A 144,179-nucleotide genomic window follows, 5' to 3' on the forward strand; every position below is an offset into this window, starting at 1 on the left:
AGCCAAGTTGCAGCTCTTTCATGTGGGCCTGATCTCCTTAAGACATCAGCAAATATTGAACAAGTCTCTGCCCAGAATCAAACACATCTGCTCTCATGTTAGTTGCCACGGTTAGGGCAGAGATTGAGGAGAGGGAAAAAAAAAAAGAAGAAAAACAGCAGTTGGTCTGTTGCATTAGAGTCTGTGTGGACACAGAGCTGAAGTTTATACCTCACAAACACAAATGCTCGGTTTGGAGGAGCTTAGGCTCACAGTATTCCAATGTAAACAAATGTGTATCTGTGTGAAACTGGGTGAGATCTGCTATGACATTTCATATGCCTCAGTCATGTTGCAGAATCAATCAGACGTATTTTGGGATTGCTTTGGACAGCTCTGCTGTAGATGTCGGAATTAAGAAGCTATATTTTTAGACACTTGGACTTGCAGTAAGAGAACTTAGGAAACCATGTTGTATGCATGCCTAAGAGCAGGGAAATGGTCCCATATGCAAATAAACCGTCAACTATGCAAATCAACAACAGGCTTACTGTGAGCAAACATATAACTGTTTCAGTGTTGTTTTGATCTCTTTCATTCAGATGCTTTCTGATCTCACAGAACACAAGTTTGCAGCTCTGTCCATTATAGATAACTGAGGAAGGCCTAGGCAGGTTTACATCAGTCACTGAAACTGGGACTTGTGTGACTGGAACAGCTAGTTTCAGCCAGTGCGGCTCTCCCACCAATCAGCTAGTGTGCTTCCTGAAGCAGAGCCTGTTGCTCACCATAGTTAGGATTGTTGAGATGTCTGCAGGTAAAAAAAAAAATTGTGGATCGGTAGGAAACAAACTCAGTGTCTCTGTCAAGCTGTTGCGAAGAGGTTGACCGAACAGGTAAATTAGATTTTGTCTTTTTAAATTTAAGTGAAAGAATCCCAAAAGAGTGGTCCTGTTGGATTTTTGGTCTTTTGATATATTCTCCATTAAAAAAATCATGATCTGTGCATTGTGGAGTTAAATTAACAGGTTACACTGTTCTGTTTAAGTTTGTTGATAAAAATGTTTTTAAAAGGCAGAGTTCCTACAATCATCACCTTAATGAGAGAAAGAAATAATAATTCTTAAAATGTAATTTGTAATATGCTAAAATATATTGTTAGAGGTAACCAGAAATCTAACCTGAAGAGCAAAAAGTGATATAGAAAGTTCCTAATTGGGTTTTTTATTAACTCAGAACATAACAAATACAAGCAAAATTAAAAAGCTTAAGTGATGTAAAGCTATTTTTGGAATAATGTGCTTTTAAATATCAACATTTTATTTTGAAGATTTGTGGCCATTATTTTGACAATAATATTTATTGCTAATCACTTGTTTACCCCCATTAGGACACTGAAACCAACTCTGGTATTTATCAAGTGTACATATGATTGAATATGTTATTTTTTAAGAGGGATTGTAAATTTTATTTTGACAACACAAACTCTTTTGTCATCACTGCTTGAGTTCCTATTTGGGTATTTGGGTATCCTGTAGTTTTATCATCATTATGGCAAACTGTGTGGGAGAAAAATATATTTTTTTAATCAGGTTTATCTATGTTTGTCTGACAGGTATTACTTAAAATGGAAGGAAGAAAGAAATTTTTGGAAAATTTTCGTCTAAAAACGAAAATGCCCAACATCAAGAAGCCACGTAAAAAGCTGCTTGCCAAACAGCCAAGGAATCTGGCCAATCGCCGGAGCATTTCTGTACCAGATCTAAGCTTTATTCCAGGCGAAGCGAGTTCTACTGAAAGTGCTGCACTGCCTTCCCCTTCTGAGGCCATCTACTTTGGGATCTCTCCTGGTATGAGTGATACAGATTCGATTGCTAGCAGCTCCATCCCTGAAGGACCGCTTTTTGCCGAGAAATTCACTGAGTCTCTCTCAGAGATTCAATACAGGTCTCATCTGCGTAAAGCTCCAGTTTCATCGCCAAGCAGATTAAGTGCTCCTCCAGCCTATGAGGATGGGATCTTCCTGAAGAATTCAAGCCCAAAAAGCCAAAGGAATGATGATCTTAACCTTTCTGCTCAAGAGGATAAAAAGCCCATGAAAAACATCCAAAAGTTCGTATTTGAGAACATTAAAGAACCAGAAAGCGACCAAGGGGAGAAGGAGAGTCTGTCTGATGAAAAGCCTCAAACTCGCAGAAGGATGTCTGATGTCGTTGCGGGACTCATCCCCAGAGCAAGTTCCATGGGAGATGAAAGACGTCCTCACATTGAGAAGAGGACCGTGATGTTCGACACAAGAAAGCCAGTGTTTGAAAAGCTCGTTTTACAAACAAGCCGACCAAACTCCTCCGCAGAAAGGCTGTCCTTACACGATGCTCAATTTGACAATGCAGATGCTTCATCTCTTTATTCTGCCTGTGGCACTCCTAGTGAGGAACAAGTCAACATGTCCTGGCCAACGACCTGGGAGGAGGAAGACCTTGAACAAACATCCTCTTCCTCTCTGCTGAGAGAAATCTCAATGGATGAGGGTCTTCTTGACCTGGAAAACGCAGATGAGTCTCTAGAGGAGGTTAGTCATACAAGTTTCTTTGTTTTTTCATATCTTGAATAATTGACCAAGTTATAAGACCCTTGTTAAATTGTGATTTTTTTTTTTTAAATAACTCACACTAGCCATCCCTTTTATTCTTACTGCTTCAAAAATATATATGACATCCCTACTTGGATGAAGTTATTTGGAAATTATGGGGCAGATTAGAAAATACCTAATTGACATGTTTTAAAGTGCAGTTTCTTGTATTAATATATGAAAAAAGTAGAAAAAGTAGTAGTTCAATTTAATTTCCTTTTGTGTTTAGTAAAGTATTTTTTGAATATAAGTGATTTTGTTTGTATTATAGACAAATTTTGTGATTTGCGTATTTTCCACTAATGAAGGCCTATGTGAATCAACATAAAGCATACATTGAGCTTCTTATTATTAATTTTATTTCACTTTTCTAAATTCTAAATTCTCTTTTTTTAGCCATTTTAAGGCCTAACACACACATATATATATATATATATATATATATATATATATATATATATATAAAAGAACAAAAAAAAAACCTCCTTAGGTCTTTGTAATGACCAGCTGAGGTTTAGCTTGGATTTAATCACGTGACAACAACCTTTTTTGTCCTTTAACGTCTCTCAGGTACCGTGACGAAACCAGTTACAAACCTGTGCAACAAGTCAGTTACACAATATGATTCAAACCTTTCTACCATGTGAGAAAAAGGGATGGAAAAAAAATGTCATTTACTGCTAAAACCCTCGTAATATAGTTTGGCAAATACATATGGGTTTAAATGTCTATTTTTGAGGGTACTCAGATGTACTCATGTTTGTTTAAAACATTTGATCTTTCTTATTTAGAACTCTGCAGAAGCCTTCGAAGACTTTGATGAAAATATTACAGACCCAACAGAAGAACTTGTGAGTTTCCTGCACTGAAATATGCCAAGCAACTGTTGTAACCAGCCATGTTCATTGAACTGTGGGTTCTCCACAGGATATCTTGTGCACAGGCCCTGATGTTCAGTCACCCTCCCCGTTCCAGAGGTACCTGCTGAGTATTAACTTAAAGTGTGGCCGTAATCTGGTCGTCAGAAGCAGGCGTTCTGGTAGGTCCCCAAGATGCCCCTCATTAAAAATTTTCATATATTAAAACTTCTTCTGCAGGGTTAGGTTAGGTCAAAAGACATAAGTTTAGAACTTTTCACAAAGGTCCCATTTCCAACCAAACAAATTAACCTTTTTGTCTGAGATGTCTTTTGGTGATAGCTAAAGGGCTAGTCTTTAATGAAACGGTGCATGTCGACAAAAAACTGTATACATTTGTAATTCTTAGCCAGCTAACAATGGAAAGTTTCACATTGGAAAAGCCTTATTATGAAAGAATAGGGTGTGTTTGGGCTTGGCTTTACTGCAGTTTTGCTGGGAGAATGACACAAAAAACATTTAAAACTATGCAGTTAGACCTGTATGACAAAACACAGCCTGCACCAGAGCAGATGCTTGTATTTCAAAAAAACAATAATGCAGTCGGTGCAAGTCACAAATCATTTTAACATCTTTTGCTGGTAGACTTAAAAGGGAAACGTGTTTCTCTTATGCTGTCAACAGTTATGTGCGAGAAGTGCAAGAATTTCTTGCTTTTCTGCTGTTATTTATTGATATTCAATGTGAACATTCTTTTCATGAAATTTTACATTTAAACTTAGGGAAAACCATTACAGGGAAATTTCAGTATTGTATATAATCCTTGTTAATTTAGTTCAATTTAATAATAAAAAAAAAAAAAAACACAAACTGGAAAATAATGACTGACATAATTCAAGTGTATTTCTGTTGTTTTTGAGGATTATGTTTGACATCTAATGAAAACTAAATCCCCTTTGGAATTTGTTAGAATAAGAGTAATCAGAAAAAGTTCAAACATGTTATCTTCAACATGTTTGTTAATTTTATTTTCATCGTGTAAAGAGGCTGCTGATTTGAGAGTTGTTCATTAGTCACTAACACCCTCCCAAATTTAGGAAAACCTCTAAAGGACATTGCTAAAGGTGCTAACTGTTCAAAGGCTGTATCCAAATGTATTAACAGAAAATTGATTGAAAGGAAAAACTGGGAAAATGTCCATTGAGGATTTTGGAAGAAAGTCATATTGTCATCAGCTGGGCTGAGGTTGGAGGGCTAATAAATACAGATGTACCCAGGAAACAGGCTGCAACTGTTAAGTTTCTTGTGTTGAGACCCACTAGAACATGGAATAAGGAGAAAAGGCTGGAAACAGCTGAGCTGGTGGTTGTTTGCTTTACCATTTTATTCAGATCAAAGCTAATTTAGCATTTTATTGAAAAAAGGAAAACAAAGAGTAAGAGTCAGGGGAAAAGTAAAGATGATCAACTATCTTGACTTCCACTTTGTGGTGTTCAATATTGAACAATGCTCGGCATTTGCAGGTCAACCATGTTTAATTTTAGAGCAGTAGACCATAAGGGATTTTATAGCATGCCATGCTTCTCTGTTGATAACCTTTATAAGAGATGTTGGTTTTATTTTCTAATAGAATTTGGGACCTACTAATATTTTTGAAAGTACCAGTATCTGGTGTGCTGGTGTCGTATTGTTGTGCTCGATTGGCCAGTGACCTGGTCTGACCTTAACCCTCAAGAGAATCCATAAAGTATTGTTGAGTAGGAAATGAGACATAATAGACCAAACAATGATGACAACATGAAGGCTACTCTTAAGGAATCCCAGGCTTCCTTAAAACCTGGCAAACTCACAGGATAACAAAATCTTTAACACCCGGCTATGATGCAATGTTGCACACGTCATCTTTCGGTTTACTCAAGACTGTGTCGTGGGCGCAGCAGTCTTAGTGGATATGTCCAGACTTCTCCCCAAATACTTCCTTCTGCTACTCTGGGGGAAACCTGAGGCGTTTCAGGTTAGCAGAGAACTCTAGAACTGACTTCCACCACCCCAGTGTGGTTAGCCTTTAGTTAGCCGGGCCAGTAAGGTTCAATACTCTCTGGTCTAAATCAGACCGGATCAATCAACACTGGCGGTGGGCCCACAATGCAGCAGTTTCCTGTAACCATAACAGTCAAGATTGCTGCCACAACAGAGCGATGTTTTAATGATGCCCTTTTATTGAATCAGTTTTTTATATTGTTAAAATTGCAACAAGAATTTGCTGGTTTTGCCTCTCATTTGCAGTTATGAATGGTTCTACACTGTTTTTGCTAACACTATTATGTTATTCTCACCTTCTAAATCTGGCGCTACCTTGTCCTTTCAGACTAATCTGGCATGTACAAGGTTAAAATGATTCTGCCTGGCCAGGTTAGTCCCTGATTGGCGGAGAGGCTTGTCAGCAACATCAGCCTGACACTACCTTAGGTTCCCAGGGGGGCTCTCACCTCCTCTTCAAGCCTTGGCACCACAGAGGTTTTGACAACCTCTGTAGCTACATTTACATGGACACAGGTGTCTTGATTGATATCTTGATTGAAGGCCTGATCAGCTCAAAAATGTTCTAAATCAGATCTTGGAAATTTTGGGCATGTAAGCTTGTCATTGAGTCTGGATGTTAAAACACCATGTCGACTAGGAAAGGCTTAGTAGCAGGTTTAGGGAAAACCTCAAAATGTTTTTTTCCACCATCTGACAATGTGCTTGATTAGCTGCTGTCCAGCCCTACTGTGTAAAGAGTCAGTGAAGCACGGCTCCCATCCTTTGGACAGTTTACCCTAATGTCTTTGAGGCCAACCAATATTCTTTCTCAAATCCCTCACCAAACTCCTCACAGCCTTGAGTTTTTTTTTATATTGAATATCCTTTTTAATGGTCTTTTTTCAAATTTTTTGAGAAAGTGGATATTTTACTTTTCTCTGTTGTGACCATTAGGATTTAGATATTAAAACAGTTCAGTTATTTATATATTTGTGTGTGTGTGCAATGAATAGATATCACTCCTCTCTGGGTTTTGACAGCGTGGCATGACATTTTCTTTTTTTTTATCGTGCGCTATGATTGTAGAATAACTTAAAACAAAATAAGAATAAAACTCTCAAAGTAAAAAATAATAACACCCATTAATGTGATAAAAGTGGATTTAATTTGTGTAACACTGATGTTAGCAAGGTTCCCTTTTATAAAAAAAAATAGTTTTTTTACCTTGTAACTTTTGAATCAAATAAACACATAGAAAACCTTTTTTTATTTGTTGCATTTAATTGTTTAAATAAACCAATTATTGGATGATATTTAAATTTATTGAGATGTAAATGAAAGAAAATCCTTATAATCATGTAACATTTTGATAAAATACTTTGAGAGAAAACAACAAACACACATAGATTGGCTCACTTAAAATATTTCCCTTTTAAAAAGTTACATTATTACCTTGATCTTCATTCATTGACATCTAAAAGAATTTAAATATCATCCAATAATTATTTCAACAATTGAATGCAACAAATGATAATAAGATTTCATATTTGTTTATTTGTATTTATTTATTTTTGTGGTAAAAAAAAACAAACTTTTTTTTTAAATAAAAGGAGCCTTGCCAACATCAGTGTTACACAAATTAAATCCACTTTTATCACATTAATGGCCTTTATAATTTTTTTCTCTTAGAGTTGTAGTCTATTCTTATTTTGTTTTTAATTACTCTACAACCATAGTGCATGATAAAGAAAAATAAAATCCAGATAACCATGTAATATTTTAAAAGGGAATCTTTTAAGTGAGCCAATCTGTGGTTTTTGAAATTATCTCTCAAAAATATTTTATTTAGATAAATCTTTAAACTCCAAGGGAGGAAATTCCGAGAAACTTCGTATGTGATTTATTTATTTATTTTTAACTTTTTAAGCAACATCCTCCTCTAGTGGTTTAAAATGAAACTACAGGACTATGAGCAGATAATAGTTGTGTGACCTGAAGAATAATTTGCTGAAATATTTCGGGGAATTATTTCAATGAAAAGAGAAACTTCCCTTTTAATACTGGGAGAATTATTTAAGGAGTGAAATTTTACTGAATCAGCATCAATTCATTAGTAGTCTTGTCCTCTGTTTACCATAAACTGTGTCACTGTTGAATTATTTTATTTTTTCATCATGGTGGGTAAAGGAAGACCCTCAAAGTGTAGTGTCTCATGTTAGTTGAGATCTTACACTTCATGACAATATGGCACAATGATGATGCAATGCCCATACACGCCCCCTGCCTCCGCACTGTTTGCCCAACAATCAGCACTGTGCCAAAGGGCCACCAATGGCATACTTCATCATTGCATATTCTGAAAGGGACTTACACCACCAGCCCCCCACTCCTTGGGGTTTTTGTTCTCCACTCTTTTTCTTTTCATTCCCCCATTAATTTCCATCGTCACCATTCTCACTGATGCCAGAGCTTTTTCACCGTGCTAGCTGCCACATTCTCCTCCTGTCAAGTTGCCTGGAGGTTTCCCTGTCACGGACTGGCAGGGTGGAGCTGCTGTGGGTCCTGCCTGCCTTTGCGAGATGTTCATTTGGAGTGGGGAGCTGACAGGCCTGACAGCCCATCCCCACAGGGCCTTTGTCATGTGATTCAAGCCTCCCCGCAGGCCCTCTCAAGCACCCCTTTATTCCCCCTCTATACAAATGAAGGCATGGGGCTGGCTTTCATTTTTTTGGCCAATCTGCGTGCAATTGCAGAAACAAAGAAGTCCGATACCCCCACCCCGCTCCCAGACGGACTTTCTTAACAGGCTTGGGAGATTAACACTGGTTGCTTCTCGATTTTGGGGTTCTGGTCGCCTCATGCTGGCGAGTGTTTCTACTCTTTTGACAATTAAACGGCTACTTTCCTGGTTTCGCCATGTGTGGGGTACACGTCCTGCACACAAAATGACAGTGCTCACATAATTATCATGGGGGAAGGGGGTGTATTTCCCTACACACAGTGAATACACATGCTTAATAATGTTTGCTTTAGCAAAATCTCTTGTATTATTAAATCAGAGATTATGAAATCATTTCTCAATGCCATAATGAGTTTGTTAATTTTGTTAATTTCAGCTACAAGTGATCCTTATGTGAAGTTCAAACTTGAAGGAAAGCAGTTCTATAAAAGTAAAGTGGTTTACAAGGACCTCAATCCACGATGGAACGAGTCCTTCTCTCATCCTCTTCGAGACAAAGACCACGATGTGGAACTTCGGGTAGGGTTCATTCATTCAACACTTAAAGAACATTAGAATAGTTTCCCTAATTAGTTGAAGAAAAGTTAAAGCTGGTAACATTTGAAATTTTTGGAGACTATATTTAATAAATTATATTGCTGCAGGTCTACGATAAAAATCTCACAGCTGATGACTTCATGGGTTCTGCCACTATTTCTCTGAGAAACCTTGAGTTGCACAAGTGAGTACTTGATAAACACACTTTCGATGCATTTCACGATTCAATTCAAATCCATTAGTGACCACTGGATTTAATACTGTCCTCCGCTAGAACACATGAGCTGGAGCTGCGGCTTGAGGACCCTAAGAGCAAAGAATCCGACATGGGAGTCATCATTGTCGAAGTCCGCTTGATGTTCCGAGATGCCACAGTGAAAAGAGGCCCTGTATGTAACACATCTGTTATTTTAACCCGTTTACCCTCAGAGCATATTCTCTTACTAATGAATGCTTATCTTTTCATTTTAGAGATTCCGTCCAAAAAAGAAAGTAAGTACTTGCATATCTATATTTTTTTATGCAAAAAAAAAAACATATATATATCCAGAATGCAATCATTGTAGCATTCATTAATTGAAATTTTTCTTTAATATAAGTTATTTTTTCAAACAAAAACACCACTAGGGGGCACTAGCTCACTGTGAAATAGCAAAACAAAGAATTATGGGTATGTTGTGGATCCCTTTTGTGTGTAACCCCAGGACAGCCAGAGCTTTCAGAAGATGTTTGATTAAGTTCTTTCATAATTAATATTTTCTATATAAGTGTTTTAGAAATGTAACAGAATCTCAATATATCCAAACCAGAATTTTTTACTGTGAAATTGTTGTCAATTTGTAAAAAAAAACAAAAAAAAAACAATAATAATTATACCATTGGAGTATTTTGTTTAGTAGTAAACAAAGTTTCATTTCCCCCTGAAGTGTTTTCTGCTATGCTGCGGCTGTAATTACATTCAGAGTGAAATTGGAGGGTTGCTGCTTGGGACTCGCTCTGCAGCGAGTGGGTTTATCTTCACACCTATGCTGTCACTACATCTGCCACTGTTCAGTCTCTTGATGGTCCAGCAGACAATCTCAATTTGAAATGAGATGACAAAGAAATGAATGCCATTTTCCTTCAGCGTTGTCGGTTATCCGTTGCAGATGGTTAAAGATACTCAAAGGGAGGCAGAAATGTGCAGTGGGACTATACACAATGTTCTGCCTGCTTAAATCAGACTGCTAATTTAAGAATGTAACGATGCTTTTTTTGTTTTTCCCTCTCCCAATTTTTTTTTCTTCTTTGAGAAACCTACAGTATCTTTTTTTTTTTTTTTTTTTTTGCGTTTAACACCTTTTTTGGTCTTACAGCTCAGCTCCCCTTGCTATGGAACATCGTTTTCTCCCTCTGTGATACCACAGAGACCGGTAATGGCAAGTGCCTGACTAAAACTCTGCTGTGTGATAGTGTTTCAAACAGGAGGGGGCGTGTGGGAGAAGCGGAGAAGCGAAGGGTGGGTGGTGGTGTGCTCAGACTGTTCGAGGCACGTTGCCAGTGTGGGATGCCTAAGATCGGCAGGGCTGATAATTCCCAGGCATGGTGGGCAATAATCCAGATGTTAGAATGTAATATCACAGCTGTGGACGGACAGTGCTGAGGTACCAGCCAAATGGACCAGGGTCTGAGCTCATCATACTTGTCCCCATGCTGTCCCACCATATGGAAGCAATCGTGCAACCCTTTTAGGACCAGGAATAGATTCTCTTTAGGGGCCACTTATAGTTAAGTGGAATTGTTTTATTGGCCGCTGAGATAGAAATGTGTCCAAGATAAACACTCGGGATGACTTGGCTGAGGCCTGTTTTATATCGCTCCCTCTACTCCCTCTTGTTCCTCTTCTTTTGAAGGGGCTGATATTTATAGGGCTGTGCCTGTGGTATTCCATGTTAATTCAGGTCCCTGAGATATGCTTTGATCCCCTCAGGATTGGGTGGCAATGTGGGTTATGACCCCATAGCGATGAGGAGCGGCCCCCCCTGAGTGGCAGGGGGAGTTGCAGCAAGGCCGTTTGAAGCGGCGTCGCCCGGGCAGCCGAAGGAGTGAGGCAATCAAAGAGGCTGGAGCAGATTACGCTCCTGCTCTTTAATTACAGTCAGCTCTACACAACCTCTGTGCTGTTTGTTTTTACAGCCCTGGCCTATCACCGCACGCCCTCACGGGAACTCCAACATGGAAACACATCAAGGCCTCTCTTCCTCTCTGCTTCCTCTGCTTCACACAGCAAAAACAGTCATCGCTGTTTTGTCTATTAGTTTATTTATTTGCTGATGCTTCTGAAAACAATTTTTTAGTATTGCAGCATCCATCCATTCATCCATCCATTTTTATACGAAAATTTGCCTTTTCTATATGTTGTGGACTAACAAAATGTAGAAAAGTGTTTTGACCCTGCTATTAATTTAAAGCGGATATCTTGGTCAGTTTGCAGTGGACTCTAATGCCGTCCATACATACTGCATGTATGTATAATTTGCTGATGAGAGAGCTGTGCGGTTAGCGTCATTACTCACGGCTGCCTGCTGTCTCTGCTGCAGTATGCCAAGTGTCCTGCCTCCCCACACTCAGTCTGGGAGGCAGTGATGAGTGGGACTGTCACAGCCAGGGACATCTGGCTGTTTGCTGACGGTCCTCTCTTCCTGCCTTTCCAGGAGCCTCCATGGTGTGTGCCTTACTTGTCAGTAGAGATGTGCTAATGTGCTCCAAAAGAGCTAGCCCTGTATAATGTAAACCTTTGTCCTACTTTCATGCACACAGTTGACACGATAGGGTGTTGTTTTAAAGCAGTAGGATGTATGAATAAGTAAATAAATGAAATACCCTCTAAGACACATTTATTAAAGATGTGAAAAATCTGTAACATGAAAGAACTATTTTTTGTATTGAACACTTTCTGATTATTTAACTATTTCAGTTAGATCATTATCATTTTTGAAAATCAAAAAAAAAAAAAAAAAGTTTTAGTAAGTTTTGAAATGGAGAAATATGATGCTCTGCTTCCTAATAAGGCTGGCTAGAAAAACTTGACCAGAGATCATCAGGCTTAACACTGAGCAAGAAGGGCTTTCCCTCATATTCTTTCTCTGTATTGTGCCAAATCCAACAAAATAAATATTCACTCTTAAAAATAAATAGTTTTGATTATTTATTTATTTTTTCCTGATAGAAGTTTGGGAAAAGATTTTATTAGATCACTCTCAAACCACGATTCGTTATGTAGATGTGTTATGAGAGACTTGGTGAGGTCAAGATGAGCTCTAAAGTTTAACTTGCATTTAAACTTTTATTACTCTATTTCTCAATGTGTGTGGTGCCACATAGCTATCGGTCCCAACCTGCCTTTTTACCAGTGGCTAAGGGCAATTAGCATCTGTGTTGTTTTATACCCCTGTGGAACAGATGATTTGCAAATTACAGTACTTCTTAGCATAGTTTACATCTTTTGATATGTTTGTCCTAGAACTAAGTTTAGGTATTGCTAAACTGCAAAAAACTACTTGTACTGCAATAAATACTTTTTTTTTGATGGTCTATAACATACTTTTTGATGTTTGTTGTTTTAAAGCAGGAGAAAATGTTACAGTTTGGCGATTTAATTGTTTTGTTAAAGAGCAGCAATGATACATTTTTCTGCATCATTGTATAGTTGTCAGAAACTAAGCCACAGGTCATTTTGTGAAATACATTTTATAAAGGTAATTAGGCAATGAGTTTGTGTTTTGGAGAAACTGGCACTTTTGTGTTTGTAACATTAGCAGCTGGCCTGCAGCTGCTTTTTATGCTCCTTTGTATATTTTTCTGCAGACTATTTTTGCATTCAAATTCTCTTATCTCTATGAAACTTCATTATATTTTCGTATGACATTATATAGATTTATTTACTTATGAAAAGCACAAAATAATAAAAAATTAGGCATATATTTGAGAGGAGCCAACATGTCTGTCTGTTGTGTAAATCTTTTGGTGAAAGCGCATTTTAAGCTGCTGTTTCTTTTTTGAGTTTTACAAGGGTTTATTCTTAGGTTAGCCTTGAAAATGTTTTAAGCACCAATTAGAGTTCTGGGTTTTGTTGCTAGGTCATACAAGGAATTTTGTTTTCAAAATTTGATCCATTTATTTGTTAAACCAAGCACTCCAAGTCAGGGTTCCTCAATTCCAGTCCTCAAGGTCCAGTGTCATGCACCTTTCAGATGTGTCTCTCCTTCCACACACCTGAATCGAATGCCTGAGTTTCCTCCTCACTATGCAGCCAAGTTCTCTAGAGTCCTTCTAATGGCCTGAATATCTGACTCTGGTTTGTTGAAGCAGAGAAACTTGATCTCCAAGGCTGAAATTGAGGAATCCTGCGATAAGTAATCTGCTGCTTTCTAAAGCTTGTTGCCCTGTCATAGTTCCTGATATGATGTTAAGCATTAACTGGTTTTCCTACAGTGAATAAATATATTAAGATAGGTTGGGCTCTCTTAAACCTATAATAAAAACATGCTACAAAAGGATATTTATTTCAAGGCTTTTTACTCATGTGTTATCTTTGACCAACAGCAGCAAAACCAGAACCAAACTCCACGCACATCGGACCTACCAAAGAATAATCTGAAGAACCAAGTGTGGTCCGGTGTATTTCACATCACCCTGGTGGAGGGACAAGACCTGCCACAGTATGGCCAGGGTGACGTCTATGTCCGCTTTCGCCTCGGTGATCAGAAATACAAAAGCAAGGTTTGCCTGTTGTTTTTTTTTTTTTTATTATTTTTCTCCTTCCACCATCCTCCCCCTTTTTCTTTTACTTCTCTAGCTTTTCTCTTCTCTATACTTCCCAGCTCCTCTTCCTCAGCAGGTGCCCATCAGTGAATCACCTCCACCTTGGCTCACTGGGCCATTGCAGAGGGAGCTCATTAGACCGGGCACGGCTGCCACTCACTTCGCAGTGTGCTACAAAGTGCTGGGCTTCATTGCCTTCATTTACATACCCAGCATGCCCTATTCGTCTTACCTGTGTTTGTTGTTGCCACCCTACCATCGACCCTCCCACCCCCTACCCCCCCAAGACAATTCTACGGTGTACTCGTCTCATGTTGCCATGTCATTTCTTTGTAAACCACTCCGCTTTCCTCTCTGCTTGTTTGTTTGTTGAACAAAGCTGATTCTAATTGGAAGCTGTCAGTGTTTACAATCCCAGAGTGGCAACCGAGGTGTACCCGTACAAGCGCTCACAACTCAATACACACGCACACACACACACCCCTTCTTTCTCTTGCTTTATTCGGTTTAGGCTGAACAAAGACTTTGTCCCTGTGTCAAAAGGGAGATAACTTGGTGTAATAAAGCATTAAACCAGGCATGCCATCAAAGTGTATACATCTGCATGATTTGTTATTGTATGAGCTAAAAATGGGTCTTTGCCTTGCTTTAGAACCTTTGCATTCAACCGAATCCCCAGTGGAGAGAGCAGTTTGACTTCAATCAATTTCAAGACAACCAGGAACCTCTGCAGGTGGGGTCTCAAGGGAAAGGGACAATCATGGAATGTGATTGCTCTATCCTGATTGCACATCTACTTTGTTAGTTTTGAAGATAAAATGAAAATCAATTTTATTAAATTTTAAATACAGGTTATAACTTGGAAAACACTTTCGATAGAAGCACAAATATAAACACATACAACAAGTAGTTTGCGTGCCCTAACAAACCTCTTAAACTCATAGTGCCATTGTAAGTTCAAGTATACTTGACCATTTCCGCTTAAAGCAATCAAACAATTATGCTTCACTAGAAAAGACGAACATGAAGCTATTCAATTATCCATCCGATGCATTTTATCTTTGTGGAATATTTATTGATGCCGGATTGTGTTTCAAAGTTTATAAACTTAGTCAAATTCAAAGGTTTAACACTACCATGTTCGGTTTCATCCTATTTTCCTGGATTGTAGCTACAGTAGTAGAAGTTCGAATGTGCTGAGCTTCATTTAGAAGCGCTCACCCCTTATCCTCAAAGCAAACGTCTTCCCGTAAACCTCATAGGGCCCAGTTTGTTAAGTCTCAACTATTGACCTGATAAATCCCCACCTATTAAATCAAATGAGAAAAATGACACTAATTGGAATGAATTTATAATAGTTTATCTTTGTGGACCTTTTAATATTGACCCTTGAAGTTTAGCGATTAATCCTCATCACTTTAATGTAAAGCTTATGTACCCGTATTTATTTCAGTTGCTTCTTTGAGTTATGTGCTGAGCTTATTTAATTAAAGGCAGTATGTGTTGGAAAAAGTGCTTCCGTCACCCAGACTGTTGGTGTCAAGATGATACGCCCTTTCCATCAGATGAAAAGATGCTGTAAATGACAAGATTGATTTACTAATTGCCTAAGCACGAGACACTCCTTTAAAGTAAAAAACCTATTTAGTTTTTTTTTTTGTCTAATTTTCAGTTGAACTCACATTTGAATGTGGTCCTTCATCTGTGTAACATTAGACACAATGTAAATTGTATTTTTTCTATGTATCACGACAAGGAAGCAAAACCAACTCCTTCTGTGTTATCGAACTAGGAAACTGCAAACTTCAAACTCACACTGTTTACAGGACAGTCAATCCGGAGTGGAACAAGACCTTTACATTGTAAGATGACCTAAGTAAATCCAGTAAGCTATATTTTTAGTTCATGTATATTAATCTGTGTTTTTAAAGCCCTATAAAGGACATTCATGATGTAGTGGAGGTGAATGTCTTTGATGAAAACGGTGACAAATCCCCAAACCTTTTGGGAAAACTAGCAATCCCTTTACTGACGGTAAGTTTTTGAAATTTTCTACATAAAAAAAAAAAGAAAATCTCTCTACTAACCATTACCTGTATTTGAAAATTCTTTTAGGTTCAAAACGGTCAGCAGATCTGTCTGCTCCTGAAGAAAGAAGACCTGGGAAGAACTGCTAAAGGAACCATCACACTGGTGCTGGAGGTTATTTTTAACAAAGTAAGGACTTTATTGAATGTGTTTAAATTTGCAAAGGCTAGTTACAGTTTCAAAGAAATCCCAATGTTTTTAAAAGTAATGGTTTTTATTGTCTGTCCTACTGTTCTTTTGACTATTTATTTTTAATTGAATCAGATTTAAGCCAAAGTGCTGTAACTACGACTTCCTCTGCATGATGAATATCGAGTTAGGCAGTTCTGCCCTGTCCGTATCTATTCCTGCATATTGCAAAAAAATGCTCAGTTGTCATGCAGAGACTAAGGAAGTGTCACCAATTACTCCAAATATGTCATTCTTTTTTAACCCTCCAGTTAGCCGGCCAGGAGCATTTTTGTTAAGCAGGAACTGCAGGCTGTCTACTAGAGCAGATGGACAGACTAATGGACCTGCTTACAGTATATTTGCTGGATTACTTGTGTTATGTTATAAATAACTGAATGACAGACAAATATAATACTCCCTGCAGTACGAAATTGATAGGTGCTATTAAATTAATTACATTTATCTTTAGTTGAAGTTTAAAAATTAGAAGTATGAATATAAGTGATTGAAAAAAAAAAGTATTACAGAATGCGTAGGGAAGACAAAAGATAAATAAAATCATTGGTATATGGAATTAAATCAGTTTATAATTAATTGAAATCAATCTTACAACAAAGCTGTCCCTTCTAGATAATTATCATTATCAAGCTAAATAAGAAGGGAGGTGGCTCTACAGTATATTGTTGAGGATTTAAAACTTATTTTAAATTAATGCTCAAAGGTATAGTCGAGGATTTTCTCAAATTTTTTTTAAAACTTTAAAATAAAAAAATGCATATTCACAACTCTGTATCCGCTCCCAAGAGGGAATGCCTATTAAACGCTTATGAGAGCATGCGCCAGGCCCATTTCTTGTATGAGCGATACAAAGTTGCTCTTTGTATCGCTCATACAAGCTTACTTTCCAAAGGAAGATTTTCAATTTTTTTCCACTATGTCAGACTCACCACTGGTAAGTGAAAATGGGGACGACCACGTAGGACGGCCTTACATAAACATATCACCAGAATTTAGGACCACTTATTTTGATGATCCACCCGGAAAAAGAAAATCCTCCACTGTACCTTTAAGTAAAAAGCAGAAATTTAAAAAAAATTCACTTATAATTTTTGTTTTGTCTTATCAACAAAAGGGGGGACTAATGCAAAAGATGCATAAACATACAAATTCCAACTTAGAAACTACTTTAGAAAAAAATAATGAATATTCATTGAGGAATGGGACTTTGAGGCCTGATACTGGACTTTTATACTAAAATCTAAGTGGTAAAATTACTCTAGATGGTGGGATAGGGATAACCATTCTTGGGGTCACCTGCATGGTCAGCAATCATTATTTGCACCAGAAACAATTTGTTTCCGGTTCATCTGTTGTGGAACCAGCGGGGATCTCTGTGGACGTGTTGCTCTGAAAAGCAACACGTCCACAGATTTTGGGATCTGCTCAGGGATAAAAGGTAGCACCTTTCCTTCTGACTCAGGAAATCTCATGTCTTCATGGTCTCACTATTACCTTCTTACTACTGAACTATACGCAAATGCTGAAGGACACATAACACAAATTAACTTACTGGGTTAAGCTCAGTGCCACTGTACAGTAAGAAAGATTTTGCATAACCTAAAGTTAGAATGCCGACAAACATGACAATTAATACAGACAAACTTTATCATAAACCTTCTGGATGCAAACATGTTTCTTCTTGGTGTCAAAGAGTCAACTAAGTTATGTAAAACTATGATTGATTGATAAAAAAACCCAAAAACAATTCCTTTAGAGGGAAAGCTTTATAGTGAAAGATTGAAAGTTTAATTATATATATTTTCTAACATTAATTTTGATTTTTTTTTTAAATATTTTTTCACAACTCTAAGCATTATAATTATATTATTCTGTTGACAACATAGAATTCTTTGGCTTTTATGTATAAGGGAGCTATTAAGAATCTGCTTTGACTAAATAAATGATCCTAAGAGGCCATTTTTCCTGTCCAACTGTTCTGTTGGTTAAATTTTACACCTGAGGAGTTTATAATGTGTTGTATTTTCATGCAGTAAAAATAACCATTCTCTCTTTTGAATAAGTAATTATAACACTTATATTATTGCACAACCTTTTACTGGAAGACTGTGGTATATTTGTCATGATATTGGTTTATGGTCCTTAATTGTAGTGAGATATTATGATGTAATGGGGGAGTTGGTAGCCTGGTGGTTGGGGCATTGCGCTTGGAATCCAGAGTTTCTGAGTTCAAGCCCCACTCCCACAGACTGCCACTCTGTGTCCCCGAGCAAGACCCTTAACCTCACACTGCTCCCCGGCAACCCTCTGCTCCCCAAGGGAATGGGTGAAATACCGAGATTAATTTTGCTTCTCTGTACTCGTGACACTGTAATGACAACAAAAGCTGAAAAAGACATATATATATATATATATATATATATATATATATATATATATATATATATATATATATATATATATAAAATATCAAGTTGAAACAGTGATACAGCTGTAGTATTTTTTTCTGGTCCTAGGTCGGAGCTGGTGTCAAAACCTTCCAACCAAAAGGGGCAAAACTAATTGAGGAAAACTCCAAGTTCAACAAGAAGGTAATCTGCCTGTTTGTTTTTTAAATTAACAAGTTTAACCAAAAATCTATAAATACATCTCACAACTTGCTTGAATTGACTTGCCAATGAAATGTGCTATATAAATAAACTTGACTTGCCTTGATAATGTTTGGATGGAATTATTCAATAGTTGCAGTTAAGCTAAATTTTTGACCATCTTAATCACTAAAGTTAATTTAACCTAATTTTGAGATCCACAGCATAATGTCCATTAAAATACAATCCTAACGACTGTTTTCTTCCAATAATTTCTTTTTCAGATCCTTGCCAGGAATATATATCGGGTGCGAAAAATCAGCACAGCAGTTCTGTACACGTTACAGTACATTAAAAGCTGTTTTCAATGGGAGAGCACACAACGAAGTCTAATAGCCTTTCTGGTAAGCCATTGGCTCACATTAATGAACCATCTTCTAGCCTTGGGCCGAGCAAGTTTTGTCCCGTTTTACCGAAGCCTGGCGATAACTCTTTTCATTTCGTGTGAATTAGACGGCGAGGCAAATCTATGCTTTAGCCATTTTCTCTCTGCTGGTCTTTTTCCCATGGAAAAAAAACAAGGTTGCATGTCTTTTTTTCTTCTTTTTTTTCTTCTTTTTTATCCATACGTATGCATTGGATGTGATTTATCCTTTGAATCAAACCCCACTTGGCTTTACTTTGGTTCTGATGACATTAGAGTATATTTGAAAGGGTGGGGTTTGGGCGTTTGTGCATCTGACTCCTTGCAAAGCCTTATAACTCAAGGGATGGTGTAACGAGGATCACCGTCTGAGCTTCCTTTGTTGGAGTAGTGACAGTCTGCCTCTAAGGTTTAAACCTTGTTTAAATGTCTCTGTTTAGCTGTTTTAATGAGCATATGTGATCTGAGGTCCTAAGCTTAAATAATCTTAAAGCACCTTGTGAATCTCCCAGAGCACAGTGCATCTAATGTCATGATTAAGAGAGTACAATTGCCATGAAAGCCCTGCCAGCCCAGTGTCAGGGTGAGGAAGCGGTCACAGACAGGGTGTGTGAAGAAACTCTCCTTTTACTGCCTTTCTTCTGTCTGCTCAGTCTCAGGATGACATGCAATTCATACCTGGTGTATTCTATAAGCCCTGCTCACTGATACTGAGGTGCAAATCCCCTCAGGCACTGGCCGGGCTCAGTGTATCACAGCCTTTAGAACAGCACAGCATACAGACAGGCAGACACACAGACAGGAAGACTGAGAACAATGCGAGCAATTGTGTAAGGATAGAGTGTGGGAGGCAGGCTACTATCTGGAAAAGAAAGTTGGAGCTCAAAGAGGAAGACAGCTTAGAGAGAGGTTGTGTGGGGGGGGCAGACAGGCAGGTTTGGGTGCGGGTGCTGGATTGCGGTCGGACAGGTGACTGGTCGGCGGGATGGGGCCTTCTTTCTCCACCTATAATTAGATCCTCCGCAGGCAAGGTACGAGTGCTGTAAAACACTATAATCTCTCATTTCCTCTCCCATTCCACCTGCTGTTTTAGGAATACACCATGCAAATAGAGGAACAGAGAGACTCAAAAATGTTATTTTCATCATTATCAATATAGTGGAGTTGGATTGAGAGTGCCTGGTAGGCATGGGGCTATTATTGATATTGAGGTTTTTAAAAGTTATGGTTTTGGATCACAAACAATTTCCATCGTGCCATCATTTAAATTAGCTGCCAGAGAAACTCCCGGAATGATGAAAGTTCTCTCCTCTTATGTGAAGCAGAGTAGCTCTCACCCCCCCTCCCCCATTATGTTGTTGCACACTGCCTGTCAGCTGTTTGAAAGGAGACCACTGCACTTTAACCTGTCTGACAAGAAAGACTAATTCAGGATATTTGGAGAAAGGGGACAAAAAAAATCTAGGCCTAAAAATGTCAGTTATGGCTTGGATATGTAAGGAGAAGCATCCATCGCGGAACCATAATTACTATTAGCAACTTAAAGCTGCATGCTTATGAAGGCAAATATCTGGTGTAACAGGTCCCTCAGGTTTTTTTATTTCTAATAAATAATAGAGAAAGAAACTATATTAGTTAAAAAAATATATCAGTCAGTCTTATAAGTTTTCTTTTCCATTAACACTAATAGAAAACGTAACCATATTTCTGTTACTTGAGAAAGAGCAAAACAAGAAAAGGAAACGCTATTCTAAATTCAGCATATGTTTCTATATTTGTTTAACTTCCTGTATTTAAATAAGAATAACGATAAATTAATCTCTATTTCCAACAAGTAACTAAGTTTAATGACATCGGAGAACCTTTTGGTGGGAGTTAGTGGGATTTAAGGAAGGCAGTAACCCAGCCCTCCCGTTGCTGTGCCCTGCCGTTCAGCTGGCTGAATGATGGCCAGTATACTTTCCCTTCTGAAAATAAAGTTCAATTTGGCTGTTTTGAAACAAGTCTGGGTGTTAAAAGAAATTGTCATCTATCGTTTGGAATATATAGTTTAAGGCCATCCTCCTTAAGAATATAATATAGTCTTTAAAGATTAATTTTGAGTAAGACTTGATGAGTACTTATAAACTAGTATTAAATGAAGTAAGAATATGTTCAATATTTTAGCTATATATCTACAAACAATTCTTATTTTTATTTTATATAAAGTGAATTAGTATAATTGATTAACAGTGTTCTTAATAAAGGCTATTTAATTACTTTATACATTACGTAAAGGTTTAAATTAACACAGATCAATTGTGTCTATACAGTAATAAAGTAAGAGTATAACTTCTGTTATTTAACTGAGTTTTTCTGATCATATTGTGATATTTGGAGGCTTTCCAAAACCTACAGCTAAACTGCAAACAGCAGATGAAATGCAGAAAATTCCAGTAGTGAGAGAGGAGAGTATGCCTTTTACTGTGATGAGGAGGGCTTTAACTACTCAACATGTCAAAGGTGATTGGTGAGCGTTTCCCAGAGTAAATCTGCCTCAGTTATTCATCAGCCACTCATGAGCAGACTGAAAGTTCACTATGTGCAAAGTTCTTAAACAATTATTTATCATATCCTCAACTACCAATAAGCATAGTAAAAGATGCAAATCGCATGTAAATATCGTAGTAGAACGTATGCATTCACCTGCGAGTCAGCAGGAGCATCAACGAGGTCTAGCCTGACTGGTATTACATGCCCAGTGCCGTGCCACTTTTCCACAGTCGTGCCCCTGCCCACTCCTAGGGCGTCAACCGCACAGTTGCTTCTCCTCCTCCGAGTCATCATTTCCAATTAGGTTGGTGTTTTGGAGCCGTCTAAAGCAGCATGCCACCGTGCGCCCTAATGAAAGCGGCTCCCACTCCTATCTTTATATCTTTAGGCAGTGGTAATAAGGTAACTGATTTAGACATTGACAGATGGCCTCTGCTTGCCTCTCAGATGTGCGTAATTATGCCACCAGTGTCTGCTCTTTTCCACAGTGGTAGGCAGTGTGGGGCTCCTCGGAGCAGCAAACTCTGCAGTGGTGTAGCTTTAATATACATTATTATACATTATTAATCATGCCTTTCATGCCAGTCCTACTCCTCTATGTTTTATATATATATATATATATATATATATATATATATATATATATATATATATATATATATATATATATATATATATATATATATATATATATATATATATATATATACATATATATATATATATGTGTGTGGGTACATATATCCTGTAATGCATTACCACTGCTTTTTTATTTCTCTGGCTACTGTGGGAAGCTGAAGTAGTGCTTTACCAGGAAATACTTATAGCCATTATTTTACTCAGCCCCACAGGCCAATCCTCTGACCTCCTCACAGCTTGTATCACACAGTGCCTCCCTGTTTATGCTGATTCTTTCGTGCATTATGAAATAGTTGTTGGGGTGAAAGTTATTCACATTTTGTGTCAGGGATCGCTGCCGTGGTCTAAGCTAAGTGAAGGGTTTTACCTTTGAATTTGAAGAGGATTGTCTTATGCAAGGCAAGAAAAGGTATATTTAGCACGCTGGCTCTTATTTGGTTTTATGCTGCTATGATGTGTTTTTGTTTAGCAGTGAAAATATTTGCTGTTTGTGAGAGCAGGAGGTCTCCTGGCTTGACTATTTAAAGCTGCCTTGATTTTTCACCAGTGGGCTGTGGTGCTAAAATGGTATCTCTAATTAGGTAATGTAATGAAAAAACAAACCCGAAAGAAAACATTTAAACAAAGTTTTGGCAAATCTTTGTAAACATTTTCATCAGTGAATGGAAATACTAACAAGAAATCTTGGGTCGTCTTCTTCTTTTTTTTTTTTTTTTTTACTTCCTCTTGTTTATGCCGCAGTAATGAGCTGAAGATCTGCACTTTTCAAGGGTTTTGACAACAACATGTTTCCTTCTCTGCGAGAGAGAAAAATGTGACAGCTAAAACTCTACATAAAATAACTGCCTTTTAGATGTGCTTTTCGCTAAGACTGAGCGAGATAAATGTGCTATACATCAGCAGTGACTGCAGGAAGGGGTCACTCAGAGTTCTCGGCTGCCTGCTGGCTCGCAGCCTGTAGATGGTGCTACAGCACTGCTGGAAAAGCCAAACCAGAGGCCGGTGAAGAGATCAGGTCAGTTACTTCTCCCTAAGAGAAGCCATTCATGGGAACAACTTTGGAGTGAAATCCTCCATTATGTGCACTACAGGAGACAATTGTTTCTTCTTCCTTATCCCCCTTAAAAGATGAAGAGCAGCGCAGTAAATGAGTATTAGCCAGCCAAATTAATCTGCTCAGAACTGGGACAAATTTGATGAAGTGAAAACCAGCTGAAAAATGAAACATTTGCACTTAAAAGCTGATTTTAAGATTTCCTGTCAATTGACTGTTTTAAATATTAAAGTCAGAATTAATATTGTAACATATTTGAAAGCTCATCTGTCAAGAATTAGACTAAAGAGAAACCTGTACCCCTTCTGTGGGTGTTTGTCTAACACTGCCAGGTAGCAAGTGGTTTGGACTCTATTTGACAGCCTGTGAAATGCTGATTGTCTCACATCATACTCTTTTAAGATAACATGTGATGAATGTTTGATGCCACACAGCTGTAAACACGCCTGGCAGCTACAGCAGCGCTGAAAGACTCACCGGCTCCCCAGATGAGGGCAGGACACGGTCAGATCAGGCTGCAAAGGTCTCCGGAGACCACCTGTGTAGAGTCGCCTGCGGTCGGGTCTATTAGGCAGAACAGGACTCCAGGCTGAGTTCAAGGCCATAGTCAGAGTTGTCATAATAGTCCTTGTTAACACAGCCTGAAATTGAGAATTTTTTATTTTTTTTTGAGTGTTGGATCTGTGTCTTGTGGTCTGCTGCATTGCAGTGTGGTCGAGCCTTTCGGTGAGAACAGCAAGAGGACAGCAAGCCTGTGAATTGTCTCCTTGTTTCCGCTTTGTGTCTGTTTTCTCTCTGTTTGGAAAAGTTTGAAGGCCTTAGAGTAGTGAGATCGTTCAGTCTCTGGGGGTTATGCTCTTCTTTGTCATGGCTGTGGGAGTTTTCACAGGCTGTGCAGTGGGAACGTGTCCAGTAGAGGGAAAAGGATAATGCAGAATTTTCTAGTGTTTTTTGTTTGTTTTTTTGTTTTTTGGTCTGAAATCTATAAATTATTAAATGAGAATATGTGAAAAACCTCAACATTTCATCTTGATTTAAAACTGTATTATTGACAGGCTCTCTGCAAGTAGATGTAAAGCTCTTGAGGCTCGCTGGATGCAGTGTGTATCCACAAATGGGACAGGAAGTATAAAACACCAGAGGAAAATCTGCTGTATGTTTATAAGGATGTAGTAGTTGAAAACTATGAAAATGATGGCATAACAAGATTATCTCTATTTATCTTTGATAGCATAATTAGTTCCTGAATTTTACAGCAAAACAAAATACTAATTTAAGTGCATGTTGGGTTTCCAGTGCATTTATATGTACGTAGAATGATTTGTTTTTAGAGAAATAATAAATAGACTGATCATTTATTTAGTAAACTCTCTTAACTTTGAGTAAAGGTACCAAACTTTCATCGCATTATTAGAAAAACATTTAGAGAAAAACGTATGACCTATCAAAAATGGCAACAGAAAACCCATCACTTGCTAAAAATATCTAAAATGGGATGCTAGTGTCAATTGAAACATTTATTTATTTGTTTTGTTTGATGGCATAGGCATAGGTTTTAAATAAGCTCTGGAATAAACACCTGCTGAATATAGTAGTTTAAAGCACTTGTAGCTAAGATATTCTTATTTATTGGCAGTGGTGAACAGCACTGACTACATTTTAAATAGCTGACTGATCTCTGTCATGGTGAAGTAAGGGTCATGCATAGGAGCCTTCTTTTAGCCGGCTGACAGACAGTCTGCTGCATAATGGAAGCGAGAGGACGTACAGCCGTACTTAATGCTCCATACAGCTGAAGAAATTCTTGTCACAGCAAAACTCTCTGTTATCTCATTGCTAAGGCTTTTAAATTAAAAAAGAAAAAGTTTATTGGCTTTAAACCCTAATACTTTAAAATCTTTCATACAACATCAATGATAATCACCTCGTGTCCCTTATATTTGAAATGGATCAAAATAGGAGTTTTGTTTATAGTATAAAATGTGAACACTCTAAATTAGTTAGTGATGTGTAATAATCATATCTTTTTTTATTTGTTTGAGAATGATTAAGAAAACGTATTGCCATTGAGTATAATTCTCTTGTCGCTTGTTATGTATTCAGCTAGTTTTGAGCCGGGGTGAATTGTGCTCTGTGTTTGACCCCACTGTGTGCGTCGTATCATAATGTCTGCCTTTAACATACTCGCCACCTTCCCGCTCTCAGAGGACACCTCTCTTTGTGCAGCTGAGGCAGCGACCTGTCCACTTGTGTGTGTGTGTGTGTTTATGTAGCTGTTTCAAGGCCCGTCTTGGCCCCAACGCGTTAACGTGTGTGAGCAGAGCTGACAGGGAGAGTCCATGCCACTCCCCCCAACCCGCCGCCACCTCCCTATGCCCTACTCCCTACCTCCTCAGGGGAAAAGGCTCGCATGGCAGATCTGTCACCCAGGAGGTCGCTCAGTGTTAACGCTCCCGACACGGATTAAACACTAGTGGCCAGTGCCGGAGTGTGGGGTCAGTGTAGCCACCACTGACAGGCACCACGGGGGCCCTTACCAACTGCCCTGCTCCAGCCTCGCACCACTGGCGCTCCTCATGTGTCAGACGGGGAGGGAGACAACAACCAGAGCTGGGCCTGTGAGCAAATGCTAATGCTTTGCCTTGCACAGCTGCTCCTCCTCAGTGCTTTAATAAAGAGCTATCAGTGTTGGTCTAAGCTGTGTGGGAGCACTTTGAAGCTGCAGAATTCCCCTGTCATTTTTCTTGGAGTAATCTTTTATCTGTAACTTAAGAAAAAATATGTTAAATCTAAAGTTTCATAGATTGCGGCATGAAAACACACATTTTTGTTGAGAATACGGTAGCACATGTGATGCTGTTAAATGTTAGAGTCGTTTTCCTTAAACATGATCAAATAGTATTCACACTTTAAAACAGCGCGCTGAAGTGGCTCTCTGTTTCCAATGAAGGCTCCCTTTTTCACCTGCTCTTCCGCTTTTTGTTCGTCTCTTTCAGTTGATAAGACATGAGCTGAGCGTATGTGAAATATTTATTCAGCGTTGGCTCCGAGCACTGCGACTGCCCACACACACACGCTCGCACGCAAATGCTCTCTGTACCTGCCCTGGAGAGAAATCTTATCTGTGCTTCCTCTGACTCCGACACCCCCTGAAAGCCTGTCCCCCCACACTGGCCTGAGCTCAACACAAATTACATGTCTCATTGCTCTGTATTTACAGCTACTTTAAAGCCTGCCGCTCCTGTCCCCAGCATCAACCCTCTCATGCGGACTCTGTTTCAGCTCAAACATGAAAATAAAACCTGATCAGAGCTTTCGCTGGTGCCTTTACTGCTCTGATATTTTAAAGCCTAACAAATATATACTATTTTATTTTAGAATGACTAAAATATTGTCAAAGAAAATGGGAACAGTCATGGTAGTCTTTATTATTATTATTAGAGGCATAACAAGGAAAATATTTTTGCCACACTGCTCCTGCAGTTAAAAATCATTTTAATGAGATGTCAGAAACGGCATCAGTGACCACAGTTCTATCCAGCTGTATGAAGCACAGAGTATTGCTGCAATACCCCTCCCCCACATATTGCTGTACACTACCATTTCCCTGGCTAGAAAAAAGCAACAATCTACCATTCATTCCTTACAAGAAAACAAATTACCAGTGATTGAAGAAAAAAGTTATAAAATGATATATAAACTGACCAAGTGAGTAATAAACCACTTAGTATCGCATATTAGATTCTAAGCTGTAATCTACATAAATCAAAATTGCAAATTTATTTAACATTCATTTGAATAAGCAATTTTAAAACTGCTATTAAAATAAAAGTTTTTTTGTTCAGGTCTTTATATAAAATACATCTTAACAATAAATACATACTTTATATTACACTGCTAGCTGTAATAATGAATATATTTTTTAACCTATTTTACTTGAGTCACAATTGACTACTAATTTATTTTATATTATATTAGCAGCTGAATTGCTTTGTTAGATTTTATGTTTGTTTTAACTCCTATTTACATTATAACCCTGCAATTTAACAGGTTATATTTTATTGAATGTTTGATATATTAATTCTATTTACTTATTTTTTTTGTTCGAACTGTATATTTTTATGTTTGCACTAAGCAAAAACTGAAAGCCAATTCAGTCTGTTTTGCTCACGCTCTCGCAAAACACAAACCACACACATTCAGACACAAACCCTGCAGCCTTTAGTCAGTCTTAAACTCTTTCAGTACGTGTTCACGTAATCTGGCAACCATCCATGGCCCCCATGACTGACCCTCATAATGCTGGCTGGCACTCTTCTCGCTTTGTTTAGCTTTCCAAGTGGATTGCAACTGAAGAGAAATAGCGAGGACAGAGCCAAGATAAAATCTTTAGTGTTTTAGGTGGGTACATCGTTAAAAATGATAAGGTTGTTTTTTTTTTTTTTTTCATGCTGCAGAAAAAAAAAAATATAGTGGACATTTTTTGTTACTCATAATGTCATGTGGCCCTATGTGCTGTGGCGTTGCACTTATTTGGCTCATCAACAGCCTTATTTGTGTTGTGCTGATGTGACGCCTATTTTTACAGCTCGTTGGCTATAGTCTTAAATGAGAATGCTTGGCAGCTCTGTAGTCTGGCAGTCGGTGGTTTCAGTTCGTAGATCAGGGCCACCCCTTGTTAATCAATTTACAGAATAGTGGGAACTTTTATGGAAGGTGTCTCTGTCCCTTTGTTACTGCTATGATCCCTTCTTCCATCTCTTGGGAGCATGTGGGTGGTGGGAGCTGCCATGCTTGCTCAGCTTTAAGTTATTTTATTCACACTTTTAATCGCTGAGTGCTTTATTATTAGGTGCTGGATTCTGCTGGCCAGGGGAGCCGCTTGAGAAGGCGCAGAACGCATTTAGTGGAATCATATTAATGGCGCCATAAAACAAACCTGTCAGGCCGTTCTTAACCCCTCCTGGCAGAGACGCTCTGCCCGGGGTCAGTCCCTTTTTCCGAGCGCTTACAGGTGGCTAAGGAGAGTGCATCTCCATCATCTCCTCCACCGTGTGTTAATAGTTTTATTAATTCATTCTTCTTTTTTTTTTCTTACCCCTTAGGTACCCTTTGCATAATCATACAGACATTTTTCAGCTAAATTGTGTTTGCCAAGGGAGGTTTTTCTACATTAGAAACACTCCTTCAATACTCACATACCAACACTTCAATTACAAGTGCTTGTTAGCTAATTTGTTGTGTAAACCAAAATACCTGAATGCTTCATTATTTCTTACAGCTTTTGTTGCTTTACATGTGCAGTATTTTAATTTAAGGATAGAAACTCATATACTATTATATAATGTAATATATATATCTTAGCAATATATATATATATATATATATATATATATATATATATATATATATATATATATATATATATATATATATATATATATATATATATATATATATATATATATATATATATAAATATATATATAATATATTGTGCATTCCTTTTCCTGTCATTTTGATGATGATGGCTTACAGCTATAGAAAGCTTATGCAGTTTCCCAGAGAAATAAATAATATAACACCCATTTGGCAAAATGATGTTCAATACTGAGATGTCAGCCTGCTTAGAAGCATGTCTATATATACCTGCATCAATGCATCATGGCATAGAGGGGATCAGCCTGTGTGTCTGCTTAAGTCTTAACAATACCCAGATGCGCTGATGGCAAATTTTAGATTATTCAGAATGGGTTTGGTGTCCCTTCTGTCAATAACTCAGAGATTTTCTTTTGATCTTTGGTCAGGTCAGTCAAACAGTGATACTATGGAAACTAAAGCAGCTATTGGTACTTTATGCATTGTTGGCAGTTGGCAAACCAGACTCATAAGTTTGGTATCATTTTTGCAGTTTATATAACAATTCTACCCGTACCAGCAAATTACATTGATCGTGAAATCATCACATATGAGTGGAAACCACACACAACCTTAAACAGTTTAAATTAACTACCTTTAAACTTTTCTTCAGACTCTTGATCTTGAATTTCAAACAGACATGCAAAATATCTTTTAATCTAAAAGGAAGATTTAAGATTATGGCACTGAGCAACTTTTCAGTTCCTTTTTTCGAAAGGGACTGGATAGGGCGTTCCCCTCCTGGCTTTATACAAGGAACGCGACAGTTATACACAGTGTCCTGGATTAATTTCTCTGACGCACTGGCTCTAGCTGCAGTTCACATCCTGAACATCTTCCTAAAACTATTGGAGGATCCTTGTTCCATGATCCTCTCTAGGCTGCGATTATGCCTGTTGGCTGTGCACCTTTTCCCACCATACGTATTTGTAATAAATAGGTATAACATTATTCAACATAATGTAATAACAATAAAAATTATTAATAACTTCACATTTTAGTCACCTCTTTAATGATCAGATAGGCATATGCTGTTAAAACTGCTCAAGATTTTACCTTTGTTACGTAGTTTTTTTCAAAAAAAGAAAAGAAAAAAAAAGTACTTTTTAACCCAGGAAAACAATACCCTTGTTTGTCTTTTTTCAAATACAAATTTCCTTTTTAAGGCTCTAGTTGGTCCAACATGTCCTTTAATCACCAAGCAATGTTTTACTCTAACACAAACCTTTTTTCAGAGGAATTAGCTATGTCTCTATTTTACGGAAACAATGTAGAATATAAGGAGACAAGTCGACAGCATAGGCCTGCCTCTCCTCATTACTCCAGGATGTCTGACACAGAGTCTCGGTCTTTGCACCTGACTGAAATAAAATTTAAAGGTTTTCCCAGTTGTTTCTGTTTGTTAAAAAAAAAAAAAAAAAAAGCATGTACAGTGAATCCTAACCATATCCCTCTAACACACTGTGAGGGAGGAAGAATATATTTTTGACAGTTTTTGTCTATTCCCTTCATTTAGGCTCTCAGTTTAGACACAAAGCATTGTATTTCTGCAGGCTTTTATCTTCTCCACTGAGCCAGAACACGGTTAGAAGAAATTTGCATTAGTGGGCGATTATGAATACCTGTGACAGATTCTCTCTGCTGGCTCCCTGGGCAGAAATGAATAGGCTCCCTCTGTTGACTTGAACAGGAAGACAGAGACCAAGCAATTAGACTTTAGTGGTTAATGTAGTAGCTTTTGCGGGAAGGGCAAAAAGGTTTAGCGTTCCTGCTGGGCTCATGTCAGTTTCCAGGCAGTCTTCCCCACTTTTTCTTTTCGCTTTTTTGTATAAGAATGCTGGGAATATGACAAGCTACCTGTCCAAGACCCACCAGCATTTCTCTGGGGTGAGGGTAGAGTCGTTTTAGAATTGCCTCATGGGAACTGAGGTGACAACATATGACTTAAGTTATTCATAACACACAGGGGATGTAGTGCAGCTATCTCTGCACATCATGCATATTCATGGTTTACCTTCTTTGTCCCTCACAAGCTCTTGTTATTTGCTGTATACATAATTTAAATGAGCTCCTATTAGCTAAAACATATTGTTCCTACTGTCCACTTTGTTGCTTCGTGGTAATCCCACTGTGTTTCTGCCTGATGGTGGGATCACCAATCATTTCACAGGAAAATAAACAGTACAATGGTAAAGCCCAGGGCAGTGGGCCACGGTGTTGTCTGTATTACTCATACTACCATTTCCCTAGTGGCTGATTGAACCTAAGCTTGGTCTTGCAGTAGGTAGAGTGGCCCCCAGAGCAAAATACACGGACTCTGCGTTGCTGCTATGACAGGAGCAGTCTGCCGTTTAGAGGCCTGCTGAAGCCCAAAGGCCTCAGATCTTCTCGTCTTGTCTGAAGCTTAACTGAAACATATTCTTTCTACCATCAACCCTCAAGCTCTTTGAGCCCGAACTGCACAGAGTTTGCTCCGTCTGACAGTTCAGTCCTGGTTATAAATATGGTCACTGTTTGGATGCATCTAGCACAGCTCTGTTGTTTGGCCTTTTTTTTTTTTGTTTTAACAAAACTTCTAATAAGTTGATTTCATTAGTTCCAGTTTCTTAAGATTTTTGAATGCAAATAAAACAAAAACATTATTGAAACATTTTGCTTCTCCAAAATTACAACAGCAAATTCACCAGGATCCTAAATAAGGCATAATTATTTGTAGATTGAATAATAATAATAATAAAAAAAAAAACATTACTTTGAATTATGAACTACCGTAAACCTTAACACAATTATTGCAAAGGTTTATACTGGATTAAAATTAGAAATACACTGCAGACTTTTACTGAAATATGAAAGATACAGGTTTTTCAGTTGTTTGACAATCCTTTGAATACCCCATGTGGAAAAAATAACATCTGAGATCAATAAGTGATTGATGAGAGCTGAATTATTTGTAAGTACTTTCAGGGAACATTTTGGCACCTTGTGACACGCTAATAAAGCTGCAGCCAACATTTTGAGGGATCATCTGATTTACAGACCTCTGCTTTTTCTTTTTGATCAAAAATACTAAAGTTGGTGAACAACTAGAGGGATAAATCTGCATGCTTTTTCATAGTTTTTACTTTTCACATTTTTATAGGAAAAGGTTATTCCATATTTGTTTTGGAAATTCTTTACTGAACTTTTTTTTTACTTTCTTTGAGATGGGTGAAACCTTTTATCTGGAAGAGAGTTTAGGTAGCTGGATTCCCTTTTGTCTTAAGCAGCTGCTTAGATGGGTTCTTCCTTTAAAATTGTAATACTTACAGAAATCCCATCTGGACTGAATTCTATTCAGAAAACAGGTCCTTTGAAACACAATTTGTGAGGCATAAAGTATAGCAATTCACACCTTCTTTACTTCTCCATCACCAAAAACATGTTATTGCAAAATCGACTTGAATTTGGAAGTGCTATTCACTGCTTTATCTAGTGAGGTTAATATTCAAAGTAATTGAAGATTCTTCATTTTTCTTACTCTGGAAAGTTTAATGAGTATCCGTTCCAATGGTGCAATGATTATATTGCATTGATAATTACATAAGAAGTTCTAAGGGAAAATGTCTCTCTGGTAAATAAAAGCTGACCATATCTTAGAGGTGTTTGCACTTCTTTAGACTGTAATAGATTTTAAAATTTATCTTTCTGCGGGGGACAATTTTAGTTCATCCCCATCAACCTGCTTGTGTGATTTCCCCCCCTCACACATTCTCGATCGTTTCAGTTAGAGACAGACTCATTAGGCTGTCAGTAAATGGGTTTAAATGCAGCCATCCAATTAGCGCGCTGCTGTGAGATGCTGTGGGTGTTGTGCGATGTGCTTAGCACCACTCCTTTTACAGAATTATAAAGGATTACTCATTCAGCGTGAGCCATCTTATTTCTACCAGGGGTCATGACTTTTCTCAGTATCATTGCCACAGAGGGGGTAAACGTTGCACATGCTTCCCCAGTTGCCATATGTGCTTCGTCAGACTAACACTGCCTCTGAATCTAAGAGGATTTGATCGGAAAGTTAAAAGGACACCATCATGCCTATTCATGTCGTACTTTCTTTCCAGCAGACAGGCAAGCTGCCAGTAGAATGTCACTGCAAATAAGATTTTAAGATATTAAAAAGTTGAATTCCTCTCTCACCAACAACCAGGAGTAAAATCTGTTGTCATTGGGGATGCATTTCAGAGGCTTTAGAGGGCTCTTCATGGGATTTGGGACGTGGTTAAGACTGTTACATATTTTGCTAAGGGAACAGGTTTTGTTGAAAGCTTGTTGAGGGACGTACAGCCTCTTGTGCTTTGCTTGAAAACTGTCATGTCCTGTCTCTTTAGATTTTCCTGGTTACAGTATGGCACTGGGAGCTTTTCATGCTGCCTCTCTTCCTGCTGCTGCTCATCGGCTGGAACTACATCCAGCTCTCCAGGGAAAAGGCCAGCTCCAACCAGGATCTGGTGAGTAATGACGAGTCTTCAGTACGTATCCATAAACAGTAGTCACCTGCTAATACAACTCCATACATCATTCAGAATCAAACAAGTACATGGATTCTCCAATTCTATCTGAATTTACAGTTGTACATTCAAGACAAAAGAATGGTTATCAAAACAATGAGGATAAAGTTAGTATTTCACTGCGTCCTTGGGCAAGACACTTCACCTGCATTGTCTACTGATGGTGGTCAGAGGGCCCAGTGGCGCCAATGTACGGCAGCCCCGCTTCTGTCAGTAAGCCCCAGGGCAGCTGTGGCTACAATGTAGCTTGCCACCATCAGTGTGTGAGTGTGTGCGTGAATAGGTGAATGGATGTAGTGTAAAGCACTCTGGTCAAGTCTCCTGACTTGAATAAAGGCGCTATATAAGTACATGCCTTTTACTGTAAAACAAAAATGTACTAATTGTGATTCAGTTTTTAGTTTCCTCACAATTTATGAGGGAATATTGAAAAAATCCATTACTAAAGGATTGGGATTTTTAAGGTTGAGCCCTGTCCATCTGTAAAATAGAATAGAAAAGAACAGAGCCTGTATCCATCTTCAGAAGGTAAAGGGATGTCACTCTGCAAGATAATAGTGCCAATTTCTGCCCTGATCTTGACCCTAATTATCAGTGAGATAATCCTGTGGTGTGTTCAGTGATCCATCCTTAGCTGTTTAGGATGGATTCTAGACTCTACATTTCGAGCAGTCCCAGCGAGCAGTTCTGCTCTGTTTTGTCCTGAATACACAATTTAGTTGCTAAAACAGTCCAAACTTAAAATCTCATACATGCATTTATATAAAGAAATAACATTTGTTAGTTTCAACTGTAAATAGCAAAGAGAAACTACACCTGTACAAAAGTGTGTATTATTGTTTTCTAGGATCAAATAAAGACAACATGCCTCCAAATTATAGTTTAGCATGTTTAGACCCAATTTCTTTTCTTTTTATTCTGTTTTTTTCTCAGATTAAATTAGCCTAGTCTAGCTTAGCTTAGCCAGGTTGTTATACCACAGAGAGTTTTTTTTTTTCATATTGTGTATTAGACTTAATTTAATGCCAAAAGAATAGAATGCCTCCATTTATATTTATTTATATTTGTAATTTCTGCTACTTCTTTTTGCATATTGAAATGTGTATGTATACATGTATATATATATATATATATATATATATATATATATATATATATATATATATATATATATATATATATATATATATATATATATATATATATATATATAAAAACAACAAAAAAAAACCCTATTTTCTCACCACTCGTAAGGTGGTATGTGTCTTCCTCAACTTCGGGTCCTCTACCAGAGGCCTGGGAGTTTGAGGGTTCTGCGCAGTATCTTAGCTGTTCCTAGGACTGCACTCTTCTGGACAGAGACCTCTGATGTTTTACCTGGAACCTGCTGTTGCCACTCTCTCAGTTTTAGGGTCACAGCCCCCAGTGCTCCAATTACCACTAGCACCACTGCTGATCTTACTTTCCACATCTTTTCTAGCTCCTCTTTCAGGATATTACTTAATATCTGAAAACTGGATGTTATTTACTCAGTGTCTTTGTAGTGGTTTAATGATTTCAGATGTTTGTACGCAAAGAAAAAGGAGAGGAAATCTATAAATGAAAAACTTTAACCTAAGCTTTGGATTAGCTGGGTTCATCACCACATTGTTTCTTTGTGCGAACTTGCCATACCTGCTTAAGTTAATTAGAGAAAGTAGACCCTTTAGTTTGGATAGGAGTCAGTGCAAATAGTGCAACAAAACTCAATGTAATCATGCAGAGGTGACACTTATTCTGGTTTAGAGTCAGTGAATTTCAAATATATGTAGGAAACTTAAGGAAAAGGGATATTAATGTGTACCATGCTGGAGAAGACACTAATTCTCATTTAAAATATAGGGTCCATCTTTTCCTTAAAAAAGGCATGGCTGCTCTGCTTCTATAAGCCTTTTTGCATTGGTTCTAAATGGTAGTGTGCAAAAACAACAAGAATTACTAGTGTGATGTATGGTGATGTTTGTAAATCTTAACGTTTGCCCTTACGTGGAACATTTTTGCTTCAGCTTTGAATATTCTGCCTCTACTTTTTTTGAAATGCTGCTTTCTGTACTCTTTCCTTTTAAGTTTGATGCTATTCACGCTTCTGATTGGCCCCCAATTTTGCCAAGTTATAAACCTTTTCGCTCACCAGCCATAGTTCAGGCCCACTCCCACATCCTCCCCAAAGTCAAACTCATAGCCCAGTCACTGTGTTCAAGGCTGCTGGCTGAGATGCTGTCTCTCGGCAATGTCCACAGACTCACCCTCATATCCAGCGTAAGATTTTGTCAACCCACTGAGACCCTACGGCCAGCAATGTCAATGCTCTGCACCCGGGCAATGTCACAATGTGCACCACAGCAGGGTCAGGGATGACTTGATATAAAGTTATCTAGGCAACAACATCCAAATTAAATGTGTTCTTTTATTTCTTCCTTCCTCTTTCTTTTTTGTCTTTCTGTTTTTCTGTGTGCCTATGTTGTGGAGAAAAGAGATTGCTTTTGGTGTGACAGTGCTCTTGCGAGGAAGGCCCTTCTTCACCTCTCCTTTTGTGTGAGGTCACCCCTGTGATGCAGTCTCTATGGAAACAAGCCTCTCCCAATAGGGGTGAATGTGCTCAAAGAAAATTTCATTACTAGGTGTTTGTTAAAAATGCTCCAGTGCCCACATGTCTCATTCGTTGGAAATCACCCCATACCCTTTATTTTCTCATAGGTGAACATGGCCATGGGTGACGACGAAGAGGAAGACGAAAAGGTAGCTTATCCTATCTAGCGCTAAAATATTCAAATGTATTTGATTTAATTTTATTAGCTGTTTATTTCTACCATGACCAGAATGTATAAATTCTTTGAACAATCTTATATAAACCACTGTAGGAAAATATTACACATATATGTATATGTATTTTTATTTTGTAAATTTTTTTATTTTATTTCTACAAATCAAGGGCTAAATCAAACACACAGTTAGGGTATGCTTGTATTGATGCTCAGTCGGATTTAAGAATACAAGAAAACTTTTAAGCGTGCCCTTAAAAAATCTGGCCTCTGTGGGCATAGAGGAATAAAGAAAGCTGTTGGAGAATAACGGCATTTGAATTCCTGCTTGCATTGAGCAGCATACTTAGGGGAGACCGTAAGACTGGAAAAGACAGAGATGTATTAAAACTGTATGTCTCACTGGTCACCCCACCATGACAGTAATCTTTGTGTCGGGAGTAAAGTTATTATACTTCTGGACTTTTCACTATAGTTAAGTTTTATTTTGCAAGATTTTTTTTTAACTCTGATTTAGATTTAAATAGTTTGTGGAGGGGTTTACTTATTGTCAGTTGCTATTATTTAAAGGTATAGTGGAGGATGCTCTTTTTCCGGGTGGTATAAAATAAGTGGTCATCCTTATTTTCAGTCATTCTGGTGATATGTTTACTTAAGGGCGTCCTAAGTGCTCACCCCATTTTCACTTACCGGTGGTGAGTCTGACATGGTGGAGGAATTGCAAATCTTCTTTTGTGAAGTAAGCTTGTTTGAGCGATGCAAACAGCAACTTGTAAACAGAGCGTGCACGAGGAGAAATGGTCTTGTGCATGCTGTTGCACGTGTTTAATAGGCGTTCCCTCTTGGCAGCGATTACAGGTGGAGAAGGCGGGTCTTTTCAAAAATTTGTCCTTCACCATACCTTTAATATTTTGTTTCAGTTTAGTTTTGTATTAAGTTAAGACACTTCAAATAATTTAGCAAGGCTTAGAGATCCATTGATAAACATAAAAAAAAAGGTTTATATTATTATAGTACAGCTGAGCTAGTTTTATAAACCTATAGTAAAATGTCGGTCTGTTTTAGTTTTTCCTTTATGTTACAGTTTTTATTTCTTTCAGGTAACAAGAATGTTTTCTCAGTTTCAGGTTTTAATTTTGATAATTTCGTTTATAAGAAGCATTTTTGGTGCATCATGATATGTGGAAATTTTTAAACACCAATAAGAGAGCTCAGCAGAGCTGATAAGATGAATAAAGCTAGATAGAGGACAAAAGAAAACCTAAGAAATGCTGTAAAGGTCAAAAGATTGGTGCAAAAATTTCCCCTTCTAGGCGGAGATCAACCTCATACTGTATTTCCAGATCTTCAGTACAAGGGATTGGTCTAAATAGAAGCCTTTGCATGTGGTCCAGTAAAAGTCTAGATATAAATTCAATAAAAGCAAAAATTGAAAATTGGTGCCCACCACTCATTCAAGCTGATTGAGCCTCAGTGTTTTTGTTAAGGAGGAAATTTCAAAGGTTTCAGTCTATATGTATGCAGACACACATATAGACATACATATAGACAAATCTTTTTGAGACATCCTAAAAAAGATTTGAAGCGTTTTGAGCAGCAGAATGTGAAAAGCCCAATGAAAAACATGTGGTTGTAGCTTAACAAAAATGTCCAAAGAGTTATTAATAAATTTTTAAGGCAGTTTAAACAACTTTTTCTATCAAGTTATATCGGGGTGTCAAAACAAAAATGCTGACCCAATAGTGACTTAATAATTTGCCTCTCTTTTTTGTTTGTTTTTTTTAACTTCAACTCCAGTGTCTCTTGACAAAGAAAAAGGAAATGTTTAAGTAGTCTGAAAATTATACTTCCCACAGCACACCACATTCAATTATACTCATCCAATTCTTTTTGCTAAAGAAACTAAAATAAGTTTACAGGGATTCGCATTATTGTTTTATGGCAATGAAGTGTGAAACTAACTGGGAGCCTTCGAGCATTGACCCCTTGTGCTGCATGTCTAGGCCCGGGATTCATATCCATAATGCGCTCAATATATTCTGCTGCAGATGACCAGAGGCAACAGAAGAGCTAGATTCCCTTTTCCTGTTTTTTCAAAGGCACGTCCACCAAATCCTGTCTGAAAGGGATGAGCTAATTCGCAGATGAAACTTGCATGATATGTCAGTGTGGTGTAAAGCCACACTTTCTATCTGCAAAAGGAGAAATCAGTGTTTTAACAAACAGCAGGGACAAAAAAGTACTGGGTTTATGCATGCTTAATAGGAAAGGATTATCTTGATGCACTAAATTTATTATCTTGCTTTGACATACCTTGAAACTTCAGTTTATATGAAAGGATTTTTCTTTTACATGGAAGAAATGGCAGGGTCTTTGCTTCATGGGTCTCTCCATGCCACATGTTTGCAAACTCAACTCTCTCCTCTTAAAGCTTTTTAAAAGCTTTCCCATGAGCCTCCAAAGCCCTTTCACACTTGCTGGGAATGAAATATGTCCTTTCATTTACTAATTAAGCACTCACCCATGTTTGTTTTAAGCTGTCAGCTTTAATTTAAAGTGGCTTATTTGAAATTCTTGTTATGGTCTTGCTGTCACTTGAATGCGATATCATTCGGCCTGATCAAACGGTGTAGCTTTACAAGGCCTTTCAAAGCCTTCTTAAAAAATATTTGGGGTTAAAGAGTGATCAGCGTTAAATTTGATGTATTCAAAGCCTTGCGCTCCCTTCCCAGTTTCTCCTTCAGCATATGAATAAAGGCTTCTCCCCCTGAAAAAAGTTATGATTACAACTCGTATGTGTTTCTACCCCCACCACCCTTGAGGAGGGAAATATGTAAACCTCAGCTGGAGCAGGAAGCATGTGAAGGCATGACGTTAAAGAGAGACGAAAGCAAAGTCAGTGTTACGGCAGAGTAATGCGGAGCAGATTTTCTGCCTGTGAACAAATCTGTCCTCAGGGAAGGAGACAGCTTACAGATTATGTGTGGGCAAAGTGACTTCCCTTTGGCCTCGGGTATCAATTGAGCAGATAGATGATATGTAATCATAACATAAAGACACAGAGGCAAAGCAAGTCCTAAGATATCTTGCTAATATTAGCGGGGAAGATGAAACGGCCCCTTTTTGTTGCCCTCCGGCTGCTGGTGCTGCCGGTCCGACATTGAGTTCCTCTCAGAGCTTTGCCAGTGGGAGTTAAGGGGGTGGATAAGGGCTGGGATTGTAGTTGGGGGTTGCCAATCTGGGCTTTGGAGTTGCTGAATCTTTCAACCAGTACCCTGCACTTACTGCCTGGTTTCTTGAAAACACCAGTTAGACATGCTACCCATGATCTGTTGTGTGTATCCTGGGAGCAGCACCACCTTAAATCCTCACTGCAGCATAACTGCTTTAGTTTACTTAAGCTCCAGGAGATAAATTGCTCAAAACACAGGTGTTTTTCATTTTGACAAACTCATATTTTCACCTGAAAGAGTCGCAAGATAAATATTCAGTCTGAGAATTCAAATTTGGCATGGTTCATTCTAATTAAAATTATGCTAAATGAGCTTTTATTTCCAACGTTTGATAACGGCACACATGTCTGCGGGACTGTGTTTACCTTTCTGCAGGAGATCAAATTGGTTCTCCATTACTGCACCTTAAAAGAAAGCTTTTACAATTTATCTGAAATGAAAATGTGATTCCGCGCAGGCTCTTTAATCAGGGGAAAATTTACAATCATTTAGTCCATCCCCATTTTACCCATCTTTAAGGTTTAAGATGGAGATATTTAATTTGTTCTACACTGGGGTACATGACTCAAAAAAAGGAACTAAGAATCTCATCTAATGAATAATGTAAAAGGTATCTTAGTTTTTGATAGCTAAAGCTTGGATTTGGAGAATCATAAAGCAGGTTCTCTGGAGTGGATGTTTGAAAGTTATTTTTTGTTTTTCAAATTAGAGGATAGTCAAATTTTTTTTTGCCAAGGTTGTATTGCCTTGTAAAAGTATTTATCCCACTTGAACTTTTCAAATTTTTTTAAATGATACAACCTCTAACCTGCACAGATGTAATTCTGTTAAACAAACACGATGTTGAGCATAATTGTGACGTCAAAGAGAAAAGTAAAATACTTTCACTTTACATCCTGTGAAACAATGGATTGTGAGCAACTGTGTAGCTTCTCTGCAGAAGATATGAATGTCTGGAGGTCCTTATGAGAAATTAACTATCAAAAGGAAGCATTATTCTTCCTCTTCCTACCTCCTTCATTAACTTTCAGCATTATTCGGACACCACTTATGGTAACTACTAGCACAATTCTGCTTTGCTGTAAGAGTCCTCACTGATTTGCCCCATAGGATTGGCTCTATTTTTTTCCGTAAATAGCTTGATTTCAGTAATATGGGACAGACAGGATCTGAAAATATAATTTTTCAAGTCTCATTAAAAAGTCTAGAATGACTTGGGTCTTTACTTTCACTGGGTCATTCTAAGATGCAAATATGTTGTGATCTACACCAATCCATTGTAGGCCTGTACCTGCATGTTTTGAGTCTCTGGGTCTTCATCTTGATGGGAAGTAAATCTTTGCCCCGAGCTTTGCTTTTGAAGCTTTTTATCTTTTTTTTTTTTCCAAATGTACTTCCATCCATTTATCAGCATTAAATCTGAAACCCTGTTCTTGCTTATGAAGAAAAATCTTTATGTACTAAAATGCAAGCACAACCACCTTGCTGTAGGGATGTTTTGTCCATTATTTAATGTCCTCCTTTCTACAGTAACATTTTTGTCTCTGTATTTCTGGTCCTCCATATGTTGCTCTGGGTTTGGGTATATTTCAAGTAGGACCATAGTCATTTCCTTTTCACATAAGGCAAATTACATTGCACTTACTGTAAGCCTTATATCCGTAAATCAGACATGAGTCACAAATATGTTCTGGCTCCATCAGAAGCTGCAGATTGTAAAGGCCGTTGAAGCATTGCAGAAGAGTTCAGTTAACATTTGAGGTGGGATAGTTTACTGCTTGATGCAGTGGGAACAGTGTAATATGATGTCTATACGTGATCTTCTTTTAACATGAGATAGCAGATATTAATCTGGTAGAAAACATATTTGTGAGGTCCTTTTCCTTTTTTGGACAGTGCTGAGGCTTCAGTGTCTGTCCAGATCAGAGCCCAGCGGGGGAGGTTCCACTAGTGTGGGAATTGCTCTCTTCCTGCACCGTTCAGGGAGGAGAGTAGGACCAGCAGTGGGGAGTCTCTCAGTGCTGGCAGACAGTGTGTTCCCAGGGGCTGCCTCGTGGAGCTCTGATAAAGGCATTCTGTCTGGGCCCTGTCAGTGCACACAGGCTGCGGCTTCAGCTGACTTGTTACACAAACATATAGACATCCTCAGGCCTCCTGTTAGGGTCCATTAGAGCGTCCTCCCCAGCACTCTTATCCCTCCCCTCTCCTTCTCACTCTTCCTCTCCCACTCTTCTCCCTGTCATCATTCTTGTCATTATTTCCTCCTTTTGATCTGAGGCTTCTCAGCTCTCTTTAGCTTGTATTCCTCGTGTTATCTTGCACTCCCCTGCCCTGGAAGGCTTCATAGCTGTTGTTATTTCCCAGCTCAATGTGATCGCATATATTACATCTGGACATAGACACTCAGGCTATCTAAGGAAACAAATTACTGGTTGAAAATGTTTATTTTATCAGTGCTTTTTCAGAAAAAAAAATATGCTCATGTGCATGAATCACCCTTAAAAAAGGCAAAGGACTCTATATCCAACTGGTTTACAAAGCAGACTGAAGTGTTTTTCTCACGCTTGGAGAATGTTGGCTTAGGTTAGAAAGACAGAACTGACATATTTGTAAAAACATGTTCCAGCTTACCTCTGTGCATACTGCTAGAATAAAAACTCTCCCAAGTTGTGAGGCCCCTGCACTTCTTCTTTTGGTTGTCTAGTCTGCCTGATTGCAGATGGCCATTTTGTGTACTTTTCATCTTATCTGCGCGTCTTGATTGTGCTGCACTTGTGCAACAGCTTCATTGTGCGCAGCTCACAAAAGCTGAAATCTTTCAGCCCATCCTGGATAACAGCTTCTGAGAGCCGAATCTGCCTCATCTTCAAAAGCATAGTCTGAAGATGTATAGTGTTTGCTCATTATGGGCTATTCAATAGATAAATTACACATGATAGCAAGGCAGGAGTAAACTGGTCTTTGTCTACTCTGCCCAACATTTGACATGCAGTGCACCTCATCAGTGTCTGTGCATTTTTTTTTTGTCTGTTATTTTTCAGGAATCTGGCAAAAAGGGTTTGATGGATAAAATACATATGGTCCAGGAAGTGGTGCTGGTTGTCCAGAATGTTTTGGAGGAAATCGCCAACATCGGGGAGCGAGTCAAGAAGTAATGACTACTTACGCTATTTCTTTAATTTTTCAGTGTTAATTTAGTACATTAAGTTGAACTATTTCAGTATTTTTTTTTTATGTGAAACTCATTTAAACACTCATGTTTAAATAATAAAAATTAAATCACAATTTTTTCATTTAATCCTGGTGATTAGGGACTCATTACAACATTTAGTAATTAAATAACACCAATTAAAAAAAAGTACTGAAAAGTTATGAGCTTCATAATTTTATGGAGGAGTACCGATTTGCCATTAGTCCAGCCGATGGTCTTTGACACCCTTTCCAAGGAGCTTTCTCACAATTGGATGTTGAGTTAAAAAGGAAGTCTACGATCCATGCCCCACAATTGATATATCCAAAACATGGGTCACAGCTACCACATTCTTAGTGTTAAGGGACTTCTGGCCCAAAGGTGTTGTCAGAAAAATCTTACCTCAGCTAAAGAGAAAGGGGGCCAGACTTTTGCTAAGTGGAGCAAAGTCTTCTTTCTTTATAAAAGTATGTTTATGCATTTTATTTAGAAATCAAGGTCTCAAAGTCTGAAGGAGAGCAATGAAGAGGGGACTCTAAGCTCCTTCAGGTTCTGCCTGAAGTTTCCAAATCTGATGATTTTGAAGACTGGTGATGGTCCTCTGAGTCTTATAACCTCCAGAGTCACTGGACATTTTAAGAGAAATTTGATTCAATTTGCACACAAGCTTTATGAAACTACTTTGACTCCTCTGGATCTTTTTTCAGAAGGCCTTCACTCCCATCTACTCTGCCAAAAGTAATACTACCTGCATTAGTGATCCAGGTGTCATTCTGCTTGATTGGCAGCCTCATTGACATTCTATGAAGTGCTGTTTGAGGAAGATGAGATGTATCCCAGCCCAAACAATTAAAACTAGCTTAAGGTCACTCTAAGGGCAATTTTGGTTTTGTGGACATTTAGGTAGAGCCACAGGCTGATCACCTCCATACCAGACAAAACTGATGCACTGATTAAAGCAAAAGGAGCCCAGAACAAGCATTAAGGACACATACTCCCCTGTCCCATCCCTTTCAGTTGGAGGGTGTTTCTGTATTAATTTTTGTTTTGGTCTTATGTTAAATCTTAATTTTCTGATGTCACGACTTTCGGGTTTTTTATTGCTCTAATTTACAAATATCTTTTTTTGAAAATAAGTATGCCATATAAGAACTACTCTAAATCTGAGTTTAGCTGTAATTTAAATTACTTATCATGTAAAAGTTTTTTGATGATATTCTAAATTATTTCCATGCAGGTTTATACTTTCTGATTAGATTTGGTTTTTAATTTCATCACCTTATCTTGTATTTGTCTTCTGCAGCATATTCAACTGGTCCGTGCCATTCTTGTCATGCTTGGCCTGCCTGATGCTGTTTGTGGCAGCCTCACTATTGTATTTAATCCCATTACGGTACATTGTGTTAGTATGGGGTAAGTTTTTTTGTTTCTTTTTTTTATTGTTATTATTAATGGATAACAGAATGTAATACACATTTAATATATTGGAATAGAAACATTGTTTAACAGAGTAATCATTGCATCCTAATAAAACAGATAAAAAAATTAACCCAACTTAACTTTTCTTTTTCCAACTGGGAATGTCTGATTTAATAAAGTTCTGTAATTTAGGAACTTTGCTATTTCTACACCTCTGCAGATGCACAGAGATCAGACAGTTGTAGAGTTTCACTCTTCCTAGTGTGGGCTGATGTAGCAGAGCCCAGCAGAGGCATGACCAAGGGTTTGTGTGAAAACAAAGCCAAGGCAGAGAAGAGCAAGCCGTATATAATGCATGATGTCCTTGGGCAGTCTGTAGGCTCCTGGTCTAGCCTCTCATTATCTGCTGTAGTCATACAGCAGCACAGTATTGTCTTAGTGGTCAGGCAGTAATGCTGCCCTCACCAGGCTCTCCTCCTCCAGCTGTACAGCCACTGTACTTCCACATCGCCTTCAACACAATCAATACCAAAAAAAAATATATATATATATATATATATATATATAAATATCAAACATAAAAACTCACAATCTGAGACACTCCTCTGCCTCCCCAGTTAACCCTCATCTCTGTGTTTGCAAGACAGTTCTTTTAAGTTCCTTGCACATATTTAAGACTCTAGTTTCTTTGTCTGCATGCTATGGTGCTTCTTGAATTGAACTATGAATATAATGGTCCCACAATAAGGCCCTGGAGATATATTTTTCTTTCAGCAGCAATCTGTAAAAAAATATAGATATACAAGAAACTGACAGATTTAAGAAAAAAAAAGTAAGAAAAGTTTCTTGAGTTTTGTTCAAATCGAATCTTATCAAATCAATACCTCTCGTGTTTTTGTTTTTTTTTCCATTTGGAATAAATCTAACGATGGAAAAAAGCTTAGTATCCTATGGTGCAATGGTTACAACTCTAGTAGACAATACTGTTCTGTTAAAAAATACAGCTTTTTATGACAGCTTTTATTTATGAATGTGTTTATCTGTGCTTATTTTCACAGGCATTAACAAATTTACCAAGAAACTGCGCAACCCATATAGTATTGACAGTAATGAAATACTGGATTTCCTCCAGAGGGTGCCTTCTGATGTTCAGAAGGTAAGGGTCCAATTTTACATACAGATAGGGATGGAATTCCCTAAAGATGTCTGCATTATTTGCTGTACTGCAATTCCCATGTGTTGCAGAAATATATCCTCTGGCTTTGTTTGATTATTAATGGACTCTCGCCTTTAAAGCAGCCCTGGCCCAATTATTCCTCAGTGTGCAACTCCCCATCCTCAGTCACCGCCGTGCCTGAACGAGGAGGTGCTCAGATCTCTCCTCGGCTATCTGGCTGCAGCCTCGTCCGTTATTAGCAATTTTGCGTGTTTGATTGAAGCGACCCAGGAGCTGGTGATTGGCTGAGATCAGGCAGTCAGAGTGTTTTCCTGACAACTCTGGCTGTTATGTCAGCCCAGAAACTCTGACGTGGCCTCAGTCACTTCAGGGTGGTAGAGTCAATTAATTTATTCGTGAGCCTCGATCATCTTGCTGGGTGCCATATGTGATTACATATTAGCCACGGCTGATATGTCATTTGCATTTACATCTCAGATCCGAGAAGAGCTGTCAGGTCTGTTATAAGTGTCTGCAGCTTGCCGTCCACTGACTGAAGATTTTGCACAGGCAGGAAATGAAGTGCCAACACAATGCCTTCATCTCGCAGGTAGCTCACCGGAGCAAGAAATCCTGACAGTCTGAATCTGGCAAGACACTCTCACCTCGCTCTGTTTCTCAGCTGCACCCTTGATGTCCTCCTGCAGCAAGCCGGCGCTGACTCTTCTGTGATGTTGGAGGGAGCCTGTGTTGTTAGAGATTTGGCTGACTGAGTTGGCAAAACAAGGTGGCGAAGGCATTTTGATTCTGAATCCTTTGTATGTCCTTCTACCCCATTGGGATACGGTGTTAGAGCTTTGAAAATGACTCTCTTTCAAATCCCATGGAAACAATACTTTTTAGTTTGGTTTAAAAGACGAACTACATCTTGAAAATGGCTCCAGTCATAAAAAAACAAAGCACCCTTAAGACTCATCATACGTGTGTTCCATTATTTCCTGTGGAAGAAAAAAAATCTTAACATCATATACACAGGAGATTCAAACAATACAGCAGTTTTTCATTTCTTTTTTGTTGTTTGTTTTTGTTGACTTAGAACTTCAATCTTCCGATAGGTGTGGACACAAAACAGCAAAAAGATGGAAAATTGACTTCTGTCTTTCTTGCTAATGTGACTTGGCAATTAGTGCCTTTGCACGTCTACAAAGTGTGCCTCAAACGGGGACTTCTGACAACGCCGTGTCTGTCTGGAAATAAGAAGCATCTGTCAGTTCTGAGGACAGTTTCATGTGCTGATGCAGGAGGTAGACACTTTGTTCCCACATTCTATCTCCTGTTCTAATAATGGAGAATGGCTAATTAGCATAGAGCTCTTACCTTTTTTCATTCAACAGATTCACTGTATTGTTTGAGCTCAGCAAGGGAACTTCAAAAGCTGGATTTCAGATTCTAACTGCTCTTTTTTCCTGTTAAACTTATGATTCCCCTTCTTTGGGTTATGGCTACAATTAGAAAAAGAAAAATAAGTAATTTTTCTGGCGTCAAAATAGAAGAATTTTTAATAAATATTTGAGTATATGATCTAATAAATGGAACTTGCTTTTAAATGAAATTCAACATATGTAAGTAGCAGAAAGAGACAAATAAAACATTCAAGGTCAATTCAGCCTTTTACCAATTTTTACCCTTATTTTTTATTCTGAGGGGTGATGCCTTATCCCCAGTTTCCTCAGGTCTGTAGCTGCAGGTGAACCAATTCACATAAACATAACCACATAGTAAAAGCTTGTTTATTTGGTAGTTAAGACAAATCTATACTCAAGTAAGAGTAACCCTACTTAAACATGCTTTTACTCTGGTAGGAATAGAAAGTAACAATACAAACAATAACTCTAGTTAAAATGAATGTGGTAAAAATGCTACACAATCTCATCATAACATCTTATATTATACAGGTGCTGGTCATAAAATTAGAATATCATGAAAAAGTAGATTGATTTCAGTAATTCCATTTAAAAAGTGAAACTTGTATATTATATTCATACATTACATACAAACTCATATATTTCAGATGTTTATTTTGTTTAATTTTGATGATTACAAATGACAACAAATGAAAATCTCAAATTCATCATATCAGAAAATTAGAATATTACTGAAGACCAATAAAAACAAAGGATTTATAGAAATGTTGGCCAACTGAAAAGTATGAACATGAAAAGTATGAGCATGTACAGCACTCAGTATTTAGTTGGGCCTCCTTTGGCCTGTATTACTGCAGCAATGCGGCGTGGCATGGAGTCGATCAGTCTGTGGCACTGCTCAGGTGTTATGATAGCCCAGGTTGCTCTAATAGTGGCTTTTAGCTCTTCTGAATTGTTGGGTCTGGTGTATTGCATCTTCTTCTTCACAATACCCCATAGATTTTCTATGGGGTTAAGGTCAGGAGAGTTTGCTGGCCAATTAAGAACAGGGATACCATGGTCCTTCAACCAGGTACTGGTAGCTTTGGCACTGTGTGCAGGTGCCAAGTCTTGTTGGAAAATGAAATCTGCATCTCCAAAAAGTTGGTCAGCTGCAGGAAGCATGAAGTGCTCTAAAACTTCCTGGTATGTGGCTGCGTTGACCCTGGACCTCAGAAAACACAATGGACCAACACCAGCAAATGACATGGCACCCCAAACCATCACTGACTGTGGAAACTTTACACTGGACTTCAAGCAACGTGGATGAAGTGCCTCTCTTCTTTTCCTCCAGACTCTGGGACCTTGATTTCCAAAGGAAATGCAAAATTTACTTCCATCAGAGAACATGACTTTGGACCACTCACCAGCAGTCCAGTCCTGTTTCTCTTTAGCCCAGGCAAGACGCTTCTGACGCTGTCTGTGGTTCAAGAGTGGCTTGACACAAGGAATGCGACAGCAGAAACCCATGTCTTTCATACGTCTGTGTGTGGTGGTTCTTGAAGCACTCACTCCAGCTGCAGTCCACTCTTTGTGAATTTCCCCCACATTTTTGAATGGGTTTTGTTTCACAATCCTCTCCAGGGTGCGGTTATCTCTCTTGCTTGTACACTTTTTTCGACCACATCTTTTCCTTCCCTTCGCCTCTCTATTAATGTGCTTGGACACTGAGCTCTGTGAACAGCCAGCCTCTTTAGCGATGACCTTTTGTGTCTTGCCCTCCTTGTGCAAGGTGTCGATGGTCGTCTTTTGGACAACTGTCAAGTCAGCAGTCTTCCCCATGATTGTGTAGCCTATAGAACTAGACTGAAAGACCATTTAAAGGCTTTTGCAGGTGGTTTGAGTTAATTAGCTGATTAGAGTGTGACACCAGGGGCCATCAATTTTGAACCTTTTCACAATATTCTAATTTTCTGATATGATGAATTTGAGATTTTCATTTGTTGTCATTTGTAATCATCAAAATTAAACAAAATAAACATCTGAAATATGAGTTTGTATGTAATGTATGAATATAATATACAAGTTTCACTTTTTAAATGGAATTACTGAAATCAATCTACTTTTTCATGATATTCTAATTTTATGACCAGCACCTGTATATAAATAAGACAAACAAATAATATGATTAATAAGTGATGATTCCAGGCAGAAGAAACACTTTTTCACATCAATTCTATTTTTAAAATTGAACTTATTATAACAAAACATTCAGTGGCGATATTTACTGCTTACTGTATATTAGCTTTACCTCCAAAACACAAATTTTGACATGAACAATAACTTTGTGTATTTGTCTGGAGAATATTTTCTTTTTAAAGATTGTTCATTATTTGGTGATGTTTAGTAGCCAAATATTTTGCTCAAATCATTGCTACTCAAGACTAGTGATGGTCTACTAGGATGTCTTTAAAATGAAAGTAAAAAGTATGGTTTAGTAAAACTAATATTTTTGTCATATGTACTACCCAGCTCTGATTAGTGAATTGTTGAGGAATTAAAGAGATGATTATAAAAAGGCTCGACATGGTCATATCGTACAACGTTATTGTTTATGATGTTTAGGAAAACCTGTATCACACCCTGTTGCTATCAGTTATGGATTTTGTATGCCATTAATCAATTAGCTCTTCATAACTCTGAGCAACAACTTGCTCGTTATGTTTCTTATGGGACAGTACTGTCAGAAGACCTGAATAGCTATGCAAGTTGTTGTTGAGTGGTGAAATGATTTGAAGGGTAAAAAAGCTTTCTAACCCAAACTGGCCATATAGTATGTGAATATATGTTTTTTTTTTTGTTTTTTGTTTTTTTTTACCTTTGTAAAGATCCTAAAATAACTGTGACAATAACCACATATTTGGTTCAGTTACAACCAAGGGCAAGATTGATATCTATGGGAAAGTTCAAAGGCTAAAATCACTGCTGACCAAAGTGAACATAAAGTTCTGCTTACATTTCAAATAGAAGATCTTTGGGGAAACTATTCTTTCACAGAAAACAAATGTTTAATCATGTTCAAATCATGACTCAAGCTTACTTATTATTATGCAGTAGGACAATGATCCCAAGCAGGGCACCCCAAAATGGCATATGAAAATCACAAAAAAGCTTTGGAACAGCTTGGTCAAAGATTGGGGTCATCTGGGGTTCATCAGACTATTGCTAGATGTTTTGCCTCGTCTTTTGCAGTTCACCCATTTCCTGTCATACTTCCGTTACTATGGTCACTAAATTCTTAATTACTTTAATTACCACAAAAGTTTGGTTTAATCCAGGCAAAAAGTTAGAAAAAACAATTAATATGCAAGGAGAAAAAAATAGGTTTTTTCATGTTACTGGATGATAATTTTTTTCCCAAAACATTAGTCAGTTTTAAACAACTTAAAGCTACAGTGTGTAATAATAACAGGCATATAAATTCAGAAATTTAATATATTATACATAACTATGTTATTTATCATCACCTATGAGCTCAGCCTTTTAACCATAACATTTGCGTTGCCTTAGAATTCGTTATTTATAATTACATAGGAGCGGGTCTCGCAGCCATGGAGGCTGACATCTTTGCGCTACGGCAGCGCAGAGGCAACAAACTAGCGATTGCGAGATCTCCCATGACGCTCGAAAATAACTACGGCAAGTTGAGAGAGATGAACTGAGACGGTACTGAACAGTAGATGGCAGTATTATGCCTGAGAAGCGTTTAGTCTGCCTGAAACCAAAGAAGAAGAAGAAGCAGGTATACTGCGCCTCGGTAACAAGAAAGGTAAACAAGGCGGCAGGCGTGAGTGACTTTGCAAACTGTTTGGCACTGTGTGGCCAAACATCAGACGAATGGAGGATCATGCCTACTCTGTATCACAACGAAAAGCGGCGGACACCGAACCCCCGTCATCTAAGAAGCGGAAACACGACGAGAATAAACGCAAGAGTGACAAGAAACGACAAAAAACACGGATCAACATTGGCACGGCATTTACACGATGGAAGTCACTGATGGAGGAAAAAGGTTTTCAAAGTGACGCTCAAGTTGCCAGTTTTCTCTTGGACAGGTAATTAATCCTATACACACAATTGTCTAATATCACTGCAGTTTTTGGAGTACAGGATGCTCAGACCTGTCTAAAACAATAACATGCTGCGTGATGATGCTGTTACTCTCCAGTATACTTATTCAGCAACGTCCCTGACGTTTCACAGGTAATGATTCAGTAATTTTCTGTAAAATAATTTTCTGGATATATACCTCGGTTACTTCTCTCCGGCTCCTTTGGAGATCTTCAAGCCTTTCCTCCTCTGCTCTCACCCCGCTGGCTCCCCTCTCTCGCCTGGCCCTAGCTGCACGCTCACCCCGGCCTCTCTGCCCTCTTCCTTTCCCTCTTCCTTGCCTTGTAACCCCCGTGCCACAAACAAGACTTGGACTCTGTAAACGGGGAATATATATTCTTCCAGCGAACACAATCTCGCTGTTAAACTAATGACTACAATTACCTCATCACTTGAGAAGGTAGGTGATGCGGACGTCGTGGAAGACATTTTGTCCCGTAACGCTCGCCGTACTGTTGGGGGGGAGAAGCGGTGGGGGGGAGACGTTCATGTTGCTGCAGTCTGCAGTCTGACCGCTAGATGTCGCTGAAAATTACACACTGTAGCTTTAACATAAAAATAAGTTAAAACATAAATCAATATTATCTGACACAGAGTGGTTACGTAAAAAAAAAAAAAAAACTGTCTTGTTTACAGCTTCATGCCAGTATTTTACTTTAGCTCATATTTACACCTATTTAATACCCATATACCTAACCATAGGCACCATTGAATGAGAGGCTGGCGCTGGGAAATGAGAAACCGAAGCTAGTAACTGAGAAGGAGAGAATCCACCTCTGTTAGCTTTGGAGAGGATGCTGCCCAGCATACCTAGGCTGGTGAATCATGGCATAGTCGACTTCCTCTGTTGTCTATTTGAACAGATAAGCTGGTGTCAGCAATGGACAGCATACCTCGGCTGGTCATTCACTATAATAGATGCATAAAGCTAAAGCTGACTCATGATTGCAGCTTCAAAATCGGGAAACGCCTAAAGGGCTAATCAACCCTTTTTCTAACTACAGTACCTTAGAAATTTTATCTGCCCTACTTTAAAAACAAAACACTTAGACTCTTTAAACCTGGATTTTAGAGTAATGGGAGAATATAATAAATGCAGTTTGGGATTTGTTAAACCTTTTATGTCATTTGTGAAAATGCAATCAAATATAAATTCGATATTTTCTTGTGCATTTGGTCCACATCAGAACTGGTCTACCTAAAAAACTACAGTGCTATTATTGTCATTATTGACACTTAAAGATAGTGACTTAAAGAAAACTCAAAATAAGTTAAATGGAATGACTGCTGATTCTGATGCTCTTTTGATAAGGAAAAAGTAAAAATTAAAAAGCATTTTACAAGTTAGATAAAGGTTTGATGAATGAAAAACAAAGTTTAATTTCTCCTATTAGTCTAGAATAACAAAGTAAGCTGCAGTTGGAGGTCAACTTCAGCCTCATGCATTTATTATAATGGATGACTTGCCGAGGAACACTATCCAATGCTAACAGCAGCCTTTCTTTGCTAATAGACAACAGCAGAAGTTTTATTCAAGTGTCATGCTGGTCACCAGCCTCTCCAAAGGTGACATAGGTCAGTTCTTTCTTTCTTGTTTCCTAGTGGTGGCCACTTGGTAGTGCATACTGCTGTGTGCACAATAGTCTTAATTATAGTACCAGTACTGCACCATAGATGTAGACTGGAGGCAGCTTTTCTCCTGATTCAACTGCAAGCATTAAAGTTGAATTAAGTTTTCTTTCATAGACATATCCAACCGAGAGTGATTACGCAGTTTACCCTTTCTTTACTGGCCTGGCAGGTCATCTAAAAAGTTGATGTCTGTTTCTAATAATCTGATTCTGGTGCAGAATGAAGGGAGGGGTACACTTGCAGAGAACCCTTGACTTCTCAAATCCTTCCTCCCTGTGATTAATCCCCTCTGCTCCTGTGTTTAAAAAATGATTCATTACAGGCAAGGCCGCCTTGCTTTGCTCTGCACCAGCTCTCCTCAGGGGAGCCATTACTGTGCGCTCCACTGAGCTCCGATTACCTGCTTCTGACCAAACTCCTGTTTGTTTTTACAGGTGCAGTACAGTGTGCTGAGAGCACCCACTGGACAAAACCAGCCAAAAAAGAAGAAGTAAGCACAGTAGAAATGCTGGATGAAAGGCTGGTCTTCCTTTCTGTCTTCTCCTCTTTTTTTTTTCGTTTCTTTTTGTTTTTTGCGTTACTTTGCAATCCACCTGACAACAATGCTCCAGAACCAACTGAACCTGTGACCTCACATACCCAGCCGCACCACCCCGACGCTGCCTCCTGCTGCTGAGGGGCAGCCAGCCGCTCCGTGCCTTGTGTGTTTGCCACCCCCCCTGACAGGGGCTGTGAACTGAAGCAGCTAGGAGGGCAGCACATGCTGCTGTCAATCACAAGCTGGGAGGTAAAAAAAAAAAAAAAAACGGAGGTCTACAAGGCTCAAGCCTCATCTTTGAGAAAAATTTTTTTAAAAAGGAAGTGAAGACATCAGGTTTGACCTACCTAAGAACATTTTTTTCAAATTAATTTGGTGTGGCTAAGAAATTTGTCTCAGGGTAAAGCCAATAACAACTCAAAGAGGCAACATTGTGTTTTTATTCTTCAATGTAGTGAGCTGTTTATCATAAGATCACATGAAATCAGTTTTATTAAAGTGTACTGCAACTTATATATAATCTGTGGTATGGTTTTCCGTGTAAATGTTAATGCTGCTGCTTTTCTTACTCTGTCTTATGAATAAACAAGTATTTATATTGTAAACATGTGTTAATTCTAGCTACCTGCACTTGAGTTTTTGTTTTATGTTCAATTTATTTGAAAGTATCATGTATGCATCGTAAAATGGAGAGTTTGAATAAAGAATCTTGATCAAATTGAGTTTTTCTTTTTATGTCCCCCCCCCCCCATAGCGCTATCCCAGCGAGGATGGATTACGCCACTTCTTTACGTGAATACACGGTAAACACATCTGATTACACAACACATCTATTGAAATTGAGCTCACACGCCGACCACCGCTGTGCCTTGGTTACCGAGCTTACATCAAAGCCGTGTGGCTCCAGTGTGCTTCCTAATGCATCGCTTTGTGCCTTCTCACAATAACAGGGTCCAGATGAGAGAGAAAGAGCTCATCTCACAGAGTACTCTCTCTCCATCCTCAGCACTTAGTGCTTTATATTTCCACTAAAATCACCTGGCTTGGTCTAATGGTTACACATACACACAGATTTGCTCGGTTTTTTCCATCAGTCTTCCCGCAATGGTTTTCCAGTGTGTGACGGATGCAGCCTGTTAGTCTGTCAGTGCTTACTTGCTCTTTAGCACACATTTGAAAATATTCAGACACATCATGACATTTCCGTTTTTGGAGAACAGTCGGACCAAAATTAAATTGTTCTCACATTCAACGATTGGAGCCAATTTAACCAGGTTTGCTTGCAGCATAGTTGGTGAAAACAAATGCACTCAAAATTTACTCGGCCATAATTGAAGTTGAGCTTAGGAATGGGCCCCTGCAATGGGAGCTCTGATTGGGGGACTGAGCAGCATGGCTGGGTGACCCCTCCTCAAGAGCGGCATGCTGGTGAAAGAGCATCCATCTGTGCTTTGTGAGGGGTTTGATTGGCTCAAGGGGACCTAGTGAAGCCCCGGGCTATCTTTTTTGACAGGCTGATAGAGACATCACTGGGATCTCCCAGGAGCTGCCACCAGGGGTCCGTTTCAAAGTGAGAGGGTGTGGAGGTGACCCTGAGCTTCTGAGAAGCTAACCCCCCAATCCAACACACACTACACTCACACACTGGCTGAAAAACCTCCAACATTCTTGGCTCCTTTGAGGCTGTGGGGGAGTGGCTTGTTTTGGCGTGCAGAAAAAAAAGGAGGAGGTGAATACAACCGTACAAGCACTCACAGGATGCAACGAGGTGTTCCCAAGAGGTAAAACCAATTAAGCAAGACTCCCTGGGTATTTTTAACTGACATTTCAACAAACAACTACAACATCAAGCTCTCCAATTCTAAGTACAGCCGTTAGAATATAAAAAATGAATATGAATGAATATATGTACATAAAAAAAAAAACCTGATAACTAAACTACTTTATTAAGAATAATTTATTGCCTGGAATAAGTTGCAAAGCCTGTTTAATGTCAAACAAAGAAAAAAAAGATTTGAACTCTTACAGATTTCATATTCTCGTGCTTTTCCAGTTGTGAGTAAAGTTGATATACTGTCTAAATTCTTTTTCATGGTAAAGGTAAGGTTTATGTGTTATTTCCTTTTATTGTTGATGTGCTTTGGGACTGAATGTTCTGATTATAAAAGTGTTGGACAGGACATTTATATGCAACAAGAGGCCAAAATGGCCGTTAATTAAAACCGTTCTAAAGTAACTACTTGCTCGTTTAAATAATGAACTGCTGTTACAGCTCTTGTCATCTGTGTTATTTTGGTTTATTAGTTTATTCTTAACACTTCCCCTACTGTATGTAATTGGCAGGCCTCACTCATTGCCAGTATTTGAAAAGGCTTGTTGGATCTTTTTCTCAGTTTTTTTCCCCCCCGGAGGTGAAACAAGTCATTAGGTACAGGGGGGAATTTTACTAGAGCCGTGTTCCTTGAATAGGTATTTTCCCCAACTAAATTCAATCATCGCTTAAAGACACCTTTTGCGTAGGTTGTCCTGGTTTGATTGATTTGTTTGATCATCTGCATAACTAAAAGCAAAAATATATTCTGGTGTCCTCAGAGTAATCACGGAATCCTCAGTCACATATGAATTGTAGAATGTTCTTTGTGACAATTGGAATGGGGAGTAAACGTAGAGTGGATTCCATGAATATACTGTTAGCTACTTAGAATATTAAAAACTAGATATTCCCTGATTACTCTGAGGGTATGCAAGATTGTTCATTTAGCTATTGTCATATACAAAGTCAAAAAGCCATGCTGCAAAACTCCCAATTTTCAATTCAATTCAGTTTATTATATAACGCCAAATTCACAACACATGTCATCTCAAGGCACTTTTTATAGTTCAACCAGATCCTACAGTCAAATTGATACAAAGTTTTCTATCTAAGGAAAACCAGTTGATTGCATTGACTCAAATACAATCCCTCACACTATGCATGCTTGTAGCGACAGTGAAGAGGAAAAACTCCCTTTTAACAGGAAGAAACCTCCAGCAGAACCAGGCTCAGTGTGAGCTGGGATAGAATTTTGAGACTTTTAAATTGAAACAGAAGCAATAGCTTTACCAAATAGATGTAATGCTATCCCTATCATCAAGATATCTACCAAGACACCAATATAACCTTATTTTATTCTTAAATCTTATTTTCATTTACAATCTTACTTTTTCTCTCTCCTGTAAATGGTTGCAATGCAAAAAAAGAATTTCCTGCAAGGGATTGATAAAGTAATTCTGATTCTGATATGGAAAATGAAACTGGTCAAGAGTCTTTTGCAGTATGTTTGTTGATACAGACTTATGAAAGGTGTGAATTAATTAGTGTTAAGATAAGACATTTTTGTGTGTTAATTTACAAAAAAACATAAAAGTTTTCAAATGTTGCTCTGAGTATTTCTCCATTTTTTAATCTGAATGTGTTTAGTTGGTCATTGTAGTTTTTAATGAAATATTGATGGTATATGATAATATATAGAGGTATTATTGAAGCCAGTAGTGTGAATGACAATATAGGAGTTCCCCTGGGACTACATTTACCACCCTCCAAGCTGTCACATCTCTCAATCTGTGACACAGAGGTGATGCTCTTGGACGTTTCCTGTATCATTCATATTCAGTGGAATATAGACGAGACTCTGAAGGGCTTCAACAATTGTTGATTTGACTTTTCACGCACCAGTGCACACTTTTTTTGCTTACACGCATACATTCACAAACACATACAGTATAAGCCCCTCAGAGTGGTAGAATCATATTTAGGGAATTATTTATCAGTTTATTTTCTCCTGGGACAGTCACTTAGAAATCTCACTAGAGGAAGTCACTGTGCAATATGGTCCCCAAATGTGGTGGGGGGGAAATCCCTAGATGTTTTACAAGCCCGCTAATGAACATTTCAGCCACACAGCAGTTAACATTGTTTGATCATATTTTTTTTTCCAGTAGTTGTTGTTGTTGTGCATGGTGTGGCAGTGATGTCTTCATCAGGCTGTCAAAAAGGAAGTGCCTGCAGCTGTGGCGGATCCCCCTGGAGCCTGTCAGACTCCTTGTTTCCATGGCAGTCCTTCAGGCAGCACCACAGGCAGGCTGTGTGCAAGGACCCATACAACCTGTTTTTTTCAGCAGCCGCTCCTCTGATGTTGAGCCCCGAAGCGGGCGTCAAACTACCAAGCACAGAATGAGAGACAGAAAGAGAGAGGGGAAGAGAACGCTCTGCTGTTTCTTTTTGTCGCAGGAGAAGCATTGCAAAAAAAGAGGAGAAAAAAACCTAATTTAAATAAGCTACTGTTCTCAACACCTCCTTAGTAATTGCTACATGTGCATTGCTGTTAAGGTTCTCTGACCTCTTCTCTGAGAGGCATAACGCACACAGTAGGACAAAGTAACAAAAGCAGCTCTCAAAGCTGACTTACAAGTGTTAAAGCTCTTATGCACATGTTACTGGTCTCTTTGTACCAGCTGTGAAGCAGGTCAGGGAGACCAGAACTCCAAACTGGTCTAAATGAGGGGGGTATTTCATATTTTTTGAAGTTCTGTGAAGTTGCCACCAGTAATAATTCCCTTGTGGAATGATTGTACTTCAGAGTGAGTTTGTTGAGAAGTGAGGCATTTCTAAGACCTAATTCTGTTGGGTGCCAATGTTTCAGCTAATTTTAGCATTTAGAAAACAACTTAAACACAAAATGTTCACATCCGTGGAATATATTTACCAGAAAGTGCTGTTAACTTTGACACTGTTTTCTCAAGATTCATGTTAATACGCAATGTTACACTGGTGCAAGATCCCAGCTGTCTCATTTCGCCTCATTATCTGATCGTAAGTCCATAGGGATAGCTTCTAAATAACCACAAGATGTGGAGAAGCACAGGAACCATTCTCGATGAGACCTTGTTTCAAGCATTTAAAGTTTACTCTGCTGTTGGTGGATTTAAAGCAGGCTGATGAGCCTCTAAGATAAGAAGTGATACAGCTGACAGTCTCCTCCATAATTACTTCATAACTAGAAAGACGGTGTTCGGCCGAGAAAACCAGACATACTTAACAAATCTCAGCAATAGCGTAAACCACTTGCTTGCATCAGGCAGTTCTGAAGCTCCATGCCACAGTGGCAACATTGGCTGTTTATAAACTTTGCAAATAGAAAAAAAAAAAGTTATTTAGAACTGAACAGACTTATGAAATATAGAAGGCACAAAAAATATCTCTTTTTGTGCTTCAACACAATATGCACTAAACAATAGCTTATAAACTGGGGAAGTAACTTATTAGAAGAAAGCTTAAAGTGCCACAAACAAGGATTGCCCTCCCATATTGATATCTTTGGTTTTTGCATTTTTGTCACAACTAAATCTATATTGAATTATATAATAGTAATAATGTCATGTCCAGCCAAAGACATATGTATTGATAGAAAATCACTTTATAAAACACACTATATTGTCAAAGGCATTTGCTTATGTATCCACATGATTGGAATCAGGTGTTCCAATTACTGCCATGGGCACAGGTGTTTAAAATCAAGCCCCTAGGCATGGAGACTGTTTTAAACCTGACATGGGAAAATCACTTTTTGCAGATGATGGGGCAATTTGGAAAAGGGGAAGGAACATAGAATATGTTGTAAAGAAAGTTCAGGATTCTATTGATGTGGTGGAAGATTGGTCTTTGAAATGGGGATTTAAATTATCTGTTGAGAAATCTCAAGCCATGTTTTTCACGAAAAAGAAAGTGAAAGAAGATGTTTGTCTGAAATTGTATAAACAAAGATTAGAAAGGGTAAAAGTTTTTAAATTCTTGGGGTTGTGGTTTGATAGTTTGCTTACGTGGAAAAATCATATTAATAAGATAGAAGATAAATGTAAGAAAGTACTGAATATTATGAGGTGTTTATCAGGAAGTATATGGGGAGCTGATCGTATGGCGTTGAAAAATGTATATATTGCATTAATTAGATCAGTTCTAGATTATGGTTGTATTGTTTTTGATTCAGCTGCTAGTTCATCTTTAAAAAGGTTGGACATAATTCAGGCTCAAGCGTTGAGAATATGTTGTGGAGCAGTAAAATCAACTCCAATATTTGCGCTTAAGGTGGAGGTTGGAGAAATGCCATTAAGCCTTAGAAGGAAACAGTTGAGGGCAAATTATTGGACTAATTTACAAAGTCAAAAAGAAATGCATCCAACAAAAAGAATATTAAGTGAAAGTTGGGAAAGCAGTAAAATTAAACAGGAGGTATTTAGTAAGGGAATTATTCAGATAATCAAGGAGTTAGAAATCAATAATTGGGACGTTAATCTAACTGTCTTAATGCCAGCTATACCATCATGGTTACTACCTCAACCTAATGTTGATCTTTCTTTATTAAAGAAGATAAATTCAAGAAATAACATGTTTAGTATACAAACTTATGTGAACACTTTGATTCATGAGAGATATGGGTATTATGTACATATATTCACTGATGGGTCAAAAATCCAGAGAATGGAAAAACAAGTTGTGCATTTTACATTCCTGAATTAAAAGTTAAGGTGTTTAAAAGATTAACTGATCATTTGTCGGTTTATACAGCAGAATTGATGGCAATCATGTTGGCATTATACTGGATAGAGGAAGTCAAACCCCTGAGAATATTAATATGTTCAGATTCAAGTGCAGCATTGACTAGTCTTAAAAATACGGTATCTAAATGTAGGGAGGATATTATGCTAGAAAATTTGTTATCATTATACCGAGTACATAATCTGGGGATTGATGTTCAGTTTTTATGGATTCCAGCACATAGTGGCATTAAAGGGAATGAGATGGCAGATTCGTTAGCTAAGAAGGGGTTGTCGATAAATGAGGTAGAAGTAAAAGTACCAATTAGCAAAACAGAAATCAAATCGTACATACGAAGCAAAATTAAGGTACAGTGGCAAAAATTATGGGATAATGGAAATAAAGGAAGACATTTATATAGGACACAGCAAAAGGTGGGAGAAGAAGAGCCTCTTGGGAAGAGCAGGAGAGAACAGGGGATGTTTAGTAGAATTAGGTTAGGCCACACCAGGCTAAATGCATCAGTGTGCCGGACACCCCCTCTTGGTACTCCCAGTTTTAATTGCATCTGAGAGCAACACGCAACAACACCACATTCGAGCGGGCGCAGTGAGGATCGGGGTCTTTTCACACCCCTGTTCTCCGGCTGCCGCCTGGAGTCTGGGGCCTGGAGGAAGAGCGGGCCACCTGGTCCGTGGTTTTGGCTGGGGCTGGCTGCGGGGCCTAGGTGGCCTGCTGGTGGCGGGGCTGTCACCTCTGCTCTCCCCAAAGAAGGTTGGATGGAGGGGCATGAAGTGCCTGGTTGAAGGTTTTTTTTTTTTTTTTTTTGTTCTTTTCGGGGGGGGGGGGGGGCGGTTCTGGTTGGGTGGCCGGCGCGGGATGGGTGGGCCCCGGTCCCGGGGGGGGCTCTTGCGGGGGGTGGTCCGGTCCGTGTGCGGGGTGGGGGGCCGGGCTTGAAGCAGGAAAGAGATGGGTTGGTGTGGCGGTGTCGCCGCTCCCCTCCCCTCACATCCGGATTTTAGGTTCACTTATGGGGTCATCCGATAGTCCCGGGACCGACCACCGGTGTCACCGGGTTTTTGGTCCTGGTATTATTGGATGTGAGTGTTATGTGTGAATGTGTGTCTGCGTTGTTATTTTCTTTATTTATTATTATTATTATTTTATTCAATTTTTTTTTTTTTTTTTTTTTTTTTTTTTTTTTTTTTTTCCTGTGGTACGTGTGGGGGCACTAGGGAGGGAAGGCATGATTGAGATGGTGTGTTTTTTTTTTTTTTTTTTTTTTTTTTTTTTTTTTTCTTTCCCAGGTTGGGGTCTCAACCGCACCCTCTCCCAAATACATCTCAAGTCTCCGCTAAGTGCGGAGCCCATTCCCCCCGTCCTGCTCTCCCTCCGCTGGCTGGCGTCGGGGCTCACCGGTGCACCGGTGGAGCTGGGGGTGGATGCCCGGGGGACTGATGGCTCATTCCTGGCGGCCTCTCCGCTGGCCCCGGCCGGCCGGGGCTTTGCTGGGGCTCCTGTCTGGGGGTGGGGTGCCCTTGGGGCCTCGGATCCCTGGGGCCTGGGACTGGATCCGCTTCGGGGTGGGGCTGGGTGTTGTTCGGGGATTTTCGGGGTCGGTGCCGGTGCCTTCGCTACGATGCCGGTTCCTGGGCGGTGTTTCTTTCCTATGCCGGTTCTGTGGTATCGGTTCGGGGAGGGGGGGAGCTGCGCGGCATGGTGGGGTGCGGGTCTTGGGTCCTGTTTTGGGCTCCGGTTTTTCCGCTCGCACTTCTCCTCTTGCCTATTTATTTTAATTGTAATTATTAATTAATTTATTTATTTACCTATTTATTTATTTATTTATTTATTTATTCTATTTTTTTTCTCTTCCTCGGTGGGGGGGAGCGGTTGCGGGCGGGTCGGTGTCTGGTGTCCGCTGTCGCATTGTGGGGGCCCCTTTTTTTTCTTTTTTTCTTTTTTTTTTTTTTTTCTCTTTTTTTCTTTGGGGGGTTTGGCATGTCTGTTTTCTCGGGGGGCAGGCGGGCCTGCTGGGTGGGGGTCCTGCTGGCGGCGCGCCGCTGGTGTGTGGGGGTCCGGGCGGCTCCGGCGGGGGTAGTGTTGGGGGGCCGGTCTGGGCGGGCTGGCTGCGCTGGCTGGGTATTCGGGTGGGTTTTCCCTCCTGGTGGCTTGGCGGGGCGGCTCTGTTCCCACTGATCGCGGCGGGTGGGGTGGCGGGGCGGGTGTGGGCCTGGGGTGGCTATGACCGGCGCGTGGTGGGGGGCCGGGGCGGCGGAGCTGCTCTGGCCGCGTGTCGGGGCCTGGTGCGGGCTGCGGGGGGGGGTGGCGGACGTGGCTGGGCTGCTTTGGCATCGTCCGGTGGGGGGGGCGGCGCGGTTCGCTCCGCTCTGGCTTTGTGCTGCCCCTCGGGCTGCTGGGGGGGGTGGTTGCGCCGGCTGCGGTCTGCTCCTCTTGCGGTTTTGCGCCGGGCGGCTTTTCTGCTCTCGGGCTGATTCTGTGCGCGGTGTGTTTCGTTGCGCGCTGTTGGCATCGGTCTTGGTGGGGTGGGGCTGCGCTTTTGGCCGGGGGGGCGTTTTGGGGGGGGTCCCGCGGCGCTCGTGGCTGGTTCGCGGCGGATGCGCATGGGCCCCGGCCGGGGGCGGGGCCGTCTTAGTGTTTTCCTGGGTGGTGCGGTCGCGGTGGGTGTTGCGGCCGGTCGCCGGGGCTTGGTGCGGGGGGGCGGGGCGTGTTTCGGTTCTCTGTGGGGCTGGGGCGTTTCGGTCGGCGCCGTGGGGGGGCTGGTGTTCGGCGCCCGGCCCTACTTCGGGGTGGCCGGCTGCCGGCGGGGCCCGCGGACTCGTCCCCGCGGCTCCCCGGGGCGCCGGCATGGCGGTGGCTGGGGGGCTTCCTCGTGGCTGTCTCTCCTCCTGCCTTGGTGGGGTCTGATTTCCGGGGCTGGCCCCGCCTTGGTGCCTTCGCTTCTGGGGTCCCCTTGGGCGCCTGGGGCTTTGGGTCTCCCGGCGCTGGACTCAGTGCTCTGGGGGGTGTGCCTCTCCGGCTCTCCACAACCACTATTGAGCATTTTTTTTCTATGGTTAAAACTTTACATGCACAAGTTCACCCTCACAAACAACTACAGGTGCTAGGCTTCAGGTACTTAGAGATTCACTTCCAAACAGAAACCCCACATTCATATCTTCAGGTAACACAGAGTACATGTCAGACTTAATAATATTACTTTAGTGATAGTTTCAAGGTGTTTGCTTTATTGTATATCTCGTACCATGTTTTTTGGTTGTGCTGTTCTTTTTTCTTTTTTTTTTTTTTTTTTCTCCATCTCATTACAGGTGTTGAAGCAGACTGAAAATGTTTTGTCATTGTCTCCTTCCTATCTCCTCTTTCTTTCATCTTTTGTCCTGTTTTTTTCTTTTTCTTTTTCCTTCTTCTTCTTCTGTTTTTCTGCTCTACTTACATTGCAGTGTCCATATGAACTGTAAAACTCCCTGCATAATTATAATAAAGCAATTTATATACATGAAACAAGTGGAGCGGTATGGCAATTGCGATACCGCTACACTTGTGAAAGTAAAATCTGTTGGGCTCCTTTTGGCATCAAGACAATTATTCTTATTGCCACCTTGCCAGACAGGACACTGTAAAAAAAAAAAAAAAAAAAAAATATAAAAAAATAAATAAATAAATAAATGCATCACTGCATGTTATTGGGAAGCATCCAACAGGAAAATGTGACATGTGTAGTCAACCAGAAACCATAGAACATTTGCTGTTTGAGTGTATTAAATATGCAAGTCAAAGAATAGATTTAAGGAAAGGACTGGAACATGAAGGAATCAAACAACTGGACATTAAAAATATCTTCTCAAATAAATCCAGAAAGACAGTACTTAAAATCATGTCATCTTATCTTCAACAAACTGGACTAAACCTAAGGATTTAAGGAAATATAAATAAGAACAAGTAGGTGGCGATAATGCTCCATTTGGTTGCAAGTCGCCAATAAAACAAGAAGAAGAAGAAGAAGAAGAAGGAGACTGTTTTTTTTTTAGAAACATTTGTGAAAGAATGGGTCACTCTCAGGAGCTCAGTGCATTATAGTGTGGAACTGTGATAGGATGTCCTCTGTGCAACAAATTCAGTCATAAAAATATCCACAGTCAACTCTCAGCTGTACCATAAGAAAATGAAAATGTTTGGGAATGATGGCAACTCAGCCATGAGGATTTAAGCCACATAAACTGAGGGAGTAGAGTCAGCAGCTGCTGAAGCGCATTTGCGAAGAGGTCCCCAACTTTCCGCAGAGTCAATCACTACACATACCTCTAAACTTGTTGGAATGGGTTTCCATGGTCAGGCAGCTCCATCCAAGCCATTCATCAACAAGAAATGCAAGGCATCGGATGCAGTGCTGTAAAGCATGCCGACTCACTACTCAAGAACTCTTCAGATGCATTCTCTGGAGTGACAAATCGGACTTCTCCATCTGGAGATCCAACAGATCAGTTTGGGTTTGGTGATTTCCAGGAGAACAGTACTTGTCTGACTCCAATGTGCCAAGTGTCAAGTTTGATGGAGGGGGGATTATGGAGTGGAGTTGTTTTTCAGGAGCTCTAAAATTTCAGTATATCAATACATTTTGGACAATTCCATGCTACCAACTTGGTGAGAAAATTTGGAGCTGACCCCTTCTTCTTCCAACATGATCAGGTCCATAAAGACATGGATTGCAGAGTCTGGTGTGGATAAACTTGCCTTGTCTGCACAGAGTCGTGGCTTTAACCCAAGAGAACACATTTGGAGCAGAACCTGAGAGCCAGGCCTTCTCCCCCAACATCAGTGTTTGACCTCACAGATGTGCTTGTGGTATAATGGTCAAAAATTCCCATAAACACACTCCTAAACCTTGTGGACAGCCTTCCCAGAAGAATCGAAGCTGTTCCATGTGCAAAGAGTGGACCAGAGTCCTGTTGAACCCTTGTGGGGTTCTTTAAGAATAGGATTTCACTTAAGCTCATCTGTGATTCAAGGTAGGTGAGTGAATACTTCTGTCATTTTTGTGTATGATTTAATGTACCAAAAGAAAAAAAAAAATCTATACCAACCTTATTCTTCCGAAGAATCACAGTATCGTGTGAGCTGTAGTTATTTAGTCAAACTCTGGATCTCGATCTAATTAAACAGGCCCTTCTTCTTAAAAAATATATATATCTAGTGTGAGTGGATTCAAAATAAAATCCAAAGGGTTAGGGACAAAAAATATTTTTTTGCCTTTTTATATAGATATTAAGTAACACTGGAAAGACTAGTGTAATGTTTTTTTCTATTGCAAAAAATAAAAATAAAGAGGATCTTTATGTAACCCTTAAACAGAAAGTTTGTCCAGTACATTTATTAGATATAACTTCTCATAAAGGGGTGCCCATTATTTATTTATTTTTTTTTTTTAGCTCAATTTTTCTTGAACAAGGACTGAAATTGCTATTTGCATTAAGTTGATATTCATTGATTTACCCTCTGCTAGTATTGTGTTGTTCATATCTGGTGCGTATAGACCTAGTTTTAGTTAAAAACATTTTAAATCGCCAATATCACCTGAAATAAACTTAGCTGAACCTCACTTCTAAAAAAAATCGCAGATATTCCTTTAAGGTCAGAGTTCATAGTTCAGGCTCAGAGAGAATTCTAACACCAGAGCAGGTTTTCTAATACAGTTACTTATAAATATTGTCTTGTGTGCATGACCGGTGAGCTTAGAGTTAAATAAAATAATTCATTATCGTATATAAACAGAAATAAATATACTACACTGCTGAAGCTAAATATTGTTTTTGCCTTGCTGTATATAAGCATTGACACAGAGATAATTTTTTCATCTCTGTAATAGCAGATATAAATCTTAATTACCAGGCATGATGTTCAATGAGAGAGTAGGTGTGGAAATATGACAGAGTCAACGCAGAGAAAAACGGTCACTAAAAGCACATGTGTCTAGTGGCTCCAGTTTACTAATAATTCATTCTGCTGCCCACGGTACACAATAGTGTTAAAATATGGCAAAAGCCATAACTCTTAATACTGTTAAGACCAGAAAATGGCCTTTAAGAGTTAGAATTAAATCATCGGCCTTTAAAGCATCTCTCTAAGGAGTAAGCCGCATTAATAAATTCAACTGATTCTGCTTTAATATTATTCAGAGTGCATTAAAATGAAGACAACAGTTGGGATCACATCCAGTCCCCAGAGCATTGCTTGGGCTGGCGAGCCAGATGAGATGCATAGTGTGTCTACGTGCAGCCATTCAAAGGTGACGCCAGGTCTCTGTGTTACAGGTGCAGGCCTGACAGTTGCTGTTCGCAGATCAGAGGTTATTTGGTACTAACACCAGCTGTATGAAAGTCTCGTGACACTCAACAGTCAGTAAGTCAGGACTAGTATACTGCCAGAAAATGACAAATCCACTTTCAAGGAAATATGGGAGCAGCAATGCAATTAAAAGCTACGTTTTTTTTTTTATTATTGCTTTCTGGAGCAGATACAGATTTACTTTATGCTGAAAAATAGAACAGTGAAAGGGAGGGAAAAAATAACCGCAGGTGCTTTGAAAAAAATGAGAGGAAATAAACTCTTAAGCTTTCTAACATTTGGTGTTAAATCAGTGCTCTATAGTTAGCACGAGCACATCCGTCAGGAAACGATACAAAGAATAAGCGACCTGCATATTTCATTCTAATTAACAGTGATATAATGCAATGTGACTCTGAGCCTCCTGAGGAAAAAGCGCCATATTTTATTTGATGAATCTACTAAAGCCACGGCTAGTTCCGCCACCAGCCCCTGGGGAATTAGGTATCATTAGAGATACGAACAGCCCTGCGTTTTTATTTTTTTTGTCCTGTTGAAAAAAAAAAAAAGGAAAAACATTTTTCCTCTGTGACAGAACACACATGGGAATGTTAAAGTGTTCAGAATTAGGAGGCTTTCATCAAAGGACGCAATTAGGACACCTCTATTTGACACATTATACAGTATTTGTCTGGGATGAATATGGATATTGGGTCCCAAGAATGGGTCCACTGGCTGAATTACAAACTGAAATCCTGAACAATCCTTTAGCGTTGCATTCAAGTGGCTACCTACTGTGACATGCAATATGAATTTCAGATATGTACAGTATTTTGAGTCTTTTGCTAAATTTTTCACTTGAACCTTTTCATATTCTAACATATTACATATTTCAACCTTCACGATATTTTATAGTGATTAAAGGTGATAACTCCTTCCAAAAAAGTACACATTTGTGAAGTAAATTGAAGTAAAAAGCCAAATTTTTAACATGCTATTTAAAAATAAAAGTGAGAGGAGTGGATATTAGTTTAGCCTCTTTTAAGACCAAAGTAGAGCGTGGCAAACTGTTTTCCTAAATTACCCGATGAATAAAAGGATCCATGTGTTTTTCCATTCATCTACAGATAATGACAGCTGCTCTATGAAGGCCTCAGAGGTTTATTAGAGAACGTCATTGAAGTACAGATTAATGAAGATAAGAGCCAGATCAGGGAGAAAAAATGCACAAAAGTTTAAAGAATTAGCTCTGTTTCATCTGTAATATGAAAACAGGAATTAGTACGACAAAACTGCAAACCTATAAGACATCCCCACGAAACTGAACTGACAGGCTAAGCAAGAATCACATTCCCTGGAAAAGCAGTTAAAAAGTCCATACTAACTCTAGAGGATCTACAACTGCTGACAACTACCACTTCCATAATGCCCAAAAAATACTGGGCATTATGGAAGTGGTGAAAAAAAGAACAATTGTTAAAATAAAGCTTTAAGCATTGTTTGCATTCCTCACATTAATATTGAGGCAGCACATGTGGAAAAAGAGGATCAGATGAGACCAAAATGTATTTGTTGCCTCTGTGCAAAGAATGTGTGGAGGCAGAGTAGTAATACACTTTATAAACTTTGTCACATTGCAAACAAAGTAGTGGCAATATGATGATATGGGAAGGCTTTTTCTTGGCAATGGCAGACTGGAGTTAAATGCACACCGAACTTTTTATTTTATTACTATTTTATACTCTGAAATGTTTCACTATTGTCAACTTTGTGAGTGTCTGTCACTTAATTCCTAATCTCATATAAATATTTTTGCAATTTTATTAGGCTGATATATTATTTACTGTATTGATTCATCTTTTACATGTCTTACCACAGAGATCTAGGTGAAGCAGAGTGTTGTTCTTATAAGTTTTAGTTGTTTTTGTTAGCTAAAGAACAATGTCGGTCATGGATCATTCACAGATTTACATTTGATTAAAAGAGTTCACTCTTATATATCACATTTTACACAACATAGGTTTTGCACTGCTATCTCCAAAGCTAAGGTGTGAGGAGGGCAAGGGCAAAGTGAGGAGACTAATCACAAATATGTCACCCCCGAGCACTGCCTCCTCCAAGCTCTGTCGCGTTACGACACCACAGAGCCATGTACAACATAAGCACAGTCAGGCCCATTAACCACAGCGGCTAATTATCGGCTCCTGCAAGGTCTGCAGGCTCCCAGGCATCACATTCACTCTTGTTTCTGATTAAAAGCATAAATGCATTCAGGGGGTAAAAAAAAAAGGATCAATTACAGCCAGGCAGAAAAGATAACAGCCCTGCACCAGAGTAATTAGGCTGGGTGTTTCATCGGAACCGCTTACTCTGTGATGAAGGTTTAAAGAGTCCAGTGGCAGGAACACCACAACTGTGTTTGTTTTATTTATGATGATGCACTGTCACCCACCGGGGCCTAATTAGCCTGCGACTGATGCCTTGGAAAGCTTCTCCCAGCTCCTCTTTGACAGGAAATGAAAGCTCCTCTTGCTTCTGTCCATCTACTGAACTGTGGGCTCCAAACATATGATGGGCAGACTAAAACATGTCCCCCAACGTTCTAATTTCTCCTTTTTCTCTTTCCTGGCCACTTGCCTCTTGTAGCTATAGCATATCATTTAATTGCATCAGCACAAGAACCAGTGATGATACAGTGCCAAAAGTATTTGGGCTACATATTCACTCCCATCTCATTTCTTTTTGATTATGAGGTTTAACGGTTTATGATGCAGAAACATGAGGGACCACAAAAGTAGGTGATGGTTTCATTGTTATTATTGTAAGAATAAGCACAGAACTAGATGTTTTGGAAAATTTCCTAACACAGTTTCGATGGTCAATATAAAAGGAGAGGTGGCAAGCACTGGTGCTTTTATCTCATCTGCAAAAAACATTGTGTACATTTTTTGATCGTTATTATAAATATTTGTTCAGATTAATTTGGTTTGAGATCGCATAATTTTTTTTCCTTTGGATGTTGTATGCTTTAAAGTTATCAAAAATTCACCTATTGGTCCATTATTATTTCATGTTTGAACAGAGCATTCCAAAGTTCTTCCCGATTTTTGTTCAAACTTTAATTGAGTGATCAAAACTTGCGTAGACTAGCGACGGCTTTCTAGTATCTCTGACATGCCTTTGAAAGAGGACAAGAAGAGTTATGCCATCTAGAACTTGCTTTATATGCAGAAAAGAAAAATATAAAAGAAATGTTTTTGAATATAAGACAAGCAAAGTTAATACCCTTTCTATTGGTCATCAAATACCTAAGACTAGTTTTAAATTTATCTCTCAAGGTTATTTTCATTATTCAAACAAGACACATAATGAGTCTCAACACACACAAGATTTCATGACACTTTTATATTACTAAATTACTAAATAGTATTTTGACAGGAAAGAGGGTAGGTGAGAGAGAAGTGCTAGGGCTGCAGAAAATAGCTTTAAAATTTAACTACGACAACAATGCATAGCCTCTACGCTTAGTTTTTCCTACAGAAGGAGCTCAACGTTTTTTTAGGCTAAGTCTATTTTATCCTTCTATTCACTATAACCAGCTTCCCTGCACCGCAGAAGACAGTCATCCTCACAGCATGAAATGCCACTGATGGATTTATGATAGGAGTGTTTTGTGGATGTTTGATTTGGGCCTCATATAGATTCTGTTTTGGGGTTTTAAAGAAAAGGAGTCTGAAAAAATGCTATAGTTTGATGAAATGTATATGACAAAAACGTTTAAAAAGCAGATTTCATGTTATTTTAATTTCACACATACTGTATACTGTATTCACACATACACTTATTGTAGTCTCTTAGAGGAACTCCTAATTGAATCCATTGAAGTTTGTATGGAGCCAGAATGGAGAAAAGAAATGTAAATGAAAACTTTTCCAAGACACTTTTTACTAGAATAAAAAAAAAATTGACACCTCACATGTATTGTTCATTAGATATTTTATTTTTCTTGCATATTATACATCAATCATAATAACTGTAGAAAACATTATATGTGCCTGTCATCTCGAGGGTTAACGAACAACAAAAATGATAGGCTTGAATTCTTTCAGAAAATAAACAGTTTATCATGATTCTCAAAATGTACCCGTATGGGATCTGATTACAATAGTTTTTCTTTAAATACTGCGCTTTAAAACATTTAGGTTGTAATGATCATTGTTATAGACATAATTCAGTGAATGACCTTGTCAGCTTTGATATATTATAAATGAACTTGTCTTGTTTTTAGAGGACATATGCATTTTGGGAAGATCAGCCTCTTCTCTCTATCTTAATAACAACCACACTTAAAACCCCTGTAATAGAAGCCCTTCACACCTTTCTCTTTTTCTCTTGGTGAACAACACAGTGCTTTTTATAGACCCTCAATTACTACACACATATTCAGAGGCGTGCACACGCAACCACACACAGCAGCACACACACCCACACACACACACTTGGGGAGAAAGACATAGTTTATTAGTTTCAATAGACAAATGAAAAAGAATGTCCATGGTCATTTAGGCAAGCAGCAAGAGACCAATTAGCAACTATTTCTATTCAATTTCTCCATATCTCTACTTAGCAAGTTTAAGGGAAAGAGCAAGGTCTGGGAGGAGGAGTTTGAGCCACGCAGACTGGAAGGGAGGGAAAAACAAAGCCATCATCTCCTCGCACTTTTCTCCCCTCCCCTCCTCTCCCCTTCTTCTCTACAGCTCCAATTACTGGCTCCTCTCTTTGCCATCAGTATGCAGCAGGACTACTCCTCTCCTCCACTAGCCCCAGGCCGTTGAATACGTTACCTCCGCTATGGGGCTCGGGGCTCAGGGGCACAGTGCCCCCTAACCCCCTGGATAATTTGGGATTCCTGCTCCTGCCTTGGAGAGGCAAAAACAAATAAAACACTCGGATAAATAAAGAAATAAGGTTGCCTCACCGAATATCCAGAGATCTACTGATTTATTGATTTGTTCATTCCTCCACTTATTATTTGTAAATCATTACTGATCTGCTGCTACCCACACCTTCATCCCAAACCTGCTTGGAGAGAAGAGGAATGCATTCCTGTCAGACAAAGGTTTTGTGCTGCGGAAAGTTAATGAAAAATACTTGAAAAAGTTGATTTAATTTCATCGTCTGAATAAGTTCCAGACCAGAATTTTATTTATCTATTTATTTTTCACTATTTTGTTGAGTGATAATGGGCCTAGTCGTGTCAAGTGTTTTGCAAACACAAATCTGTGGTTTATAAAATATTTCTCATTGAAATTGTGTGTATTTGTGTTTGTAGATTACAAAAATGTTTTTTTTTTTTTTTTTTTTTTTTTTTTTTTTTACAAGAGGAACACTTAAAAATGTTGGCATTTTTTGAAAGAGCACCGATCTTGTATTTTGTTTTGTTTTTTTGTTTTGCTTTTAACAACAATCAGTGCAAGAATCCAATTTTTCCTTCTTTCATGCCCCCGAATGTGAACTATGCACTTGAGGCAAGTCTGTAGAGCTTGATGAACAAGGATGCCTTTGACTTTTATTTTTTTTTCCCTCTCTTTGTTTTTGCCATGACTGTGAGGTTTGACTTAGCTGCACACTATACAGACTTTGATTCTTTTTTTTTAAATGCAAAACACAAAAAGTTTCATTTTTGCATATGTGCATTTTATAGGGGGAAAGTATCATTTAAATAAAGTAAATCCTAATGTGAATATAGGGTCTTGGATTTTTAAAATGGAATTGTTGTCAGTTAAAAGCCGTGTAACAGTGACCAACACCTACGCTGCAGTTCTCATGCAGTCTGTGTTTACAGCTGCTCTTTCCTCTTGCCTGCAAGCATATACACATTTTGCTCTTTTGAATTAATCCTGTTGACTGAATGAATTGTTTCAGAGTTCAAAATTGTGATGAACTGCAAATAAATGAGGTGGAAATGGCGCCTTGAAAGAGATCTTCCACTCCGTTGTATCGCTCCAGGAGACATCCGACAGCCTGACTACAGCATGCGGTTTCCAAGTCAGACAGAGGGTCCCATCGCACCCAAACAGCCCCACTCTCCTCATAGTGACATCAATGCCTGTTTGATATGTTCCCTCTAAAAACACTGTAAATGATTACTCGATTACTTAATGTAGCGCTGAATCAATTCCCAAACTTGCCTGTCTTTGTTATGCCAAGCGGGCTGGGTGGGAGAGTATGATAGGGACAAAGGGGGAATTCTGAGAGTTTTAGGAGACATTGTCTTGGCTTCTTGTGGGACTTTGCCGATGGATGTTTCTCCTGGAAGTGAAGGGCCTGGCATTGTCAACGCCACATGATATTCTCCTTGTTATATTCTCACATCTTGTGTTCGCAGAATCTGCCATGATGTAATGTAGGTGAGGTAATCCACTTACAATGATTAAGAAACCCTGTTTTCCCTCTTTCCATCATCACAGTGCGCCAACTTCAAGGCTTGTTGAATGTAATGAAGCACAGCCTCATAATGGCCTACACATAGGAAAGTCTGCGTCTGAAACAAACCAAATATGGGGGAGGGGGGAGTTATGACAAGCTCATAAAGTATCATCTACTTAAATGCCTTATGACAATGTAAGATTAATGAGCGTCCATTCAGCACTAAAGAGAAGAGGTGAAGGAGGCACCTGCTCCTCAAAGGGCAATTCTAATCGTTCTCATCTGGATTCCCTGCTGACATACTAACCTGCTGAAGAAAGGCGATCTTGACTCCCAAATCCTCAAACACTTCTCTGGGCCCGCTGTATTACTTTTCTAATTCAGGCCAGATGTGAAGTCCACACACTGCCATCCTGTTTTCTTTCTCTCCCTTTTTTTCCACTCCGCTCTGTTTCATCTCATTCCCACCTGCTAGCTGACCTGGGGACCCAACTCCCAGACTCTCATTTGGTGTGCCTCTCCAAGTAAAGCCCTGCTCTTTGAATTGCAGAATTTTTTTATACCTCAGCCTGGAGGGTCTACAGTGAAGTCAGTATACTATAGGGATCACAGGAATCTTGTAGACACATCCTCCTATTTCTTCTCTGGTAAAAAAAAAAAATCACCTAGTTTAAACAACAGTAGTTACACTGCCTTGCTAAAGTATTTAGACCACCTTTTGCATCCATCCACACAATTCTCAATTAGTTACTACAAATTCAGTTAACTGTGGGTGCAAAGGTAATATAAACAGCATTGGTAATTGATATATGCGGTTATGTCCACTTCTAAGTGATGTTTGTGTGACCTTAAACACTTTTTTGTTTGCTTGCTTCAATTTCTGTAGAGGATAACAAGACCCCGTAACTGTTTATCCACTAATTCAAGTTGGGTCCCAATCTCAATCCTGGGAATCTTTGATTGTAGCTCTGGCTGTGCATTCTGAAACAGAACAAACAAATGGTTTCTAGTCTGCCCAAATGTCTCCTTAGCAGTACAACACATGTTTTTGGTCGTCCGTACCCAGCCAGAGGAGTCCGTTAGGGTTTTTTACTCATGGATGTCCTCATGAAGCCCAGAATATAGTATCTATTTTGCTATGTACACTGCCAGAAAATAACCTCAGTCAGCGGCTTAAGGAATTGGCCACTATATTGTAGTTGGATCATTAGCTGAGACAGAAAACAAGAACAACACTTGTTTCAAAGAAATACAGGAAAGATAGATATGCTGCTTTGAATGTGAATAATTTATCTCTCTGGAATTCTGCTTTGGTTTTTGAGAGAAATTATGCTTCCACCAACTCTGTCTTGTTACAGAGATGATGTGTTGAGGAAGAACTGTGCTGTTAGGTTTTTGTCCCTTGTTTGCATTTGTGTTTGAGCCTAAAGCTGTTCCTCTACATGAGTTATGGGGGACTGCAGTATGTAAACTCATTAATTGCTTTATTTTAACCCAGGCTTTTCCCCTCCCCAATATATCATAAGCAACAGTCTTGGTAGTTGCCCTGCCAATAGATTCTCTCACCAAAGCTGCACATCTGTGTAGCTCCTCCAGAGCTGGGCCTCCTGGCAATTCTTCTGATTATCCCTCTCCTTATCTGAATTGTTAGTCTCAGTGGACGGCCATGTCTGGATTAGTTCTACAACATCCTATGTAGAGCTTCATGTGTTCTGTAGGGGGAGACATGTGCAATGTCTGCCACCTCAAAAGCCTTTTGCCATTAGTCTCTGTTATTTATTGGATGATGTTGATCCTTGTATATTTTGCAGCCACAAACATACAAAATCACAGTAAGATAAATCAAAGGTCAACGCTGACCACCTATAGGACTTCTAACTTAATTGGATTGCTGATCTGCGAGCTGATGGATATGCTCATCTCTCAGGACTACTCAGCATCTGTCTCCATTGGATTGGCCCCAGTAAATAATCTCTCTCTGCTAAACGCTTACCGTTAATTGTGTTGGTTTTTTTTTTCCATTCTTAGTGAGATGTGGTTGAATGTGGAAGGGTTTTGGTGGTGGATAATTAAGACAATGCTTTTGCGCCACAATTTGTAGTGGGGGTGGGGGGCTCCCAGAAGGACTGAAAGGCAGGTGCCTCTTACTGGAAGAGACCTGCTGACAAAAACCTGCCAATCAAGCCTGTAGAGCTCTCCGTGTCTGCTCAGCTCTTAGGTTTTCTATTCCCTTTAGCCCGTTTATTTCAAACACGGTTTTAAAATGCGGAGGATTAAGTGGGTAGCAAAACAGGCCCAGGATGTTAGAGGGAATATGGATATGTGAACATCATCTGTCTCTGCTTGTCTGCAGCAGCTGCACTCCTTTTTCAAAGAAGATTTTCTCTGGTATTGATTAAATAGCTCATATTTCTGAATAAAACAGGAGTAATAAAAGCAGGGCATTGAAATATTAGTGCTTTAAACTGACACAGCTTTATGTTTCTTTTATTTTCAGCACCTTTGGCTATTGATGTATAAAATGCCACATGAATTCTTTTTTCTTTAGTAGTGAATGCTGTTCTTATATTTCCTCCGCATTTCATAGATTCCTGCAAGAACCATGCAAACAGCCTTTGAGAATAACAGAAGAGGATGGCTTTTTTTTGTTGTTGTTTTTGTGAAAGACCCGGTGGGCATTGTCAGAATGTTCAAAGCTGGGTAGACAGAGCATATAGAATAATAACATAATCAAAGCAAAAATGTAATGGCACCAACAAAAATGTTTTATCCCTTTAAACTTCTAGCAGACAGGCTGGAGAGAGGTGCCAGCAGCTATTCACCATGGAGCGGGAAAGCAGGTCACAGAGTCACGGCCACTAAGAGCAGCAATGCTATTGAGTGCCACTGACAGGCTTGTGCAAGGCCGCAGCATCTTTTGGCTGCAAAGCTGGAATTTGGGCTCAGGATGTGTTTAAAAGCATCATTCAACATATGCAGCATGTATATTTGGCCCCAAAAAATATGTTTAAAGAATAGAAAGTATTTGTGCCTCATTCTCACGTGAAATAATATATTTTTAATGGATTGCTGCAGACTTTGGACTAAATGGAGTTAAATGAATGGGAAAGTGAGTCTGAATTCCCCCAGCAACCTCGGCCACTCGTCACACACAGACAGGAAATAGACAGCCACTTTGGGGAAATTCAATTCAGTCATCGTCCGTTGTGGAAAAAAATTGAATCATACAGACATTTTGAGTTGATTTAATGGTGTTAACATACGCACGCTGGAAACTGCGCGATTGGCACTACCCAGGGTTTGGATTATTAGGTTCGTTGCAGAATCAGTCACTTCTCCTGAGTCCATTTGACTGGGAAAAATGGATGAACATTAGCAGAAATTCTGAAAGTGGACCATTTTCTTTCCTGTGGAAACAAATGATGGATTTTACTTGCCATCAATTCTTCTGAATTTAACTTTAAGTTTTTGAGTCATGTTCTTTTATTCTTTTTTTCCTTTTAGGAATATAGTTTTATGCCTTCTGTGGTGAGGTTTGGTGTTAGTTTAGTTTTTTTGTATTTTTCTTAGTATTACATATTTCTTATAGGGGGTTTAAAGTAGCTTTTTATATGTTTATGTAAACACCCAAAGGTCTGGTGGACTTGACATAAAATAATAACAAGTCAAATGTCATTGAGGATTTTGATATATCAGTTATTTTTAAACGTGTCCGTTCTCTCTAGCTTTTGAAAAGCAATTATTTTTCTAAGGCTCACCATATAAAATATCCTAAAAGGATATTTGGGGGTTTCTGAAGAGAGGCATGTTAAATTGTTATAAATAGTTAACATTCTTCCTATACAAGGTAATTGTATTTTAATCTAGTGTAGCTCCAGATTAGATAGTTTAAACTAATAGATAATCCAAGAGGGAAAAACACAAAGCAGACTCACATGGAGCATTGGGGATCCCCCATGGAGCCACCATGGACCTTTACAAAGTACTTTGAGTTCCATATATAATTGGACAAAGGCAGAGAAAGTACTTATGCCCAGTCAGTGGCTGCTGGAGTAATGCTGCCACAGAATTAAATGAAGTACAACAAAACAAGGAGTTAGAATGGAGGAGTATGTGTGGACTGAATACAAAGTTGTTCACACATATACTGTACAGGAGCAAAATGCGTTGGAATAAAATCCACAATGAAATTTATAGTTTTTGAAAAACAGGTGCATCCCTGAACTGCGGCATTGTTGTTGTTTGAGTTAGTCCATGTTGGTTGATGGAAAGGCAAGTTCTACTTTATGCTGAAACCTGCCAGTTCTTACCTTCTTAAGCATTGCGGACCTGTTTAAACGAAGCTGCCATAGCTTCAGACAGTCCCTCCTGTGGAATGTGTTTTGAATACTTTTAGTTTCATTGCAACTTTATCTAGAAAAGACCCCTACCTGACCATTAAGTTTGTCGGATGAACCTAAACCCGGCTTAGTGTGAACAGAACCTACAAATAACTCCAATTTCTACAACATCATAGTCATTTATTGGATTACCATGTTTTGACCATTAAAATCCTTCTCAGGCAACCATTAGGTGGTAACAATAAAAAGCAAGAACCCAAATTATCATTTACAAAGGAATTGAAGACTGGAGTAACTATAATAACTATAATACTAAACCTTTGAGCAAAAAGCAAAAGTAATGTAGCATTTAACAGTATACTACTCTTTGATGAAAATGTTATACGTCTCGTTTTCAATAGGGATTCATAGGGAAAGATCAGTGATGCTACACTGCCTCTACCCACCACCACGTTTAAACAATAATTGGCTTTTTAGTAAATGACTTTCAAATTACAGTGGTGTGATATAGGTTCAAAGGTATAATACAAATAAAAGATATGTGTGACAGTGCATTTGTGTCATTACAAGCTTTTAAATAAAAACTCATTATCAAACTTTAACTTTCCACCATAAGACAAACTCTAACTGCAGACATTTATAAAAAAAATAATTTGTTATTAAAGATAAACTAATCACGTTATTTGAGTCAATGGAATACTTTGAGATATTAATTATTCCTCATCCAAATATTTTCAGACACCACATCAACATCTTTATCAGTTTATCACGACAGCAGTGAGCGAAGCAAGCCCTCTTTTAAAACCGCCAGAGTTGTTGTTCTTCAAAAAAGAATCACTTTGATATTAAGCTAATATGCCAAATTACTTTGTTCTTTTCTATCTTACATGATAAAATGCATTTTTATTACAAATTCAAGCCTTTTGCAATCAAAATGCCTTTTTTAAAGAGAAAAAAGAACAAATAATCGCCAGAATGTCATGAGATTTGAGTGCAAACGATCTGTTGCCTTAGATGTTCACAATGTAGACTTGCAAAAGAGGAAACATGAAAGAAAAGAAGGAAATCTTTGCTATCTACATGAGTTATTGTCATTTTGAAGTTGACAAGTGTTTAAGATTCACAGTTTTTGTCCTCCTCTGTAGCAAAGATATGAACAATGTCCATTCCTAAAGACTTCCTCATTAGCCGCAGAGAGCGTGGGAGTGCTGGTATCTGGAAACAAGCTTTAGCTCACTTTTTTTCAGACTACAACAACATCCTCCTCCCTGTGCGCCGTGCACATGTCCTCTCACTCCGTGCATTATAACCCTGATGAGCTGACCACATCCTTGGAACACTTCACAAGATAAATAATTGAACTCTCAATAGCCCTTGATGGACAAAAATTGCTCCTCCAGCTGCCACTTCTTTTCTTTTTGCTTTGTTCTCGAGAGCAACAACAACAAATGGGCCTTTACAGAATCCCACACTAAGAAAACACATTTCACAGTGATAACACATAAGAGCTAGGGTTGCATTACTCTCCTGCTCAGATGATTTGTGCCATTAGAGGTAGTCAATGTGTTGTACAAATAGTAATAAAGAAGCCTTCAAAAGAGACATGTGATCTTAAAAGAGATGACTGATGTCACTATCATCAGTTATCTATTACCAGCTAACTTGTCTTTTCAGCAATCAAGGAAGAAGAAGACAATGGCTTCAGAGGCATGAGGGGCGCTTTGAACAATAGGTGGCAGTGTGCAACCACAGAAGGCAGCTATGTTAAAGCTCAAACTGTCTGAATCCAGTCTTGGCAAAGGCAGGCTTGAGGCTGTTCTATGGATTTAATTAGACAGAAACAGATACTCACATGTTCATTTCTCAGCTGCCTCCCATCCATTTCTTTAGAGTCTGTTGAAGGGAGAAAAAAAAAAACACTTTATGGTCCAATTGTAACTTTAACTGTGAGCACAGAAAGAAGCATGCATTCGTAGTGAAAAGCCAAGACCTTGTTTCACACTTCCTAGAGGCAACCATTACAGCTGGTAGAGCTGTGAGAATCACAGGCCAACTGTTAAAACGGCCACATAAAAAGAGGGGGTACAGAAATAATAGTGTTGCTCAAAAAGACTAGAGGTTTACTTGTGACTGTAGACCACACCCATGGTCCTCATTGAAGAACATAAGGAGACATTTTTATGTGCAAATACAGAATTCATTTTCTTTGAATCAACCAGTTTGTTCCAGGGACATCGTAAGACAGATAGAGTTGGTCACTACAAAGTTGGTAAAAGTAGATGTCCCTAGACTGATTGCTTCAGATTTTGCTTTCACTGTATTGCCTTTTCTAAATGTTTTAGAACCTTACAGTAATGTAAGACATAGACAACCTAAGTTGCTGTAAAACAAAATTTTATTACAGCCCCAGCTGGCCTCTTTATAACAATCAAAATGTATACACCCCCCCCCCAACAAAAATGAAAAATCCCTGTTCATAAATCATATCTTTTTATTCCTGATATATGAAGAATGAAGGCTAAAATCTGTCAAATGGCTGCACATTATGATCCAATCTAAAGGAATTCTGGAATAAATGTGAAACAAGATTTACAGATGTTTGTCCTGAGGCTTTTGGGACAGCAAAGAAGCGCATTGAAAGCCATTGTCCACAAATAGAGAAACATGTAGCTGTCATCCAGGAGGCCACAAAACAAAGTAACATCTAAAACACTGAAAGCCTAACCACTCTGTTAGGGTCAGTGTTCATGATTAATTACCTCCACTTGTATCCACCTTGGACTGTTAAGGGAAGAGCTGAAAAAGGAATGTGGTCTGCATCACTCATTACCTGGATCTCTGACTAGCTGATGGGTAGATTGTAGTTCATGAAGGTACATAACTGTCTGATCGTCTGATATGCAATATTGGAGGCCCCCATGTAACTGTGCTATCTTCCCTCCTGTTCACTACCTACAAGTTGGACTTTGTGACATCTTCAAAAGTAGCCAGATGACTATACCCAGTATAGTGGCATGTTTTATCGAAAGGAAGAGTAAGCGTACAGCAAACTGGTGGACAACTTGGTAGATGATATTGCCGTGAATATTTACAGCAAAACATGGAGAAGCCAGAGGAATGCCAATTTCATTCCAATGAAGACATCTCTGCCAGTGATCTTCATGTCTAGAGCAGATTAGGAGCAAGTTGCCTCCTATAAATACCTCAGTATTACCCTTTACTGTGAGATGCACTGGACTACAAACATTGAGGTTCTTAAGAAAGAGGACACAAGCAGACTTTCCCCACAAGTTTGGGTAATTTAATAATATGTTACAGATATTCTATCAAAAGTCAATGGCTAGTTCCATTTAGACTTAGACAACTTTTATTGTTGTTTTGTAAAGCTTTCAGACATTGAATGAGCAGCAGCTTAGCAGTGAAATAAACGATTTCATAAAGATTCAGGATTAATGCCTAGTTTGTAGCGTTCTAAGCGGCATAAGCCGTTGTTAAGAGCTGTATCAAGCCGCTCCCTACAGGCGCAGCCATTTTGGATCGCGTTTAACTTGCAGTTCTATGTTGGGATCTGGAAAAAGAGGTAAGGGATTAAAAAAAAAAAATGTATAAAAAGGCTATTTGTTGCAGGGACCAGGATAACTTCAATAAAAGAGGTAAAATGAGACCAACTGCTGGTGAAGATCAGAACAATCGAGAACAAGTCTCTCATCCCTTGTAAAGTACTCTAGAAATCCTTAGAGGCAGCCTCAGCTGAAGATTGGTGGAGCCGCAATGTGGGAGTGCAATAAGACCTGAAGCTTTCAAAATTTATAATCTATATGTAGCCTCCAGAACTGTGCATCTTAGATAACCATAATTTTAATTAATTCTATTGAGTAATAAAGACTTATTAATCTAAAAGACTTATTTGGTTCATATTGTTTTCATTGTTGTTGGTAAAGTTTGGACAAGTAAAGTCGACCCTTCTGTGGATCAACAAACTTAAAATCAATCATCAATCAATCAACAGTGAGAAAATGATCAGGCACCTATGGAAAGGTTCCAATTTAAATCCCCTGCTGGAATGTATAAAAATCAATGAAACTTTTAGAAAAACAAAGACTTAAAAAAACAAAAAAACATACGTGGTTTAAAACTAAAGTAAGCTTTTTAGAAAGGAGAACTATGAAGACCATCAAATATGGCACAAGTAGTGTAGTGGGCTGCTGTACTGCTTCAGCACCTGGAGTAGTTTATTGTAGTTGACAGAATCACACATTATGATTATTACCTGAAAATCTGAAGGAGAATGTTCGGCAAACAGTTCCAAATATTAGGTTTAAATACACTTGGGTTTTGCTGTAAAAGAGTTATTCAAAACACAGCAGCAAATCCATGTCAGAGTCACAAATGCATCATTGTAATATAAAACTATATTCCCAATGAGAGTTGATATAGACATCTTGCCCAAGTGTATGCAAATTAGATACTCAGTTAATAAATTAGCAATTGGACCAAACTTATTAAAAATAGGATATTTAATAGCAGCAGATAAACAGGGACAAATAACGGCATTCAGTTTAATTAGATAGAAAACGTGCAAAATGTCACCGTCGTGATACAGTCGGACAACAGAAATTTAGAAAGTGCCATGGCCTCATGCTAACCTTCACATCCATATTAAAAGCAAGGTGCCAGTGCATGCAAATCAGAAGTAGCCGAGTGGAGCACTTTTAATGAACCCCAAGCCAGTGAACTCCGCACAGCCGACTTGTAGTTAGATAGGTGTGCCATAAATAGTGCATCTGGCAGTGAGCCAGAAAGAGAAGCTAAGACAGAGTAACTAGCTGCAGGATAAGGCCTTTTATTGTGTTATGACAGACAGAGGGGACGATCAGACAGGATAGAGATATGGGCTTTCCTTTCCAGATTAATTAAAGAAAGGATCAATTAACAGTGATGAAAACCATGGCAGCATACTGACTAGCTGATAGGCCAATCAAGCCTTGAAATGTAGAGTAATTGGCATGTTTTATCTCTCCAAACTTAATTGCAATTTTCCAGCGGGAATGACGTGATCAAAATGGAGGGGAGAAAGCAGCTCAACATGAATAAAGTATTTATTTGATGCATTTTGTTCCGTGATTTCAGGACTGAATATCCAGACTGTATATTGGGGTGGTGACAAAACTTCCCCCTTTACAGTTTCTCCTGCTTCATTAATATATCTGGAAATCTAGAAACCCTTAAAGATAGCTTCTGCTGAATATTAAAATACTTTGATGACAAACTTTTTGTCCCACATAGACCACTCATGCCAGGCGCATCGTTGTTTTACAATATGGAGCGCTTTTGAATAAATTTGCATAGTAGGACATATATTTCCTGCCCCCCTCTTCTCACCCCAGCCACCATCACTAAAGCTGCTTTATGGCAGATTTTAAGCAATAATGACCTAACAGTGGATGAAAAATACCAAAATAATACACCTGCACTGTCCCAATAACTTGTGTTACAAGTTGTCAGGATGGATGAGAAAATTACATTTCATTGGGAGGAGGTAAGGAAGTTTACCCAGAAGTAGCATCATCTGACCTTTAATCTTGTCAGGCATCATCACCACCACCAAAAAACAGACAACTCAGTTGCAAGATGAAGCTGAAGTTTTGTATAAATAATTGTGAAATAGCACAACAAAATCAAGTGACACTGGTGGTCATTAGAGTGTTGCCATTTGCTTGTTTTTAATAATTTATCTGGTTATTATAACAATATTAGCTAAGATTAAACACACACACATTGTTCATTACCTTGGGAACACAGCCCACCAAAAGCTCATTTCCTGTCGAGGAAGACTGCGTAACCCCGATTGACCCCGAGATATTCCCATTACCATGGGCCAATGTTTAAGGGAAAGCTTATTGAGCTACCTCAGCTGGAACACCCACCACTGATTTATGAGCTGGAGATTTCTCTGCTTTTAATGATTTTCTGTTTATTTTTTTCCCATCTCTCAGTCTTTATTACACACAAATCAAGTGTAAAAACAGGGAAATAATACCATCAAATATGCCAAAAAAAAGCCATTGAATAACAAGATTTTTAGTATTCTTCCATTTAGAGGAAGCAAATGTTATAAATAGTCGAGCACAGAGAATATCTCTGTGCTCAACTATCTCTCTAAAAAACAGTCTTTTCAAACAGGTTCTTCTAAAACCTCATTTCTAACTTTTGGTTTGTTGTTATGCCTACTAAAGTCTGTTTATGTCCTAGAAACATTTTATTTAAGGACAGAGGCACCAATGTGTTTGACTTCCCTGTAAAGTCTATGATTAATTAACCTAATCCCGTCCAGTCTTCAAACATCATCCTTTTAATTTGTGGGTTTTTTTTTTTGGTGTGTTTATTTTGGTTCATATGGAGCTATATCTACTGCAAGATTCCTTAGAGGTGTTTATGCCTGTACAGCTGTGAGATGAGGCAGAATCCTAAGTGATTCTGTCATGGTAATTATGGTGGATAGTTAAGGACTATCAGGTCCTTATGCTGCATATGGTCAGTCTGATTTATCCAGGGCATAAAGAGTCTCCATGCCCAATCATGTGCATATACATAATGCACAATTGCACAAATCTCAATAGCAGTAGCTTAATGGCTTTTTTAGACTTGTGTTTAACCAGCAACCACAACAAGAATACCAATGGTTCAGTTTGGTGTGGAACACTTTCTTCACGTTCTTTTTCCTGAATACCCAAAACACAGCTTTTACGTTGTGCATAAAAAGAAACTTGAACAACCCAGTTAATTTTATTTTGCTTTAGGAAGGAAAATGTATCATAACAATACAAACAAATACATGAGAATACACATATACATCAATACTACATACACATTTGCACACATGCACAGAATATCTACATCTATAAATGCATGCACATATACATGCATTCCTACTTACACCCAATACTTACATATAAATACATTTTACTACACATATGTCATGGTTCTGATAAGTTGAAGGTGATAATCACAGGAGCTCAGAAAAAATAATAAACAGTAAGTATATTATTGTGAGGTACTGAAGTAATTGTAGTGGGGGGGGGGGGGGGGGGGGGATGCTAGCTGAATTTCTTCACACAGAAAAATACAGTCAGAAGGATTGGCATATCACTATGGTTATCACTCAGAAAGAGTGTTGGCGGCAGGTCCTCTTATACCCGTGAGCTGTTAAGACAAATTGCCTGCAGTTGTAAACAATCAGCTGCAGGTTGGCCCAGCCCATTGGGTGAGTTTGAGTTCAGAGGCTGCATCCTCGAAGTATCCGGTCTACCTGGACTGGGTCCTTCGAAATCTGTGAAAATAAGGAGTCCAGAAGAGATTGGCTATGGATTCCAACAGGTCCAGCCTTCTCCGGCTTTCACCGCAGTACGCCTTGTCACCTATCAACCGTAACAATAGACAAACAAAGCAGACAAAGAATGGATACTGATAATCTCACTATTCTGTGTGCAGATTACATTTTCGAGGAGCTTCAGCAGCAGTACCACAGTCTCAAATATCAGATTTGTATTTCCCACACTGCAGAGACATTGGAATCTGTCCTTAAATGTTAAGCAAACCCATTTGGACAGGGACAGATAAAAACCTTTCAATAAATCACATAATAAATCACAATAACATTACTCACCACATATCTGACTCAGTAACCATTTAAAACAAAAATTTTCATTAATTTCATGCGGAACTATTCACGCACTTGTATTATATTAAACTGCCCTTACAGTATTCATCACTGTTAAGCACCATTTCCCTTTTACCTCTGAGTAAGGAAGAGCTGGATTTCTTGGACTCGCAATGAATCATGGGATACCCAAGGCTATGGAGGATACATCAGACCTGTCCTTCAAAACGGGCAAAAAGAAGGCTGCATTTGTCAGCGCATAAGGTGGAGTCTTCCAAACTGAATAGACCACCACAGCACGCTATGACGTAATCGGCAGACAAATCTGGGCATTTAGTGGACGCAGCCACTGAATTTAAATTCAGCAATGGTCTCATTGACACCATTTGGTGGAAGACTGAAAAAACAAAAAGCAGAGTAAATGTGTTCCAACACACCAGCAATGCACATCCATGAGGTATAACAAATATTGCAGCACTCCACAAAACATAATTACATTACAATTTACATTCCCCAAAATTTAAATTCAAAATTTTGTTTAGTTACTACTGTTTAGTTATATTATTTTTAATGATTTTCCTTTCCTTGTGTTTTAGGACACAATTGGAACCCCATAATAATTTCCTCAAACGTCTTACTTATTAACACTGATGTATTTAAAGAAAAAAATTCTATATTATCTTTCATCCACATAAAGCAGAAACTAAGCATTTTGAATATCTTTACATGTTCCAGAACAGCATAATGCCCCCTCAATGGATAACCATACTACATGAACTTGGCTAGCGTACAGGAGGACAGGGATTCAGGGGTTTCACATTTTGATTTAGAATGGTGAAACAATATTTCTTCCACGCTCATACAATTGGTGGCTGAGAGATGGTTTTTTTAATTTGTACTGATGGCTCTTATGGAGCATTATCTCCAGTGTATAAGTTACCAAAATGAGACAGCGGGACTGTGTGAAACCAGAGTAAGCCAGCAAATATAATGTGCTTCAGCGTCAGACATCAGTGCTGAGGCGTTTTACAGTCATTTATCTGAAAATGGCAACATAATGTAATAACGTTTGGGAAGCGACTGTTTTGATTAGGATGGGACAGTCTGCCGAGCTGCAGTTACATGCTGAAAACACAATATTAGCGTCCATCATTTGAGGTAACTAACTGGCTTCCAGTTTCAGGATTTTTGGGCAAATCGAATTAGTCTGCCAGACATCCAATTTGTGTTTTGGTTTAGTCAAATGTGGCTGCGGAGGAATATACTGGATGCCAGAAAATGACAGGAGAGATGCTCATTTGTGTTACATAATACAAAATGTCCAGCTCCTGATGTAAAACAAAAACTCCTATGTTCTTTCTCTTTCACTCTATTTTTCAAGAGAAGAAAGAGAAATAGACATAAAAAACGAAGAAAGAAGTTCCTACATATCAAAGGAGCAAAGGCAAACTCCAGGGTCATGATCCGAACTTGCAACACCACCACCAATAGTGTCTGGCACATTACTCAAATAATTAGATCAAGTCACTTGGATTGAGATCAGGACTCATTGCTAGCCATTTTAAAACAGTCATTTTTTTTCCCTCTTCAAACATTCATACAGGATTCTGGAGGCATGCTTTGGGTATTTACCTTTTTTTACACAAGTACAGAGCAATGAAATTTACTTTCTGCATTTAATCTATCCCCTTGGGGAGCAGTGGTCTGCCATTGTGAGGCATTCAGGGAGCAGTGTGGGGTTAAGGGTCTTTACTCAGGGACCCAGAGTGGCAGACTGTGGGAGTGGGGCTCGAACTCGGAGGACTTTGCCTGAAACCAAGTTTCCTTTCACTGGACAATATATTTCTCTCTATTATGGCTTGACAATCTTCTGGTTTACTGATGCCTTTGATATAGTCAAGGCCACTGTACCAGATGGAGGAAAACAGTCCAATACAATAAAGGATCCACCACTATGCTTGACTATTTTTATGGTGTTTTTTTTCCTTTAAGCCTTCATTGCAACCATCTGTAAACATTCTGCTGGTGTGCATTACCAAAAAGCTACATTTTTCTCTATCTGTGCTTAAAATATTGTCCCAGAAGGTTTGTCCATGTTCTTTCACGAAGATCAAACATTCTTTTTAAAGTTGGGGTAAAACTTTTTTATTGAAAGTGCTCTCCTGAATTTTTTACCTTAGGAATGGGATTTTGTTTTGCATTTTCCCCAAAGTGAATGTGTTTTACTTTGGAACCACATCTCTCTTCCCCAAGAAGCTTAGTTGTCTTCTCTTCCAAATCCGACCTCTAGAAGTTAGACTAGGATGGACTGGAGGACGGACTATTCTCTTGAGAGTATCATTATAGATAATAGCAGAAATTAATTGATAAAAACAAAACGTGCCTTGTTTAGTGTGCGGCATATGGTACTTGACCAGACTGCTCCTGGACGGTCTTCAGGTTTTAAGATGTTTGATGTGGTGTTTTTTGACCATTCTCACCAACTTTCATGACTTCATTCATCAAGTTGTCTCTTTCCTCAAACTTCTTAATAACATTATGAACCGTTGAAAAAATGATACCAAGGTCTTTGAAAATAGCCGAATACCATTTGAAGGTATAAGTACTGTATGTTTTTGCAAATAATAACATTTTGGTGTCCTCAGACAGCTCATTTGTCTTTACTATTGTCACACATGAAGAGAGAATAACAGGTGGCTTTTTACAACACCAAAATGATAATTTTTTTTATTTTTTTTATTCTTTATTTCGAACATAATAATAGTAATAATAATAATTCATTGGATTATTGTCAGATGGGTGGAGGCAATTTGCCACAGTTTATCCCTTTGTGGTTTGCAACAGGTGAGCCAAATTGGGTTTCTATTTGCAGCAGAGTGTGCCAATGCAATTGACACAGTAAACAACATTTTTTATGTTTCCCTTGTAATGTTAAGGTTTTTAAATGTTCTTTTCATTGCTAATTTGTATCTCACACAAGCTTTATGTAGTAAAATGTTGTTTCACTTGATGAATTTACTTCAATAGATTTTACATAATATATACTTAAATCTCCTGGGTGTCAATAATGGTGCGCAGGACTCTACTTGCTAAAGTAACAAGTTATTTTTTATGATCTGAAATGTGAATAATATGGATGACTTTCCTTTTATTGGAACTCTAAATGTATCTGGGAGTTCAATGATCAAATTAATTCAACAATTAAATCATTTAGAAATTAATTAATGGAGAGTATCATATAACTGAACAAATTGTATATTACTCTAGACCATTTGAGTGTTTATGGTGGGAAAACTAAGTCAAGACAGGAACAAGACGACAGACAATAATGCTGCGTTCACACCAGGAACGTTTTAAGCGCAAAAATGCTGAAACGCAGAAATTTGGACACTGGGTCAGACGATGGATCAAACTGTGATCAAGTTGGTTTGACACTTCAACAATCTGCAATTCTGTTTATCTCACTGTTCTGTGGCTAGCTAGTAATTTAGATAGCAGCTTGGCTTTATTTACTTTATGAGTAGGAAAAATAGTTTTTAAACAAGAAAGTCCACCTCCAAACATCATCTGTGCAGTACGTTCATCAGGATTATGATCCTACTAAAATAGGCTTTTTTTTTTTTTTTTTTTTTTTTTTGCATATCGTCAGGAGGCAGCGCTTGAAATCTCAGCTGAAAGTTCTCTGCTGCTGTCAGTTTGTGGGGGATTTCCTGCTGCTGTTCCCAGCAGCTGGAAGTGAATATAAAAAGCTTTTAAGGTTTGTGGTAAAAGCTGCAAATACCAGAATATACAATTGAATATTTTTCATTGGCAGGTTTTAAAATGTTCAGTTAATTTGGGTACTTATAAACTGTTTCGCCATAGTTCACTAAATAATGTTTTAGTGCATTAATATTGATCAGAGCTCTCTCTCTTTTCTTTGTAGCCTACACAGGCCTGGAGCCTAGAGTTTTATTTTTCTTCTGCAGAGCTTCTGGTCTGCGATGACAGTTTGCATTTAGTGTCTGTCTCCAATAGAAAAACTCCTTGATCAGCTTTTCAGATTGGTTGACGCTCTGGTGTCCAGTAGCAAAAGTTACATTTTCTGAACTCCAGCATCAAACGCTCGGATTCTTAGATGTGCCACTGGTCCTCTGGACACACACACCCATAGACTTACACATGTTTTGATGCCCAGAATGCGCAGCAAAAAGCAAAGTTGATTTTTTTTAGAGCCTCATAAGAATGCACAGCAATAGCCTACAACTGATGTAATATAACACTGAACAATAATGTCCATTTCAAGCATTTTATCAAAAATAAAAGCCTTCATAATAAAATGTAAGCAGGAGTCAACATTCCAGAAATAAAACATAGTAGGAACTTTATACTTCGTGTATTTCCAAGTTAAGAAAAAGAGAATGCTAAACAAGTAATTTCAGTATAACACTAAAAAAGTAAAGAGAGATGTATTAAACAAAGGCAGCCAGTAGTTTAGTCAATGTTACAGAAAGTGAGGTACGCATTAGACTGGATTTGCTTGTAACATTAATAAAATCTTTGTTTCCGAACATCACAGGAAAATACTGCCTTTGACTTCAGCTACCATTTGTAGATCAGAAACTATGTCATTGAACCTGTAAGGCCCTTTGCAATCCCTTAATGTCCCTTCTTTCAGTCATTGTGAGTAATCAATGCATGCTGAACACCTGCCCATAACATGGCTCCTCCAATCTTTGTCACTTATGTCTCTAAATCAGCTCTCCTGTGTCACCCTTGCAATGATAAAAGTCCTCTCCTGCAGCTTACCGTTTGCGCCTATGAAGTCGCTTTAATTGATCGAATTGTAATAACATGCTTTTATTGATGTGAAATTTTAGTTGCGGCAGATTACTCTTTTACTGAAAAAATGTCTCGTTTACTAAAATTATTTGTATCAGTAGTAATTTAGTTTTATGTTTTAGTATATATAGAATTAGTTTATTTTGCAACTGTTCTCCAGCCTTTTTGTCTCACTCTTCATCCTTTTGTCTTAGTAATTGTAATGGTCTAAACCAGATGTTCTTCGTTATACCTTTTAATCAATATGACATCTATGCATTTGTGATATGAAACGCATTGAAGTGAATAATGAAAAGGGAAATAACTCTTTTCCTCCACGTTTTAGAACAAATATACCCCAACATGAAGAAAAAATAGCCCCAATATAAATAAGGCTAAGTTGTCGAAACTGAAAAATAAATAGAAATTAAACTCCAAAATATATTATTTTCTCACCAATTTGCCAAACACAGAAGTTAGCCTCTAGCCATTCAGCAAGATTGTCAAGTGCCTGTGGTGATCACACTGTTCTTTAACATCTAAATCATATCAGTTGGACTATTGACAACATCCTGTCAATAGCTGAGCCCTTGGAGGGTTGGCTATTTGCAAATTGACTGATTGACTGTTTCTTAATAGACATGTAATTGGTGACAAAGACCTTCCAATGAAGTGTCATTTGCCAAAGCATTTGTGATAATTCACAGCCTGTCCCATTTGCTGTTGGACACAGTCCCAAAGTAAGGGGTTGTGATGAGCAACATGAACCTCTAGACGGTCTCACACTGACAGAGGAGAATTATAATAAAATGCTAGAAGCATGGGGATGTAGCTAGGAATCACAATGGAATCCACACAAACAAACCAGTTAGACAGAATGGAATCTATAGACGCAGATATGGAGGATGCAATATAGAGCATGTTAAACTTTGACCTGATGTAACATTATTCATTGGCTGTAGTACAGCATACTATTTCCTCTCAATCAAGAATGTGAACAATGTTGATGGAAAGTAATTTTTACATGACAGCATTGTTTACTGTGTTTATCTGCTTCTCTGTCCGATACAGCCATCGGGGCTCTCATCAGAGAAACTGTCTTTTTCCAAATGTCTGCCGTGATTACAATGCAATGCTTAAGAAAAAGAAAAACGCCCCTGTGGTCTTACTACATTTCATGAGGGCATTGCTTTTTAAATCTGGTGCTTGGAGGATTTTTAACATCTATTAATGCAGAATTACTCCAATTACAAGCCGTCTTTGCGCCAAGAACCCCCACATCCAACTGGCCCCCCCGCTTCTCTCTCTTCCACCTCCTCTTTCAATGCCTCTGTTAGATAGTGCACACCTCTGGGAGCCAATCACAGCCTTCACAGCCACTGGCAGCAGATGTAAGCAATTTACTTCTGATTTCTTCATATTCAGTGTGAGACGAGCTCCTGGTGACCCACGACCCTCGAGCCTGCAGGATTCTAACCCTATCAAATTAAAGCTCTCTGCTCACTTATTCCCCAGCGCTCCTCCGGTGCTAAGCAGCCATCTCGCTGCATAGCAACACCAGTCGGGCGTGCTCGCTCATACGCCCTGCCTCATCAGCTGCTATTAGGGAAAATATACAGTGCTCTAATTGGATGAGATTCAGCTAAGGAAGTGCAGTTAAAGGTCATTTTCCACCATGTGCCTCCTGCTCTTCAGAATAATTTCTGTTTCCTCTGTCTTTGTGAGCTGTTAAACAATAGGGCCAAAGTTACAATCCTTTCTCCCTTTTCTTAACAGGGAGCCACAGGCTGTGATGAGCAGTAAGTCGTCTGTATCGAGTAAACAACAGAGCCAGGCACTGAGTGATGAGCTCTGTGTCAAATACACATCTTCTGGATCGCCTTTAAGACACCTGGAACCTGTGCTTTAACCTTGTCGTTTGCCAGTTTTTTTTAATTCGCAAAAAAAAAAAAGAAAAAAAGAAAGGTTAAGAAAGAACACCTACAAATGTAATTAGTAATAATTTAGCAGTATTGCTTCTCTCCTGTATATTTTTTTATGGGAGCTCGGATAAACATTTTGGGAAAAAATGTGTATAAAGGACTGTCTTAGTATTTTAGGAGAGGAAGGGTCGAAAAAAGAGCTCTGATGTTTCTTTTGTATAGAAACATCAGAGCAGAAGCACAACCGATACTCACAGTTAACAAAAATGCACCCATCAAACAAAAGAAATGTAAACAAGACTTAATTGCCAGCATCTTGACAGTTTATAATTAAATACCTGCATCAGATTGCTGCAGAACCTCAGCACTGGTCTATCACATTCAGTGTTGACAAGCCAGCTGTAAGAAAGGTAGTTATTGGCTGTCGTAAAAGTCATTAGGTCTCACTAATGACAATACTACTTAATTAACCAGCCATTTATACCTCCTTTTGAATTAATGTAGATGCCACAATTCAGTGGGAGTCAATAAAACTGCAGGAGTATTTGAAGTAGTAAGTTTTGTTTTTGGATTTTGTCTTTTATTTAAATGGTGTAGTTAAGGGAGATAATGATGCCATTGATGTCACTCTCTGTTATCTGACAAATTTATATAGAACATAATGGGGGCAAAAGGTGTAACTCCATTTTGTTGCAATTTTAGAAGATTTTACTATATGCAGGAAATAAACATTTGTTTCTATTAAACTTTCCAGTGGTGCATCTTTCAGGTCTAGCTAAATGCTGTAAGAAAAAATGTTAGAGGTTGCAGAAGACTTGCAGGTGCAAACATGCAGTAAATGATGAAACAAGCTGCAAAAACATGTGTTATTCAAACTCCCAAACAAACGAGCACAAAAAAAACAAAAGGAAATGAAACATCCTGCAGACAAATTGAACCAATAGAGGGAGCAGAACAAAGAGCAAAACATATCGGACCAGACCCTTTGTAAAAACAGTAAGTTAAGCTTTAATGCAGGGTTTAGACTTTTTTTGATTTGATTGACTTTGCTTTTTGATTCAAAAAAGTTGAAAGAAGAAAGGAGAATCTTTTTGTCTTTCATTTAATTGTCGAACACAAATGCTGTGTCTGAATGCCCTAAACTATATAGTTGTTACGCCATTTTAAATGAGTGTCTGAACGTCCAGTGGATGAATAAGTAGTGGGCCCGAAATGTTCCACAATGCACCTTGAAAAGTAGTGATCATCCATGCTCACTAGACGAGGGGATTTGTTGTCACAGCGGTCTGCTGTTGCTACTCGACAGCAGCGACAAATAAAGGTGGGATATGCACCGTGTGGGAGGCGGAGTCACGTCCCCAACAGGGAGTGAAAAGTAGTAAAAGTAGTAAGTAGTAAAAGTGATCATCTGTGCAGATGGTCAGTTAACTGAGTTCACTATAGTCCACTATATAGTCCCCACTCTATATAGAAACGGAGGGATTTAGGGGTCAGGATGGACATTCCAACACAGCTACTGTATAGTAATGCAGTATTATACAATAACAGCATAGTTATATTAGGTATTTAAGGTAAGTCTTGGGTCCGATATAGTTAGTAATTTTTTCAGCTGCCTCTAGTGGTGTGGAGCACTTCCGGTGTTTTAGAGCAGGTTTGCAGCTGTTTTTGCTACTTCCATCATTTTCTCTTTCTAATTGCAGCGTTTTACTTTGCTTGCAGTATGTTGTTTTTGCTTGCAGTATTTATTTTCCAATTTTTTTTTTTTTTTGATTATTTGTAGTATTATCTATAGTGATTGCATAATTTTTTTGCTTGCAGCATTTTACTGTTGAATTTGTTTTTTGTATTTGCATGTTTTAGTTTGTATCATACAGTAACTGTTTTTGCAGCATGTTTTCACCTGTTTAAAGCTAATTTCTTTTTTGTTTGCTACATTTTTCTATGAATTTTTATTTTGCTCTTGTGTTTTTTGGAGTTTTCATAACATTTGTTTTTAAAGCTCATTTCGTGGTTTACAGCACATTTGGACCTGTCGGGCACCGTGCATTCGGACAACATTAAACAAGATTATATTATTGCTATCATCAGATTGTACCCTTTAACACCATTCCCATTTATAAACAGGGATGCACTGGGATTTACAAACTAGGTGTATGAATTGTCCCAATTACCAGAAAGAAATTGTACAGTAGATCTGTATATCTATCTCGGTATTTATTTGTCTATCGCTGTACTTCCGTACTGTAGTATTGATCGACAGCTTTTAGTATGAAAATGCAATTTCTTTTGTTTTCTGTTCTCTTTTTAATCTTATTTTCCACATCAAGGGCTGGTTGGCTCCTTCACAGTAAATGCTGTAGTTTTGTGCGGATTCATAGAAGTAGGTAATTGTAGAGGCTCCCTGTCTACCAATTTTACAGCTGGAAGGGCAAAGGCCTTTTGTGCTCCACTGGAAAACTAAGACACATTCATCGAATGAGAGGGTCGGGGCTTGAGTCCCACTGCTTCTCCCACCTTTTGTCCTGCCTGAAAGGCTCGCTGCCTGAAACGCATCGCTTCACGCCCAGTGTTTGTGGTTGGGAGACCTGATTAAAGGGGGGGTACTAGATGTACACATTCACAGCTTAAGCCTATCAATGACTCCCGCAACCTCCCCCTCATGATACTGTATTTGTCCTTGCAGCCTGGGTGCTCGTGGTGAATACTGCCGTCCATTGATCTCTGTTTGATAAAGCCGCTGGCGCAGTGTGCGTGGTGCCTTATGGGTTTCATTCCACTCAGGCGAGTCCATTTCAGTGAGGTGCGGTTGAGCTAATGTGGGGCATGCTGTGCCAGTCACGGCCTTTGGGATTTGGCCTAAGTGCTGTGTGTTGCCATGCTTTGCTCTGAAATTTCTCAAGCACAAGATGCTTTGAAAGTATTTTACACTTCTTTAACAATCCCATTGAGACTTCTGTTAAATATGAACATTGAGGTGGAGGGGAGGGGAGAAACAAGGCTAAAATTGAAGCACGGCTGGTAATATATGATTTTCTTTTTCTAAGTTCTCTTTGGATACGTTCAAAAGTGAATTTAAGACATAAAGAATGGAAATCCACAAGGTACTTGTGTCTGCTTACAATAAAAGGTGTCTAGCTGCTGAGCAAACACTCCTGTCGAAAGTATCTGACAGATGCTCTTTGAGTTCTATTGGCTTAGATCCTGCTGCCTGTCACCTTTCACATCTCAGCGGACCCAGAGGTGACCTCTGTGTTGCCTTGGAGCACCACACTTTATTGGCCCTAACGCAATCAAATGCACGTTCAGCATTTAGGGGTCGAAGCCGTGGCAGCTACTGAGATGCCCCCTTGCTCACTGTGGGCCAACTCATATGACCTTCTGCACCTGAACAATGACCCTCATTTACAAGCAGGTCACCTCTGTGACAACTGCATTTACAAAGGGTCAGCTCAGATCTTTGTACACCAAACAGGTCTAAAAAGTGTACAGATCTTAATCAAGTGTTGTTTCCTTGGGGTTGAGACATAACTGCAAGTTATAAAAGAAAATGCCTGGCCCCATGGCAAGCAATAAACACAACCATGCTAGTCTGATCACTTTTTATTATAAAATACATTTTACTAAAGGTAATGAGGTGATGTCCCACGTTTTTCTCAAAACAAAACAAATACAATTATTAAGGAAAATGAATTAACAAAAAACTCAGAATTGCCAGATGGTTTGGTATTATAATAATGTTTTATTTAACTAAATAGAATCAATTCTTCGAGGGAATTAATTTTTGGGCTTTATGCATATTGCTTAGGCACATATCATGTTTTTTAATTCAAATTTTTTGTGCAGGGAAGCTAAGCTGTCAGGGATATTTAATTCTGTTTTGTGTGACTGTAAAAGAATATGGCCCTAAGCTATATTTTTGAGAAACATGCAAACATTTGCAGATAATTTAGCAAAAAAATATCCAAAGAATATGTTACTGAAGAAATTTACAAATTGGAAATTGCAACATCTAACTTTAAATCTGAACTGGACCTATAAATCAACATCAACATCAGCATCTGCCCAGGAAGCTAATAAATTATGAGCACGCTGACTGATATTTTCATAACTGAAATTAAACTAATGTTTCATTTTCAAAGCAACACAAGGTCCATGCTTTTTTATTCCAAGGGGAATACTTTTATTATTATTATTATTATTATATTTTTCTATTTTACATAAAAATATGGCCTTATGGCAAAATAAAGGAACTCAAACAGGTTTATTCTAACCACTAAAACAATTGAGCTTTTGTGAACTTCTATCTTTTAGAATTTGCTGAAAGCAGGCAGTCATATGATTTATGGTATGTCTAAAACAAAAAAAAACTTGTTTCTGATCATGTTTTTGTTATTTTTGTGATTTCAAATCACGTTTTTGTGATTTTTGTCACTTCAAATCACATCATTCACAGGTTTCAGTGTGAACTGATTGACACAAACAACCCAGGAAGTTTCTTTTAAAAAAAGATTTGTCCTTTTTTTTTTAACCTAAGTATATGACTTTTGTTTCATTTAAGATTTTTTTTATTCCCTAAAATAAAAAAAAAAATCAGGAAGATGGTGGGAATGTTTTTTTGAAATTATAATTTTATTTTATTAGTTGAGTTTTCTTCCATATGTGTCCCAGAAATGTTCTGTTTATGGCTAACAAGCACCTTTTTTATTGGTTTGCTTTATCCCAAACAAGGTTTTGTGTTCTCTGGTAAAGCTACCTTTGCCTTTCTTTTAAAAATGGCGACTATCCATCTGACAGATACTTCCACATGAGTTGTTACTCAGCAGCTCCACCAGAGTAACCATGTGGCCTCGTGTATTTTTCTGCTTAATGCCCTCCTTGATCTGTCTAGTCCGTTCTGATGGAGAGTTACAGTATGTGTGCTTTTCTCTTTCCATGCACAAGATAAATATAAAATATGTGAAGATTAAGATATTTGTTTGTATTCTGACCTTGCTATAAATGTTGCATCAATATACCTGACCTGTCTGATGTCTTCTTTCATACTTAATATAATTTTAGTTAAGTACTGTTTTATACAAAACCATTGAGGCTGTGTATTGAGAGAAAAAGAAACCAAAGATGTGTGGAGTCTTTTGACTTGTTAAGGGTTTTCTGAGTTTCAAGTAGGGAGAGAGGGGATTACGGATGACATGTTTCTTTTGCATTTGCTTCATAGTTACATTATGTCACTCTTCCTTGATAAATCACATCAAATCCCGTTAACATATGTGAAAGGTTCTATTCCATTTTTTTATCATGCCTTTTAAAGTCACCTATAGGCAAATATACTGTATGAAATAATGGCTTAAGCACATGGGTATTAGTTTGATATAAAATATAGTTTCATCCAAGACAGAAGAAAAACTCTTGACATTGCCAAATTGTGTCACACCCCTTCTGAAGACCAACAGAGTCTGAGACCTGTCACAGGCAAGAAAAATTAGACATTACTGTATGATGAAAAAAAAAGTTGCTGCCCCCTAAACACTACCTGCTAAAAGAGAAAATTTGGCTGTGTCCGAATTTCTGCCCTAATCACTATATAGGGCACTATATAGTGGTTACGCCATTTTATGAGAATCTAAATGTCTAGTGGATAAAAAAGTAGTAGACTGTAATCTTCACACAATGCATCTTGAAAAGCAGTGATCATCCACAGTCACAAGACAAGCAGATATATCCCAGATTGCTTTGCAAGGAGAGCTCTCCTCGCAAAGCATTGTGCGGGAAGGCAGAGTTACCAACAGGGAGCGAAATGTATTTGTCATCTGTCCGAATGGTCAGTTAACTGAGTTCACTATAAAGTCCACTATATAGTCCCCGCTCTATGGAAATGGAAATTGAGAGATCTAGGGTTTAGGGCAGACGCTCGGACACAGCATTTGTCTTACCTTTGAGCTGGAATCTACATGGTTTTGTTTACAGGGTTGTCACTATATGGTTGCAGTAGACATTCTCCAACTGCTGGATTTCACAGGTCAAGGAGGGGTTGCTGCTCAGACAACAGAACTCACACAGTAACAAATGTGCATGATTTTCAGGAAATATTAGCATTATAACATAGTTTAAAGAATGCTAGATATTAATATTGTTGGATGTTACACTTTTGAAAAATAGCTTTTCCTTCATGACACTTCTTGACTGGCTTACGACAAATTTTTAATGGAACCAGATTAAAGAGATGATCTGTATAACACACAATACCATATAGCCAAGAGATGTTCTTTAATAATTAATAGTTACTATGATGTAGTAGCTGTTAAGATACATAAAGAATCACTTTGTGTGTCTTGTTTTCTTTCCATGTTTTTCTCCCTCTTTTCTTTCTAATTTTCATATTTTCCACACTTTTTTTATTTGAGTTTGTTGCAACATTCAGAAAAAATAAATACAGTGAAATTTCCTTCTGCAAGATCACAGCAGTTTTTAAATCTAAATAATTTGTTTCAATCATTGCAAATGCCTGATAAAAATGATCATGTTCTGATCTCTCAAAAGTTATTGATCATCTGTGAGTTCTTGGTAATATAAGTTCATACAGATTTAATTATTAGTTGCGTCTCATGGAGTGAACACAATAAAAATATCCCAACAACTGATATCATATTATTAGAAAATTGTATTGCACTATTTTTTTTTTTATAAAATTGATTCTAGACTCTCATTCAGAAGTAAAAGAAAACTAATTTCCAGATGTGTAAATTGCTTTGAGTTGAGAGGAAATGTATTTTATTCAGAACCTGTTTAAAGAGAGTTTCACCTGTTATTTGCAACTTTGGCATGATGCATTTCTAAGGCAGACAGCCTAAATGGAAGCAAAGAAAAGAGGGATATATGGAGGCAGAGGGAAATGAATTGAGAGTGCAGTAGAGAAAGGGAGAGGGAGGTCACAGCGACCGTGTGATGGTCGCTGACACAGGAGTTCAGCCTTCGGTCAAGGGAAGCAGTTGAAGATGAAGCAGACACACAGGCAGGGCTCTGTGTGCAGGTGCCCCCTTCTGCCCCACTCCCTTTCATCCCCCATCCACTCCCACATTGCCCCCGCCAGCCCCGCCTGCTATCCACCAATCAGGGCATAAGGGGGCGGCGGCACAGTGGGGACACATCAAAGCTTTCACTCGGTGAGAGGCTCAGGGCTGATGCTGGCACAACACAGAGGAGCACAGAAGAAAGCAGCGACGGCCAGTTAGAAAAAAGAAGTCCAAATGGAATGGAAAAAAGGAGTCCAACCAGAACAAAACATTTCATTCTCTTCACAAACCAGCATTAGAGCAGCCAAGCATCCCCCAAAACCCAGACACATTTTTCTCACTGCCTTGAGCCAATGGCCCCCTTGAGTATGTGAACAAGGGGGATAATTTAATTAAGAAAATCCAATCTCCCAGTTTGAGAGAACAAAGTTAGATTTAAATGAGAGCAATATGTTCCCTCCTTTCTTTTTTAAAATTAAAATTTCATAGCTAAAATCAAAGAGTTTCTGAGGTGCCCCATCTTAGTTTCTTTCAGAACTGACATGAAAAAGTAATGTTTTTTTTTCATCAGCTGTCCTTGAATCTAATTAAAAATAGCTATGACATCTTTCTCCTTAGACAGAAATAAAACAGTCTGTAAAATGCATTACAATATATTGCTCTGTAAGGTTCCACCACCTTCTAGTGTATATTACAAACCAACTATATATATATATATATATATATATATATATATATATATATATATATATATATATATATATATATATATATATATATATATATATATATATATATATATATATATATATATATATATATATATCCTCTCATCATGATGCAACCCCTACCATGTCACCATGTTCCCCTATGATGCATGTGTAAGAAGGCATCTTCTCTGACAAGATGACCTTCTTCCTCATGCTACATGCCTGGTGGCAGGCTGGAAACAGGATTAGTGGTTTTCTTCCAGGATTTTCAGATTTGTGAACTAAATAAAGCTGTCTTGTTAACTGATTTTCCCACCTCACCTGCAAATCTCTTGAGCTTCTTGGGAGGTACCATGGGCCACTCTGATTAAAAGCCCCTTTTCTTTATTAACTTTTACAGAACCGTATTATGAGAATACATTGCACAGAGGTGGACTTTATTTTCTAATCTTGGTCAGTGGTTTTACTAGATTTTATTTAGAGGTATTAGAGTAGCACAGACTGAAAATATCTGGAGGATTTTATGAATCCATGTTAAGTTTTCCTTTCACTTAACACTTATGTACAATTATGTCCTGCTTTGTGTTAATTCTCAACACAGCTTGTTGTCTCTAGCCTTTAGACACTGTGGTGTTTTATAGTAACTTTTGTCCACAAGGATAAATAAAAAAGCATTAGCAAAAAAATTTAGGTACCGTATCAGAAGTTTTTGAATGTGTCAAGATGTTACTAGATTTGGTTAGAACTTCCATAACACAAGAGCATTAATGGTGAAAAAAAATGTTTTAATTTCTGTCAAATTTGTAAAATTCTACAAAAGTAGGTTAAACATAAACATAAACTTTCTGTAATTCAAATCCAAAAGTTAGATATTGTCTTGCTTTAAATTAAAATAATAAAAAATGTCCTGTTGTACATTTCTATAAATATTATCATTTAGATGCTGCTCTAACAAATCTTACCATGCTTCACAGAAGACAAATAATCTCTCTCTTCATTAGGTATTCCTAAAGAGTTGAGGAAATCTCAGTTTTGTACATCAGAATTTATGGTTGTTTGACAAAATAAAGATGTTCTGAAAGTGTCAATACATAGAAAAGAAATGCATTTTATAAAATAAAAAATTATTTTTTTCATAGTGGACTTTGCCTCTTCTTAGATCAATGATCCTCCATGTTCTTTGAAAACTTAAAATGACTTTTCTCTTTTTCCCAAAAGCCCTCAAAGTGAAGAGGGGGAGAGAGCTTTCTAAATGAGAAGAACCCCCACTGAAATACTAATCAGGACGCAAAGAACCCCAAACCTTACGCTACGAGTGTGTCAAGTCCCTAAGTGAGTATGATGTTTAAATCAGCAAGTTTTTGCATATGTTAAGGGGGATAATAGGCTCCTATGGGAAAAGAGGCTGAGGCCCAAAAGTGAGCACGACTACAAAAGTGCTGTGAAGAAGACGCACCCTACATGGTAAAGTGTAGAAGGAGCCAAGATGAACAAACAGCTCTTTGAATTTTCAAGTGCAGCTCTTGTATATGCTTGTCTAACAGCTTAAAGGTTCAGCAACCAACTTCCCTAAAGGCGCTGTCAATAATTTGCACAAAACACCTCCTGAAATACAAAGGATTGGAAAAGAGGGGAAGAAAGAACTTGGACGCCCCTGCTCCAAAGAGAGTCTTCTGATTTAATAAAGCCTCTCTTTGCTCATCTTTTTTCCCCTGATGGAAGTCAGACAAGAAGTGCAACATTAGGATCAATTCTTAACATAAAAAAATCAAACAAACAAACAAAAACCCTACACAAAACCCATATGACATTGCTGTATTAAGCTGTGAGGAAACACTACTTTAACTAGCTGAACATCGCTCATGTTCTCAGGCACGTCAATACCCCTAGCAAATTCTCAAATACAAAATGCTAGAGTTTTACCCATTCTGTGGTGAATGATAAGGGGTTGGGGGTGGTGGTGCATGTGTGTGTGTGTGTGTATTAAGGGGAGATGCATAACTGGGTTTCTTGAAGTATTTCGATGACTGCAGGCACAGGTTGGAAACAATGCTTTTATCATCTCCTGCCTTGGGAAAAAACTGTAATACTCTATTGACTGAAGGCAACCCCCTGTTGATCATTATAACGTCGAGGACATACAGGTGTGGAAACATAAAGCCTTATTGATAAAATATCAAAGCTTCAGACAGGCTACGTTGACCCCTTCACAATGTGGACTCTTGCTGCTGGGCCATGTTTAAGCTGTGGTATAGATACTGCATCTCAACATAATGAAACTTTATTGATGCTCTATGTTGCAATGATGAACCAAACTGACCTCAAGTAGCTATTATATGAATTCTTCAGGTCATTTGTCATGTGTCAATTTCCCAGAATAAAGCAAAGGTTATATTTAACTGCTTTTGATCACTTAAGGGCAAATTTTACACAACCTGAAGGGTGCACAGAAATCTGAACAATTAAAAAAACTGTGGCAGTTGAGACAAATCTCAGGATTTATCTCTGAACAATAAAAACAGAGCTGCTCAGCATGAAATTGGACACACTGAACACATGTTCCATGGTGCCCACAATCTCATGTATAGACCCAGCTGACATTTTGGCAGAAACCTCAGTTCTGTTTTCACTTGCCGCTCCTCTGCTCCTGTGCCAGCTTATCCTGTGTGTGGTCTTTGCAGAGACTTGGCACTGCAACTCCCCACAGCTCAGATTACCACATTAACATTCATTTCGCTGAACATAGCAGATTCTTGGGCAGAGAGAGGGCAAATGCAACGACATGAACAGGTCAGATTTGAAAGTTAATGATTTAGTAAAGGGAGTGATACCACTGATGCGACACTGTGGACGTGTATGTACTTGGGATGACCTTCCTATAGTTAGTAAGAGGGACTGAGCCTGCCCTCAGGTCTGGTCTTGGGGTCTGTGCCTGTGGGTCAATCTCATCATGCATTTAGCATCTACCTATCTATCTTCCAGCATTGTGCACAGAGGTGGCAGCTGGTATTCAGCTGTTTGTAAAAGGCCTTAAAAAAACATGCAGGGCCTCCGTACTTGGCTACATTAAAGTAATTAGCTGCCAAGCTAGTAGAAAGCACCCCCCACCAAGTGCCAGCAAGACTGCGGATTGAAGTCGGCATCCTGTTTGACACATCTGGGCAAGGGAGAGTAATGAAAACAGCTGCTTCTGTCCATATGGCATCCAAAGGCTGGCAGCATGGCAGTGCGCTATGCCAACCTTAGGCAAATTATCCTTCATTAATCCCGAGATCTGACCAGCATACGAGTTTGTGCTAATCAAAACATCTGGGGAGGGTGGCAGATAAAGGGGGACGCCTCATTTAGAAGATCTATCTATCTATCTATCTATCTATCTATCTATCTATCTATCTATCTATCTATCTATCTATCTATCTGTCTGTCTGTCTGTCTGTCTGTCTGTCTGTCTGTCTGTCTGTCTGTCTGTCTGTCTGTCTGTCTGTCTGTCTGTCTGTCTGTCTGTCTGTCTGTCTGTCTGTCTGAATAAGTCCCTCATTTTTTTGTATTCACTTCACATGATTGAACACCATTTACAAGTACTTTATAACCCCCAAAGGTATAATCCAAATTAATACAGTGAATAAATATTGTCATATTGTAATCACAGATTTCATTGTATTTATTTCTCCTTCGTGATTTACCCCAAGAGATATTTTTTAAGTTGGAGAAGAATTGGAGACAGAATGTTTGTACACATATAGTTTTAATTACTACTTCAGATTCTCTAATGGATTGAGTTTTGTTCTTTGTCTGGGCGATTCCAACGGTAACCAATGTTCTACTACTTTTTAGCTCAGGCTCTGCATTCAGTCATTAAGTCCTCCTGAAAGGTGAACCTCTTTCCATTCCTGCCTTTTACAGCCTCTCAAATATTTTATAGCTTCATATCTCTGCATTTACCTTTACAAATCTGCCCATAAACACACACCAGGTCTCTTTTCCCTGCAGCAGAAAGCATCTTCAAAGCACCATGCTGCCATAGTCTTGTTTCCCCATAGAGTTGTCCTCAGTCCTCAGTCTCATCTGACTAAAATACCTTCGATCATGTTTGCTGTGTACCATCCATGGCTAATGAACTAATGCAAACAGGACTCTCTATTGGTTTCCTCTTGACACTCTTTAATGAAGACCATATTGGTGGTCCATCCATTCATCCATCAATCTACTCATAAAGTGCAGTTCTGATTATGTTTGATGAAATTTGAGCCCAACATGACTTTTAAATGTTGTTGTTGTACAAACACAACGGAAATCAATGTTGGGTTATCCTTTGATAAGCTGCAAATTGCCCTCACATTTGTTTCTGCATCTGTCTATTGTGTGTCCTTTGCGTTCATAGGCTGGCCTCTTCCAACCAGCGCTTCAAATTCCCTCAGAAAGTCAGTGACATTAAAATGTCCTTTGATGTGCCTTCCCCAAGCAGGGAGCACTAACTGTAATAGTGATTCTGTCACTTAATGCTTTTCCGGGGATCAATAGTTCTTAAATGCTAAAGTGGGACAATTAAAAATAAATAGGAGGTTGCTCTAGTCTAAATCAGATTATACATTGCTGCCCCTAGCAGGTCCTCAAAAGCACAGTATGTGTCCTCAGCGAGTCATCTGCACAGCACCCTGGTTTGTCACTGATGCATATGTAAGTGAGGGTGAATTAGAAAGACAGAGCTCAGTTTTACCCTCCCACAAGAGGTCCTTTTGCCCATTTTATAATAAAAATAAAGGCTTAAATATATGCATTTTATATTTTATAAAGGTAATGTGTTATCTTAAAAAAAGAAATTCACCCAAAAATGATGAATAAAATATAATTAAAAAGAGAGAAAAGAGAAAAATAATGACTGGGCTGAGACTTATATTGGCTATTGAGGATCCATCAGCCTAAGCCATGGCAGTGAGGTCGCAGTTTGGCTCCAGCTCCCCTGTGGCTGCTGCTGCTGTAATGTCAACTTTGGCAGTAATACAGCTGTAACTGGAGGCAGAGCGTGATGGGAACCCACTTCTGAAAGACATGACCAAACCCAACGCAATTAGCGAGCGACAGCAGGTGCCGCCTAAACTCTGTTGCGTTAACATGTCTCAGGTTTCCTTGTAATGGCCACAAAGTGATCCTAACTTTCAATTAACACATCCCCTGCCTCCACCACCGCGGCCAGCCAGTCATTTTCCCCATCCCCGCCATTAGCTGCGTGGGAAGCGCTGCCTTTGGCATCGGTGGGCTCTGTTGCATGCTGACTGTGAACAGTTTTCACAAACAAAGACACTCATGCGCTGACTCCCTTACCAATGCATGTACAAACACACATCTTCAATCTTCAAAGCCCCAAACAAACACTATTCTTCATCGCTTTACGCCACAGATTTGTAGCAAAAGCTACAAATGCTTTCAGAGACTAAAAAGGAATATCAGTCTCTGTCAAGCACGACTGGAAATCACTGATGTTACCACTCCAAACTAAATCAGGATAAATAACTGCAGCCTTCGTGAAATGACAAGGAGAGGCAGCACTGCTGAGTGCACAACACACTACATATAGACATCCTCTCACACACGTAAAAAGGCTGATAGTTTGGCAGGGTACCATCAATCACTTCATGATGTTCTGCAATAAAGGCCTTAAAACCCACACAGCTCTCTTGACAGAACTGGATCTCTGTGATACAGTGGTTCTTAAATTAACGGCGATCGCTGTGGTGAAGTTTACCAGAGCCCTGCCTTTAACTTGTCTACTTTACATATGGCCAGTTAAAGAAGTGTTTAGCGTTGTAATCTGAGTCTATTGACGTATTCCAGCAGACCTCACCTGAAAAATAAGTCAGAAGGCAAATGCTTTGAGCATCAGCGTATCACTAGTGCAGTGTGGGAACTTAAAACAGCTGTTCCTGGTATTATTATCCCTATAAAGCAGATATCATCATACTTCGGACTGGACAAAAATCCTTTCGTGTCTTGTTTGTGTGTCCTGTTCAACACTATTAATCATTATAAGCTGTAGAAGTTTGATGGTCTGATCCTGTTTTAAACTGGTTCAGATATTTACTGGCATACTGGAACTACTTGGTTATATCTCTCAATTCTAACTTTGATTGAACAAATCTCAAGGGTTCATGAAGGCCCCATTTTTTGGTTAAATGTTTAAACACCTTTTTGCTCCTGTTATTCCAGCCTTTATGGCGCATTACATATTATTAAATATGTATGCTGATGATTTACATATTTATTTTTGAATGTCACCACATAAAGTTAAGACCAATCGGTTTTTCACAGTAATTGTTTCAATATATCCAGTGTGTATTTTCAGAGGCATAGGCTAGTATCAGGTATTACAGGCTAAAAAAGACCTCAAAGCCTGCCCATTACTAAGGGGTGGACCTGTTCTTCCAGTTCAATTTGCATTCAATGATAGCCCAACAAGGCTATAAAGATTGGAACTCAACGCCAATCCAGACATTTTTAATTTAAAAGGCTTCCTGGATGGGAAGCGAAACGTCTTCAAGCTTGAAAAACAAAGACCAGTGTTTTTTCTTTTTTTTTTACTTCTTCTGGAATTGCTAACAGTAATAGATTCTACTAAGCTATGGACCAATAAGACTTATTGATGCTTATTTATTAATAAAGTATGATGTAAATATTTCCCAAAATAACCGATTATTCATTTTCCAGGTTTAATAAACCAAGATAATAAGAACCACACTGAGTAAACCCAACTAAGCGCTCTATTGTGTTGTATAAAATATTAAAAACTAAGGTTAGCTACTCTATTTAAAGTATTTTTATGCAATTTTTTTGACAAGTTGGTATCCAAGTTAAATGCAACGCTGAGAGATGTGCATTAAAGAAAGCATGGTGAATCGTCTCTTTGACAAACATTGTTTGTACAAAAGGCTGCATATCTATTTAGATTTCAGATGTATAGCAGCATCTCCATCATTCTGGCTCTTTAACAGTTCTGACCTTGTTTAAATTGCAATGAGCATTGTAAGACACTACCGTATGCTTCCAAGGGTGGAAAATAGTATAGGTCCCTGCAGAGTCTGAACAAACAACTGCTTTGGTTAAAGCTACATGGAATGCACACTTTGTCTCCTTAACTGTAGTTATTACGATTTTAAATGGATACATCTGTCTATGTGAAGTCTTTCATTACCTCCACTCATTACCAGAATCCAGCAGTCCTCCCCAAGGACACGCCTTTACGTGCTTATGCGTAGAAATCCACTTTAATGTTCTGAATTTGACGCTTGGCTCAAAACAAATTTGTCTGAGGCAATTAAAAAGTATCACCTCAAAAACAGCCCCTACTTAACAGCTTGTTTTATTAGCTTTTTTGACTATTTGAAAACATGTTGCACAGTCCACATTTAACCTTACGCTAAGCTGCAAGCTGGGCATGACTTCATCAAAACACATTTTTAGCCAATTTATAAGATAAAGACCATTGCTTTTCTCATTATACATTAGATATTTGTGTATTAATTTAGTATTAAACAGCATTTGCAAATGTGGCAATGCTTGAAGAATTATTTATTTGAATTTGGCTTTAGAAGAAATGATAGATTCCCAAACAAAAAATTAGAAGTTGTTTTATTTATTTTTTTTTTAAGTGCCAGCAACATAAAATTGTTTCAACTGTGCTTTTAGTTTAAAATAAATGAGTCAAAATCATGCAAAAGTAAAGCTGCTCTTAAAATATATCTCTATTAAGTTAACGTGTCTCCCTGCTTTTATGGTTTTCCACATTTAATCTCAACCTGAAGCATATATTTAGGGGACAGTTTGCCAATATTAATGACAGCCTAGGTTAAACACAACACATTTCTCTGTATTCTCCAAAACCAGAGTTATTGTTTGCATTGCAAGGAAGGCAAAAATATATTGTAGTGGTATTTATAGTAGAGGAGGAAAAATGGAACAAAAAATGATGTGCTGTTGCGTTTTTTAATCTATTTATTTATTATTTTTTTTTACGTTTGTACAATTTTTAAGGAAGTTATTTACGCTTTTCTTATTCTCTTGAATACTGTAGTTTGAAGGAATTTATCAATCCAGTGTCTGTTACAATTTGCAGTGTGACCTGCTGATTTACACATACAATCGTCAGATCTTATCAGTCAGGTGATAACTAGGAATTACTATTCTGAAATATCAAATTAATGCAAAACATTTTTCTCTACCTTTTCCTATTATTTCGCTGCTTTTGCTCAGTATGTGACTGAACAATTATGACCTGACACTAAAAAAGGGCAAGTTGCTCCCACCTCCTGGACTTGATAGGTATGCTTGTTTCTGTATGATCTTCATGTATTCTGGTTTAAGAGTCCAGAGTAGGGATTAAACTAACAGCATGCAGAAAATTGAACTGTGTTATGTTTTCCTCTCTTTATGATTTCTATTTCTATGGATTACGTGATTTTTTTTCAAAACAAGACAGAAACAACAGTAAATTTACATTAATATATCTGCGGAACAAAATGCAGGTTTTCTAAATTGACCATCGGTATTGAAAAGAAATCCCTGCATTAAGGCAATCTCAACATACAGAAGCATGGGAAATGTTTTTTCTAGGTATAGTCTTACAGATTAGGGGCAGCTCTTAGAATTTCTTTGGATGGAACACTTCTGTTTTCCTACATTCTTAGCGGGAAGTCTTTTAGACTGAACGTTTCACTGCAGCTTGACATTGCATGTCTAAACGTGTGCATGCTTTGTGCTTCAGACATTCTGCCATGCCCAATGAAACAGGGGTCAAAATAAACTCAGTTGAAGCTGAAAGTATTGAGAAAGGCCTCCAGTTTTGTAAATGGACAGAAATATGAGCCTCTTTGGAATGTAAGCGTTTTTAGAAGTCATGAAAAACTGCAGCTGTTGCCAATAAAATCTGCTGGTTCCAGACCTAATTTAAAGGTTAGAGTTGAGTGAAATGGCAATTTCCATTCTAGATACTCGTGCTCGAACATATGCCTGCATTTAAAATAATTGCTTTTTGAAGGCAGCTTTTAGTTCATATTTACTTTTCAGAGAGTCATTTGAGTACTGTCCAAAGCACCAAATGGATGTGTTTAAAATGAGGTGAGTATGCTTGAAATCGTTTGGGTCACAAGGCAGAAGTTCAGTAGAAAGCAATTTAGTCTTTGTGTCTTCATCCATACCTTGCCCCTGATTTAAGGGGGGATTACTTGCTTCCTTAAACAACACACTTTTCCTACTAGTTTTATGTTGTTTGTACAGCTGTAACATTCAGCAATACTACCTGCATTTAAAAGGGTTTTCCATCTCTTCTGAATTAGTGCCTCGGGGAAGTCATTTGTTTTGACACCACTTTGATCCTAAAAACCCAGCATGATTTGCGAGTTTTTTTCAAAAGTGCAGGGTGAGCTGGACCATTTGTTGGAAGGTACCAAGTAGTGAGCAATGCAATCGAGATAAAATAGGATTAGATTTGAAACTACTAAAGTAATAGCTTGGTTTTTATTTTTAGACACTTAAAGCCATCTGTTTTCTTTTTAATTTGTTGCCTAATTAGCAAAATAAGTCTCTATTCACATTCAGAAGGAGAAAAAAATATTCCTAGTTTAAGTACATTTTGTTTGTTGGGGTAAGAAACATGTTTACAGATTTACAGACTTAAACAATCACTAACACTTTGTGTTGAATACGTAATTAACACATTTGTAATTTGCCTAGCGGTTTACTCTTCTTGATGATCATACAGTAAAGCAACAGAAATGCCATACCAAGAACTATCAATGATACAGTGGTGTCATGGGTTAGGGGATTGGGTGTGCGGTGTCTTACCTCTCATGGCTGTTTGGCAGGGCCAGAACACCCTGGCTTTGTCGGCCCTCTACAGGGGGGGCTATGCCCTTAGCTTTGGGTCTCTGGACCCAGGAATATGCTTCTACATACAGTAACCAGCTGCCAGCAGAGCCTACAGGCTTATTGCTGCAGCCCCATGAGGGTTCTGAGCTGTAGCTGAGAATATCACACATACAACAACAGGTGTTTGGATCCAGGTGTTTAAAGAAACAAAGACATACAGATAAACTCTATATTTAGAAGATGTTAATACATCTTGTATTAAATAAAATTGTATGTTTTTCATATATATATTGTTGGTGATACTTACTTAGTTTATTCTGTTGTTCTTTCTTACTCTCTAGGTGTGGAAGTCAATTCTTAGGAAGTGATCTTCAATTCACTTTTGTCTTCTTTCTCTACTTACTGTATCTACTTCTCTCCAGTTTAACTTTTTGCCTCAAATCTCTCCATTTGTTTTTTTCTTTTAGCCCTTCAAGTCTGACATAGTTATTTATTATTTTTTCCCACATGTATGAAATATACTAAGTGTAGCATTTTAGAGAAAATCATAACCATTCTTAGTGCTAGCTACAGGACACCTCAAAAATATACATATATATATTTAAAAAAACTTAGCTATGCTAATGTTAGAGACACATTTTATATAAGTTTTGGTTGGTATTGCATGCATTTAAACTATTTTTCTTTTTGTACAGTAAAAAAAAATAATTTGGTTCTTTACATTCAATTCATTGTGAATTTTAATCTAATCTCTGCATAGTTCAAATAGATACTATGAAAAGACTCAAATGTATGCATGCACATCAGGGTATTTTTGGTTAAAGTCCAACATTTCAACCAAAAGCCTTATTTTTCAGCCATTAAAAAGCTACTGTAATACTCTTGGTGCTAATTTGACAATCCTTGTTGGTGCCTTAGAGTTCCCATAAACAGACTGGTTTTCTGACAGAAAATGATTTGGTAATTTTGGAATTCTTTCTATGTAGCTTTATGTTAAAACTGCTTGGCTCAGAATAAAAGCAGCTTAGACATTTGTTTCAAATGATTGCCCTTTGGGAACACCCAGTTGTGTCCGAGTTTCAGCCATCCGAGCCATAATTGCTTAGATTGCTGAAGAACAACCCAGCCATGGAAGCTTAAAACCTGGCAGGAACTAGGAACTACCGGAACACCAGTTTTCTTGTCCACAGTGAAGCAATTTTATGCCAATATGGACTCAGAGAATTTCCTCACTCTTATTTTTAGGCAGTATCTAAACATCTGCCCTAACCCCTCAATCACTATATAAAACAGGGACTATATATAGTGGACTTTATAGTGCTGACCGTTCAGACAGATGACCACTACTTTGCCCCCTGATTTTTGCCCTCCTACTTTTCAAGGTGCAATGTGGGAAATTTTGAGTCAACCACTTTTTCAAACAGTAGACATTCGGACAGTCATATAGAATGGCACAACCGCTATATAATGCCCTATATAGTGTAGGGGTTAGGAGACACGTTTGGACACAGGACACAGCCTCAGTCTTATATTTGTAGGGTGAGAACCAGGGAACGACTCCTTTCTCCACAAAGAAACCGTTCTGGCTATCCACAAGCTTTTTGTAAGCAATACATAAATAGATATCAAACAAGACAAATATTAGGCTGTTTACACATAATTACAAGAAGGATGTTGGGAGGAGTCAACCGTAAGAAAACTAAAAAAAAAAAAAACACACAAACATTCTATCAGCAACATTAGCCTATCAATAACTCTGGATTTATTTCACAGAATAAAGATGGATTTTCAACTATTTTTGAATTATTATGAATGCATTAAAAATAAGTATTGGCTGTTGAAAATCATATTGCATATATGCAAACAATTCTAATCTTAATTATAGGAAAACAATGCAATCACCCTAAAGTTATTATTATTTTTCTAATTTTAGATCTTCCCTTCTGAAGAGACACTTGTGCTGAATATTTGCCGGTGGTGTGGCAGGCCCAGCAATACCCATCCTGTCAGACAAATCCACCTCACTGAAAATAAGAAGTTTGATTAAATATATTCTGACTGCTGACTCCTCCGGTTTCACGGCCCTCTTTATTGTCACCCAAAGTGCCTTTCGCCAGATTGAGATTTTGCAAACTGTCATCTCCCATAAATAGCTGTCTGGTCTGATGCCACCTCTGCCCTTCTCACTCTGATTCGTAGAAGCTTCAGAGAAACCTCCCCACATGCTTTACAGTTTTTCTAGAGTCTAAAAAAGCCTAACCAAAGAGAGAAAGAAGATCTCACTTTTGAAACAGTGCATATCTCCTTACAAAGCAATGCTTTAACCAATCATCATTTAGGACACTGCCCTGTCAATTTCTACCTGTGAATCTATGTCTAGAATACTTCAATCTCTGAACTCCATTAGTGTGAGTAAATCCTTTTTGGTGTGTTTGGATAAAATGGGCTTTGGCATAGTCTCATGCTGGGATTACAAGTTGTCAGGTTGTGCGTGGCCACAGACGCAGAGTAAGGCTTCAAGCCTCAGAATATTTGACAGCTTATTATTTTGTGCAAAATTGTGTTTGCCTTGAACTAGCAAGAGAAAGGGGGATAAACAATTTTTATAATATTTTGGCTGTGGAGTTAAGTCAGAACCTGCAGAAAGCAGGAAGAACATTCTGGCTTTAAGAGTCAAGCTATCAGGACTCGATCCACACTTAAATAAAAAAAACCCAGAGACTTCAGACTTGACTTGGCTCTGTAAAGTGTCATGGGGGAACTTTAGTATTATAAACAATAACATTGTAATATCATTGAGGTTGAAAGTAAGACATTTTTATATAGTTTAATGTAGTAAAGACCTTATATTTTCCTAACTAATTGGCCTTTGCTCAGTAATGTATAGAATATAGTTTAAAACTATACATTTCAATGGGTCTAATTCTTTTACTTAGTTTTACTTTGAAAAAGCAAACAACACATATGATACATATCCTATTTATTAAGTCCACACTCCTGTATTTAAAATATGTTTTTTTCAGTTTTTCTGATTTGTATAAATATTATAATCCTAAACAGTGAGTTAGAAAAAATAGTAATAGTCAGCTGATAGAAAGGATTAAAACATTAATCTGTGTGAAATTAATCTGGTTTCCACTTAGTTAATAAGTTGCTAAAGCAAATAAAATTCTCAAAAATATTCAAATTTCTGAATATTACTGTAATGCAAATAACAGTTTTTTATGGTGATACCATTCAGCGTGTGTATATTGTCTGAAAAATGTCTTACATTACATCAGTCAAACATATTAGCTTAGCTTCTACTGTAAGTTGTCTGTTATTCTTAAGTAAGTAAGTCACAGGCATACAGTGTTCTTTGTTTAAAGGTAGTTATTCTAATAGTTATGTTGCAGAGGTGGGTAGAGTACCCCAAGAATTTACTGAAGTGAAAGTTATCTTTCTTCAACATTTGTTTTATTAGTAAGTATCGAAAAAATACCTTAAAGAAAACTAAAACAAAAAAATATATATTTAATTAAAAGGCCACTAAAGACTCGATCATAGCATCTGATTACATTTGTTAGATAAATTTATAATCAGATAGGTATTAGCAGATTTTGAAATTAAAATTACATACTTTCTAACATGATTACAAAATAACATACTCAGGCATTAACAGGGTTAAGAACTTCCAGAAATTATATCCATGATTTGCTGTATATACTTATGTACCTGATCTCCAAAAAGCTCAAGTTAGTCTTAAATCTTCACAAGAATATTATTCAAGTAAAATTAAGAAGTATGGAGCAGTGAAACTACTCAAGTTCTTCTCCCAAACTCCCAAAAGCTTGTTGGCTATTAATCAAAGTAAACCCTAGCAACCTCAAACTTTATATCCTCTTCGTATTAAGATTATTATTAGTAGGAGTATTATTTCAGAAATATTTTACGTTAAAATAAGAGCACTTCATGTTATCTTTGTCCATTTCTACTAACACTTTTATTTTTCTTATTCTTTTTATTGTTGCTGCTGTCGTTAAGACATTATTTTTTTTTTTCATTTTTGCTCATATATAAATTTTTTTTTTTATAAAATCGTAGAACCTCTGACACAAAGAAATTAGAAGGAAAACTTAATTCTTAGAATAGGATAGTCCTTTATTTTTTGAAAATTCCAATGTATTAGGATTAGAGTGAATTGGAAAAGGAAACAGATTCACACTTCTTTAAGGCATTGTGGTAACCTATATAAACAACATCCAGTGCTTTACTGTGTACTGCCACCATAAAGAAGCAGGATGTAAGAGTTGTTAGCACTGCTGTCTGCAGCAAGTTTTCCTGGATTTGGATCCCTGTCTGCTTGAGATAATCAGCAGACCCCTGCAAGGACAAGTAGACATAGAAAGTGGATGGACTGATGTAAACTAAAGTAAAAAAGATGAGAAAGAATTTTAGAATTCAAACTTATGAAAAATAGCAGATGCATATTTTAAGGGAACGCGCATGTTTATCATGATAGAAAATAGCGCAGAAACCATGTTTTGTATTTATTTGAAACTGTCTTTTCTAAGAATATGGGTCTATGCAATGAATAGTGGGAATTCAAAATAACCTATTGTGTTTTTTCAAAGCATCAATGGTTGTTGAGAGCAGGCCTCTACAATAATAGATCTTACATAGGATGTTACTCCACACTGATATGCAGCTAACTGTTCTAAAAATAAAAACACAATCATGCACTACAAAATTCAAACCATATACCTTAATGCAATGAGTTCAACTTTAATTCTGTTACTTAAGTAACTACTAAAGAAACACATGACACATTCCATTCCCGTGATCAGTACAATTTATTTGCAACCATCATGGAAAAACACAATGGCTCAGAATAAACTAATGAGATACACGGTAATGTAAAAGTACAGGTATTTAGGAACTGAGTCAGGTTGCTGAAAAAAAAAAAATAGGTACAAATGATATGAGTCCACTTGGCCTCAAAAGTCAGAAAGATTGTTAAACTTAACATTTTTAAATCTTGGAAGGGGTCTCATTAGCTCTGGCACCATTCAAGAAGGAATACATGACCGTGTCAGAAACGACAGAGAAAGTTAAATATAAGGTTAATGAGAGGTTTAACACAGCACCATGGAGCAATTAAAAACACACTATAAAGAGCAGTTTTCTAAGCCAATAAAAACAAGGTTTTCCAGCTTTTCCTGACAAGATCTGAATGTTATAACAGGAAATGCAAGCCAGGCTGTTAGACACCAACATGGGCCTTTATGTGCTTAGTTATTACCACTGCTGGCTCTCTGTTAATAGCCATATGATCCACCCAACTCACAATGGGCTGTGCCTGATAATATCATAACCAAGTATTTACCATGAAGTCGTTTAAGATTTCCAAGATATGGCTGAAATACTAGAGCTGCAAATTTGTTAATATCATTAAAAGATGTTACCAGTAACTGAAGCTGAGAGAATATGATCCCTCAAGGCCCCCAGCGTGTGGAAATAATTTATAATGTAACAGCTATAAAACATGTACAAGTTATCAGGTTCAAGACCTGTCCCAGTATCTGAAGGCTCCTGTTACACATGGCACTGCATTTGATGCAAGCTGTAAAACAATTAAGGGAAATGGATTTTCCACCGTGCGCATGTCCAAAATCTGCTTTTGGACTTAGTCATAAGATCTCCAATCAATGTAAACACATGTAGATAACAAAAGAAACCATATGAAGGTTATGAAGGTTAATTGCACCCTTCCGCAACCTACATTTTTTGTTGTTTTTTGTATAGATAAATGTATCTTACTAAAACTCGGTAGTAAAACAAAAAAAGGAAATTAAAATATACATCTGTAGACTGAATCCTTACAATGGAAGAAAAGTAGATATAAATTCATTCAATGCAAATGCCGTCCATAACCTTATGTATGAGACAAATATTATGCCTTCACCTTTATCCATGTGCAAAAGAAAAACAGCTATAGTAAATGGGGATTAGTGTTGTGGCTGGCGTAAGGAAAAGAATGCTCACTGAGGCGTCCATAGTGTTTAGTATCTCCTTCATTGCATTCACAGTGGTAATGTGATATGTCACACTGTTGCTAATACACTTCTGTATGCTGTCATCTAGCTGTAATGCTTATCAGGACAGTGTTGATGATTTGCCCTCTTGTCACAGCCAATTATCCTCGGATGTGTCATAGTGGCAGGACTGAGCGGCCGCTATCGCTGGTGCAGAAGGATAATGTTAGGAGGTATGGAAACTACCACCCTGGCCTCTTTAACCCACCTCAGGTTAGAAGGTGCTACACTCGGTTTTCCACCTCACAATGGGTCAGTGTAGGGCAGAAAGTGAATTTTAGGGGAGAAAGTGGAACACATTTTCTTGCATTGCATAATAATTTCTAAGAATGCTAGCTATAGAAAAACACACACAAACTTGCTGGTACTCTAAGTAAGTGTGTGTGTGTACAAAGCTCTATTTGATTCTCTTTGAAAAAAAATAAATAATAAAATATACATATATATATATATATATATATATATATATATATATATATATATATATATATATATATATATATATATATATATATATATATATATATATATATATATATATATATATATATATATATATATATAATATTAATGTATACAATGTGTACATTACATATTCTCTTGAAAAAACTTAGTAATCATTCTAGAAAGGCAGAGATGCGCCCCTTTATGATATACTAAAAGGGCTGTCTGAATCTTCAACATTCTAACAATTGTACAAAACATACGTTTTTGGATAAGCCTTCCTGTCCCCATAAAAGTATACATCAAATAACAAACTTTCCCCATCCCTGTTATATTGTAGCAGGGACTAAGATCCTGTAAGCATATGTAGCTATTGCAAAGTAAACATCTTACTTACTTACAACATTTTTATGTGAAAACATGTGCAAAATAAATAAGTCAAAACAAATTTCAATACACAATTATCTATACAGAAAAATGTAAAGTGTTGTGAGCTGAAAGGTTATCATTCAAAAAGCGTACAGGTCTTTATCTCCAGGCCTTAAGATTTGCTGTCCTGAAACTTTAAAGTACATCCTTGCTCCAGCAAACCTTCACATTAGCAGGCCTTCACCACACTTAAAGGATCAATCATTTGATTGGAGAAGGGATGTACCTGCAGTAAAAGGTGAGGGGAGTAGATCTTGAGATCTGGAGCTGAATACCACAGCTCTAGATCATGTAGATTCCAGGGCCCCCTCTTATGGTGTTTTTTTTTTTTTTACTTAACAGTTTCTGTATAGACATCATTCTCTGCCTTGGGCTCCAGACACCAATTGGGGTTGCAGGATGATTTTTGGGGGTCGGCAAATCATTTTAGGAGAATATAATGCACAAAATTAATTTAGCCTCCAATCGGACATTAAAAGGACAGCGAGTAGTTGGTCTCACAAGGGCCATTCATTACTCAAATCCAGGTACTGTTGGCTGTAACTAACAGTAAAACAGTACATTTTGCATTATACAGGCTCTTTAAAATGTTATGATTTTTTTTAGGGGGGCCATAAAAATCTATGAAACTTTTTAGGTGTTCATCTTGCCTAATTATACAGTATAAGGTGATATATAAAGGTGATAGCTCAACCACTGTAAAGTCCAAAAGTTCAACACTCCCTACAAAGAAGTAATTGGCAAACATGTCTTCTCTCATTCGCTAATGTATGTAATCTACAAAAAGCATATTTATTAGCTCCTCTAAAACTTTCTCTGTGAACTTTTTTTTTAATATCTATTTACTAAAGTACTTTTTAGGCAAAATTATATGTAGAGTGTTTGAAGAGTGCTCTATCATCTCTACAAAAAAAAAAGCAGTCAAGACACATGTATGTTAAAAGGCTTGAAATTAGAGTATACTCTAAACCTTTAAATACCATAGGATTTTAAATAAAATAATTTGACAAAAAAGACTAAACAATCAGTATGGACTAGCCAACTTTGAGTGTGAAAATGTGAGTGGCCTACAGCTGCAGTAGGATGCCTCTTATCATGGATCACCCTTGATTTCCTTTTTTTTGTTTATTTTTTGGCTTGAGTAGGAGCTCAGAGAAGAAGCCATTTCTCAGCACTATCTCACAGGCTGATAACATGAAACCAAGAATACTGCATATTTGCACCATATAGTATATTTATGCTCTACTATTCCAATTGGTGCAGAATAATGTCAGGTCAACGTTAGCATTGTAATCTGGAAGTATTTATATGTTTTGGAAATTTCAAAATTTGTGAACACCAATTTATTTACTTTAACTTTTGTTTTGAGTAAAATAAATACTTTACTTATCCACCTCTCTTGATGTGCTATGGTTGTATTACTTTAGAAGAATTTATGGTTTTAAAAAAAAAGTTGTAGCTATGACATTGGATACAATAAAAACAGGTATAGATTTTAAACTGGCATTTGTTCTATATTTAAATACATTTTTTAAAGGTGGACTTTCTGTAAACTCTCTAGGGGGGTGAATCTTATATGATTTCTTCTTGCAAGAGCTTACCAGCTGTGATGGTTCTCCTGTATGGTTTACTTACAACATTGACATCCAAGCTTAGATTCCATCATTCCTTCTCTCCAATACTGTATGAAGTTATTCCAGAAATTGGGAAAAATGGGAAATTTAAACAATAATATCTTTTCAAGCATATAGATAATCGGATGTGATTACATGAGGATTACCATGAGAGCTATGCTATAAACCAACAAATATGATTTTTATTAAATTAAATTTAAAATGTATGTAATAATATAATGATCGACTGGAAATGGCTTCCCTAAATCGAGAGTAATGAGACAGTTCAAAAATTGTTCACACTGTATATGCTACATGCAGTAAGATCCCATTGCCAGCAGTGAGTCATAATTCTCCCCATTTGGATGGATATATAGGACATAAGCTGTCAATTCCACATAGAAACTTTGAAGATACTGAATTGCCTTTGTTGGACCATGATAGTCAATTCCTGGACTAGGACTTTGTAGTGTTTCCCTTTAAGCTCTGTTTGCTTCTGAAACAAGACAGTTTCCCAAAATAAAACTCCTCTCAGTGACCTTCCCTTTCCACTGAGTAGTGCAAATCCCCATCCTCGCTGCCAAGAAGGACTCATTACTCCCTGTTTTAAAGAGTGCTTTCTGGTCCAGGAGGCCTCATTACAGCTGAAAAAGACACCCATGGGACATGCAAGGAAACAGTGAAGACCCCCCCCTTGAGTAATAAGCCTGCAAACTTCTACACAAGAATCAGTGAAGAACTTACAAGCTGAAACGCGAGCGGCCCCCCCGCTGTTCCATAAGGAAAGGTGTCTTTGAGGTGTGCAGATTGTATGGCTCAGTAGTCAGGAGAAGTTCCAGTTCCTCTCAAACTGATTAGAGCTGCACAACAGTTCAACACAGTAAAGCACGTACCTTGACACAGCTGATGCCTTCACTGTCAAAGATGGCAACAAATGCTTTTGAAGTTTCCTGTTTAGGAAAATGTCACGGCAAATATGCTGCATCTATCCTATCGAATTGTCAGAATATGTTGAGTATTCACGCATCAGTACTCCTTAATTAGTAAATAGTCCATTGTGTGAAAATAATGAATTATATTTTTCCTAATACATAAATATAGCTGCACCATTTACTGCATCTAGAACAGTAATAGTTGGTGCAAGAAATTTTAGAAGTAGCTATTTTTAGACCTTGTCTATTAAGCGACCTTGAGGGGAGTACAGAAAACACAGCTGCTTCTTACTTTAGAGAAAAAAATGTTATCTGAACTAATAAACTTTGGACTGCAGTTTACATAAAGGCAAACATTAAGGGACTGAAAAACTCACAATTGAATTTTCCCACAAAACCCTCACAGACGTTTTTTGTTTTAATATTGCTGCAAGCTGTGATTCCCACGTGAAAGGCATCGGCAAGCTGCCTCTTCCTGTCACTCACTGCTGAAGGGAGAGAGCCTGGTACGTCTGTGTCGCGACCCCTCGCTCCAGGCAAGTGATTCCTCCCACAACCAACTCTGCGGTGTCGGTTACACAGTCTGGACTCAATCACAGGAGTCTAACACCAATAGTTAGGGGCCAGAAATGCAATGCAATGCAATAAGAGGAAGGAAGTTAACGGTTCTATAAATATTTTCTTGAAAACAGCCTCTGCCTTTCTAAAATTAGTATTAAAAATATATCTTTTATGCTGCATTGTTTGGCACACACGTTTACAAGAAAAACTGATCCTCAACTAAAGAGTGTAAGAAATGTATATCTATGTAACTTTTCAAATCTATTTGAGAGCCTGTCTAAATATTCGGATGCGATCAGTTTATGATGACTTCGGTCTCCACAGAGGTCAGCATTCCCAACTGTTACAACAGTGGCAGATGGCATCTCTGCAAGATTTAGTAACATGTGTCAACAGAGTGTCCCTAAAGAGAGTTACCCAACCCATTTATTGCATCAACTTCAATCTCGTCTGTAATAACTCGGCAACCAGAACACTTTAGTCTTCAAGCACTTCATTATAAACAGTATTACCTAATTTTTTTCACACCTTTTTTTTGGAGGTTGGACTCACCTGAGGTTGGTTTCTGTGGTATTGTGAGTTTAAATTTCTAGACTGGAAGGTGTGTCTGGGAATCTTAAAATTGTTTCTGGGTTTTGCATTTCAGTTCTGTTTTTCTCTTCAAGTCAATTCAATTCAATTAATTTTATTTATATAGCACCAATTCACAAAACATGTAATTTCAAGGCAATTTACAGAGACAATTCAACCAGATCATACAGTCAAATTGATTCAGTTTTCTATCTACGGAAAACTAGCTGATTGCATCAGTTCATTGACTCAAAGGCAATCCCCCTCACCAAGCATGCTCGTAAAGACAGTGGAGAGGAAAAACTCCATTTTAAAAGGAAGAAACCTCCAGTAGAACCAGGCTCATTGTGAGCAGCCATCTGCCCAGACAGACTGGGGTTCAAGTAGGCAGAAGCAGACATACAGAAAGAAGAAGAGATACAAAAGGCAACTGTCAACCAGCTCCACAGGCAGCCCCATCCAGGAAGCACATAGCCAGGCAGACGAGTTACAAGCCAGCTCCCATGTCAGAGGATGAAGAGAACACATCCAGCCAGTCATAGTCAGAGAAACAGGACAACACTGAAAAACCAGCCGTGCTTGAACATCTATAAACAAAGGTGTTAATGGAGGATTGTGGATCATCATTTGAAGCAAACATGATGAGAGACAAGGCTTCTACTGTATGTTAGGTCCATGATTTAACTTGAAAAATGCAGATCACTCACACAGATCAGAGGGTCAGTCGTTGTCCCAAATAAAGATATTTAAGTATATTGATGGCTTCAGTAATGATTTCACTGCTGGGGTGTGGTGGTGATGAAAAAAGAGGAGTTAATTGAATCGCTCTTATGTTTATGACATGAGATGTGGATATGGGATAAAAGTGACTCAAATGATTTACTTTGAGCTATTGCATCATTCAAGGAAAGGTTGAAGTACTCTTGTTTCTCTCTAGAGCAGTATGCTTCCTAGATAGACACATGACTAAGGCCACATTTGTGTGTAGAGGCTGTATATCCAATTTGGCTGAACTCTTTGAAATCCCAGAAAATAAGTAAAATATTTCCAACAGTTCTGGAAGGATTGCCAAAATAGAGGACAACTTTAGCTAATAGATAATAATCTGATATTTTTTTTTCAAAATACACAACTGTATTTAGATTTTTTTAAAGCATACAAATCTAATAATTCTGATGATGATGCTTGTTTGGTCCATGACAATAAAATACATTATCTGTAGCTGGGTAACTTTTGCCCTGGACATAAAACCCTTACACTTAGGCAGGTACTGTAGTGTAATACTGGCCTGTTTATTGATAGATCTTTAAAGCCTCTGGTGGTTTTAATTGATCAGCCCTGCAACTTACAGGGTGTGAGTCAGATGATGCAGAGCAGCTGGAGGGCAATGGAATTTAAGAGCCATTAGAATCAGATGAGCACACAGTCATTCATGTGAGAGGATTATTGTGGTTGGTTAAGCCTCAGAAAACAGTGATAGCAGAGATTACCTGATCTTTTCAGTTAAAGCATTGATGAAACAATCTGGGCCTGATTCCAAATAAAACATGTTAAATTGCAGGTGCAATTTTTTGGTATGTGCAATAAGTGGGTGTATTGTAGGTGATCTACAAAGATTGCTGTACAAATGTTAACACGTGCAAACCAATTTGATGTTTGACTAGTAGTTTGAGAGTGTCCTTAAAAGAGAGAGGTGGTTGAAAGCCATGGAGAAGGAAGTAATAATAATAATTATTCAAAAAATAATAAATAATACTAAAACTCTTAGCCTATCGCAAATAACTTGCAAAACAAAAGCGTGAAGAATTAAAGTATAGACCTACTATGCTTTGTGCATTGTTATGTTTAATGAAATCGATGGAGATAATAAATCCTTGTTGCAAAGAGATGTGCACTTTGAGTTTCAGATTTGGAAAATCGCTTTGCAGTGGGAAATATTTCTGTTTGCATATTTTCCACTCACAAATTTGTGCAGTTTGTTCATTGGATTATGATCTGCACATTGAATAAGACACACTAAAAAATACACTAAAAAAGGTTGGCTCACAGTTTCTGGTGAAATGCTAACTCAAATCACTGCAATTTTTTTAAGCACCTGCTCTGTGCGTAGAGATATGTTTGGAATCTATTTTAGGATGAGCAAACCTTCTGAAGATCAGAAGCCTGGTGTATAAAAGAGTGCATAGCTTTCATACTAAAAGTTGGCAGTATGGAAAAAATCTGAAAATTTCCAGTTGAAAAAAAAAAGCAGCTGTGTAGAAAAGTTGCTTCACCCCTTTCTTTGATACATCCAAATTTCCAGAGAATCAACCCCGGCTGGATTAACTGCTTGGAACGCCCAGTGCCCGCCTATAAATTAATATGCAAACTTGCATAAATAGCAAAAAGGCTTTTCCTCCATGTTTCCCAGTAACCATGACCACAATGCTGCCAGGCAGTCACACATCAACTTTCTCAGCATACCCCATAGAAATTTATTACAAGCAACAACCACAGCCATCTAGTTAAGTTAGCTGCTTATGCTAGCATTGCCATAGACATTAACTGAGCATTCCAAAAAGTAAAACATTTTGCATTTTTTATTATTTATTTTAGCAAAGAATGGTAGTAAAAAATGATATTTAGGTTGCTCTTCTCATTTTGATCATTTCATCAAAATGTTAATATCTATAAACGTTACATATGTGTCAGTTAACAATGGCTACGCTGGAGGTAGGACTACGAAACAGCCTTTCTGGCTAAATTAAAACAACTTTTTTTAAATACTTGCGACAAACCTCTTAAGAGCATTCCTCACTTCATAATTTGTAAAAATGATTTTCAATATCTGCCATTTTGATTAAAGCACTTATAATTGTCTTTGTCCTGTGCTACAAAAATAAACTTGCCTGCTTGTTTTACCACAGCTGAGATGGGGGGGCTGTGTCGTAAGCTTGAGCAGGTGTTCGCACTGTAGTTATATAGCCTGACGTAGTCCGACTCAATTCTAGTCAGAATATGAGTCTGATACTGCTCCATAGAGCTGTGATTATGGGGCGTGTTTCGAACGAACCAGGAAAAAAAATGCCTCTGCACTCAATTGGATAGACCTACAACCAATAAGAGCAACGGAGTGCGTGACGTATGTTAAGCGAGGCATAGTTGTTGTCCACAAAAATCAAAGCGTGCAGTTTCGCGTTTCTCTGTTCCTCTTTTAAAATTAATTTGCTGTCGATATCTTCTAGAACAGACCTAATAGCAGAATCTACTCACCCAAACTCTCCAGCGGCAGCCATTATTGTTGTCACCCTAGCGCGCTTTGGTCACGTGGTTGATTACGTTACTGTTGATCATCTGTCCATCATCGTATAAAGTCCGCCCTGACAATTTGATTGGATCGCCTGACAGTGGGCTTTAATACTCGCGCTACTATGGAGCAGAGCCAGACCGAACTTCCCCGAACTCAAACCTTGTGGGCGGGACTAAGTTCTGACTGGCACCCAGGCTAGTAGTTATACACTCACTGGCCACTTTGTTAGGTACCCCATGCTAGTAACGGGTTGGACCCCCTTTTGCCTTCAGAACTGCCTCAATTCTGCATGGCATAGATTCAACAAGGTGCTGGAAACATTCCTCAGGGAGTTTGGTCCATATTGACATGATGGCATCACACAGTTGCCGCAGATTTGTCGGCTGCACATCCATGATGCGAATCTCCCTTTCCAACACATCCCAAAGATGCTCTATAGGATTGAGATCTGGTGACTGTGGAGGCCATTTGAGTACAGTGAACTCATTGTCATGTTCAATAAACCAGTCTGAGATGATTCCAGCTTTATGACATGGTGCATTATCCTGCTGAAAGTAGCCATCAGACGTTGGGTATATTGTGGTCATAAAGGGATGGACATGGTCAGCAACAATACTCAGGTAGGCTGTGGCGTTGCAACGATGCTCAATTGGTACCAAGGGGCCCAAAGAGTGCCAAGAAGGTATTCCCCACACCATGACACCACCACCACCAGCCTGAACCGTTGATACAAGGCAGGATGGATCCATGCTTTCATGTTGTAGACGCCAAATTCTGACCCTACCATCCGAATGTCGAGGCAGAAATCGAGACTCATCAGACCGGGCAACTTTTTTTCAATCTTCTATTGTCCAATTTCGATGAGCTTGTGCAAATTGTAGCCTCAGTTTCCTGTTCTTAGCTAAAAGGAGTGGCACCCGGTGTGGTCTTCTGCTGCTGTAGCCCATCTGCCTCAAAGTTCGACGTACTGTGCGTTCAGAGATGCTCTTCTGCCCACCTTGGTTGTAACGGGTGGTTATTTGAGTCATTGTTGCCCTTCTATCAGCTCGAACCAGTCTGGCCATTCTCCTCTGACCTCAGGCATCAACAAGGCATTTCCGCCCACAGAACTGCCGCTCACTGGATGTTTTTTCTTTTTCGGACCATTCTCTGTAAACCCTAGAGATGGTTGTGCGTGAAAATCCCAGTAGATTAGCAGTTTCTGAAATACTCAGACCAGCCCTTCTGGCACCAACAATCATGCCACGTTCAAAGTCACTCAAATCACCTTTCTTCCCCATACTGATGCTCGGTTTGAACTGCAGGAGATTGTCTTGACCATGTCTACATGCCTAAATGCACTGAGTTGCCGCCATGTGATTGGCTGCTTAGAAATTAAGTGTTAACGAGCAGTTGGACAGGTGTACCTAATAAAGTGGCCGGTGAGTGTATATAATCAAGATATACAGTATATAGGGCAAGTGGATATTTTTTCATCACTAATAATTGCCTAATAGTTTACTTATGTGGAGAACTTTTAACTATTTAGTGAGTTAATGAGCTGTTAAATTTATTTCTGTACAAAGAAATTGTCTTCCATACCTATGTGGTGGAGTGATGCGGGCAAAAAATAGTCCTAATTAACTAATTGATCAAACTTGGCTCTAGGATGATTTTAAATTATTAACATAATCTAACAAAACACATGCACAATATTTTGGCCAAAAAACCTTGATTATTTGTGCCCCGCTTCCTGGAACTACTTTTTCTCTGGTAATTTAGTGGCCGTTTCTCATAGACAACGACCGTAGTAACTCTGTGAGATGTAAGCTACTGACAATGAATGTTTTACACAACTTCATGTCCAAAAACCTGAATTATCCCTTTAAAGTAACCGAGTAGCATACTAAAATGTGCATTTGTCTGTCAGTCTGAGATGTTAAGAGGAACTTTAAAACATTGCTTTAACAAGCATGGATCAAGGTAACAGGCTCTATGCATGTCAGCCCCTTGGCTTTACAGTTCTTACCTTTATTTCTGCCTCCTAGTAAGCTTTAAATGTTAAACTAATCAATGCTTTTGCACCAGTCCAGTATTTGTAACACACAAAATGGCACTTTTTTCATAACTTTTTTTGACATTTTGTGTATTATTAAGATGCCAGAGCCTATCGACTTACGTATTGTAAAGATGTGAACAAAAAGGTATAGAAAAAAATTGATAATCATCCCTGAACTAAACTCATATAACATGTTTCCTATGGGAAAAAATTTAACCCAACACTTTTCTTGCAAAAAAAACCCCTCATATTTTGCAAATTAAACAATTTTGCATTTTTTTATTAATAGAAAAAAAAATAACTGTTTTATTTGGTGTGCTGTCAGACTTTTGTTTATCAGCACACTTTGCAAATTCAGTTTGAGTGACAGAACATTGCAAAATGCCAAAGTTGGAGAGAGCTTTCAAGTGGAGGGAAATTGAGTATGCAAGACTGACACTGACTGATTTAGCAAATGTCAAGCAGTTATCTGAAGCAAAAAGAGCCACAATCATAATCGGAGGAGCTCACTTTCAAGTAGCTGTTGAAAGGGAAGATCTTTTTTTGAATAAAATGTTTCATCCACTTTCCCTGTTCCTCTCGAGTCCATGATTCTGAAGATTTCTGCATTTCTGTTTTTACATTGATAGATGTAACCTTGATATTTCAAATCCTTGAATTATATGACTAAGAAAGAAATCTGAACAAAGTTTGGATAACAGCCAAGGAAAAAATAAATAAATTTGCACAACAACATTCTTGGTGTATCTAAGCTGTCACTGAGTTGTCAGAGTACAGTGATGCTGACAATTGATTCATGTGCAAATGTCTCCGCTCCCCGGATGGCAGTCAGAGTATATAAAACTCATTTTTCCCTCTGCGAGAATGACAGGATGCAGTGAGTCAAGACAACAAAGCTGTCACAAACAGCTGTCGGCACTGACAATTATCAGATTTATTTATTGACGATGATCGGGCAGAACCGCTTCATAAAAAACATTGTCTGAAGACAGGGACATCCTCCTCTGTTAGACAGGACGGACAACTATGATAATACACCACACATTTACACTGATAGGAAGTTGTCAATCACTGTGACATTGAGTGGCTGCAGAGTGATGGGTAAAAAATTCTTTGAGGCTCTCGATCATTACCTTTCACCATCCTCTAAGAGACGAGAGCTCCCATCAAGTCAATGTGATATGCAGGGTATTGAACCAGGTCAGAGGGAAATAATAGTCCACTAAGTGAATTCAGGAAATACAGCTGCAGAAATTAAGCCCTACAGTGTTAAGACCATAATGATCAAAAAGGTTTACACCGACTCACCTTGGTGTCATGGTGCTGCACTATCACCATAAAAGGGTCAGTGCTCAAACTTAGAGGACTACCCTGCATACAGCTTCACCTATCTTCCTATCAATTCTGACCAAGAAAAGGAAAGATTTTACTAAATATGAAGCTACCACCACTTTTCATAGCAGACATGGTCTGGTAAGATTGAGAAGCACTGTTAGTCTTTTTTTTTGTTTGTTTTCAGGATAGATATTGTGTATTTAAGCCAAAAAATTAAAAAATTAAAATTTATGGTCTTCTCTCACAAGGCCACACTATTGCATGCAGGACATTGTAAAGAAAAAAGATTTCCTAGAGCTTTCTTTTAATGTTTTTGGAGAATCCCGGTGATCTAATCTTCCTCATTTACTGTGCCTCTAAGTGGCTGCAGAGTAATGGGTAAAAACCTTTTTTAAGCACCTTTTCATTAGCTTTCGCAGTCATCTCAGAGGCAAGACCTCCCAGTGAAGTCGATGTGAAGTGCTGTGTATTGAACTGGGTCACAGGGAAAATAATAGCTAATGAAGTAAATTCAGCAAAAAGCAACTCCAATAATGAAGATCCACTGTGTTAAGCCCATAATGATCTAAAGGCTAACAATGTTACAAAGCCAAACTCCTGTCAGTGCCATGCTGCTGTTGTTGGGGCAAAGCTGCACATGCATCACAAAAAGCCCGGAGTGCAGGCCACCACCCGCGACTGGCTTATGTACTTGTGGTCACAAATGCAGTGCCCTGCGGTTAATTTAATGATCTCTCTAGCCCAAACCTCCTCTAAAAGGTGAAAGTAATAATACTCATAGCCCTACTTGTTTTGTAGAGTGCTGCAAACGCATGTGACTTTCGCTGCAGGGAGGGACATGTATTAATCCTTGAAACCCGATAGCATTCACCTCTATCTGGAGGCAATGGCCCTTCATGTCTCATCATTTCTTTGCTGTGCCCCACTGCCACGCGTTACATAAAGAGGCCGCGCTGCTTGTTCTCTGCTGTAAGTGTCAGATCTATCCGGAGAAGTTCATTTGTATTAGTGGATACACACAGCACGCTCTGGCACTGCTCCTTCTGGGTTCAGTGTATACTGAGGACCACCAGCTGGTTTGGGTAACAAGGTTTTTCTGCAGAGCAAATATTTGGCCAAAAGGTACTTTCAGAGGAGTGCAGAATAAGAAGCAGAGAATAGACAGCATGTTTTAGGCTTTCTGGGTTTTAATCTAAGCAAATCCTACTTATCTGGATGTCAAACACAGTAACATATCCAGCAATCCCCAGAATGTTTGCATCTGAAAATAAAGCTTATAACAGATGAGTCCAAATATATGTAAACTTGCTGCTGCTAAGTTCTAAAATCACTATATATGACAAGAATTTAATGCTAGTCTTTGCTAATCAGAGTACCTCTCCCTTGCTAATTTACTTTCATTTGCCATCTGTTAGTTTTGAAAGCAGTACAAGTAGTTGCCGTCAAATGTTAAGAATATTCTCATAGGTTTGTGCTCCGAAGAAGTAGAAATATTAAATAAGAAGAAAATTGTGAGATGCTTTAATATGTAGATCAGAAAACAGTATAGTTGACAAAGCAATTCATCCTTTCTCTGACTCAAGTGACTATTATTGTTATTGGAATACACATTGTACTTGGAATACACGTGGAGAAGTGAGCGTGGATATAAATACATTTAAGTAAGCAATTTATTGCACAAAAACATTAAACTGAAATATATCCGACCACTGTTCAAAAGTTTAAGACCACAGCCTTTTAAAGATTAAACCTTTGCAAAACTTCTGATTCAGCGTCATTTTCTACCAGGTATCCACACTACCATTACCTCCTGATTGCAAAGACAAAAAAAGCTTTTTCTCTTTAATTTGCTGGGCTACAAAAGCAAGGCAACTCACCAAACGTCCTAAACAATCCTACTGGTTATGGAAAAATAATTTAAAGTAGGACCCTAAAGAAAATAAAAAATCCCTAAGCTGAAGGATTCTATGAGCTGTCTGTCAATACACTGTCATACAACATCACCGTTATACTGGTCAGGATCAAAGCTCACTTTCCAAACTCTCTTGCAATTTAACATGATATCAGAGAAGGGACAGCAGTCAGTGGTTAAAGAATAAAGGTTATATAAAAAACAGATTTATGTACTGTAGGGATCAAAAAAAGGGAGCAAATGGTATTTGGAGAAAAAAAAACACGACTTATTGTTATAATCATAACTCATTTTTATCAGACTTATTTTTGTCTAGATAACCCAATATTTTTTAGAAAGGTACATTCTGTGAAATGTAGATTCTGCACTTGTTTTTTAGTTTTCTACTCCTACTTAATAAAACATCTGGTTTGAAAAGGTAATGTTTAAACCAGTGTTTCCCAGAAAGGTTTAAGAAGAGATTTATTAGCTTTAATGTAGCAGAATAAAAGAACAATCTACAGATGCATACAACACATTCTTTAAAGGTTCTCTTTTTTCTTCTTGCCCTTCTAAAAAGTTAAGAAGTTTGCTTTATAAATTAACTACGTAACTATAAAATTAGTTTTATCCCTTCATCATGAGTTTGAATATCTGCAGTACATATGACATCTATAGCTCAAAGATGCTTGTTTTTATACTAACATGCTATGATTGTATATTTTTTCATCTGTCTTTTTTAGTTCCTCTTTCGGAAAATTAAGCACATCTACAACTATCTGTTACAAGAATGTTAGAGCCACCTCCACATAGGGAAGTTTAAGATGGTAGAACAAGGACTCAGTACATTTATCACACTGCACTTCAGTGACTTTTGTCTACAGGTGTATAGATTGGTAAACAAATCATTCTCAAATTATGCCAGGATGGCTCATTTTCTTATTGAGTCCCAGGTGCCGTTATTTTAATCATTACCTAATTGTCTGGCTGCTCTATCGACAGGACGCAGGCCTCCCACTCTGATTCTGCTGACACTGGCAGGGCCTCCAAGATCTGGGTTAACCTTTCGATGTCCATTGACGCTCCACTGGCTGATGATGATTGATCGAGGTGGCCCTCGGTGTTAGATAATACCTAATCAGCGTTCGGAGTAATTTGTGTAAATGAGACCTCATTATTGATGGTGGGCAACTTTAGGAGCTTTCATGCACACGGAATCTAAACAGGGATTAGATCAGCAATAAAACTTTTGCTTTGTGGCTCGTGCACCTCCTGCATCAGATTGAGGGCAGGTCACTTGGTTGAACTGTTGAATGGGAAATAAATGGAAGAAGATGAGTTGATGGTGCATATAATGGGAATAAAACACACTTTAAACTGTAAACCTACATGTACAATCCTGTAATGTATTGAGTACTCTGTCTATTCCCAAAGCTGCAAACTGTATTGCAAAATGGAGATTTGACAAAAATACTGTCCTTTTGCTTTTTCATTTATAGTACATGATTTTCCTCTTATCTTGATCATGCAACATGTGATGTAACCTTTTTTTCCCCTTAAACCAAATCAGTGTCAAAAGCTATACTGTCAGCACCCATGTCAAAAAAATCGTGTGCTGGGTTTTAAAGTTACAAAAGAGCACGTGGGTGCTGAACAAGGCAGGTCTCCCAGAGATTATCATCAAAACCACCTATTATATTCAGCTCTTTACAAATCAGCTGTGTAGGGAACTGCCAAGGGAAGGCCATAAGTCAGCATTTGGACATTAAAAAAAATGGATGATGGGTTTTTGAATATATGCCAATATAATCATACCGTCTACCTGTGATTATATTTTGATAAAAGAAAAACATCTGCCCTCTGCAGATTGTGTGAACCTCATAAGTATTACATAATGGTCATCATTGTGTTTTGAAATCAAAGTGAAGGTGCTGCTGCTTTGGAGCTGCTAATGTTGTAGATGATTGCCCCAAGGACATGTGCTGTCCTGGCCCCTCTAGATGGAGCTCTGCCCCATCTGCATCCACTTCCAACACAGGACCAAGGCTCTGACATGACAACATCAAGTCTTGATGATGATTGATAATGTTGTTTTCTTCATTGCTTTAAACCCAATCAGTGCACTGTGTAATTTGAGTAATGATAGCTCATTATTATGGAGTTTAAGGACTGCCTTTATTTTATGCTACCAGTGGACCCTTTGGGATAGCGTTTTAGGATCAATGATTTTCCCTCTCTTTGCATTGACATCATCAGCCTGGGAATCCTGATTTAACTGTTAAGTTCAAATGAATGACCATGTGAAGAAAGCTTTGTTATTGTCTAATATAAAAAAAGATACATGCAATACTTTGAAGCTTGAAAATCTGTGATAATACAAATAAGCCATTTACTTTGAGAAAATGAGAGATCAGAGGGCTGTCACACTGTTTATGGAAATCTTCTGCTTGATTTGATCACCGCATAACTAATAGAATAATTTGATCAAAACATAAAAAAGGAAGAAATGCATTTGTTTATTTAATTTCAGTACAATCACGGTAAACACCAACCCAATTACAAGTGACTAAAATGGGTTATTTTTTTGTCTTGCCAATGAGGAGTTAACATTGCACTTTAATTATAATCACTTGCTTTTATCAATCCAGCCTTTCTATATATAAGCAAGGCAAATATAAAACCACTACTTTCAAACTTATTTTTTGTTTTAAAAGGATAGAAAACATAATGTATGTAATTTCCAAAGCTTAGAAATACATTGAATCATAATTATAATACCAATATGTATTTACATATTACTAGAGAAATAAAATTAAAAAAAAAAATCTTTGAGTACACACCTTAAAAGCCAAAAATGTGAAATTACAAACCAATACAATAACCAATACAATATATATATATATATATATATATATATATATATATATATATATATATATATATATATATATATATATATATATATATATCTATCTATCTATCTATCTATCTATCTATCTATCTATCTATCTATCTATCTATCTATCTATCTATCTATCTATCTATCTATCTATCTATCTATCTATCTATCTATCTATCTATCTATCTATCTATCTATCTATCTATCTATCTATCTATCTATCTATCTATCTATCTATCTATCTATCTATCTATCTATCTATCTATCTATCTATCTATCTATCTATCTATCTATCTATCTATCTATCTATCTATCTATCTATCTATCTATCTATCTATCTATCTATCTATCTATCTATCTATCTATCTATCTATCTATCTATCTATCTATCTATCTATATATATATATATATATATATATTTTTTTTTTTTCTCCATATATTTATATATATATATATATATACCTTTATTTTTTTGACATGTCCCTGTTATTATTCACTGTTTTTATTGTTACATCTCAACAAACTCTTTCAGTAAAGGACATAGGTCAATATCCAGGAAATCCTTCTGCACAAGTGAACTTTGTCCAAGGTTCATCAGATAACTGGAATCTGCTCTTTTCAGTCACACTTTATATAATGCTCTCCTCATATCAAATAAGAAAAGAAAAACTTTACAAAAAAAACGTGAGAATTAAGTGTCTTTGGCTTTTACAAGTTATACACCGTTTCCCAGTGTTTTTTGCAGCTGCATTTTCTTTTCTTAAACATAGCTTCTATCATATTTTGTATTTAAATCCTTTACCTGCTCTGTTTAAGAGCATTGTCTGCAGATTGCTCATGACATGGGGCGCTGGCATAGCTACTTGACAATGATTCTTATTTTTTAGCTCTGGTTTTTTTGACATTAAGGAAAAGCAGCTGTTATATTTTTTAGGATTCTTTATTCTAATTTAACTCTTTTAAATGCGGGATGTTGTTTTCAGTATTGTTTTATAAGATAGAGGGACAAAAGTGGAAAAAACGTGGCACAGTCCCACGAATCAAAATGTACTGAAATGATTTTGGAAGAACATATATGTTTAAATATTTACACCAAAAGAAATGGGAAATTTTAACCCTGGAATGAACTTTTGAGAACCAATTTATGTTTTACAATTTTACATAAGTTCACAGATATACAAACTATAGCTACAGCAACATATAAACCTGCCTTCATATATATCTATATATATATATCTATATATATATCTATATATATATATCTATATATATATATCTATATATATATATATATATATATATATAGATATATATATATATATATATATATATATATATATATATATATATATATATATATATATATAGATATATATATATATAGCTATTTATGTGTTATCTGCTGATCATGCAGTTGCAGATGGGGGAATTCAAGGCGATTTGACCTTTATAATAACCACTGTGCAGATGTTTAACAAAACAATCACATTTCCAATTTCACCCTATACCCACAATCAATCATATAGGTTCAAAATGGGAGATTGCAATAAAGGCTCCAGCAAAAGCATTAATGAGCCTTTCCAGTGCTGACAGACGCAGATGTGGGGAGAGAGGACCAAACAACAGAATCGTAAAGAAAGGTCATGCCACAACTTCACACAGTCCCAATCAGAATCAATATAAAATTTGGAGACAGAATATCAGCACTCCACCAGGAATCAGTGGGAGATAGGGTGATTAATCATGCTAACACTTTATTATTACTCTTGTGTCTCTTAAGGTCACAGTGTGTACACATGACAATTTGTCAACACATCAGAAAAACAAAAAAAGTTGTCCAAAAATAAAGAACTACATCTGTGTCTTGTTCCTCTAAAGTGCTGCTGTTTTCTTTGATGAGACCACAATGACCCCGCTATCAAACGCTGTTACAGAATTTGCTGCATAAAAGAATGCTGCGAGATACATGAAAGAATACACAGTGGCACAGTCTGTAACAATTCTTGTTTGCAGCCTTGACAATGTTGATCCTGTGAGGCAGTAATGCCCTGAATTAGAGCAGATGAATGGGCCACTCTACCGGTCATGACAGGGTTTCACCAGCCATCTAGTCGCTCCCTTTCATCTCACTCCCTTTGGTAGCTTCCTGGTCCAAATGCTGTCCCCTTTCTTCTGGTCTCAATTTCTGCCCATCAAAAGATAGGTGAACATATGTCCGAATCTTTTGGCCTCAGCCACAGCGTTCTTTGTCATTAGACCTAAGGGGGGGTGGTTTTGCACAAAAATATAACACATATCGCAACTCAAGCATGCACCTACACATATGATACAAAAAAACTACACAAATATATATTTAATAATTTTAACACAATCACACCTGCACAAAAAAGCCACCCAGTGGCCAGTACAACAGACACCCCCAACACACATACACACAGGTATTTGATGTTCTGTCTGTTTGAAGCCAAATTCTTGTTATCACTGGGAGCTATATGCCGTGCTCCATTTTCAAGGTTTTTGAGTAGAACCCAAGGCTTTCATCTGAGAGCCATCGTCTGAGCGAGAGCCAACAGTCTTAGAAGCAGTGACATACTGACTGATAGTTAACATTTCAAAACCCTCACTTCATATTAATACATGACAGGTAACAGTGAAATACCAGATGCGCAGAAACCACACACAGGCACTCAAACATGACAAAGGCACAAAGATATGTATCCTCCCCTCTCTGGGACACAGAAAGTGTGATGTGAATACGTCCATCCCTGCTAAGTGTGTTTGTACTTAATCATTTATTTTTTTCAATGATGGCAAAGTCCTCCTCAGTTAAAGTGATGAACAACCTACAACCGTAGTAGGTAGAAGCTTTCCTGCTCTCTTCTATTTCCTGCCTCATACCAGTGGCCGTTTCAGACTTTGAGCAGCTGAGATTTTAAAAGGGAGACTGATAAACTTTATATTATGGAGGGAAATTGGTGAAATTTTCAAGCTGAAAAAAATAATGGTCAATGGTGAATAAGTAGCCTAGATGAAAAAGAAACAAACAAACAGAAAAAAGACCAGAAAGCGTTGTCAATAGAAATATCAAGTTATTATCAGATACATTTATTAATGAAGGTACCTTAGCTCTCTAAAGTGTTATTTTGATATTCCTATTATCTTCTTTTTTTCGTTAAAATGTCTATGTGGCATCAAAACATTAGCAAAAAACGACTCCTAGATTAGTCTTTTTTTAAGTGTGTATATGCTCACTTTTTTCAAACCCTTATTTAGTCTTTGAGGCCTGCTAACGCTGACTCTGTTTCTGATGGGAGTTCCTTCCTGACAAGGAGGAGTTCTTCCTCTCCACTATTGCTTCATGCATGCTTGCTATGTGGGTTTGCAGCAAAGTGAACTACACAATGCAGGTGGCTATTCTTTGCTACCGTATATACTCTTCCAGGATTAAGACAGTAGGTCAATGACTTACCTATTTTTTTATATTCTGGCCCTTTTGTATTCTTGACCCTTACTACAGTACATACTTTTATGAGTTTTCAGTCCTTACAAAAATCAAATTCTAACAGCTCTCTCTTGGGATTCCCAGCACTACTACCACTGGGTTAGCTTAACAGGCTTAGTAGCTAGACTGGCCTGTTAGCAGGACTTTACCACTCTAAAACCATAGTAAAAAAAAAAAAAATCATAATTAACTTGCTGCAAAGCTTTGAGGTGCTTCTTGCTGAAACATCTTAAACCGATATTGTGTGCTAAAATAAGGAACCAGTAACTGCCGACTGACTGACCAACATTATGGCTATGTTTTAATGGAGATCACACTCCAAAACTAAACTCGGAAAGCAACAATACCAAACCAGTTAGCTGGAGATCCCACTCCACATCAAGGCTGGGCAGTCTACACTTGCTTGAACCCCAGTCGGCCTCGGCAGATGGCCGCTCACACTGAGCCTGGTTCTGCAAGAAGTTTCTTTCTGTTAAAAGGGAGTTTTTTCTCTCCACTGTTGCTACAAGGATGCTTAGTGTGAGGGATTGCTTTCGAGTTGATGCAATCAACTGGCTGTCCTTAGATAAAAAACTTTGAATCAATTTGACTATATGATCTGGTGAACTTTACAGTGCCTTGAAATTACATGTGTTGTGAAATATAAATATAATATAAATAAACTGAATTGAATTAAATAGAACATAATGCCATGTCCGTGTGGCGAGTCGGTAGAATCTGTGATGTTAAAATTACTAAAGACTGATAAAATTTTATCTGATTGATAACAAAGATGAAAAAATCTGTTTATGGCGAAGGAAGTAGCTGCATGACCATGTTATAAAGGGAGAGAGCTGGGTAGCACTGTGGCCAGCTCTGCACATTACCTAACAGTTAGCCTCTTTTAGCATGGTTAGCCATGTTAAGCAACACTATTTTTTACTTTGTGTCTACAACAACCTCTTGTTTTCTACAAGAAGAATAACTGTTGGTTTCTTTGTCTAAAATCTCTATGAAAGGCATTTTTTAAAGATGTTCCATTTGTTCTCCCGTGCCCTCAGATCTTAGTAAAAAGAAAAAAATATGCTTAGAAATTTTTTTGACCTTGGTAAATGGCAGAGCTCAGTCTTTCGTAGAATGCAGAGCTTTTCTTCCAGACTGAGAATGATTATCTACTTTTGGATACTTAAGATCGCTGATGAAATGTAAAATAACAGCAAATATGGATATGTTGACACTCCAGAAGAGATCTGATTCTTAACAAACGGGTGCAATGCAGTTTTTCCGAGTGCCGTTTTCATACCATGATGTGATAAGAAAGGGCAGGGCCCCAAGCAGATCTGACCACCCGAGCAGATCTGGTACCTGCGGTCATAGAGTTAATTGCAGGCATTCACCCCTAAAGATTTAATCCAACATCAAAGAACTAAAAATATGTCTGATCTGTTAAGTATCATATCTGTTATGTTGTCTAACCACAACTTTTAGCTTAGTTAGTTTTAGATTTAAGGGGAGCTTCAATTACCAATAAGAGGCGTTCTAGGACACGTGTTATTCAGTGATGGATCAGACACCAAGTGCTAAATATTGACCCCAAGTATTACAAAAGTATTATGCTAATACTCAACGGTTGCTTAAAAAATGATATTGATTCAAGAGCAGTTGCTAAGTGCAGTGAAACACCAGCAAAGTAGTTACTTCAAGTAAAACTGCTTGCAGGTTTTCTAAATTTGAACTATGCCCCAAATCTCAGCTTAGCTAATAGTGGCCCCTTTAATAAGGGGATTTCTGTATGCGTTTTAACAGGCCATAAAAATGCCCTTGATGGATTTATGTTGACAGTTATATAAATATTGTTTGGTCTCTATTTGAAATGATTAGGTTAGAACTGAGTTTTATATCTGTTTTCCCACATCAGCACTTTTTAACCCTAATAGGGGCATTAAGGTTAGAAATCAGTGAACAAGCGCTGGAAACCCTGCTGCTTATTTCCCTAACCTATGTGCATGAATGCATCAAAGGCAAAGAAGTAAAAAACCTCAGAGCTGCATCGTTTTATCTTTAGACTTTATGCATCAATTCTAGCGAAAGTAATGATTAAACATGAGCCTCTTCTACTCTCTAATGTCCTATCATTGTGCTTTTAAAATACAAAAAAATGCAAAGAAACAGAAAGGCCAGAGTGTAGGTTGAGGGTATACTTAACTCTTGTGTTCTCAAAAATGTTCACTTCCCTTTTGAACACATATTTGATTTACTGCTTGGCAGAATTTCAATGCACTTCCACCCTCCATTTTCAGCAGAGGAGGAGTGAGTTGACACTCTTGATTCTGAAGTCCAACTGAATACAGAGGGGATCCCCGGAGAATCACTCATTCATTCAGCATTCCCATCAGCCCATTAGACTCGCTATCAGCCAGCGTAACTGCTTCCTGTTTCTCCAAGACACCTTTTTCATCTTCCTTTAATTCAGTTGTTTTTGAAACGTACCGCAGAAAGAGGTGGTAGATTACTTTATTCGGAGGGTTCTCATACATTTAACAAACTGAAACTGAACCAAATATGGCAAGTGTGTAATGCTACATTCATTCATGCATTTATAGTGGGGTCTATTGGAGCTTTACAGGAAGTGGTGTAAAAGGGCCTTAATATGAAATCCAATTGGAAAAGTGAAGTTTAAACTACAGAAAAAGAATTATTATGCTACAAATGCTTTGGCTTTGTAAAAGAAAATAAATGGTGGTCAGCAGCATGAAATATTTTCATTTTTTTTACAACTTTAAATAAATTGTAATATTCAATCAAACCGTGGTAGAGTGAGACCAAATATTTGCTGCCAAATGTAACATATTAAATCAAAGTTTAAGGATTTTTTAATGCAAGTTATTCATAACCCCTTTTTACTTTTTTTCTTAAATTGCAACCATCAACTGTTTTTATTTTAAGTTTACATAACTGGTTTTATCCTGTTAGCATATCCTCTCTCCAAGTATCTAATCTCTAAAAGTCCTCTGGGTCTTCTGTGAGCCTGTTGGATGCTTGTCTATGCCATTCCTTTATATTTTAGGGGGATACTCTGAACGGTGCTCTGTAAGATACTGAAAGCTGGAAAAATTGTTTTATAACCTAATCCTGTTTCAGAAATTTGTCTGGTGTTTTTTTTTTCTTTCTTTTTTTTTTTTTACGAATGTTCAATAAGCAGCCTCTGAGGCCTTCACAGAACAAATATACTGATATCGAGTTTAGGTTAAGTCACATATTATTTTAAATAATTAGGGATTCCTAAAGGCAACTATTTGCAAAGGTTTTACTAGTTTAGAGGGGGGCAACTACATTTGCTGAATTCACTTATGACTTTTAATTCATAAAAGTATAGGAACACCACACATCATTTGCAATCCATTCCATAGTTATGTGCCACTTTGTATTGGTGTTTTGAAACAAATAATCTCTCAATTAAAAACATTAAAGCTTATGTTTGTGAAGAGATGAAATATGGTTGGTATTTTGCCAGGCAATTGTGATATTTGTTGGGAAAATATACTTCAGGCAAAAGATGCTCTTAAAATTGTCACATGATTATTTTAACCATACAAAAACACCCTGGACAGATTAGCAACCGCTAAAGTAAAAGGCGGAAGAAAATTGGAAGCGTTTCCATACATGTAGGGCATAAATTATGTCCGATTGCACAAGCTCGATGCCACCGTTGAACAGCTAGTCAATGGAGAGGGCAGGGAAAAGCAATGGAGCGATGTAATGTGTAATCTTACTACTCAATGGGCTGTGCCCAGCAATGGGCCTCTGAATGCTGGAAGTGTCAGAGAGATAAATAGCAGAGTGTCCCCCTCGAAAAACATGATTAATACCCCGCCTAGTGACGCTGCTGAAGATGAAGTGGGAGCAGCTGGCTCAGGCATCGTAGGCACGCAGGGAGAGGATGGAGGGGGTTGGAGGGAGGCGGGTGAGAGCAGCGGAGCAGAGAGGGCAAAGAGTAGGACACACTGGCAGCGAAGGGAAAGGAAGGCAAGGCAAGGGCAATATGGGCCGCCACAGGCACAGGCACCCCTAACTCTGTTCATCTCCCCACCATGCTTCTGCCTTCATCTCTTCTGTTAATGTTTGAATTACACTTTAGTGCATCAGTCTTCAGCTACTTACTGCTGAATCACTCTATCTTTGTCAAATGAGAAAACCGGATGCTTTAATACAAGAAATTTTACATAGAAATTAAGCCTGCAAGTTATTTACCATACTTCAATTATTGATCCAAAAAGTTCACAATCTTTCAATTCATGCCATCTGAAATATAACTACGTTTAATTGATAAAATGACAGTTATACTTAGGCTATTTATGTACTGTTTGAAAGTACTGAACATGAAAACTTCTTTGCTAATGTTTGATAGACATAAATAACCTATTAGCTCATCAATAGCGGTGTAATAAAGTGTTCCCTGCAGAGAAAATCCTCTTTCTGTGGAGTACCTTGACAATCCAAAAGCACCATGCTGACCACATGAAGTTATTGGCTTCGTTTTGTTGTGTAAGTAAACATGTCGAGGGGAGGGCTACTTTTTCATGGTTCAGGGGCCCCCAAACCTCCCCTCACACAATTAACTTTTCCAGTGTAATCAGATGATTGATATGCTGGAAGTGTGTGCTTTAAGGAGATATTAATCATTCCCTCTGGTAATTTTAATCATGCGTTCCATCATCCCCAGCTGCTGAGGATCACCTTCCTCGCAAACAAAGGGCGGCCACGCCACTTGCATAGTCATTCTGTTCTAGTTTAACTTTATTTTATGCTGGTTCCTCCCATCTGTTCGCACAAGCCTCCGCAACCCACGTTGCACGTTGACAAGCTGGGTAAGCAGTGTGTGGGCGGGTGATTGTATGAGTGTGTCTGTGAGCCTGTGTGTGTGTGCGTGCGATTGAGAGTGTGTGTGTAAACTTTAGAAACAGGCATCTTTGAAATGGTAAATCTAATCCTCCAGGTCCGTGACTGGTTGGTACATCGCCACCAGCCACCTCCACTAACACGCACTGTAAATGCACACAAACGGAGGACAAGCAGTTACACACAAACACACAGACTCCAATCAATGTGACGCACATACACTGGCGCACACACGGACACATACACAAGCACATATACCACATGGTGTGGGCAATATGTCAGAGCAAAGCATAATTTGGCATTTGAACCAGTCACTATTATTGGAAGTCTGAAAAAAAAAGTGCTGCAGGGAAGATTTATTTAGATGACAAACAACTTGGAAACTCTCTTCCTCTCCCCAACTGCCTTGAAAGTCAAAGAGACATAATATTCCCAAAATGCTGATTAGTTCATGTTGAGCGCCTCCATTGTGTTGCTCTGTACATCTGCATTGTTGTTTTATGTTTTTACCTAAGGCTATATAACATTTTAAAGGGTATTACAAAATGACGCCTATTTCTACAATGAACTTTACTCTTGGGGTATGCTTTTTCACTTCCAGGCATGCTTCCAAACAAAAACTGAACAAGTCTAATTGCAGAGAGCAAAAAAAGGAAACAACTAATAGGAACATTAAAATTTAGGCCTTTCTTGGATAAAGATTACAAAAGAAGTTAAAATATGTGCAAATGGGAAGATTTTCGTAATTTATCATTTTATATCAACAGATGTTTATGTATGTATGTATCTTATGAGCATGCAGTAAATAATTACAAAGTGAATTAGAAAATTTATTATCATTAAAGATCTTTACATTCTGGCATAAATTTATATGTAGCCCCATTTTAATTGATTACCCCTAATTAAGTCTTAATGCACCTCGGTACCTTGAGAAATCCCTTGATTAGTAAATGATGTCCACCCTTGAGGCCACCTGAACAAACAATAACCTGAACAGTGAGAAACACAGCTGACAAGTCAGAGAGGATTTGTGGATAATTGTAAAGCAGAGTTAATGTAGGTTATAAAACCAAATCCCACATATTCAACTTCTTATGGAGCACTGAAAATCCATGTTATGAAAAATAAGACTGTGGAGAAAGACATAGAAAGGCATGGCTGTCCAGTTCGGTTTTGTTCTCATTGTAGGCAAATGAGGCTCAAATCAGATTTGTTTTAGGGTCAATTAATCAGGTCAGGGTGTTTAAAGCAAGTGGGGACCCTCAGATTTGGCCTGTATCTGACTTTTTCTCTAGTCCCATTTGAGCCAGATTCCTACATGGTACTTAATCTGACTCACATATGATCTTTGGGAATACAACACCAGTGCCAAACGACGTGATGTTTGTTACTTTCAATCACATTCTTGACAATTCTGCACCAACAAGAAACAGTGGCAGTTAGTAGCCAGGAGACAGTTAAGAGACATTAGGGCTTGCTAAGAAACAGATAAAACTTAATTCAGTCGTAATCGAAAGGCTCATAGGAACCATTTGGGAGTGGGATATATTTTGTTTAAATTTTGTACATTGCGTTTAAAACCCTTCAAACAGAGGAATTTAAAATGCTATTGAGTTAAGCGAGTAATTGATGATTTACACCCACTCCAGTATGATACACTAGCTTGCATTAAGTTTCCTTCCCGTGGGGATGAGATGCACTCATATATATGAATAAAGTCACCCCCAACATGATAAAGTTGTAAATAAACTCGATGCCTTCAAAATTGTCCCACTATTGCTGGCTGCATCCCCGTACAATCCGTTGTCCAGCTAGCTCTCCTTAAAAATATCACAATAAAGAGTTTCACTCCCCTATTATTTAAGTGTTTCCCCCACAACACCCACTCACAAAAAAATGGCTTCTGTTGTGCTCTTACAAACACAGACAGAATGGTTGGTACCCTCATTAAAAAAATAGAAAAACCTATAATGGTCACAGAAATAACTGGAATCTGACTAAAGCAATAGTAAATGGAACATGTGATAAAATGAACAAATAGAAGTTAGCCATTAATATATGCTTAAACAGAATACTTACAAAAAGAAAACAGGCTTTGACAGAAATTATGGTACCCTTAACTTAATATTTTGTTGCAGAACTTTCTGAGGCCATAATTGCCCTCAAACAATTCTTTTAACAGCCAGTAAGACATGAGCGAATTGTTCAAGCTGTCTTCATAATAGTTCAGTGTTTCCCTCTTAGCCATCTTGGGTGTTTTAAGCTGTGCTTTTTGCGTCATTCTCCTCTTGGAATACCCAAAGACCTATGGCTGAGATTAAACTTTTTGACACTAGGCAACACATTTCTCTCTAGAATATCTGTATTGCCTTAAGGTTCAATTGTACCCTTCAGACATTTAAGACACCCTGTGCCATTTGAGGCACAACAGCCCCAGAACATAACAGAGCCTGCTCCATGTTTCACAGTGGAGACAGGGTTATTTTCATGATACTGTATGCTTAATTTTTCCATCTGTACACATGGAGCTGATGTTCCCTGGAAAAAAGTTGAGCTTTTGTCTTATCTGTCCAAAAGGCATGTTCCCAGAAGGTCTCGGTTGCCTCCTTGGTTGTCTCCCATTAATTCCACTTAGTAAAAAAAAAACAACGGATGGTGGGATCTGACACTGATGTTACTTAAATTTATTTAAAAGTTTTTCTAGATTATTTTGTAGCCATTCATATAATCCAACTCTTTGATTCACCACCAATTGTCCTTCTTTAGCCACACCCAGGGAGGTTGGCTTTCTGAGTAATGGATGGAATTCACAGGACCAACAAGCTGCTTGGAGATAATCGTTTACACTAACCATGTTTGTCTATAATTTTCTTTCTGATCTCCTGAGACAACAATTTACTTTGCTATTTTGGGTCCATGTTGAGTGTAGTACACACCATGTCACCAAACAGCACAGTGGCCATCTGTAGCCCTATATAAAGGCCCACTTACTGATTACAAGATTGTAGACAGATTAGACAAATTAGTGGACACACCTTGATTAAGCATGTCCCTTGGGTCACATTATTTTCATTTTTTGATTTTAGGTTAGATAAAGTCTTTTGAGTTCATCATTTAATATCATGCTGTTGGAGCATGGTTAAAAAGAAAGGTCTAGCTTGTATTTGTTTATTTTCATATACTTTTTTATCCATTTATACTTTTACAGATTAAAGTTATTTCTGTGACCAATTTTCTGGGATTTTCTTTTATATAACAAAGTGTACCAACATTTTTGTCTGCGTTTGTAAACCATAACACATATTTCTCATTGTTTATTGTTGTACAGCATGTGAGATTGCTCTTATTGTTCTTATCTGTTTGTGGGTCAGGTTGGAGCCACAAAAATTTCATGATGAAATCAGATATGGACAACATTTTAAAAGTAATGGGAACAGCCACACAAAAAGATCAGATTCCTGATAAAAAAAAAAATATAAAAAATCAGATTTCAGTATTAAAACCACAGTGGGAAGTAACTTTACAGGTCAGGGAAATTAGAGAAGCAGCCAAACGACCAAGTACCTTGGAGAAAATGCAGAGATCTGCTGCTTTTTTGGAATAATTTGTAAACAAGTATTAAATGTCCATTATGCAAATCTTGCCTTTAAAGAAGAGGGGCAAGAAGTAAGCCAGTGTTGAATATAAGTCGAAGAAGAGAGCAATCAGACCAAAGAAGCAGAAGACGATTTACTGGCATTGTACAGGATACAGCAAATTCCTGTTTGCCAAAAAACACATATATTACTACAGGACATAGACAACATGTGGAAGAAGGCACTCATAATGCATAATTGATCTTTACAACAAACATGCTAATTTAATGAGGGTAGAAAGGAAATTTAACACTGCACAAAACTCCAAAAATGTTATGATGAATGTTAAAATGAATGAATAAAATGGCTTTTATTAATTTATAACATACATACAAGACAAACATGTAAATTATAAAAATACCAAAACAGTAAAAGAACGTTTATATAACGTTAATATAAAAAATACATAAAATATAAAAAAAATTTTGTACTGGTTGTATCTATACTAATGGTCCAGAAGTTATCAAAAGCAAGTACGGGATATGGTTCGTTCATTCTTTGAAAACACAGTTTGATTAAAAGGCTAGCCTTAGCCACAAATTTGAGGTTCTTTTAACACTTTTTAGAATTTAAAACAAATTCTCCTTTTTTACTATTTTATGCTACTTCAAATAAAAGAATAATTATGCAAGGATTTAAAAGCAATAAAAGCTCTGAGACAGTGTAGAAAACAGATACACCACAAAGTTGTTTAAACTTATTTTTAGGATATGGGCTCCAGCGAGTGACAGTTTTAAAACTTCCACCTGACAAGTGTCCCAAATGCACACTTAATCATGTACGAAATTAATGACATCCAACTGACAGATATTCCATCATCACTCCTAAAGTTTTTGAAAGTTATTGAAGGGGGTTGGTCTGGTTTTGCACAGATTAGCAATAGATGCTTGCAAGCAGACAGGGTTAATCCACCGGAGCAGTTAATAGGACACAAGCTTGTAGTCTCTCTGCTTCTGAAATCTTTTAATTGAGCCAAATATGGGGGGTGGGGGACATTCGTTTTAATACTGCCTCATTTCTTATCAGTGACACACTTCTGTAGAGTACATAAAGGTAATAGAGGTTTTCAGGGGCTATTCCCCACTTATTATCAAATAATGATGAATGAATCTGCCAGGAAGTGACAGCTGTTTAGATGAAACCCCAACCCCCCACCCCCCTGCCTTTTTTTTTTTTTTTTTTTTAAGGCGGAGGTTGCTGGAAAGGCATCTATTTGTAACTTTCCCATACATCTTTTGCTGAAAAGTGACTTTAGGGATTTTAAGGGATACTGCAGATATAATGTTGATGCATGAAATTTAAAGATACTTTAGTTAAAGTGGTTCAAAGATTCATGAAGACCATTAGTGAATTCAAATGTGATGAAAAGATTTACATATGAGACTTAACTATTGTTGAAATATTTGAAGGACTCACCTGAGGGTGTTTTCACAAGTTGTGCAACAGGTAAAACACAAACAGAACATCATCCAGACAATTGGGTCTTAAATTTATCATGACTTATTGCTTATCTCCACTCTAAAGGGCGCTGAGTGCATGAAGGGCCTTAAAGGAAATGTTTTGTGAAAAGCGCTTGTAAAGAATGCATGACGACTGTTGGCTGGCCCTCATTATTTCCACCTTGCTTTACCCTGGCACCCCTGCTCTGCTGCATGACTAAGAGACAATTAATCCTAATAATCAGGGCCTTAGCCATCATTCCTCATTCTGGCAGGCCTCTTTTTCCATAGGGGCACGGAGGGAGTGCTCAAGCCATGGATCTCTGCTGCACAGATGAACCTCGTACAGATGTTGAATGAGCACAGTGGTTAATGGCTTTGTCTGCTTTATGGCCTTCACACATGTACAAAATTTG

General features: G+C 38.1%; 1 protein-coding gene and 1 long non-coding RNA gene across 2 annotated transcripts; one reads left to right on the forward strand and one right to left on the reverse strand.

The window, feature by feature from the left end:
- The first annotated feature begins 721 nt into the window (after positions 1 to 721).
- Positions 722 to 52,859, forward strand: mctp2a (multiple C2 domains, transmembrane 2a). The gene is made up of 22 exons (XM_038268815.1): positions 722 to 875; positions 1,595 to 2,551; positions 3,403 to 3,466; positions 3,555 to 3,650; positions 8,607 to 8,749; positions 8,875 to 8,951; positions 9,042 to 9,156; positions 9,239 to 9,259; positions 13,352 to 13,528; positions 14,223 to 14,337; positions 14,833 to 14,838; positions 15,327 to 15,432; positions 15,502 to 15,604; positions 15,686 to 15,787; positions 18,364 to 18,438; positions 18,720 to 18,839; positions 32,870 to 32,989; positions 35,786 to 35,827; positions 42,125 to 42,234; positions 43,577 to 43,686; positions 44,751 to 44,848; positions 52,488 to 52,859. The coding sequence occupies exons 2-22, from the start codon at positions 1,607 to 1,609 to the stop codon at positions 52,545 to 52,547; spliced, it is 2,805 nt and encodes a 934-aa protein (XP_038124743.1). The 5' UTR covers positions 722 to 875; positions 1,595 to 1,606; the 3' UTR covers positions 52,548 to 52,859.
- An 18,144-nt stretch (positions 52,860 to 71,003) lies between these two features.
- Positions 71,004 to 78,340, reverse strand: LOC119772437. The gene is made up of 3 exons (XR_005279256.1): positions 78,264 to 78,340; positions 78,126 to 78,166; positions 71,004 to 72,048 (listed from the first exon to the last, which is right to left on the reverse strand). It is a non-coding gene; the product is annotated as an uncharacterized LOC119772437 (long non-coding RNA).
- Between the last annotated feature and the right edge of the window lie 65,839 nt (positions 78,341 to 144,179).

Source organism: Cyprinodon tularosa, unplaced genomic scaffold (assembly GCF_016077235.1).
Source record: "Cyprinodon tularosa strain WSP-4 unplaced genomic scaffold, ASM1607723v1 ctg71, whole genome shotgun sequence".
Classification (NCBI taxonomy): domain Eukaryota; kingdom Metazoa; phylum Chordata; class Actinopteri; order Cyprinodontiformes; family Cyprinodontidae; genus Cyprinodon; species Cyprinodon tularosa.

Excerpts from the sequence above, each read along its gene's own strand:
- mctp2a (XM_038268815.1), top strand. The coding sequence starts at position 1,607 with ATGGAAGGAAGAAAGAAATTTTTGGAAAATTTTCGTCTAAAAACGAAA. Across the intron at positions 18,840-32,869 it reads GAAGTCTAATAGCCTTTCTG|ATTTTCCTGGTTACAGTATG; the intron begins GTAAGCCATTGG and ends CTGTCTCTTTAG. Across the intron at positions 44,849-52,487 it reads TGCCTTCTGATGTTCAGAAG|GTGCAGTACAGTGTGCTGAG; the intron begins GTAAGGGTCCAA and ends TTGTTTTTACAG.